The 117807-nt window shown below is 30.9% G+C and overlaps 1 protein-coding gene across 3 annotated transcripts; it reads right to left on the reverse strand.

The window, feature by feature from the left end:
• Positions 1-2272: 2272 nt before the first annotated feature.
• Positions 2273-106760, reverse strand: Mitofilin (inner membrane mitochondrial protein mitofilin). 3 transcript variants are annotated; one of them, XM_075376155.1, is made up of 15 exons: positions 106602-106760; positions 98113-98247; positions 92376-92497; positions 79640-79840; positions 76038-76138; positions 69712-69834; positions 55218-55385; positions 52557-52695; positions 45269-45473; positions 44458-44595; positions 34416-34547; positions 24278-24506; positions 11069-11227; positions 4093-4381; positions 2273-2944 (listed from the first exon to the last, which is right to left on the reverse strand). In XM_075376155.1, exons 1-15 carry the CDS (start codon positions 106644-106646, stop codon positions 2767-2769), a joined length of 2364 nt encoding a protein of 787 aa, XP_075232270.1. In that variant the 5' UTR covers positions 106647-106760; the 3' UTR covers positions 2273-2766. The 3 variants fall into 3 exon arrangements, with proteins under 3 accessions (XP_075232270.1, XP_075232284.1, XP_075232277.1); XM_075376169.1 differs by lacking the exon at positions 69712-69834 and having other exon boundaries at positions 55218-55382; XM_075376162.1 differs by lacking the exon at positions 69712-69834.
• Between the last annotated feature and the right edge of the window lie 11047 nt (positions 106761-117807).

Here is a 117807-nt window from a genome sequence, read left to right on the forward strand (position 1 = left end):
GGTGCTTCTTGTAAGTCACAGAAATAGTCAACTTCTGCAAGGTTCATCCTTGTTTTACCATCTTCTGATATATAAAATTTTACTGCCCACCTACTCAAAGAATATTTTTATCAACAGTTTTGAATTAGTAATTGGCTTTTAGACAACAATGAATGTCAGCAGTGTTCACTTTTTCTGCTGTTAAAAATTCAGTCACTTTATATTGTTTTAGACATGTTGACATGAAGGCGTACTTCATAACAATGTAACTTGACAGAAAATGAGAGGGCATGCATTAATGAGCATTAGAATTTAGCCTTCCCATGTATAACAAAAACAACAAATTATTTTTCTGCTCTAATTAGATAATAAGAAATAGATCTTAATGTGTATATAAAACTTTCAAGTTATAAGACTAAAATTACATTTATCTCTTCCTAATATGACTTTTCTTTACTTGAAATGTAACACAATATATAGTTTGTTTTTATGTTATTTGTGCTTATTTGTTATTTTGTAAACTTTTGTAACTAAGTGATTCTTGGCCTTAATTTTGGTATACTTCTTATTTCAAAGACTTTTTATATACTAAATTATTGAAAGGTACACACTAAATGTGTTTTGTACTGCTACATTCTTCAGTTTTTTGACATATTTCTTTTGATACTTAAAATCTATTTGCTTATTTATTCTGGGCAGCTATTATATATTACTGCAACTGCCACTAGTAAACAATTTTTTTCTGCTGGTAATGCTAACAAATTAATTTTTTTTTACAATACTGTTTTTGTAATGCCCTTTTAAAATACGTTAGCAAGTAACTGATTTAACTAACAGTATCGCTTATGCATATTTACTTTTATTTTATTAGAGTTACATACAAGATTTTTTTGTGCCATTCATAAATAATAACATAGGAGAAAGGTATTTCCATTACCTGGCTTGTGTTATTGAAGAAATACCTAAACTCTTGCAGCAAAATGTAAATAATCTGTTATATATAGTAGTATATTTCCAGTAAAGTATATTTCCATTTAAATATATTATCTTTTGGGGCTTACACAAAAATACAGAACAAATTATAGAGATACCAAGAGTTATCAGATCATGATTCGAGATTATCAGTATTTTACTACCCATTCATTTATATTTATGAATGCAGTAAATTTTCTTAAAAAAAATAAAATAAATAAAAAAAAAATAAAACAAATTATTCTTAAAGAATAATGATATCCACTTTTATCAAACTAGACAACAGAGCTATTTTCAGCATAATACTCAAGTAAACAAGAAAGGGCTATAAATTTGTTGCCCTTCTTTATAAATTACTGATCCATTCAAGAAGACTTTCCCATCAATTCATTCAAAATAAAATTAGAAGATCTTGCATTACAGAACCTATTTATTACACTAATAATCAATTAAAATAGACTAAAAAAATATTTTTTTTGTGGATTTTTGTGAAAATATACAAACAGCACTAACATCTTATGTTTTTTATTTTTAAAGAGATTTTTTATTTTTCATATATTTTCATAGAATATTATGTGTATATATATATATTTCATATATTTTTATAAAAATTTTTTATATGTTTTCTTTATTATAGTTCATATAATAATTATTATTATGATCTAATATCAGTGTTAACCAATTCTATTTTTTTTTAAAGTAATAATGCTTATATTTTGTGGCACTGCTCGAATGAATTTGTTTCTCTTGAACCATCCCAGACAGTGGAGACAGCTCATTTTATATCCATTTAGTAACCACCTATTCCTTGTGAATAGTTGTATAATACATAATTGAATGCCAAACTGAATAAAATTTTTATGTATAATAATTTGTAAAATATTTTAATTTGTACAACAATAACCTCAATTACAATTTTGTAGATCATAATAATACTTAAAACAATAAAATTTATTACAATTTTAATAGTCACTAAAATAAACACTGTACACTTTTTTTTAACCAATTACGTACCGTGTATTGTGTTATAAGTTTTCAAGATGTCGGTCACCTAAATAAAACCATCAGACTCATGTAAGAAATTTTTAATTTATATTTTAGGTAGTTATGAAAGTCTTCTGCTGGTAGACACTCTATGTTACACAAATGGTACCAAGGTCAGCCCCAATCAAAGGAATGATAGTTTTGATGTTCACAATGCTGGACACAGCAAAAACCTTTCAGTGCATATACCTAATCATTAGGGTAACAAAGAGTAAGGGAAGTATTTATAATAAGTGCAATTATTTACTATACGGTTAAGGTCATAGTTAAAGTAAAGTTTAAACATTAAATTTCTTTATTGTAAATTCTTGCTCAGTTTCCAGTATTTTAAGAACTGACTGTACATTATCACAATTTCTATCACATTCATATAAGCTCTCTTAAGTTGTTAGCTTTTTCATATTAGGTTTATAAATTGTATTTCCCGCTACATTATAAATGATGTATATGAATTAATGGAATGAAATACATTCCAGTTACTAATTTATTATAAGATTAATGGAAAAAACAGCAATAAAAACATTACACCATTTAGTATGATGATCAAAACAATTAAATGTGTTATGTAATAATTTATTAATAACAGTGGTTTATAATATTTTAAATATTTCCATTACTGTAAGTTACATAAATTATTCGACGAATATTTTACACATATATACAGACAAAACTCACTGCTAAAAATTAATACATTTTATTATGTTGTTTAATGGTTTGGTTTTAATGAACGGACAATTTGTATTGTAATTAAACTAATAATTGGTTGGGTGTTCATGAATATACAAGTCCAGAGGCAGATGCATGTGTTAAAAGTACGTTAGCAGCTTGTTGAGTTTCAAGCATAATCTGTGCCTCTCTGATCCAGTCTTTAGCTACAGCACGGGGGCCTCCTTGTAAAAGATTCATGTACTTCAATGTCTGAGCAATGTCTCCTCTATCCATCCAAAATCTGTAAAGATCAATCAAATACTATCAATAGTTCTCTCAATTTAAAAAAAAATAAAAAATAAATTAAATCAGTCTTTGGCAACAACAATTTTTAGTGTCTTAAGTAAAAGTATGTAGCTTAATATAAGAACCATAAACTGCATGATTTGACCAACAACAAAATATATTTTGAAATACATAAAATTTAATAAAATTATTACTGACAATTTAATTTAAAAATTAAAATTACAGTTTTAGAAAAAAACTGCAATAAATCTACTTATATTATCTGTTCCTAATAAGATTAAAATATTAGTAAGAAAGCATGCGGTTGGATAGAAGACGTTTGAGAGAATGGCATATGAACTTGTACCCTGAGTGATTTGACATACAAAAAAGCTGCCCTGAAATGATAGTTAATTATTAATTATTAATGATAGTTAAAAAGATAATTATTTTTGTCAGAACTGGTTGTCATATTATCAAAATAGAAATAAATGTTACTATAAAATATTAAGAGACAGTTGAACAAACAAAGATAGTGCCAGTTATCCTGTTTGATTGTTTAGATTTTAATGATTTTGTTTTTAATTATAAAAGTTAAATCATGCTGGAAGAGGACAGATGAAGAATTCCTATGAAAGCGGGCTACTGTACACCAAATCTTTTCTATAACCTTTTCTAAAAATAAGATACTATGATTCAAGATACAGTTATTAATTTTCAATACCAGCTTTAATTTATTCATATTATTTCAATGAACAATTTTATAAGAAAAATTTTTCTGAGCAAATATGTTAGTAAGAGATGCATCTCATGGTCAATGAATGTATAGATAATTAACTAGATTCTCTACTAGATTCTTTTACTAGACGTAAAAGAGTTGTATCTGCTACATTTAAAACCAATTTAATTTTAGGATAGCCCTTGTGAAAGAAGTTATTAATAATATACTAAATTTAACAAACAATATTAAGTGTACATTACATATTACATTTAAAAATTAAATTGATAATTTCAGTTTAAAATATTGCAATTAAATATTTTTTTTTGCATAAAAACTGGTACCTTTCAGGTAAATAAGAATAAAAATAAAAGAACACCATTATAAGAAATGGACAATAGCACAAAATATGTTCTTATAGCTAGCCTATTTAAATATTCACATACCTTGCTCTTTGAAGAATATCAAACGTACTTAATGATGAAGGATCAAACGGTTCATTTGCTAATTCATATGCCGGTATAGGAAGAGGATGTTTAATTGTCAACAGATTTTGCAAATAAGAAAGAAGTATTAAAGGAAGAGATGCTCCTTCATCTGGAATTATAGATACAATTGAAGCAATTCTTTCAACGTGTAAGAAACGTTCTCTTAATGCATCCTCTGTATAAACACCTCTATCAACAGCTTCTTTTGGAATAGAGTTTATGATAGTATCGACCAATTCATCTTGATCTGTGCAGTAACAAAAATTAAGTATTAAAAATGACATATTATAACTTGGAGAAAAAATGTTTATCTGTACAACAAAAAAATCTTTTCTACGTTGCTTAATGGTAAACTTGCTGTCAGTACAACTGTAAAGCTACTGTAAGCAAAGCCATACAATTATTTCCTTTAATTCCTAGAATTAATGCCTATTCATTTAAAGTAAAATTAACATTGTTTAAAGTACAACAAAATTCTAATAATTACATTATGGTCTACGCAGTGACTATCTGGATGTAACAACTATTAAAACTACAGTTAGGAAGTAATATTAATTTTTCTAATTAAAAATACTAGAATCTGCTTAAAATATCTCTAGCATGTTGATTTAGTCACTTTTGTTCCATCAGCTGTTTGGCTTTAAGACTCTTGTACTCAAATTTTCGGACTCAATGTGTATATCTTTCAGATTCAATGGACTCAAATTTGAAAAACAGAAACAACATTTTATTAATATCACATCACCAATTTTTAGCAAGAATTGATTTGTCATATAAGTTTCTCTTTGTGGGTTACAAAATGCTTATTAGTTGTAATCGGTACATTAGCATTATAAATGTACGAGGGCTATTCAGAAAGTAAAGAACATTTCCACCTGACGCCGCCAGGCGCACGCCAATCGCGTATATATTGGTGTGCTCGTGCTCGGCACCTCAGTCAGCATCCAGCCGTGACAACAGCAACATCTCTGTACTACCCGTTTTTTTATATACAAATTTGAAATGTGTGCTGCAATCGAAAATCCCGCCAGTTGTGAGGTGCGGTCTGTGATTCGTTTTTTGTTGGCAAAAAACTTAAAACCAATAGAAATTCATCGGGAACTGTGTGAAGTGTACGGGAACAACGTAATGAGTGAAAGTTCTGTCAGGAAGTGGTGCATTCAGTTTAAAAATGGCCGAACAAACGTTCATGATAAAGAGAAGAGTGGACGTCCGAGCATTGTGACTGACAATCTGGTCTCCAAAGTTGACGAAAAGATTTGTGAAAACCGCCGTTTCACAATAACTGAGCTTTCTCTATGTTTCCCACAAGTTTCACGGACTTTATTGTTTGAAACTGTTTCACAGAAGCTAGGCTAGAACAAATTTTGTGCAAGATGGGTGCGTTACTGAGTGGTTGAGATCACAGGCGGCAGAATTCTATGACACAGGAATTTCAAAGCTTGTCCACCACTATGATAAGTGCCTGAATTTGTATGGTGATTATGTTGAAAAGTAGTATTTTAGTCCCTTAGTCCCTCCTTCACATGTATATAATAAAAAGTTTTTCTTGTACTTAGTTTTTAAAATTCCAAAACGTTCCTTACTTTCTGAATAGCCCTCGTATTACTTCTCAAAATTCAGTTTTATGTAAAGGACAAAACAGTTTAATGTAATTTACACATTTTTAAACAGTGTGTAAATTATACAATATTAAAAATTATTTTCTGATGTTTCTTTTAAATCATAAAAATAGAATATATCATGATATAGAATTTTTTTATTTATCATGATTTTAAAATCATGATAAATAGAAACAATAGTACGTATGTGTGTGTAAACATGACAAAATACACAAGCACAAACTGAGTTTAAAAATCAATGAAAAGGAAGAAATCACAATGTGGTTAAATAATAATAATCAGGTTTTAAATGAGAGGAACTGAATTTTCATGCTATTATCAGGTTGAAAATACAATAGGATGGATATTTACAAAACAGAAACTGGTGGTAATGATGCTTTATGTACATAATTTAGATATAAGTGATGAGAATGAAAAACAAATATTTTAATAATCAAATTAAAAATTACAAAGGTTAATAAAAATGATCAAAACAGGAAAAACATTCTACTCCTCAAATTATAAACAAATGAACTTGTGATTATTGTCTTCACAATAGTCAGCTGTTAATATGGGGGTTTTATTTTTATTAGGCTGACAGAAAAAAATGTCAAATGTTGTGTCCATTTATTAAATTGGAACTGATGTTTATGTACTTCAAAATGTTCAAGTGTATTAATACTGTCTAATGGAGAAATAATAGTCAACAATAACATCAGCAGATATTAGCAGCATCAGTGACTGACATTGATCACAAGGACCACTGAAATCCTTTCAACTAGATTATTAAAAAAACATATATGATGCTTATTCATAAATATAAAATTTATTCCTTTAAATAAAAAACAAAAGGCACACAATTATTAAATGCACACAATTTAATAATAGAAAATCATTGGCTGAACAATCAAGAAATTTGGAAATGACACTGGGGTTAGTAATGGTTCTGTACGTATGATTTTAATGCTTGATTTGGGCATACATACACAAAGCAAACACTGAATGGCTGAAGAGTTTGTGTCAACACTGTTTGGCTTGAACAGAAATTTATGTTGATATTGCACAGGACATGCTGAATGTGTCAAAAAAAAATTAACAGTAACATCTTAAGACCATGATAAATACTGATGAACTTGGATGTAAAGGGGCCCAGAAACTATAACCCAGTAATCACATAGAATTCAGTTTTCACCTTCATCCTTAAGGCCAAAGAAAATAAAACAATTGAAGAGCATAGTGGAAATGATTCTAATTGTTTTTTAACTGCTATAGGGTGTGCATCATAAATATGCATTCCAGAAGGCCAAACAGACAGCAATCAGTGTTATCTGGAGGTAATGTGTAATTAATTGAATCATATCTAAAGAAATAAAAATTATTGAATCATATGTAAGAATATTAGATTCCTGGGACTTAAATAAAATTTTAATATTCATACCAGCAGAAAAAAATAGCATCACTTCCCAAGATTAGTAAACTCTCATTATCATAGTTTAAGCAACACATTCATTGTATGCCAGCTAGAGTTATTATTTTGCGCCTTATTGTTTGAAGTGAATTTATTATTTATTTATTTTCATTTAGTTTATGACTTTTAACATCCTAAAGTAAAATTTCCATATTAAGAATAAGGTCCATATTTATGTATCTAATGTTTACAATGTTGATTTACAAAGTTATTATGTGTGTAAAATGCAGGTATCTGTGGGTAAATGTGCATCAGATTTGCCTGCTGTAGTATTTAATGTAGTCAGTGCAATTTTAATTTATATATTCCATAGTCACTGAGTTTATCAATTTGTGATTTGTTAGAATGTAGTGTGGACTTAAGTATTTTAATTATGGTTTTTCAAGAAAGTCAGCAAACCTTTTTATGATAATTAAAAGGTCACTTACATGTGTTCAGAATTCTGTATCACCAATCTGTATCATAATAAATGAATCTGCTTCCAAAATAGCAAAGTGCGATTTAGAATAAAGGACAATTTTAATCCCACATAAGTAATGTGATTGCAACATCAACTTAAAAAATGTATGCGTCTCAAAAATTGTTTACTATATTCTAAATCTTCAACTATCTGTTTTATTAAGTCTAATTTTTCTGTACAAACATTTTTTTAATACGAGAGAATTAATAACAAATTTTGGGATATGGAATTATGCAAGCTTTTAAAGGCATGAACAATAGGAAAGCAACAGGAGTAGAACTTCCAACAGAACTCTAAACATTCTAAACAGAATGTTTAGAAGATGGAGTAGATGAAATACTTTGTATGTGCAAAACAATTTATGATACTGAAATATGGCCAGAAGATTTTGTTATATATATATATATATATATATACCTAAAGAGGTTGAAACCAAATAATGTGAACATAGAACCCCATCAGCTTAATATCACATGGTAAAAAAAAATAATGTTGAGGTTATGAATACAAGGTTGACTACAATAGGTAGAGGATAATGCTGGGGAAGAATAGTTTGGACTCAGAAAAGGAAAAGGAACAAGAGAAGCTCTGGCACTAATCAGAATGACTGGAGAGAGAAGAGATTATTTTGAAAAAGAAAGAGGATTGAGCTTGTGTTTTATAAATATGGAAACGGCATTCGACAGAATATAGTAGCAAAAGTTATTTAAGATTCTGAAAGAAAAGAAAGTTGATTGGAATGATAGGAGACTGATCAGAGAATTGTGTATGAAGCAAACAAAATGCAGCTGTGAAAATAAATGAGAATCTCACAAATTGGTTAGAATTAGGCAGAGTGGTGAGGTAAAAACCCACTGGGTTGGTCTAGTGGTGAACATGTTTTCCCAAATCAGCTGATTTGGAAGTCAAGAGTTCTAGCGTTCAAGTCCTAGTAAAGACAGTTACTTTTATATGAATTTGAATACTAGATTGTGCATGCCGATGTTCTTTGATGGTTGGATTTCAATCAGCAACATATCTCATCTCAGGAATGGTCGACCTGAAACTGTAGATGGCTATACTTCATTTACATTTGTACATATCATATTCATTCATCCTCTGAAGTAATACTTTAAGTTGGTTCCGGAAGTTAAACATAAAACATAAAAAGAGTGGTGCTAAGGACCTGCCAACAGGCAGAACACCACATGATGACTATGATTTTGAAGTTAAATATATTTTGATTTCATATATTTTATTACATGTAAAATGTTTAAAATATGAGTGTAAGTCAATTATTATTTGCAATTTAGTTATATTTTTGTTTATGTTGGTAGTACTGTTGTGTTGCGAAGATGACACATGCGTGGTTTAATTGTTATGTCTGTGCAGGTGTGATGCTGCTAGGTTAGTTCCATTATCACTGCCCTGCTGTTAACCATGGCTGCCCTGCTTTCTGTTTGCACCAAAGAAGAGCAACTTTCAGTGTTCCGTTCTTTGTGGTTGTTGGAAGGTGTGTCAGGGGCTGAAATTCATTGAAGACTTTTGTACAGTACGGGAACAGTGTGTTGCCATAACAGAGTGTTTACGAATGGATTGAAACATTCAAAAACAGTCGCACAAGTGTTACGCACAACGAAGGAGCTGGACGACCGTTTACTGGCTGCCCTGCTTTCTGTTTGCACCAAAGAAGAGCAACTTTCAGTGTTCCGTTCTTTGTGGTTGTTGGAAGGTGTGTCAGGGGCTGAAATTCATTGAAGACTTTTGTACAGTACGGGAACAGTGTGTTGCCATAACAGAGTGTTTACGAATGGATTGAAACATTCAAAAACAGTCGCACAAGTGTTACGCACAACGAAGGAGCTGGACGACCGTTTACTGCTACAAATGAAGAAAACAATGAGCGTGCACGTGACATGGTTTTCTTAGACGGACGAGTAACTATCGATGAAGTGGCATATCGTCTGCAAATTAGTCACTGTTCTGCCTATGAAATCATCCACAACAGACTTGGGTTTCATAAAGTCTGTGCAAGACAGGTTGCAAAACAACTCACACAGTTGCAAAAACAAACGCGCTTTGACATCTGTCAAAAACATTTGGATCGCTATGGTAACGAACGAGACATCTTCTTAGACAGAATCATCACTGATGATGAAACACTGATTCATCATTAGGAGCCGGAGAGTAAAAGGCAGAGTATGGAATGGAAACATCCAAATTTGCCCTGCAAAAAAAAGTTCAAGACCCAACCATCAGCAGGAAAACTGATGCTTACGGTTTTTTGGGACTCACAAGGCTCAGTACTGGAACATTATGAGAAAAGGGGCATGGCAATAAACAGTGCCCATTACAGTGAGATGCTTACTGAAGCCTGCAATTCAAAACCATCCCTGAGGACTGCTGTCGAAAGTTGTTGTTGTTACACGACAATGCCCGTCCACATACTGCTGCCCACACTGCTGAAACTCTCCAAAAACTCAACTTTGAAGTACTGGCTCAACCTCCGTATAGTCCTGATCTTTCCCCTTCTGACTACCACTTGTTTGGTCCACTCAAAGAGGCATTAAGAAGCTGTCAATTTAACTTGGACAAAACAGTGAAAGAAGCGGTGCATTCCTGGCTTGCAGCTCAACCGAAAGGGCATCAAGAAGCTTGTGCAACGATGGACCAAGTGCGTTGAAATGCAAGGGGACTAAGTTGAAAAATGATTTACATGTAAGTTTCCTATTTGTATTGCAATAAAATTTATTACTACATTGCAGATAATAATTGACTTACCCTCGTACTTATTACTGCTTTGTAGAAATAATAAAATTATCAAGAGTATACATTTTTGGCTCTATACATTGTCTGAATCTCCTTCTTTTGGCCTTTAGGCTTATACTGCAGTACAATTAAGACTAAGTAGGCTGCCTGTATGAAATCTGTTGGCTAAGAAGTTAAGTACAAATTAGAAATTACTCAAATTTGTTCTGATGGGTAGATCATTCTTGTCATCAGCCCACCACTTTTTATCCTTGAAACCTTCTTTCCCATAATGGTTTGGTGCTGCTTCTTCTCCATCAAGTTAGGTTGTCCTTACTGAGGATGGTATATCCTAAAGAGCCGATACAACCTTGTTATCAGTTAATTAGAGGCTACAGAACAACTCAGAACCTCTGTTTCCTGTCTTGTGGCTGCACAGTAAGCCTAATGGCTAGTGGCTAATATTTCAGTTAGATAAAGCTGACCTCTTAATTTTCCCCCCAAAAAAGTGCTAACAGCAAACATTATTGGTTAACTAAAGGAGATAAAGTTTAGATGGAAACTATATTTTTTTAAAAAAATCTCATAATTGGGAAATGTATTTTATAGGCTCCCTTCTGAATACTGGTATAACACTATATACCATATAACACTACAAATGCAGAATGGAAAACTTACCTCCAGCTTTACTGATAGCTTTGATTTCATCCTTGAGTGGCTTAAGTTGTGATGAAGGTGGTGCAGTAGCATCAGAATTTTTCATCGTAGACACTAATGTTTGACAGGCACTCCAGAGAGCTTGAGACTGCTGCGCATTCTTATCCTGATCAGCACGTTCTATAAAATAAATAATTCTTTAATTCCTTTCTCACATCCTTTTCTAATAACAAAATTGGAAATGAATAAATGACAACTTTTATTAGGCTTACAGATTGGCTCTATATTTCAAAAATTAAAATTAATGTTATTGAAACAATAGTTAAGGCGATCCTAATTATGAAACCAGAATTAACATAAATTTTTGACAAGCATATGAATTTTTAGAAAGTCAACAAAATAAAAGAATATTAATTTTACTGGATCCAGGTTTTTTTTCTAGTCAGAGATTTAGAACACAAAATCAATTATAATTAAATTAAACTTATGAGGGTTATTTTTTTTCAAGGTCCGATCGGTCACGAAAAAAAAAACCAGAGTGAAAATAAAAAATTTTTTTATTTGTAATAAGTACTTACATAGTTACACTATTTCTCTACATAATCGCCACTCTGATTTAGACATTTGTTGTAGCATGGTACCAACTTTCAATACCCTCATCATAGAACGGAGCCGCCTGTGTTTTCAGCCATGTTTCTATGCTGGTCTGATAAAATATAATATAGCAAATATAAAAAATATATATATATATATATATATATATATATATATGTATATCTATGTTTCTGAAGGGTCAGTTTCTCACACTTTTTGTTTCACAATATTTTGTTCTGTAGTTTACTGCTTAATTAAGTCTTGTTTTCATTTTGTGAATTATCTGTTCTAATTCTCTTCATTACTCAATATCTATTTTCTTACACCTTTTTCCTCACAAAATGATTACGACAGCAGACCAGAGATAACCAACAATGCGCATAATTAAAAAAACAAATTATCAGTTTAGAATACCACTGAAGGACTGGGTTATAATTTTGAAAAAAAAATGAGAAAAAACAGCTAGAGTAGTTGTACTAGATTCAAAACATGAATGGAGGGGCAAAATTTTCCTGTCTATCGGACCAGGTGGAAAAAGTCACTAAGCATGCTTCAATTAACATATAAAAGTTGAGAGCCTCACTACCGTAATCACATTTGTTTATAAACAAAATAAAATATAAGAACTATGTTTCTTCTCACTATTTTGGCTGCAAATCATTAAATATTGATTTTACAGAAAAAAGTATGTGGATACATTCCAATCAGATTATAAATAAACGAGCTACTGCAATAAACAATAGCGCTCTATACACTGCCTATGTGGAGAGATGATGTAGCAGACGGCACAGTTTCAACATGCGCGTGCAATAAGTATCTATAACTTTTGATCTACAATAGATAATGCAAAAAATCAAAATGCCATCAATAAATGATACCTAAAGAAATAACTTTTGGTAAATTTAAAAGAATTTTCTGCATTTAGGGATCACATATTGTATAATGTTGTCACGTTGAAATATTTTCAAATTTGTTTATCAACGGCCTGCAAATAAAAGACAAATTAAAAAAACTAAAAAACTATGCAAATATATATTCTTAAGGTGATTATTTATGAATGTAGTAAGCTTTTTGAATGTAATCAAATTTTGCAACTGCTATATCTTTTGATATATTGTATGAAAATCGATGAAATTTGGTACATGTATGTAACTTCGATGACAATACAGCACTACCATGTCGGAATTTGATATGACCCACCCCCACGCGCTACCCCTATGCTAAATTTGTTGCATTTAGTTGAAAATCTTCAATTCTCATGAACTATCGCATGAAAATGATTGAAATTTGGTACACGCATGTAACTTCAATGTGTAAAAATAAATATTTTTACTTTTTTACTTTTAGTCTTCAAAAAATACAAAAAAAAACAAAAAAAATTACAAATATTACATATAAAAAATTATTTTTTAAAAAACTTTTTATTTAACTAATATTAATATTAACATTAATAAAAAAGGAAACAAATTAGAAAAACCCTCTAAAAAGTAAAAAATAAGAATTAAATCAAACTGAGAATTTTAAACAAAAAAATATAGTATATTAAATATAAAAATGCACTGAAAAGTAAAAAATAAATTATATAAATATCTAATAAATAAAAGTAATAATTATATTTTAAAATTAAAAGTAATTAAAATATTTAGTTAAATAAAAGTGAGGCGCAGTTTTTATAATTTATTTTAAACAACACAACATTTATTTTTACAACAATTAATCTTCATTTTCATTTTCAATGACGCGAGGAGGTGGAAAGGTCTGCTGGAACCTCTCCAGTTGAGACTGACTAGCTACAAGTAACAATCTGGGAAAATACACCCACTTGCTTTCTTTGTACGTGTTCTCACATAGTTGAAGTTCATCTTCGAATTCTGCTTGTAATCTAAGCCAAATTGAACGCACTCTTTCCGCTAAAAGTTTCATTTTAATTAATAATGAATTTTTATTTAATGAATTCATAATTACGATTACAATTATAATAATGGTAATAATTAATCATTTTTCAGATTACCGCCAAAATGTAATAACTTTGTGCAAGATTTCTAAAGTTAATTTTTATTTTTAATTTTATACACCCTTAAAGGTCATCTCGGTGCAAATTTGAACCATCAAAGAATTAAAACTTGAGTTATTTTATTACAGATAAATAAAGTATATACATATACTAAACAACCTCATTAAACAAAAAATATATTTTAAAATACAGCAACTGTCTATAAATACTTATTCGAAAACATTGTTATAAAAACTGCACCATGCTTTTATTTAACTAAATATTTTCATTACTTTTAATTTTAAAATTTAATAATTATTACATTTATTTATTGGTTATTTATTAGATATTTATATAATTTATTTTTAACTTTTCAGTGCATTTTTATATTTTATATTATATTTTTATATTTATTGATTTTTTATATATTTTATATTTTTTTGTTAAAAATTCTCAATTTGATTTAATTTTTATTTTTTACTTTTTAGAGGGTTTTTCTAATTTGTTTCCTTTTTTATTAATGTTAATATTAATATTAGTTAAAAGCTTTTTTAAAAAAAATATTTTTTATATGTAATCAAATACATTTTTTTAAAAATTATTTAATATTATATTTTTTGAAATAAAATTTAAAATTATATTAAAAAAATGTATTTTGTGATTACTATGTATGAAAAACCAATCATAATTTAATAAAATTAAATATTAAATAATAGCAATAGTTAGGGGAAAATATTTACTTTTAGATGGTAATATCAGTATGTAAAATTTTATTTATGACCGAGTTTTGCGAGCGTAATATGTTTTAAAATACTCCACAGTTCACCAAACAGTGAAAATAGGAACATAAATAAATGTTTGTAAAAAGTTAACAAAAAAACATAAAATCAAACTTTGTAAAGTTATCCAGAATATGTACTTTATTGAGTGTTAACCTTTGACCTTTGCTTTCATTATTTTTAAAAAGTCTGCAAATAATGTAATTGTTTAAGATAAAAAATGAGTTTTTTGTTTCTGATTAACAAGTCATTCTCACATTTATTTATGATCTTATGAAAATGTTACTAGAATTTTTTTGTGTAAAATTTTCCATTCTACAACTTTTGTTTGAAACATTTATCTATAAATTCAATATTTAACTAGTCACAACTGAAAAATGGGACTACAATATGTTTATACAGATACAGTGGACATGCATTTTATACATCTAACTGGATATCTCAAAATTTTGAGACTGTAGTGAGGTTCTCGACTTTTAGAATGTTAATTGAGGCATGCTTAGGAACCTTTTAGTCTGATCAACAGGAAAGTTTTGCCCCAATATTCATGTTTTAAATCTAATGCTCCTTACTCTAAGCAGCCAGAAATCTCAAATGGTCCTGGCTGCAATTTCAAGTATAGCGATTACAAAGAGAAAAAAAATTACATTAGTAATAAAAAGCTTAGTAAATTAAAATTTTATTGTGAATTCCTAATTATACAATTAAAAGTTAAAATCTGTTTAAATCTAAAAATTAAAAATTTTTTTAAATTTCTTTAAAAAAATACGGTTGTAATCTGGAATCTCTAACAGCTAGGCAAATTCTTTTGAGCTCTTCTTAGAATTCTTAATTATGTCAATAATTTACCATTTTTTCTTTTTTTTATATATTTGTTCATAAAACAATCATGAATACTGATTCTTTAGCAGGATAATTCAGTGATGAAATTCAGAGTGGAAAGATATCTTAGCTTTTCTTTAAAACAAGTAGAAGGCAACAAATTCTGTAATAGTTTTTATTTATCACATGTTATGGATCTAATTGAACAGTTATACGACACAAATAAATAATACATAAGTCAAGCAAACCAGAGGAACAGTGACAGGGGAATTTTAATTATTTCTTTCTATTCACACACATATCCCTTAAACATACTGTTACTCTTCCACCTACATATTTTTTTGTTACTTTAATCCCAAGTATGTATAGCATCCACAACATGTACCTTCATACCTTTTTTTCACTTTTACAAAAAGATATTTATAATGTTTTTTGACTTTGCCCACGTATAATCATCACATAATTAATGCATTACATATAATTAATTAACTATGTCATGTATTATTAATTTGAAGTTATTTATTGCAAATATTAAGAAGTTATACATTTTACATAAAGAAAAATGGGTTTTTAAAAAATAGAATTTTTGTAAATTATGATTTTTGTAAATTTTTTAATTTAAATTTAATTTTTTGTAAATGAATTTTTGTAAACGATCTGATGTTCTATAAAATTACTGAGACAAAAAATTAATATTTTATTTGCATTCAATTTTATATCATTGAATTGTTTACTAAAATTAATTTAATAGAGGCTTCCAAACAACTTTACAAATATAGATTACAGAAACACTAAAATAAAGGAAAAAATAAAAAACATCAATAGTTTTTTATTAAACTATTGGTTATAAGCATCTGATTCTTTCTTTCACAGCCCTACAACTCTGCTATAGTTTGATTAAAAAGGTTCACACTTTCTTCTTTAATTTATAATTACTCCACAACTCATAAATAATTAACAACTGTAAAAGAACAGATTCCCAAAATTTGTACAGTTAATGTTAGGAAATCATTTGAATTAAGAAGCACTAAACCTAAACCTTGCAAATGATTTTTTTTTAGAGATTTATAGGACTATTATGAACAACAAACCGATTCAGATACTTAAAATGTAAAAAAAAAAAAAAACTTATGTTGAGTAAACATTTCATATTATGTTCAGCAGATAGCTATAACAGTTTTAATAAATCTATTGCAACAAAAAAAAAAAAAAATATTTGAGAGATATACTTTATACATAAATCATTAACTTGCAAAGAACTTGCATTAATAAAAGAGTATTAAATTGTAAGACTTATTAAAAAAAACATTGTTGTTGGCCTAAAACACAAATCATCTCAAATCTTTTTAGTTCATGGCACACTACTACTGGGTGTTTGTTTTAAAATACAACCTCAGCAAAATACTTTTCAATACAATAATTTCAGATGAAAGGATGAAGCACTACCTATTGTTTTTGTTGTACTATTATTGCTGTTTTACAATCGGCTGATATAATTTTCTATTTCATTTTTGAAAACGGTTAGTTATTTTGGTTATCTATGTATTTTATGAAATGATTTTGAACATGGACTTTTATAATGGAAAATTATTTAACAACTAAATCTTTTGTTTTGTGCCAAGAAGCTTTTCAATTGCAGTTCATCAGTAAAATGTACCATATAAATCTTCAATTCATCGTTTGATAAAGTAATATAGAGGGACTGGTTCTGTTTGCAATCAAGAGACAAACCCCGAAACATTAAGTACTTAATGACAAAACACTGGAAGATGTTAGGGGTAAGCTTTTTAAACTCACTATATAAATCATTACAAAAACTTGTGCAAAAAAAAGAAAAGAATCTCTGTATAGTGCCTTTCAAGTTACCCAGCTACTTAATGTAAAGTCAAACCGAATTCATGAATCACATAAATTAAATCCAGCTGATTATGCAACTATGCTCGACTAGCGTCAATGGTTTAATCTGTTTGTTTGGAGGTGTTGGATAAGGGCTTTTTTAAAGATGAGGCTTGGTTTCATTTGAGTGGTTACATAACAGAGAGAGTGATCGCTATTGGAGCTCTAATAATCCTTACATCATCCATTAGGTCTTAATGACCTCTACACACACAGAAAATTTGTGTGTGGAGTGCAATTTCCAGGTGAACAATAATTGGTCCTATATTCTTTGTAACACTTAACGCAGACCTCTACCAAGCAGTTTTTAACACAGTTTATTGCAAATTTAGAATTAAATGAGAGATATTTATAGTTTCAACAAGATGGGGTCACCCCCCCATCAGTTTCAACAAGAGAAACAATGGACCTTTTGAAAAATTTCTTTGGTGAAGGAGTAATATTGACTGGCTTATGACCAGCTAGGTCACCTCATCTTTCTGCTGTAAATTTTTTCAAATATTTAAAAGGTTATGCATTCAAAAATAATCTATATACCATAGAAAAACTGAAAGCTCATATAAATCAATAATCACGAGAAACTGGAAGAGTGCACTTTGAAAGATTTCACGGAATATGAAAAAAGGCTTGCAATGATGAAAAGGGTGTGGTACTTTCAACATTTGTTATAAAAAAATTTTATTTTACTATTGCTCTGCAAAAATAATTCTAATATTTATAACTAATCGCATTAAATATAGCACATTATTTTTTTAAAAATTGGGTTGCATTTTAAAACAAAGACCCTGTACATGTACTAACAATACTGTGGATCCCTATTTTGTGGGTGCGCACAGTTTGCTTTCTGCATCACCAGTCAATTATTTGAAGAGTTAGTGATAACACATATCCGTTTTTTCATATGTTTTAATGATGATCTTTAGTTTGACATTTGTTAAAATAAATATTGTGTAAATTTGTTTATAAAGATTTAAATTCAGTAACGATAAGTTTCTGATCTGAAAGTGAAAAAATTAATTAAAGTCTGACTGAATGTACTAAAAACACAGGTGAGAATGGAGATTTTTCAACTATTAAGTGACATGTAGATAGGGATGTGGAATCTGTAGTAAATTGAAAATAAATTTAAATACCATACACAGTTAGTAATCTAGAAAATATGAAAATTGGTTTAAACAATGATTGTTGTTGGAAGCAAAAGCAAAGCTATAGTGCAGAGAGCAACCTATTTCTGAAAAGCACAAATGAACAATTATAAAACTGCTGTAAATAGTAACAAAAAAATGCATGCCATTATTACTGAGGATTTAATTTTATTTGTCTATAAGGAAACTGTTAAACTGATATTAAATGACTGTGAAAAATGAATATTCTTGGTTACACTATAAAACCAATAATATTTTCACGGTAGATTGATGGCACATCTTCAAACATCCAGAGACATGTAGATGAAAAAGTTAAATTGAGTTATAACAGATCTGTTATCATTTTATTATGAGCAACTTATTTCATAGAAATAATTAATTTAAATGTCAACCACGATGTATAATTCTATAACAGCACCTTGGAATTAAATTCACTCTCCTGGAAACATTGTCTTTATGTTTGCAGACTATGCACTTTCTATGAATGGAAGATTTAAAATGCTTTGTACAAGGTTTGATAAAAAAATACACAGAATTTTAGTTTTTTTCCAAAAAAAAATCTATTTATTCATCAATATTAATTTTGTCACTTCAAAGTACTCCTCTTCAGATATAATAAATTTGTGCCAGCACTTTTTTCGAAGCACCTCGTACGCAATTTTCAGTATGGTGTTTATCTTCTTCAGTGATTCTGCCTCTCTCTTCAATGTTGGCAAAATGTCATAATTTCATGGTTATTTTCAGCTTGGGGAATAGGAAGAAGGTGCAGGAGGTATGTCCAGTGAATACAGAGGCTGAGGCATCATAACTGTGTTGTTTTTGGGCAAAAATTCATAAACAAACAGTGAAGTGTGAGTGGGTTCGTTATCATGATGCAATTGCTGAATTGTTTTACTTCAAATCTGGGCATTTTTTCAGATTGCTTCAAGCAAATGGCATAGAACTTACAGGTAGTACTGCTTATTGACTGTACGACTTGTTTGGCAAGAACTTATGATACACTAAGCCATTGAAATCGAAAAACACAGTGGTCAGAACATTCATATTCGATCGAACTTGATGAGCCTTTTTTCAATCTTGGCTCTTTAGGAAGCTTTCATTGGGCCTTAGTTTAGATACGATACCCATATACCCATGTTTCTTTACCAGATATGACCCGTTTGAGCAGTTCTGAATCTTCTTTATTCACTTCATTCAGCAACTCCTGAGCAATGTTCATTCGGCACTGCTTTTGGTAGAAATTCAATCTTGTAACAAATTTTGCTGCCCCATGTTTCATGCCCAAAACATCTAAAAAAAAATTGCTTGGCATGAGCCAAATGTTATGCCAACATCATCAGCAACCTCTCTGAAAGCAATTCAGTAATTGTCTATAATCATTTTCTTCACCTTTTTGACGTTATCAGTTGTTGATGTGCTGGGATGTCCAGGGCGCTCGTTATCTTCACATCCTGTTTGTACGCTTGTAAACACTTATTTTATTTGCAGAAGAATCACCAGAAGCAATATTCAACATTTCGAATGAAATGCTGCACTTTATTCCGTTCTTAAAGTAAAATTTAATGGAAATTCTTTGTTTCATTTTTCCCACAAGTTAAAAAACGCCAACAATACCAAAACAAATGTAATCTTTTTGACAGCCAACAATAAAGTAAACATCCAATATGGCTACTAATGTAAATATAAGTTAGGGATAAGTGTACTAGAACAAAGAAAACTGTGACAATTGGACTTATACAGACCAGGAAAATAAAAAATTCTGCGTACTTTTTAATCAAAACTTGTAATACTGTGACAGTCTGATGCCAAACACTATTTCAACATAACTTAAAAGCAATTTAGACTTTATCATTAAGATAATCAATTTCATTTTGTCATGGATTCTTAAGAAAAGACTTCTCAAACAAATTGCTATGAAGCAGGAATCACCAATCTTATCACCACACTTTGGTTATTCATACTGACATTTGCAGGTCGTCAAAGGGAAAGGTCATTGCAAAAAATAAGCTATTTGTGTAACATCAAAAACCCAAACTATGCTGCTCAGTTAAACAAGGAGAGGTGTGGAAAAAGCAGTTACCTATGTTCAGCCATTTCCTTACCTAACAAAAGTATGTAAGGAAAATAAGAAAATGTGCTAAGTTCAAGCAATAAACTTACTAAATTCTAAAGTAAACTTAGAATATGAAAATTATACGTAGAAAAGAAAAATGTTCACAGGTTTCCTCATGACTTCTGAGGTAGATCTACAAAGAGACAATGTCCAAACTAATTTTAAATTACCTACAAAAGCTCTTGGGAATAGGTTTGCTTCATCACTGCTGCCAAACAAAACTGAAATGTCTAGTCTTATTGTCCAGAATCTTATCTGCCTCTGGAGAAAGAAGAGCAGCTTAAAGTAATTCCATCAGGCTGAACCCTTCAATTGCATTATTTACATTATGGAGGACTACTACATCTTAAGTTTCAGACATTGACAAAGAATGAGTATAAAAATAAAGAAACAGAAGCAATTATACTCTGTGATACTTTTTAACCTTCTCTACTAATGCGAGACACACTTTTCAGCACTAATGAACATAAAATGCAAAATGTGAAAAACTTCTCCAAGAATAGTTAAAATTAAGTGAGACTATCATAACAGACGAGTTTGAAGCTAAGATTAAAAAATAATAACAGTAAAAAATTGAGTCAGGTGTCTTTTCCTTCCCTATAACTTCAATATTATTGATATATTCTGACCCCATAGGGGAAGATATCCTCCATATGGTGGTTTCGGTCGCCACGCCACCCCCTCCATACCTAGCCGTTATGGGCTTAACTGAAGGTCATTTTCAATACCTCAGCATTGATATCTTTCAGTCTAGCCACAGCCAGGATGCCACTGATGCGAATGCCACAAGTGACATTCCCTTTGGTGAACTACTATCATGAACTCATAAACAAAACACATCATGTCAAGTCTTAAATAAGACTGAATGGACTACACAGTATAACAAAGGAACTGAACTTACCTACTCGAAATAGGCAAAGTGAATTCAGCACACAACACAAAACATAAACAAGAACACACAAATAACAGCAAAACTAAACACAAAACAAAAACAGCAGCAAAACATAAATAATATAACACAACAATAACAAAACTTAACAACACAACAATAACAAAGCAAGAAAATCCAAGCAAAACCTTCCCAGCAATCCTTTCCTTTGCAAGATAAGTTATAAAATTTTCCACAATCACCCATTCGGCCCAGTTCCTACAATTAGCACTTAGATCTAACACCAACCCGATGATATCAAGCCAACAAATATTATTAATACAGTTTCAATTCATATTTCATCACTTTTTTCTTAAAAAGGCTAACTTAACTAGACCTTACAACTAAGTTAAATTAGGAAATCTAAATGTCTAAATGCATAACTAATTTTCCCACTGTTCCCTCCAAATTCAGGGATTCTTTATAAACAGTTTTTCACTTGTTATTTTGAATAATGCAATAACTAGTATGTTAATTTGATAAACTGTGCAAAAACATCAATTTAACTAGTATATTTTAATTACTTAAATACAGATGTAAGTTTTTGCAGTTTTTTTTTTTTCATTTGCTAAATATAGATATTTTTTACCTCACTAAAAGCACAACATTTTTTTAAGCACTGACAATCCACAGTCTACAATTGAAAGAAAACCAGACTATAGACTACAAATAAATATTAATCATAATTTTCATTTATTTGTAATCTGAAAGTAACCACGCCTATCTTTTTGAAGTTCCTTTTTTTTATCAGTACTCGTGTCTAAAGGGGACAAATTTTACAGAAAGAATTAGAAAAAAGTAATGGGCAAGTAAATTTTGGACTAATCAAAACAATGTGTTCTATACTTCTACTACATTTTTCAAATAGCAAACACAAATAGCTCAATTTAAAATTACTTTTAATAAAGTGATACAACTGCATCAAAAAAATAACTTTATTTTGTTAAAATCTAGAAAAAAGTTAAAAGATTTCTAAAGATTAAATTTACAAGCGATATGAAATGACAAAATAAACAAAATAGCAAAGGTCTTGAAAATTAATGGCATATAATAAAATCAAAAATGTATTAATATTTTTCCAGTTGTAGAGTAACATTTCAATTGTTATAGCTCATGCTCAGTTACCAGGATCTTTATTTTGGTTGTTTCTCTGCATTCCTTCTTTTATTAAGGAATGTTTCTAATCTTCGTTTCCTGCAAGTAGTTGTTTGTAGTACCTACATTAAATGGATAAGAGAGTATGCACATGTGAGCTGCAGGAAAATTGGAAGACATATTTAAAAAAAGTAGGAGAACTGCATCTATTAAGCTGGTGTGGGTTCATATATGGTTGTGTGTGTTTGAGTGAATAAAAACACTCAAACAGAAAAGTGATAGAAGCAATGTACTGTCTGAAAAGTTCCCAGACTAAAATAAATAAAAATACAGATATTTAAAGATAAAAGAATTTACTTGCACCAGTCCTCTACATAGAATCTTTCTCTACACTTGTTGCAGTGCCAGGAGAGCTCATCAAAGCTCTGGAGAAATCACTTTGTGGGATCGCCTTCAACTGCTTGGTGCAAGCCCTTTGGGTGACCGGATTATTGTCAAAAAAGCGGCCTTTCATCTTCAACATGAGTTTTGGGAACAAAATAGTCTGCTAGAGCAAAGTCAGGTGAATAGGGTGGGTCTGATTTGCGGTGTAATAACATGTTAAAACTGTTGCCATGTGTGTTGGGGTATTGTCGTGCAAGAGAGTTTACTGCCCAGATCCTGGTACTTGGGTTGGATTCAACAAATGCAACACATCAGGTGTTTCATTATTTCCAAATAGTATTTAGAATTCACAGTTTGACCAGTTGGAACAAATTCATGATGAATTAAGGCTCTTTGAGACAAAGAATGCAATCAATATTGTTTTCACTCTTGATTTTTTCTACCTGACTTTCACTGGTCTTTGTGCTCCATGACTCAACCAAGCAGTGGATTGACACTTCATTTGCAGATCATACATGACCTACTTTCATCCCCAGTTACAATTGTTTGCAAAAAATTCAGGTCGCTAATGGCAGTTTCAATGAAGTCTTGAGTACAAGAAAGACACACCTACTTTTGTTCTTTGGTCAAGAAGTGTGGAATGAAACGAGAGCACACCTTTTGGCAGTTCATTATTTCTGTTACAATTGTACATACCGTATCTTTACCGATGTTTAGCTCTTCTACTATGGCCTCAAGTGTAAGATAAGGTTGTTTGAGCAGGAGTGCGTGCACTTTCACAACGTTTTCGTTGTGAACAACGGTTGACGGCCTCCCACAAGTGGGAGGCAATCAACCAATGACTCTCTACAGTCTTTAACCCGCTTCCACCACGTGCATGTTGTAGTAAGAGATGTGGCTTCATCACTGAATGTTTGCTGTATCATAGAATAAGTTTCAACGAAAAACTTTTGAAGTTGAACACAAAATTTGATCGTGCTTCTCTGTTCCTTGTCACGAGCTCCCACAAGGTCACATGAACACAATGTACGCAGCTGAATATAACTTGAGACTGGAATGATGAAATGTGATAAAACTTTGTACACACTCTCGTCAGACATGGTACTACATAGTTCCTTGGTTGTCCGAGAGATGGCGCTACTTGTATAGACCACAAAAATTTAGTTTGTGAACTTTTCAGACCTACTGTGTATATATGGGTACATGCTTGGATAGAGGTGTAAAAGGGTATGTATGTCATTAAGATATTTATTTTTCAATTGTCAATTACTCAGATCATATGAATTCTATCTTGGCCGGTGAGAAATATAACTTAAAATTTCACAATGTTAAACTTAAAATACTGAAGACAATCCAATTACCTATAAATATATATCAGAGTGATTATGTTAATCTAAAAGGATAATAAGATATACATGTCTCATTTCTTAAACATTTTTTAAAATATAAAAAAATTACATTAAAGGAAATAACTAACTTACTTTTTATTGCCTCATCAAGTCCTTTTAAACGAGCTACCATGCCAGCAAGTTCTTCCTTAAATTTTGTTCGTTCTTCTATGATCTTTTCTTCCACTTTTCTTGCAAGTTTTCGTTCTACTTCTTTTTCTTTAAGTGCAATTGCTTCATTTAAATGGTCATTATGTGCTTCTGCTTGCCGCCTTAACTGATTTCTAATGTCTTTTTCACACTCAGATTTCAACTCCAAAGTCTAGGTAATAAGAAAAAGGGATGATACATTTAGAAATAGATCATAATATTAATAATAAGGCTTAAAACTAAATGATTAAAAATTTCCCTGTCACTACTACTATTTCACATTATTTTTCACAAAATTAATACAACGGAATAGCCTCTGTTCCTGCTAACTAATACTTTTAGTACATTTTAGCTAATTAATACTTTTTCATTAATACAATAGTTAAAATACTGATCATTTTTAGATAAAGTAGTTAAGTATATTTTTACACTATATAAATATACATGTGCTTAAGTGTGCAAAGAACAACATGTATGTTACTGTACAAAAAAAATTAATATAAAAAAAAATAACTTTCTGTTTATAGGATGTAACATATTCATTGGCTACAATTTAGATACATGTTTAAAGGGAGACTGAATTTTAATGTTATGAAAAATTCTTATAAAAAAATGTGGTAAAAATATAAGCTATAAGCTGATAGATACAGTCATAACAGAGGTTGTAACCCATCGGAGAATTATCTTAAACTATTCATTCTTTAGGAAATTTTTCAATTTCAGGTATGTTTTATTTTTGATGATTCCATGAATATAAAGCACTAATATTATTAATTGTGTTGAAAACTCAAAATTATTGATTAACCATCCAGTAAATTTGACAGAATTTGAAAACAAATGATGCTGATTATGAAAGGTGAATCTGGTTCATTATGAAGGAAATATGTGTTAAAAATATATATAAGGTCTAAAGGGAAATTGTAAATAAAATTTTATTCATCATTCTCAGTTTCCTCAATACATCTGTAATTTATTTTAAGCAATTTAATTTTTTTTATAACTTTTTGAGATTAACTCTAGAATTTCATGATTTAACTTCTGTGATCCTTCGGTTTAGATACTGTGAACTGGATTAGATACTTTGGAGTAGTTAACAGAACTGAATTTTTTTTTGGGGAGGGTTGAAGAAAAATAGAATAAATATACGTCATAGGACTGACTACATCATAAATTTACTAATCTTTTAGTTCTTAAAAATAAAATGTGAGGACTGTAATAAATAGCCTGATAACTAAGAATGCTTCAAAGATTAATGATGAAAACAACAAGAAAAATAGAAAACAAAAATCAAATCATTCAAAACTGTAGAATATATTAAGAAAGTAAATTATATAAATGATATGTAAAAAGTAGGTCTCCTCAGACTGGGATGAATTTATTCCATCAAGACCTTGGACAACACTACACTACCACAAAGAGCTTATTAATCCCCTTAATACATGAAAATTATTTTTATTATTAAAAAAGATATGTTCAAGATTGCCAAAACATTGGTCAATATGATTTTTGTTCGGTGTATTTGATGAAGTTTTTTATCCTGTTTTTCAAATATGGATTTGGAATTTCTGCATCACCCACAATTTTTTTATTTTAAAACATTTTTTTGTACACTTGTCCATTGTCAAGTAAAAGCTCCTAGAGCATTGTAAATATGATTGAACCAAATGAGCTAACTCAAAGGGTAGTGATGCTACTGTTGTGCAGGTTCAGATGTGTATAGACATGTACAAACGTGATCTAGTGTTAACACACATTCATCAAAATGATTAAAGTTGTGAGATAGTAGTGAACTAGTAAACAAGCCATTGTGAGTGCTTTGTGTGTCTGAATTATTGTGTATTACATATTTACAACTTTATTTCTTTTAATTAGTCGTTATTTACAAAATGCCTGTTTTATTTAAACCATCCCAACAATTTTTGTTATGTATGTGGTGAAGTGATGCTCAAGTCCCAAAGGTGAAACCTTACTCAATTAGTAAAAAAGTGTTATAACTTTATTTTGGGTATAAAGTCAGGGACCAAACACGGGCCTGGGCCCCACATATCTGTTGTTTATTTTGTTCTAGGCTTCTCACTGCATAGAAACATGGCACAGACCATATGCCATTTGTTATCCCTATGATTTGGAGGGAACCGAAAGGTCACAGTTATTTCTGCTTAACAAACATTAAAGGGATTACATAAAAATTAAAACATATATTGGTGTACCGTAACTTGCAATCTGCAATGAGATCAGTTCCACACTGCGAAGAATTACCCATACCAAAGCCTCCAGAACATGCGACATTAGATGAAGAGAACTCAGTAGAAAAAGAAACAAATTCTGGTGATAAGACTTTTGAACAAAGCAGTTCAACTGAGCCTCATTTACTGACCCAAAAATCTTAATCTCATATGAGATTTAAAGTTATCCAAAAAAACATCTGGTTAAAAGAATGTTATCTTCTTCAAAAGACTATTTTTCTGAAGAAAATGGCTTAGTGTTTAGTAGTGACATTTCTTCTTTCATGGAGACACTTTGTAATGAACATAACCCAACAGAATGGCGCTTGTTCATCGATTCCTCTAAAGCTAGTTTGAAAGTTGTGCTTCCCATTATGGCAAATTCCTATCAATACCAGTGGCTTACTCTTCTAGCATGAAAGAAACATATTAAAACTTTAAATTTACATTGGAAAAGTTTCAAAATGTGGTGTATGAATGGAATACTTGTGGTGATTTGAAGGTAATTGCACTTATTCTTGGTCTATGGCTTGGTTACACAAAGTAACCAAGCTTGGTTAAACAAAGTGTTGCATTTTGGGGGTGAATGGGATAGTAGGGACAAAAAAACAATTTCATTAGAAAACAATAGTCTAAATGTGAACTACTCATTCCTGAAAAGAAAAATGTGAAACACGACCCATTGTGTAATCCTAAAAATGTGTATCCACCTCCGTTACAACATATCAAAATAGGATTAATGAAGAAGGGTTCTATGCACTTAAAACATAAGTTTCCTGAAATTAGTGACGAAAAATTAAAGGGGTATTTTTGAGTCCATAAATACAATTACTAATGCATGATGAAAAGTTTGAGGAACTACTGAATCCACTGAAGAAAGCAGCTTGGCAAGCATTCAAATAAATTATGTTACTGAAGAATTTTTTGGGAAATCAAAAGGTGGAAAATTACCGTGATATTGTCAACAATCTTAAAACATCTAATAAAAATTTGGGATGTAATGTCCTTAAAAGTACCACTTCCTCCTCTTGCACTTAGATTTGTTCCCAGAAAATCTTGGTGCACTGAGCAATGAGCACAGGGAAAACTTTCATCACAAGATTTCAGCTATGGAAAAGAGATAACTAAGGCAAATGGTATTCTAATATGCTGGCCGATTATTGCTGGACCATCAAGAGGGGTGCTCCATAGCCAAAATATAGGAGAAAGTCATCATTTCTTACTTTCTAGGCGAGTCAAATGCAGAAAGTATTAAAAGTGTTTGAAATTATAAATGCCTGTCTCTCGGAAACCTTGTGTGATGGGGAAAAACCGATGTCATTGAATTCAGGAGAAAAAATACTATCAGAATCACATATTTTTCTTCCAGAGAAAAAAAAAATTCTTTTTTGTTCCACAGTGAAATCAGTCTTGTCTTGCTCAATATATAAATAAAAAGGTTACATAGTAAAGCACACCATAGGTTAGAAACTATAACATTACAAAAATTACTGACCATTACACACTCTGTTCACGTTAATAAAAACTGTTCTCAAATAGAAAGATATTTTTTTGGTCGAATAATTCTGAACATTGTTTTAGATCTAATAAGTCTACAATAACTGCTGTTTTTGCTCTTATTCAACATTTATAGAATGAATAGAAACAAATTTTTTTTAAAAGGTAAATATGTTGTACCAGTCACACTCTATAATCTATAAAAAAAGGATGTGCATGGAGCACCATCCTTTGCGCATCCGTTTATTGGTGCAGAGCAGTCATGGTCTGCTCGGCGACTGGCAGCTAACATAACCTCCCATGAACACACATAAGACTAAACAATGAAGATGGTATGGTGTCCTCAAGCCAATTTCCTATTTTCAATATGGCTAGTGTTAAACATTATATTTCCATTAAAAACTATTAAATTCTATAACTACTCACTGATTAAGCCTATTTTAAATATAAAAACACCAAAATGTTCTCTACACACTAATATATTTCTTTTCTTAAAATATTTCTGTAAAATATTTTATATTCTCACAGACATGAGGATACAAATACGTCTAGGGTCCAGGGGGCAGAGCCCCTGACTGGCTACATTGCTCAAAATTCATGAACAACAAAATTTCATGTCATAAAATATTTATCATGTCACATTTTCAAATTAGTATTGTATTGCCTTAAGTGTTACATATATCATTATAATTTCAGTATATGACATACAAACCTATTTGTATTGTTCTTGTAAATATGTCTATTCACGTTTGATTTACTTCATGACTGACTAATCTGCACAGATAAAACAATCAATCAAGTAATGAGTTATTCCACTAGATCAAATTCCCTTCACTGGGATTCAGTTCTTAATGGTGCAAATAGCACATATTTTTTTGTGGAAAGGTTTCTACCACATACTTTAGTCAAAGAATTATAACTGCACAAAACTGACATTATGAAATGGGAACAAGATGAAATTTTTTCATACTGAAAACATTTTTGGGAATATTACCCTTATAGATTTGTATCCTGAAACAGTTTATAGTGTGAAATTTGTTGTTCATGACTTTTGGGCAATAACAGTACAACATATTTGACTTTAAAAAAAAATTCTGTTTCTAATCATTCTATAAATGTTGAATAAAAGCAAAACAGCAGTTATTGTAAACCTGTTTGGTCTAAAACCATGATGAAAATTATTCAGAAAAAAAAAGAAGATTATCTTTATTTCTCTTTCTACTGTTTAATAACGTGATGAACTGAGTAATTAGGTAATTGTACCCTTGATTTAATTTATGCACGAGTTATATGACAAGTGTTTATTATTTTTTCTTGTTTTATGACCAAATAGGATCACTTTAGTCAATCCATTATCCAAGTCACTTTGAAGACGACTGCAAGGCCTGAACAATCCGTTCAGGCCTTGCAGTCGTCTCAGTACTTTTTCATACTTTCCCATTTCCATGCCCTATTCTGATGTTTGTATAGAGAGTTTCTTTCTTGTGAGTGTGAAGCGAGTATTTTGTCCTTTACTTTCTTTGTTTACGTTTATCTTGACTGTGGTGTCTTCTGGTGTAAGGCCAATTTCCTTCAGATGCTCTCTTATTTCTCTCAATCTGCATCCTATCTAGGTGTTTTTTAAGTCAAGATTTTACTGTACCAGCTGTTTTAGAAGTTTCAAATTTTGCATCCTCATGATGCGTCTAAAGAATCCTAGTTTCCTCTTATGCATAGTATCAGTGATGGATTCTAATTCTTTGTGCACAACTTTTTTGGGCATGATTCACTTCAAATTCTTCTTTCGATTTTCTGAAGTATGTCAGTCTTTGAACATTCATTTAGGTCTAAGTGTTTCTGCTGCATATGTAGCTTCCAGTTTTATAATTGTGTTGTAGTGTCTTATTTTTGCGTTTATGGATAGAAACGTTTTACTGTAGGTGTACTGGGTTAATTTTTGTGCTTTAGCTACAGTAGTTAGTTCTTGTTTGGAGGTTTTTCTGCTTAGGTTGTTTGTTATTATTTCTCCAAGGTATTTAAATTGGGTTACTATTTTATATTTATGTTTTATTTATATTTATTGTGTTGGTTTTTGAGGCATAATTTCTTCTTTTTTTTTATATTTTAAGGCCAATTTTATTTGCAATATTTTTAAGTTCTAATATCTGCATTTTAGCTTTGTTAATGTAGTTTGCAAACAGCGCCAAGTCTTCGAAACCAAGGCAGTTTGTTTTGAATTTTGGCCTATTTTTATTTGAGCCATTCCTTCATTACCATTTCCAGAGCTCAGTTGAATAGTGATGATGAGAGTTCATTGCCTTAGCACAGTACTGTTTGATCTCAAACGGTTCCTAGTTTGCCTTTGAATTTCACTTTTGACTTCGTGTTTGTGAAGGTAAGTTTTATCATGTTTATTAATTTGGGCTATAGCCAGTCATTTTTAGTAGGGATTTTCTCTGGATGCAATCATTTGCTTCCTTCCAATATTACCATCATGTTTCTGCTTCTTTTTCTGTTGTAATCCATTATTAGCTTGTGGCTCATGGTCTACTCAAAAGGGTCTCCAATCTCCAGGGTCTGAAACTTACCTGGTATTCTCCTAGTTCTTTCTAGAGTTGTAAACCGATACTGTTGATGATTCTTGAAAGAATTCTGTATGCTGTGTCCAGGAATGAGATTCACCTGTAGTTTAGTCCGCTTTTTTGTGTAGCAGGTGTATGAGGGCTATTATCCAGTGTTCTGGTAGTTCTTTGATCCTGATGTTGATGAGCTGTTGGTGAACAACAGCTGTTGTTGACAAGCTGTCTTTATTGTTATGGGCCAGATTATGGTTTTCATCTTTCATTTGTAGGGTTGGGTCACATTTTTGGAGTTGTTTTTTGAAGGTTTTGTAGTATTCTCGACTGCATTTTGTTGAATTCTTCTTCTATCGATTTCAATGTGTCTTTACAGTAATGTCTATTTATTTTCCTTAGGGTTTTGGTGATTCCTTTTATTTGTTTTACTATGTTTTTAAAGTGTTTTACTGTATATCAAAGTCAAAGATGTTTTTAACTATTTAGAGTTAACTTAATACATTCTTAGTTAGTTATCACTTTCTTTTGTGAATTTACAATATGAACAGAAATTGCACTAGGAAAAATTCTCAAAGTTTTTTTATGTTTATGGAGGATAGATAATAAAAAAAAATCAAAACTAGGCTCCACAGATAGCACGCATTCGATGTTATATTAAACTAAAAATGGTTATAAGGAGCATAACTTCATGAAATAAAACATACTTGTAAGATTCAAATACTCAACAAACCACATCTCATCACATAAGCAGAACTTAATAATTTAGTTTATGAGTTGTATTTGTTTAAACAAGTCACACTCTAAGACTTATACTTAAAGGAATAGGATTTATTAGACAAACATGCTAAGTTTCATTATATAAAAAAAAAACCAAAATTTAATTAACTATATTACTATAAATGGTGAATTTCTTCCTGTTGTGATCTTAATGGGCTGATGTTGATCTGGCTAATTACATGGTGTTGATTGGCATTTACTTATAAGACTTATTATAAACAAAAACCAGCTCAACGGTAATACTGTTCCATAATTCACATACGTTTTTCTGTACACTGGTAGCTCATGCTATACTAAAGAAGACAAAAATTATGTCTTTATTTTGAAAACTAATAAGTTTTCAAGAGATTACTTTGAAGGGGACCACACTGATATTTAATAATATTGTTCAAAGTAATTTTATTACAATGCTTTTATTGTCTTATCTATTAACAACATATTCATGTCTTACATTAGTAATTCTCTGTATGCACTTTATTCTTCAAACAAAAATTCTAAGAAAAATAATAAATTCCAAATCAATTTTTATACTTTTTGTAATAAATTAGTTATGACTTCATATCAAGCGTTGCTTCCAATGCTAGTGTATACCAAACAATATCAGTAATTTTGTACCTGAAAAGACTATAGTTTAAAGTGGTTATGCACCTGCAGAAAATACTAAATGATTCAAATAGTAATCATAGAAAACTAGGAATTCATCATAGAATTTGTTTTAAAAAAAATTAAAAACTTTTAATATATTTTAAATATAATTATTGTGTATGTTATGTAAAAATTGTTTTACAATATTTTTAAGTGAAATAAAGAATAATTTGGTACACCAAGGCATAGTGAGCTTATTATCATGAAATTTATAAGAAGAGTTGGGAAAGAATACTTGTCCTTAAAGATAAAATTGGTTAAGTGTTAAAATATTACTAAGATCATTAACAGCAATTGCCAACCGTCATCCTGATTATAATAAGCATTTCTGATGAAGGTACTGTTAGTGTTATCACTTTATCAATGTTATGGTGTACACAATATGCCAAAAATGGGTAAAAAATTCAGAGTTTCTAAGAAATGAAAAAGCTTTGGGTACTGGTACATGATCATCTATTTACAGCACGCATTCCTGTGAATGGTAGTGCATTAAGTCTATGAGGACTGTTTCCAAGCAATTCAGTACAATTCCGCTAAATTTCTTACCTAGGTGACAACTCAAACTGAGAAACAGAGACTTAAAAAAAGTAATACTGTAATGTTTACTAATGCTATTAGATCTCAGAATGTTTCCATAGTTTGTACAACCATTTTACCAGTTTTATCTGAACTATCTCATTTACTCAGTAATGATTAATTTAACAATAATTATTGCATTGTTTTATCATATCTCAGTATCAAAAATATCTTACAGAAAACTAGTGTTACTTACTATAGTTCAACACAACTTATTATTTGGGAATAATATAATGGCTTTAACTTTTGAATGGTAGATTTAATAATAATTTTCCAAGAATTCTAGGATTTTCTAGCTAGAAAAATGTTAGTTGTTTTCAAGGTAGCATAACTTAAATTTACTTTACCTGGTGATTCAAAAAGTACTTCACAATGTTAAAACCAATTAAACCAATTAAAAATTTATTGAGATAACTTACAGATTTGGTTGAGGTCTCATTTAATAGAAAAATACATCAAGTTTGTCACCCTAACTTTGATTCAACATGGCTTTCATTTGTTAAGTGACATACATCATACCTAAAGTAGATTTCATTCCAGATTGTAGCCTGCAAATTGGGCATTACTTCTACAGCTGCGGTGTTAATTCAACATCTTAGTTCAACAAGATCAGCAGACAAATGTGAAACATAAACCCGATCTTTAATGAAACCACAAAAAAAAAAATCTAGCAGGGTCAAATCTGAGGGCAAGGTGGTCATGTAATTGGAACTTCATGACCAAGCCATCAATCTGGGAATCAAGTATCAAGAAAATCTCAAACTTCTACGTGGTAGTATGGTGGTGCCATGTCTTGCTGATAGTAATGGCACCCATCTTGGTCATCATCGTCTAACTGAGGTATTAGAAAATTTTGAAGCATGTCAGATGAACAATACTATTTATGGTTGCCTCCTGGAAGAAGATCAGGCCATACAGTCTTTGTTTGCTTACGGCACAAAAAGTACTCACCTTAGGTCTATCACGAATGAGGTGCAATGTTTCATGAGGGTCTTCGCTATCCCATTTCCCATATGTGGCAGTTTTCAGAGTTCATTTTGCATCTCACTAAAAATTACACTGTCTAAAAATGTACCGTTCAATTGCAATTCTATCCATCACTTCCACACAAAATTCCAGCCAAGCACCTTTGCTATCATCTGCAATGTGTTGAACCATGGTTAGTTTATGTGGCTTCAAGTGCAATCGTAATATGCACCTAACAGTAGTTTGTGGAATTCCAGTCTCATGTGCGCACATAGAGTTGATTTCTTCTGACTACTTGCAAATCTTTCTCAGAGTTGTTCCACAGCAGCTTCAGAGACACAGTGGCATCCTGGTGATTTTATATGTTTAACAGAACAACCTGTCTAAATGAAGGTTTGTGCTAAGCATAAATTGTATGGCTACTAGGAGGCTCCTTACCATACTCTCTACAAAAATTATGTTGAACTGCAGTTGCTTACTGTAAATTGTGAAATCAAAACACACTGAGCACATTATGCATCAGTAAATGTATCCATTTTTAACAACACTGGTATCAGTCCAGATTGTCGAATTAGGTCCTAATGAACTACATAAGTCAAAACTTGATGTGTTTTGTTTTGCTATGAAACAAGACCTCATTGAATCTCTACGTTTTCTAAATAAATTTTTATATGCTTTAAAATTTGTGAAGTCCTTTTTGAATCAACTGGTATTATAGAATGGAGCAAACAATAAATACTTTAAGCCAATAAACGTACAATAACTAACTGAAATAAAATCTGTAATAAAAGAGATTTCTAACATCAAAATTTTACACCTTAACAAAACAGAAATACATACCCGCTTCTGAAAATCTTCCTGAATTTTTCTTTTTTCTTTCTCAATTTCTGCATCTACAGCTGATTTGACAAGCTCAGGATCACCAGCTTTTGAATGTTCTAATGCTTGTTTTAACTTTAAATCTACAACAGTCTAAAACCAAAAAGTATAATGATCAAAATGCTAAATTACTGTAAATTATAAAACTATCATGTACAAATACAATTTTAAAAAAACAGGTATTTCTAAAAAAAATTCAGAAAATAAGAATTTAGACAAAATGAGAAAAACATCCATTAACCTGAATTTGTTAATGCTCAAAGAATATTAGGAGGGAGGAGAATAGCAATAACAGTTCTTGCTTTATTTGAGAAAATTTTTTAAAGTAGATTCTGATCAATAATGATTTTAGTAATATATACAGAGAACTAAAAAGTATAAAAGGAAATTAATTGCTGGAACTTTTTAATCCAATTAAAAAATTAAAACTTTTTTATAATTATCTTCTAATGACCTGGACGGGGAGTCTTATTCTTAAAGACATACATTACACAAAGAACACTATATAAATCGCAACATAATCACTTACACAATTACACAACCTTCTACACTATTTCTTCTTTCACTTACATTTGGTGGTATTGCAACACCTTACGAAACGCAAACATAACCCATGGTGGAAACAATTGTGCTGGTGGGTGGATGGCTCTATGTAGCGAGTCTTAAACGATGTCTTCTGGGCACCTGGATGAACCTAGTTTATTTAGTTCTAGCTCCAGTACGTCCAGTACACGTGCGCTCTACTGGAGTGGTCCATTATATCGCCAGTACTCGTAGGAACTGTACATCTCTCCCAAAAGATTCTCCCTCTTTTGTGGTCGTTGGTCCACTTGAAAAATCAACAAACCTTGATCGATGTCAGTTGAAGATGTGTCTGGTGATGATTGATCGAAAGATAAGAATGCCCAAAAATTGATAAGGTTTCTTATTGTCACATATAAGAAAGAAGAGAAATCATTTGCGAAAGTTTCACCTTTTCTGATAATAAGTCCACTGTTACAGCATGTGGTTCTGTGGTGTCAGTAAAAAAAACTTACAAGTGGCACCCTGTTGATTGAAGTGAAAGATGACGTTCAGGGTTGGAAGCTACTGGCACTTAGGTTCAAAGGAAAGGATGAGGTTATGGTTGTACCACATAAAACCCTGAATTCCAGCAAGGGGGTTATTATCTTCTGTCATGATCTGGCTGATATTGAACCATCTAAGATATCAGATGAACTGTTGCTGCAGCCAGTCACTTCTGTTCAAAGGATAATGAAGAAGGAAAATGGTGATGATGTGCCAACATCCTCACTTATTTTAATGTTTTCCACTTTGACGGTTCCTGAGTCAATAAAAGTAGGCTACCTGTCTGTCCATGTGCGACCACACATTCCAAACCCTGGATGTTGGGTTTTGGTTACACCAAAATCAGTTGCACAAAGGAACAAGTCTGTGCACATTACAGCTGTATGGGTTATGATGATAGCACATGTACTAAAACCAAAAAATGTATAAATTCTAAGGGTTCACATTTGGCAAGGTCCCAAGAATGCTCCTTTTATAAAGAAGAACAAGCAATGTTAAGGATTATAACTGAACAGAAAATGTCCTTTCCTGTGGCTCATTGGGAATACAGAAAATCCCTCAACATGAGGAATCCTGTACAGCCTGGTATTAGTTTTGTCCAGGCTCTTTCCAGCAACATAAAAAAAGGAAAACGAGTGCACATTATGTATAGAACTGACCAAGCTGGTATAAGTTTTGTCAGAACAAGTAAAAATCCTAACACCTCCAGTTACAAGACTGAGGTCTGGCAAGAAAGTAACTTCTGCTAGAAAAACTGATGGAGGTTTATCTATCTCCACATCAGTTGTTACACCATCACAGAAAGTTCCTGCTGCACTAATCATACAACCAAGATTCCTGTGAAGGGATCTAATAGAACATCATCGCCTGGTATGGCTAATATCCTGCCAGACTTCCAAATCCCCTCCACCATCTTGATATTTCTACAAGGAATGGTGGCTGAAGAAGCGAAGCACTTCACAGAAAGCACTTCAAGATCATAAAATCGAAAAAGAAAAACCGGATTGTATTTGATAAATAGTTTGCATGCAGAATTTCTATATATAAAATGAAATAAGTTTTCCTATGGCTACAAATGTTATTCAGAGGAATGTTTGCAGTCTCTGTTCCCGCCATGAGGATATTGAAATCTTCATAAAGGAACCAAATCCTTAAATAATGTGTCTTCAGGAGACTCACCTCTGTCTCCAGGATGATGTGCGTTCTTTTGTGGATACTCTACGAAAGAAGTTATCAAACTAATTGTATGGGATGTAAGGGTGTTGCTTTTTTCCTAAAGGAAATTGTAAATAGCTGCCTGTATTTCATTAGCAACAAACATCCTGCAGTCGCAGTTAAGATAATGGCGCCATTCCAAATGAATATCTGCAACTTACATCTTTCTCCAAATTCTGATATTAATAAGGATGATCTATCCAGTCTATTTTCATAAATTCTCATACCCTGCCTAATAATTGGCAATTTCTAAGCCCATCATCATTATTCTTGGGACTCACCATCATATTTATCCTGAGGCAACATAATTGATCGATTGAAGCAGAACTTAGATCTCTGCTCATTGAACAATGGATCATACACAATTGTATCACCTTTATCTGGTACATCTTCAAGCATCAATCTGTCTCTATGTTTTGCAACCTTGTTCCCATATTTTACCTGGTGTGTTTTCAAAACCTTTGACAGTTGTAATCACAGACCGGTTGTAATCCCAGTCAGCAACAGTGACTTGCCTCATAGTCAGCCATGCAGAAGGGTGGTTCAGAAAGTGGACTGGATTGGTACAAGGATTCCTTTGGCTGGTATGACAAAAGCGGTATTGTGATCTACCAACTTCCAAGTTTACACACCAAATTCTTGATAGCGCCAATGAATTAGGCTCTTTAACATCTGGGAAGCCAAGGCAGCCTGCTGTTATCTTGGTGGGATGAGGACTGCAGGTGTGCACTTAGGGACTGGCATAGGACGTTACATAATTTTAATCTAAGACTGACAACTGAATTGCTTTGAACCTTCTGCAACGTGAGGGCTGTTTGCTGTCGAGTGTGTAGGTGTGTAAACAGAATTATTGAATGAATTAAATTGAATCAATTTCTCATACAACAATACCATCTGTTGTATGGAGAAAGGTTCAAACCACGTGTGGATCGGTACAATCACTGCAACCTACTGAACTGCAAAGTGGCAAAAATCTTGTTACTGCACCAGTGGATATAGCGACCACATTTGGACGGTTGTTTAGTGTTTCACTTACATCATTGTACTGCCCTGAGTTTATAAGATATAAGTTGCAGGTAGAACACATCCCGTTAGTCATTAGAAACTCGCAAAATGAATTAAACATACCCTTTTCTTATAATGAAATAAGGTATGCCTTGAATAATTTTTAAGACACTTCCCCTGGAAATAATAACAGGCTCAGTATGTTATCACATTTCCCAGATAGTGCACTACGACATCTTTTATGTAACTATAACAAAATTTTCTCTGACGAGGTGATAAAAGATTCTTGGTCAGAGGCACTGGTTATCCCACTGAAACCTGGTAAAGATAAATCATACCTCACAAGTTATCGCCCTATCTCCTTGCCCAGTACCTAGTGCAAGGTGATGAAACAAATAGTAAATCATTGTTTAGTGCGATACCTTGAGAGAAACGCCCTAATTGCCTCAGAACAGTATCGTTTCTGCCAGGAGAGATGTATATTGGTCTTGTAGTGGGCCTGGAAACTACTATTCAAAACACATTTTTACATTGACAATGCCTGGTTAGTGTATTTTTTGATTTACAAGATATATGATATGGCATGGAGGAGAGGAATCCTAAATACACTTCATGAATGGGGTGTACAAAGTAATCTGCTTGCATTTATGGAGGTTTTCTCAGCAGCTGGTCAAACGTATCTCAGGGAAGTGTCCTAAGTGTTACTTTTTTGCCATAGCCATAAATAACATTACAAACTGCATCTGAAAAACCAGTTATGTATTTTTTATTTGTAGAAGATTTCCTATTGACGTAGCATGTAAAATTTTAACTACTGGTGGAGGCTGCTTCAAAACACAATAACACAGCTTACCCAGAAAAAAAATAAATGCATTTGATTTTCCCAGTTCAGGGGACAAGCTGACCCTTAACTATATTTACGTGGCTAACCAAATGAAGCATGCACGTGGGTTAGATTTCTAGGAATGTGGTTAGACCAATGACTAACATGGGTAACACATTTGAAGGAGCTGAAGGTAAAATGTCTAAAACGTTAGACATGCTGAGGGTTCTATCTAATAGTCTGTTTCCGATTAGACTGTGGCTGCATGGCTTATTCGTCGGCATAGGCCACTGTACTAAAGAAGGTCATTGCAGTCCATCATTCATTCATCTGTCTTGCCACAGGTGCTTTTCGCTTAAGCTCTGTGGTAAGTCTGTTGGTGGACAGTGGAGAGCCATGTCTTTGTAAAAAGAAATAGATGGAAGCAAATAATATGCTCCTATGTAGCTCACATTAAAACGCAACCATCTCATCCAAACTTTGATGTGGTGTTCTCAAACCAGTATCTCACTACCAGGAATATTTTTTTTTTTTTTGGAGTTTTTTGAGAGTGAAAACCGCTTTGACATTATCAACTACCAGGAACAGAAAAGATCTACTCTATTCGTCTAGGCATCAGAGCTCAACACCTTTGCTCAACTCAGCTTTGGAGGTAATATACAATTACCTCCGGTCCTTACCGTTGCTTCATGTTAATATATACCCCCCCCTTGACAGTCTTTTCTCATTAATTACTTCTTTAATCTTTGTCAGTATAATAAAAAGAACACAAATCTGGTTACCTTACAAAACAAATGTTATAATATTATAAAGAGCGTAAATCCTAATGTTACAGTTATAGGGATGACTCTCAAAACGTTAATTCTGTTGGTTGTGGCTTTGTTGTTGGCAACAGATAATACACGTTTGGCCTTCCCAACATTACCAGTATTTTCGTTGCAGACCTGTATGCCATTAAGAAGGCCTTAAATATAATTAGCCCAAATATTGACATTTTTTGCTCAGATTCCATAAGTGCCAACAACAAATTTATAACATATACTCTAGGCACCTTGTTGTCTGTGAGATTCACTGTCATTTTGCAAATGACTAGACGTAATACAAAAGTGAGCTTCTGCTGGATCCCCAGTAATTTAGGAATTTCAGACAATGAGCGCACAGAGAGTGCGGTAAAGGAGGCTTGTTTCAACCTCCTTTAATCGATCGTGTCGCTTCTAATGAAGATGATATTGTCTGTTTCCTGAAGAAGGTGGTTCATGATAAGTGGCAAAGAGAATGGGATGCTATCATGAACAACAAACTTCGCCCAGTTAAGAATACTGTTTCACTGTGGAGCTCCTCATGTAGAATTAAGCAGCGAGAGGAGGTTATTATCTGCTGTTTGCAAATAGAGAACACTAGGCTCACTCATGGATATCAGATGACTCAAAACAGATGCACCTGTTTGTGCTTGCTGTGATTGCTGACTGAAAGTGCACCAAATTCTTGTGAATTGTATTTGTTATGCAGCATTACGTCGCAAGTGTAACCTAGTGGCTAACATTCTAACTACTGTAGTCTATATCATCTAATCATGCAAATTGCCATAGAGCAGTTAGAAATTTTAATTGAGACATAAAATGTAAATGTATATAAAATGTATATGGGTCATTCAATGTCAAGTGGTTCAGTTTTGAAAATCGTCCCCAGTTGATCATTTCCAAATATCAAATTTTTGGTAGAGGTTCCCCATGATCTGAAATGCCATTTTACCAAATTGCAGCTCTTTATCTGCTATAGCTAATTTTTTGTGGCCTCTTGAAAAAGAGGTGCTTACCTACAGTTTATGTACACATGTAAAATTGTTATCTTTGACTAACAATTCTGACGGCAATAATAAAGATACAAATTCAAATTTTAGTATTATGCTACATGCAAATATGTTGGTCACAATTTTCTTTTGGAACCTGGTTTTGAGATATTGCTGAAATTCAGCCAAACATTTGTCGCATTATTTTTGTAGTCAAAGTTTTAACTAATATATTTCCTTACCTAATTCTTTAACTGAAATGAGACTTTGTAATTTGAAAAAGGAAATAATGTATAGGATCGTGCAGTTTCAAAGCAACTGGTATCTTATGTCAGGAAAAATCCGTCACCAAATTTGCTCAAAAATGTTTATCATGATTTTTGGCCCATCTTCAAAGACTTATATCTATCTCAGGCATACCTTCTCAGATTTTAAACAAAAAAAGGGCAGCTCTTAAACAATATATAATCCATGCATTTTGTTTTTTGACCATATATTATATAGTAAGAAAGATTTTTTCAAAGATAATTAATCTTTTGCACGCGATACTTTTGCATTTTTATGAAGAGGGGTCCACAAACTCACTACCCGTAGGAAAAATGTATAGAACTTCAGGGAGACTACATAGAAAAGCAATAAAAATGTTTTGAATTTTAAAACAAAGTAGAGTTTATATTTAACCGACCTAACAGTAATTAGAGGCATTAGTTTGCCAAATGAAGTACTAATAAATTTTATGATTCAATAATTGATAAGTGAAAGGGGAAGGGATTCAAAAACCATTGATGTGGGTGGAAGAGCAGGCAAGTGATATAAAAGGGAAATCAAGCACTGGTGCAGTTTCTGTACTTAAGCAATTGTTTGAGAACTTAACAATTAAGAGAATTTAACTAGGAATTTTATAAACTTAGAAAAAACATTTGATAATGTTGACTGGAAAAATGTTATGAGAGGTAATGAATCAAAAAAGACTTCCTTGGCATTTTATTTTGGTATGATGTACTCGCATTGTTTGTTCAAGTAGCTAATAAACTGACCTTGGTGTAATGACTTCCCTAGTAAAGGCTTTTATACAGATTTGAATACTAGATTGTGTGTACCAGTGTTCTTTGGTGGTTGATATTCAATTAACCACACATCTCAACAATGGTCGAACTAGACTGAACAAGACTATACTTCATTTACAATAATCACACATATCATCCTCATTCATCCTCTGAAGTAATGCCTGAACGGTAATTCCCGGAGGCTAAACAGGAAAAAGAAAGGGTGTAATGACTAACAATGAAGCAGGATCAAAGTATTTATGGAACTATTTTCTAACACTGACAGGATTCTGAGATAAACAAATTCAAATATATATATATTTTATATATATATATATATATATATATATATATATATACACTGCAGTACAAATGGGCTTATTATAAGTTGAATTCCTTGAATGTTGATGATAAAATGACAATTGAGGAAACTGAATACTCAATGTAGAGAGCATATAATTAAACTAACAACAGGTCTAAGGCGATTATAAAATCAGAATATCTTCACTAAAATCAAAGGCCTTAAACCAATCGGTACAAAAGAACCTTAAACGAAAGCAACATTCACATATTAATTACCTTTGATGTTTTTAAAAACTGAACAACTTTAGAATGATTTATAGAACTGTTCAAAAAATAAAAGCAAGTAGACAAAAGTTAAACTTTATAAGACAATGACCATACCTGTTTTAATAGATATAAAGTAAAACTCAGATCTGTCACAAGAGGGATAAACGTTTGATTTAATCAACAGAAATGAGGTTCTTGCAAGCACAGTTGGGTAAGCTAAGTTGGATGTGAGAAAGTAAAAAATTAATTAAATGAACTGCTTTATTTAGAAAGACATTAAATGCATAAATCCAACAGTTGAGTAAATGTAAGGAGAATGGTTTGTCAACCAGAATAATACAGTACAGACCAAAAAGAAGAGATGAAGAAACCTTAAAAAAGGTGGCATCCATAACAAGCTTCATAGTCTCCATGATGTGGTGAAGAAAAGTAATCCTGATTTAAAGTAAATTATAACTTAATTTTCAAACAATGGCCAAATGGAATTTTATAAAAACAACAGAATAGATGCTGATCTTTAAAACTTAAAGAATGCTAGTTAATATCACATCATGAAAATTCTCTATTTTTGGAGAAGTTAGGCTAATTTCATCAATTGTATCATCACTAATTTATATATAGTTTTGTGTATTTACACATATATATTTTTTTTCATCCTTTGATGTGTTCTCCGTGAGACGTTGGTCTGCCAATATTTGATACTGATGAACATGCATAAGACCTAAGCAGTGAGAGAATAAAAGACTGATGAAACCAGATGTTTCATCTGGTGGTGTCACAGATATGATGAAATCAAAGGAGTTAAATGTCATAACACTAAATATCTTTTATATTTGTGTTCTGAACTAATTTGACAGCAGGTTATTTTATTTTTTTAAAGTAATTATATAGAAAAGTACTTGTATGGCATGAATTGCTTGTATAACTCTAATTTCATTTTAAAGGGTCAACTGACCCTTATTTTCTCATTACCAAAATTCTACACACAGCAGTTTCTGTAAGAATTCATATAATGTTAATTCAGAAATTTAAAACAGCCTACTGATTATAGTTTCTGTTTGTGTTTTAAATACTCCGTACAGTAATTTAAATACTTGAATAAAGATTTCTGATTTGTTTCTTTTCTGTAAAATATTTTGTTTCTACTCTGTTAATATTATACTAATTTATAAAAACTACAGCCATCATGGAATTATTAGAAAACTGATTTTTATCGCACTTTGAGATATGAGATTATCTCTCAGAACATCCTTCTTTTTATTAGCAATCTATATGACAGGCGTTTGAGATTCAGGAAATAAATTGAACATTAATATAAATTTTAAAATTGTATTAATAGCACAATTTCTAATGCAAACTGTTGTAGTTAAAAAAAAACTTTTAAGCCAAATTTTTATACAGATAAAAAATGCACAATTACAGTCAGGGAATTATTTTCAGGCAAAATTTTTTGAGAGATGAATAATTGGAGTAGTCAGTTAGTGTATGTTATTAATTGATATCTCCTTGCAAAATTACTTTCCCAACAGGAAACCTCTGTAATAACTAAAGCGTGAGGTCATTTTAACAAGTATTGTTCAGTGGAAAATCCAACTAATGCCATCAAATGAAATCTGTCGTAAATATAGCAAAATGATTATATTTTCATGAAATAAATATTTAGTTATTAACAAATCTTCCCACATGTGCATGTGCAAATACACATACAATACACACACATACATGCGCACGCGTAGAGATTAAGAAATTACATAAAATTTTTGACAAGTATATTGAGCTAATCCATGATCAAGAGAATAGAAAAAAATAACTTTCAATAAATAAGTTGTTTAGTTAGTCGATGTCACTCTCTCAGGGTTGCTCTTTCTTTTTCCTGTTTAGTCTCCGGTAACTACCGTTTAGATAATTCTTCAGAGGATGAATGAGGATATGTATGAGTGTAAATGAAGTGTTAGTCTTGTACATTCTCAGTTCAACCATTCCTGAGATGTGTGGTTAATTGAAACCCAACCACCAAAGAACACCGGTATCCACGATCTAGTATTCAAATCCATGTAAAAATATCTGGTTTTACTAGGACTTGAATGCTGTAACTCTCGACTTTCAAATCAGCTGATTTGGGAAGACGCGTTAACCACTACACCAACCTGGTGGGTTCTCAGGGTTGCTCAGTCTGTACAAAGCTCACTTCATTCTCAATGTAATCATGAATTAAGAATATTTAGTTTATAAAATAAAATTATAAGTTTAAAAGATGAAATTTTGTTAATTTCATGATAAAAACTATAAAATTAATGATATTCATTAAAACATTAACAGAATTATGAATAAAAATACACAGCAACGTTCTACAAAATTTTTCTGCTTGAAGTAGGCAGATACAAATTGAATAACTTACTAATCTAGTTCTAAAATTAATTTCAATTTTAACAGCTTACGGATGTTATGTTTAAATAAAGTATAATTGATGTAAGCATAAAATCTTACCTCTAGTTTTGAAAGCTCTTTCTGATAGAATAGGATATTTTGAAAAGCATATAGAATGAACAGATCAATTTCACCTTCTGCTAGTTTCAGCTGTTTGTCGCTCAACCTCACATTTGGAAACAAAATTTCCAGTTCTTCCTAAAACAAAGAAACAATGATTATACATTCTATTGGTTCTGTAAGATTTTAGTTTTATTTTATGAATGGTATGGGATTCACAAATTTCCACAAATAACTACTTTCTAAATGCCTCCTCTATAGCTCAGGAAGAAAATTGCTTATTTTTTATCCATTGTAACTGTTTTTTTATTACACTTAAAGCTTTACTTAAATACTTTTTAAAAAAACTTTCTACACACACATTATAATATATATTACATTAATTCAATCAACTCAAGTACAGAATTAATAAAATAAAATAGGATCCAAGCAAGAGCGCTTTCATGAGTATCTTGCACCATCAGTTGCTCAATAATTTCTCAAATCTTTTGTTGCAAATTACACATTAAAATTAAAATTGAGATTTAAAATTGTTACAAGGTCCTTTTCCAATTAGATCAAAATAGAAATAAAACTAATTTTTTATATTCAAATTTTTAGATTGTAAATTAAATCAAAATTACAAATTGCATATACACAAAATATGAAGTCATTAATAAAAAATTAAAGTCAAAATTAAAATTAATAATAAAAATAAAATAGAAATCTATGTAGCTAGCCAAAGTTATGTGACTGTACAGAGTTGAAATATTATAAATTATCAATGTCTAAGCTGCTGTAGATAGATAAAAAAAAATAAAAATAAACTTACAGAAAAGTGTTTACGAGCCTCTTCAACCTTACTCCAATATTTTTCAGTAACAGATGCCTTAGTTCTTTCTTTTTCAAATGCTTTCCTTGCTTCTGCAACATCTGAAAGAATCTTTTGCATATTTTTCTTAGCTCGTTCTTTCATTTCATCTGGAGCAATTAGTTTGGGGTTTTCTATAGATGCTTTTAACTTATGGATACTCTTTCTGAAATGAAGTCCTTTATAATAAATAAAGCAATAATCAACAGAAACAGACTGTAATAATACATTTTAAGTTAATATAAACCTTCCTCTTGAAAATAAATTTAAGAATAATTTCTAAAAAAAAATCTTAACAATCACTAGTCAGCTGAATCTCATACAGAATAAAATTAAACATAAAGAAAAATGTTTCTTACATACCATAAAGTAAAACAACTTGAAAAAAAAAAAACAAGGAACATTACCACCAACAAATCTAGTGTAAAGTAATTAAAAATCTATCTCGTAAAAGAAAATAGATTTTTACACATTCTGATTAAAATAACAGAACTTTAGAGTGATTAGCCAGTTTCATTTTATTTTACTCAACCCACTAAAATGGATTCAACACAATCATTTGATAAAAGCAGCAATTTTTGCCATTCTTGCTATAAAATTTAAGTAAAATTCAAAAGTTTCATAAAATCCTGCACGAGATTCTTTTCCAAACTGGTTGACAAAGATTGCAGCAGCCACGCATTCTGAAAGATATTAACTTTTGATCTATTTAAAATATAACACTTTATTTTCTTTGATTTCTAAATAGAAAAATTGAGACTAATATATGTTTAATATTAATGTTGATGTGTAGAGGAAACATTTAATTAACTTTAATTTGTACAGAAAAAAACAAAAATTTATTTAAAAATTTATTTAATTTATTTATATAACAAAATTTTATTTAATTATTGAATAAAATTATTACAGAAGCAACAGTATATTTTTAAAAAGATATCTTCTAAAAGCTGATATTATGTTATCCTATTAAAATTTAACTGTCTGTTCCGTTCCACTTGTGCCATCAGGTGCTACTACCTAGCGAAGGCTAGGGCTCTCTGACAAGCTTGGTCAGGCGACCTGATCACACGATGGCCTACGTCATAAAACCACAAGGAGTGGTCATTATGATGTAGCGACCTTCTATTCATTTGGCGCTCGAGTCTGACCCAGAGCAATCATGTTGCATATTCAGTCCGGATGGACACTTATATTAGTTTTATATTTGTATGTTATTAAGTCACATGTTATTCAGTTTAATTGTATGTTATGTTATATGCTTTATTAAGTTCAATTATATGTTATCAAAATGTCAAGACAAAAACAAATTAAATAACAATTCTACAAGCAACAACGCGCTGTTTCAACTCTATGAACATACAGTCCAACCTCACTAAAATCTACCACAATGTGTTAATGGTCTTCAGGCAAGAACATAGTTTTATGGCCCTCCATGTAAGATAGTTAAGTCGCCGGATCTAAAACAAATGTTTTATGGTGCTCCAGGCCAGATCAAGGGGATAGTCAAGTCGCCGCACCTACCACGTCTCATGGTTGCTGCTACATCTGGTACCATGTTTCAACCACAATTGATTCCACACTTTCATGGTACACAGTCGCCACATCGACTACTGCATCTGGTAACCAATGTTTCATCGTGAAGTCGCTGTATTAATGACACGGACTTCGCCGCTCTGCAGCATTCATCCAGGGTGTTCAATAAGGTCAAACCAAGTCACTAAAGCGGTATTTATAATTTATTTATAAAAAGTGTATTTAAAACATAAAGGTGCACATTAAAAGTACAATTAACAAAATTAATATTAGTAAAAAATTCCAATTAAATATTTCAATGCAGTTATATACACAGTATTATAATACAGTTAAATTTGTGGCTATAAGACATAGCAGGTAAATGAGATCAACCTTGATAACGGTTTGGGCAAGCTCCCCTTTGTTAGCGCTGTACAAGTCACGCACACTCACGATCACAGCTCATATTTCATATTGTTTGTTGACCTGCACAGGCAGATGTTAGCAGATACAATCATATTCCATATGTACAAACATCTAGTTCATTCATCCTTATGCATAGACAATATTTTAACAACATTGTTTTGTATACAATTTTTATCTTTCCAATACTATTATATAATAACTTCATTTCATTCAGATTTAATATTATTTCTGTTTATATCATTTCTATAAAAATGGAATTTAAATATTTAATTACGAAACAAGGCATTGTAAAAAATAGCATAACAAGATTAAAAACATTTATTGACAACTGCAACCTCGAATCAGATGATTATATCTATTTACTATTAAATTCAACAAACTATTAGAATACGAAAAGGCATTTTTTGAAGTTCAATCTGTAACAGATAAAGACGTACAAGACCGACACACATATGACAGTCTCTGACTAAATTAAAACATAAAAGATTAGAAAATCATTTCAACATTTGTAAATAAAGCGATTAACAAACCTAATCCAATTACATTAAAACCTATATAAATCGAGCCCTTTTACAGTGATGTGAAGGCTTGGCATAAATTATTTTTAATAGTTTAGTCCACAACCGAGATTTTACTACCTTACAAATTTCTTGAGGGGTAACGCACTTGATGCAATAAAAAATTTATCAGTAATGTCTGAAGATTCTGAAACTGCTATAAAATTACTTAAAGATCGTTATGATAAGGCTAATTGCAGCTAAACATGCTTTAGAAATTATTAATTTAAACCATTAAAAAAGAAAAATCAGTGAAAACAATTATACAATGATATTTTGTTATTGCTCAACAAATATGGACTTTCACCCCATAAATGTCATTAAAACGCGCCTGATATGTTTGACAATTCTAATTCCTTCATCAAATTAGACAAGGATGAAAATATCAAGACACTTGGATTATATTGGAATCCTCAAGAGGATTATTTCATTTATCAAATCAAACCAAAAGATAATACTTCTTGCACCAAAGATTCTACTTTGTCAATTATTTCTTCGTTGTTTGATCCCTTGGGTTCTAGTTGCTCCTACAATTGTTCCATTTATAGTGTTCATACAAGAGTTATGGTGCACCAATCTTCAATGGGATGAAGTTCTTCCAGCTCCGCTAGCTGAAAAATGCAATTTTCTGTACTCTCAGCTCAAATATTCAAGTAATTTTAAGATTCCTAGATTAGTTAAAATTAGTTTTAGTAAAAGTTATCAATTACATGATTTTTGTGATGCAAGTAGTAGTGCATATGGTGGTTGTCTTTTTATCAGCTCTGTTGATAGTAATGAACACGTTGAAATCCACTTATTGTATTCAAAATCTAGAGTTGCGCCAGTCAAGCAAATCTCTACTCCAAGGTTGGAGCTGAATGCAGCTCTTCTATTACCTCATTTATTCAATAAGGTTAAGTGTATTTTAGGTATAAGGTTTCATTCAATCTACTTTTGGTCGGATTCTCAAGTAGTACTTTACTAGTTGTCATCACTTCCTAATCGATCAAAGATATACGCTGGATGCATTAACCTCATCACAACTCTGGTGGAATGGTTCGTTTTTTTTTAAGGAAGAGGAGAACATCTGGCCATCCAATCAATCTGTTATTTCTATGATTCTGCCAGATTCGCTTAAGGAAGAGAAGTCTAGCAAAACTAATGTTTTCAGCTGCTTTTCAAGCTACAGATGCTGGAGAACTTTCAAAGCCACTTTCTTCATTCACACGAACACAAAACATATTGTCATAGATTCATCCACAATTTGAAAGATAAAAATAATTGTGTATTGTCAGATCTTTCTCCGGAATAAATCTATTCCACATTGAAAATACTTATTCATCATGATGGGTGGCATACTCCACTTCCTCCTGGACATTTTTTTATTTTTCGCTCCTTTAACTTCCCTACCTGATCCTGATTTCTCAGGCATTAATGTAAATAAGCAAGCTCACTAGATGGCACGTTACACAAAAATGACTAAGAGATTTTTGGAAAGCATGGTCTAACAACTACTTACATTCTCTAAAACAGAGAAGTAAGTGCAAGGTTTCAAATACCAACATTTGCGTTTGTAATCTGGTTATAATTAAGGAAAATAGCCTTCCTCCACTCATGTGGAGATTAGGAGTAATAGTTCAAGTACATCTAGGCAAGGATGGACTCATTAGACTAGCAGATGTAAAAACAAAAAATACCACCATAAAAGGAGCCATTAATAAACTGATTATTCCAAATTTAGATGATTGGGATGATATGAATCATTCTAAATCCAATCAATGATTTTTTTTCTTTTAATATCATTTCATTGTAATGTTTATACAAATTATAATTATAATTTGGTGGGTTGTGTGTTACATTTTCACCCCCCTCTTGCCGTCAGGTGCATGTACATGTTTTCATCAAAAGTCATCAAGAGTACTTTTGTCCAGCATATTGCTTTGCTACGCAATCTGTTAATTTTGCAGAGTATTTTAAGATTGTCAGCTATATAAAATGCTTCAGTAAGTCACTGCGAAGCAAATAAGTAACAAGTATGATTGACAAAGTCTATAGTTTTAAATTCTCATCAGTGATACATTATGAACAAAAACATAACAAAAGATAACCGATTACAACTGCTCAAATCATAAATCATTAGCAAAGTTGATAATTAACGCAATTATCAATTTATAATTATTTACGAGTGATAAGGCACATTTTCACACGTTAAAAGAATATTAAGCAGGATTTTCATTATTGATGAACTGACATTTTTTTTATACTAAATTATAAACATATAATTGGTGATGAGTGGCTAAACATGTTGATGTCATAAGACCTTGTTTCAACAGGTTGAACAAGTTGTACAACAATTGTGTGTTTGCAAAATGGAAAGGTGCTTAAATGACATAAATTATTTTTATTCTATTTTTTAAAAATCATCGTCTTTTTTTAAATTAAATATTATAGATCAAAATTCTATAACAAATATAAACGTAGAATGTTTCTACTAAACAAAACTTTATATAGTTTCACTTGCTTTAATTGTAATCATTATTTACAATGAATACCTATAATCTGGTACATCAATAATTAACAGTATTAAATTTAAAAATGTAACAAATAGCTGTTTTTTTTTTTTGTTTTTTTTTTACTTCAGTCATTTGACTGGTTTGATGCAGCTCTCCAAGATTCCCTATCTAGTGCTAGTCGTTTCATTTCAGTATACCCTCTACATCCTACATCCCTAACAATTTGTTTTACATATTCCAAACGTGACCTGCCTACACAATTTTTTCCTTCTACCTGTCCTTCCAATATTAAAGCGACTATTCCAGGTTGCCTTAGTATGTGGCCTTTAAGTCTGTCTCTTCTTTTAACTATATTTTTCCAAATGCTTCTTTCTTCATCTATTTGCCGCAATACCTCTTCATTTGTCACTTTATCCACCCATCTGATTTTTAACATTCTCCTATAGCACCACATTTCAAAAGCTTCTAATCTTTTCTTCTCAGATAGTCCGATTGTTCAAGTTTCACTTCCATATAAAGCGACACCCCAAACATATACTTTCAAAAATATTTTCCTGACATTTAGATTAATTTTTGATGTAAACAAATTATATTTCTTACTGAAGGCTCATTTTGCTTGTGCTATTCGGCATTTTATATCGCATCTGCTTCGTCCATCTTTAGTAATTCTACTTCCCAAATAACAAAATTCTTCTACCTCCATAATCTTTTCTCCTCCTATTTTCACATTCAGTGGTCCATCTTTATTATTTCTACTACATTTCATTACTTTTGTTTTGTTCTTGTTTATTTTCATGCGATAGTTCTTGCGTAGGACTTCATCTATGCCGTTCATTGTTACTTCTAAATCTTTTTTACTCTCGGTTAGAATTACTATATCATCAGAAAATCATAGCATCTTTTATCTTTTCACCTTGTACTGGTACTCCGAATCTAAATTGTTCTTTAACATCATTAACTGCTAGTTCCATGTAAAGATTAAAAAGTAACAGAGATAGGGAACATCCTTGTCGGACTCCCTTTCTTATTACGGCTTCTTTCTTATGTTCTTCAATTGTTATTGTTGCTGTTTGGTTCCTGTACATGTTAGCAATTGTTCTTCTATCTCTGTATTTGAACCCTAATTTTTTTTAAAATGCTGAACATTTTATTCCAGTCTACGTTATCGAATGCCTTTTCTAGGTCTATAAACGCCAAGTATGTTGGTTTGTTTTTCTTTAATCTTCCTTCTACTATTAATCTGAGGCCTAAAATTGCTTTCCTTGTCCCTATACTTTTCCTGAAACCAAAATGGTCTTCTCCTAACACTTCTTCCACTCTCCTCTCGATTCTTCTGTATAGAATTCTAGTTAAGATTTTTGATGCATGACTAGTTAAACTAATTGTTCTGTATTCTTCACATTTATCTGCCCCTGCTTTCTTTGGTATCATGACTCTAACACTTTTTTTGAAGTTTAACGGAAATTCCCCTTTTTCATAAATATTACACACCAGTTTGTATAATCTATCAATCGCTTCCTTACCTGCATTGCACAGTAATTCAACAGGTATTCCGTCTATTCCAGGAGCCTTTCTGCCATTTAAATCTTTTAATGCTCTCTTAAATTCAGATCTCAGTATTGTTTCTCCCATTTCATCCTCCTCAACTTCCTCTTCTTCCTCTATAACACCATTTTCTAATTCATTTCCTTCGTATAACTCTTCAATATATTCCACCCATCTATCGACTTTACCTTTTGTATTATATATTGGTGTACCATCTTTGTTTAACACATTATTAGATTTTAATTTATGTACCCCAAAATTTTCCTAACTTTCCTGTATGCTCCGTCTATTTTACCAATGTTCATTTCTCTTTCCACTTCTGAACACTTTTCTTTAATCCACTCTTCTTTCGCCAGTTTGCACTTCCTGTTTATACCATTTCTTAATTGCCGATAGTTCCTCTTTCTTCATCACTAGCATTCTTATATTTTCTACGTTCATCCATCAGCTGCAATATATAATCTGAAACCCAAGGGTTTCTACCAGTTCTCTGAATAGCTGTTATTCATATCAAATATTACAACTGAACAATTTGATCGTGCGTGCACATGTGTGTGTGTGTGTGTGTGTATGCACGTGTGAGCACACACACAACCCAAGAAAAGGAACAGTGTAGACAGATATTAACAGAGATCTATTATATTAAAACACACTAATATGATCAAAATAACATACTCAAAATATCTAAGCATAATCTGTTAGCTCTTTACTTACTCTGCTACTTTAGCGTTCATTTCTGCTTCGGCAACAAGTTTCTCTTTTTCTTCTGACTTAGCCTTAATCTGAGGCCATATCTTAGGATCAACCTTCTCTACAGAAGTTTCTACCAGGTTATATATCTCGTCCGCATGGTCTAGAAATAACCATATTTAAACACAATAAATGTAAACTATATTATCATGATGAATCATAATTAATATGAATAATTAATAAGCTACCTGCAAAATCTGAATTAGAGAACAAAATTCAATTACTGTATACATCATTAGTTAACCTGTGTGAGCAGTAACAGTTAACACAATTAGATCACTATTATTTCTATATATGTAAGGTATAAAAATATATGTAAGGTAAATAAAAATAAAATTGGGTACAGTAAAAAACTGCTACATTAAAACCTGTTAAATAATTTTATGAAGATCAGAGCTGTGAGTTTCTAAAGAGAAATGTGTGTAGCAAGTGAGAAAAATAGTTGATCATTTGAAGTTTTACATTTAATTTGAACTTGGTAGTCTTAAAAGCTAAGCAGATATAATTAAGAGCATATGATTTCAATAAACATTTGTACAAGTTTCCCTGCTCCTCACTGGTCCAACATGTAGGTCCAAGTAGCTGTAGTTCCACAGTGACAAATATTAACCGCATACAGTGCAACATGAAGTAGAAATATTACACAATGAATAAAGATTAGAGAAACAAAAGATTAATTCAATTTTTTTTCTTTTCTTCTTTACAGATACAATGCAACAAATCTTAAAATCCAAATGGATAATAAAAAATACTGCTCAAATCCTTACCAATACTGGTATTTTATAGTTATGATTTGAATATATGAATAAAAGTTTTCATATTTCAAGTTTTTCTGGCATAGTTTAATAAATATGAAAACTGAAAAATAATTTTTTTTAATTTACTAGCATTTATATAACTACATTAATAGAAGTGCATGCCCACTCAAAAGCCTTTCCTTTTCCAAAATAGACGGCAGAAACTGTATAAAGTCTAACATGGAACAAATTCAGATGCTCTTTTTACTATTCAGATATATTCCCTTTTTGCCATTATTGCATGTCAATAAATTACTAAGTAAAATACTTAATGTGAAAGATCGTTTTTTTTAATATAAAATAGTTGACTTCTTTAAAGCAAAAATGATGCATGTGTTAATGTTCAACTCATTGTAAACAGAAAGGAACCTTGTGATGATGTTCATTTCACTCATGGTGAGCCTCTTAAAAGTTTTAAAATGAAGAATCTGAAAAAAATAAAATTGAACCCACACTTCTGAGATGTTCTGAAATTATTTGATTAAATGTTTCAATGTCTTAAAATGACACATAACTTATGACAAGAATATAGTTACGGTTTTGGTGAAATGGTGGAAACTATACGGGTTAAAAAACAGCAATGGCGTAGATGAACTCGATACTGAAGATATTAATTGCAAAAGTTTACAATCATGCTTCTGTTGATTAACAATGCTTAACAATATTTAAATGTTTAATTGGAAAAATGAGATGTGTTGTTTGATCGTGTTGATAGATTAGAACAATGTGTTGAAAATAATGTATAAGAACATGTGTACAGAAAGATGTTTTAAGGAAAATTAACCAAACAGCAACTGAATTAAACAAGATTAAATAAAAGGTTCATACTATTTAAATATAAAACTGTCAAGTATGAATATTCTTAACAAAAAACTCCCAAACCGTTTGGTAACCCTAGATCAGTACACAAATTGTCAAAAAATTTATGGAAATAGATTTAGTTCCTTTATTTTTTAACTGATGGCAGTATTCCTTACACAAAATCATAAAAAGATACAACAGACATTATTTTGCAAGATTGTATTGATTTAGTAGCAAGTTTGTTTAGTTTTCATCTACTTCGATTTTATGCTAGTATCAAGCGAATGTGATGTTTTAATCAATCATTGATAACATTTGATTTGAAGATACGATATTAAATTATTTTTAAAATGAAATCTCCTCATAGTTTAGTATAATTAATATCAATAAACATAAATTATGTTTGGTTGCAATTGCAAATGACAGCAATAACATTATTGAACTGTAGTTGAGAGCATAAATAGAGAAAAGACAAAATTTTTGATATTTATTTTATAACTTGTCACTCAACTCTTCTTCTAGTCATTTGATTTTTCTACAACAGATAAAAAAAAAAATGGAAAAAGGAAATGCTTTTGCGCAACAGAAAAGTACAAACACTCTTTTTATTGAGGTTACAAAAATCCCCCCCCCCCCCCGCCAAAAGTAACACTAACTTATATCTAAAGCTTAGTTTGGACTACCAGTTAGCAAGATTTCATTTAGCAGGACTATCAACATCCAGCCCACACCCCCTTTGAAAAAGAAGAAGAGGGTTATTATTTAACTTCTAACTTGTTGCTGACTCTACATTCTTTAAAAAAATGTTCAATAGAGAATATCTAACTTCTAAACAAAAAGATCTCTAACAAATATTTTAATATTTCATTATCTCAATACAAATTAAATAATGTAATTTATGCAAACCATGTTGTATTATAATTTATATTTGTTAATTATTTAATTTTAGAAAGATGAAATACACAAATACACTTCAATAATGTAGGATATATGTTGTCTAATTGTTGTTTTTTTGAAGTCTAATTACCTCTCAATACACAGATTGCATCATTATAGTTTTTAATAGCAATCTGAGCTGCATTTCCAATATTTTCTTCAAGTTCCACTAAAGTCTGTGGATGAGTTGGGGATTGAGAATCAACTTTCTCCGTTTCATCAGTAACTTCAGCTGGTTTAATAGGGCGTTCTATTCCTACTGAAATAAAAAACAAAACCAGTATTTATGTTAAATAGTAACTTTTGCTTTTAAATTACATTTAATTCACATAGTGTCAGGAAAATAATTTACCATGCAATAAAAAAAAAATTGGGAGGCCATTAACAGAAGGGAGCATTAAAAATTGAAAAATATATGAATGATTAAAATATCAATGGTCTACATGAACAATTTTTCAATAAATAAAATAAATGCTTGTTATGCAAATCATTATTTATTAAGTAGAAATTTTTTTACATAATGTCATACAGATGCATTTGAATGTAAATAAATTCTCATTCTTTAAAATAGCTCTTTCCAGTGAATCATAACATATCCTGATATTATGACTACCAGTTCCACAAAAAAAAAATTACTTATTTTATAGATCCAAAACATATGCTTAGGTTTTTAATCAATTATTATCAGAAATGTTTGACCACCAGTACCAAATAAAAACTAATACTCTTCCCAGAAAGACCAAAGGCTACAAATTTGGCAATTCCATGTAGCGATTAATATGGTGGCTTCTGAATTACTGGACATGAGTTTAATTTCTATAAGGTCTGGTATTTGATCTTGCTCATTAAAATGTATGTAATAGCACATATAAAATCATAATGAAAAGAAAAGAAAAATTTTAAAAGTTTATGGAAAATATAAAAACCTTAGTTGTACCTTCACAAATTAATAAAATCCAGCATCTTTTTTTCTTTCCTTAATGAAATGGTACTACTAGAATTCTCATAATTTTAATGAAACAATAAAGTGACCTTTTTCATAGTCAAATACAATATATTTATTACAGTAACTTTCAAATTATAATAAATTTTTTTAATGTAAAAATAACTGTCATGACAGATTAAAGTTATAAGTCGATATCAAGGAAGAAATTATGCACTACTGGAATTGATAGCCCAGTCAAACATTTGGGATAGATATAAAGGGAAGTGTTTAAAACAAAAATTTTTGTTACATGATAAACATTCTTAAATTATAAAAATAAATGTGCTTCCAGAAATCAAGTTTTGAGATGGTTATTTTATTTTTTACTTAGTCGCTGAGTCCTGCACAAAATGTTCCGACATGTGAACTGTATAATTAATGTAAAATTGTTTTGGACTCCCTAATTTCATGCATCCCTCTCACAATGGTTTGCAATTCCAATTTTTCCCCTCCTGCATGACAATGCTATTTTGTTATTTTTGGTATAAAAAAAATAAATGTTGGATCACTCCCATACTCACTGGATTTTGTCCCTTCTGACTATTTGTTATTCCTAAAAATTAAATTTCAGATGAAAAGGGCTTAATTTGGCACTACCGATTAGCAAAAACTGCCACTCCATATTTGAAGGAAATCCCTTTGGAAGATTACTCTACACCCATCAATCAATTAAGCTAGATGAATCAAATTTTGAGTGCATATAACATAAAATACATAATTTTATGTTACTTCTTTATAACCTTATTCCTAAGAATTTTGGGCAACATTATTCAAATTAAAATGAAATTTAATAAATTAGAAACACCAGTCTCTGTAATTTTATTGTAACTGTATGCAACATTTGTTACATACAATTCTGATCATTTTACCTTTTTTTATTAATGTTAATTTATTTCCAAACTTTTAACCTAATATACTTTTTCAATTAAAGTACTCTGATACAAGAAAAGATGGTTATTATATATAAATTTTATTTGGTCTCTGGATAGAAAAATTAATAGTTATACCACTTGTGTAAATATGAAACTGGAATTTGCCCACAGATGGCCCAATGTAGTTATCATCAAACCCCATCATTGGCACCATTTTCTTTCTTTGACAGCGGACAAAGATTTTCAACTCACAACAATATAAGTTTCATACAACAGGATAGTTTTAATTAATGTTCCAACATGTCGAGTTTTGTACCTACAAACTACGATTTGCAAACAGTATTGATTTTCTGTTACCATTTAAAAAAACTGCAGCAGAATCACATTAAATGCTTGTCAAAGCTTACGGTGAGTATGCTCTTGATAAATCATAGTGCTTTGAGTGGTTTAAAAAATTCTAAAGTAGCAATTTTGACATGAGAAACGAATGTGGAAAGAGCACCGAATAAGTATTAAGACAGCAAATTGCAAGCATTGTGGATGAGGATGATGTTCAAATGCAATAACTCACGGATCAATTAAATGTAACATGAGAAGCCATCTCCATATGTTTGAAACCCATGGGAAAGATCCAAAAGATGTGAAAAAGGTGTTCAACATTAACTGAATGAAAGACAGCAAGAAAACTGAAAAACCACTTGCAAAATGCTGCTTGCCAAGTACAAAACAAAGTCATTTCTCCATCGAACTGACAGATGATGAAAACTGGATATATTTTGAGAATCCTAAGCGTAAAAGATCATGGGTAACTCCAGGCGAACTATTGACATCAATTTCAAGGCCAAATCGCGATGGAAAGAAAACAATGCTCTGTGTTGGGTGTGATCTATTAAAAACTGCTAAAACCTGGGGATACCGTTAATACTGAATGCTACCAACAACAAATGATCGATTTGAATCAAGCATTGCTTAAAAAATGACCAGAATATCAAAAAAGGCAACACAAAGTGATTTTCCTTCATGATAATGTACAATCACACACGAAAAAACCGGTCAAGATAATGATTGAAGCTTTCACTTGGGAAATACTTTCACATGCAGCTTACTCACCAGACTTGGTTTTGTCCAACTACTATTTATTTGCATCAATGGGACATTCACTTGCTGATCAGCGCTTCACTTCTTATGAAAATGTACGAAAATGGCTAGATGACTGATTTGCCTCAAAAGAACAACAATTTTTTTTGGTGTGGCATTCATAAATTGTCAGAGAGAGGGGAGAAATGTATAGCTAGTGATGGACAATATTTCAAACAAAAATATTTTTTAAACATTTTCATACAATAAACATGTATTTTCTACACAAAAATTTCAGTTTCATATTTACACACCTGGTACTAATAAAGTATGCTACCTTCTGTGTCAACCATTATGGACATAAAGGAAAAATTCATTGAAATATTTTACAGCTGTCAGTTTGTCAATTAACCTATTTGATAAATGGCAATAAAAATTGCAATTTAAGAAATAACTATGTAAATTGCATCAACTGAATGATGTATCGTTTATATTATCAAATAAATCTATAAATCAATGTACTGTAATATGGTGAAAACAAATTTATAATCAAATGAACATGAAAACTGGTCTGACAGACCAAGAATAAACAGGGTCTGATTGACATAATTTCATTAGACACAAAAAACAGAAGAAAAATGTACACTTTTTTAAGCAGAAAAAATGAATAGGGCCAGCAAAAAAATTCATTTTAATGTATTGGTCTGTTTAAAAATAGAAATTTTTTTTCAAAACAATTGAAGATTATAAAGAAAGTTTCATCTACTTAATTATCAAGTAATCTTTCGTCTATTATTATCAAGTAAGCACATGAAGTTACGTTCCTATAAATTCATTCAATAAGCAAACATCTATTTTTTAGGTTATGTTATAATTTTGTTATAAAATACCAGTAAAAAATGAAAATCTTGATTTGTTCAACCTGACAGCATGCAAGAATGGAGATAAAAAAACATAATAATTGCACAATCTTCTAACACCTAGAGCATTACTGCTGATCTGGTGATTTTAGTTCATTTCTTCATTTTTCTGTCATATACAATCTAAAATTTTTAATCGTGGTACCAGTATACTTTTATTTTAAAAGAATATATTTTATCGAATTTAATCTTTTTTTAAGATACTATTCTTCTGTACTGTTAGATTACATTTAAATTCTATTAAAAAAACCATGTAGTACAGAATGAATATTGAGAAGAGACAATCTTATCTTAATTTTTCATTGACGTACTTTCAAGAGATCCTGCAACCTCAGTCATGATTTAAATAAAAAAAATATCAGTTGTATAATAAAAATAAAAACACTGTGATAAAAAATGAGTATCAATTTATACAAGTGCTACTTGTATTTATACAAGTGCAGTTTTTATAAGAATGTCTGTGTCTCAAACACTGTTTGATGGTTAATATATGTAATAATTAATAATTTTCTAACTTATTTTAATTTTGTCATCTTTATTAATTTGTAATATTTAACTTTTGCATCAGAAATAGAATGTTTGTTGTTTATTATAAAACTACAAAAAATGAACTTAATTTATTATTTTTGTAATTTTTATAAAGTTCAAAAAGTCTAATTTTAAAGGATCTATCTGTTTTTTCTGCATAAATACAATCACAATAATTTGTCTAACTTAATAAATTCTACACAGATTGTTTATTTTATTATTATATTTTGTGGTTATTAGGTTTGTATGCTGATTTAAATATTTCTTTATTGTAAGTTTTAGTACTGATATTTCAATGATTTGAATTATAGTATTTGATTTAAATTTATTTTGTATTTTTTTATATGATTTGAATTTTGATAATTTGATTTTTAGTACTGATTTGAATGGTTATAGTTTTAGTTTTGATTTCAATGATATTATACTTTATGTGCTCTTTTTTTGTCACTTACTTTTTTCACTCTTTTGGGTCTTTACATATTGATTCTTCCTCTATGAACCATGAGACCTTGGCGTTGGTGAGGGGGCTTGAGTGCTCAGTGATACAGAGTAGCTGGACCGAAGGTGCAACCATATCGAAGAGGTATCTATTGAGAGGCCAGACTAAGGAATGATTCCTGAAAGAGGGCAGCAGCTCTTTCAGTAGTTGTTAAGGGCGTAAGTCAGGATGACTTAAATGGTCATATCAACATCACTCAGTCCTATGAGTACTGTGCAGCTGAAAGTAATGGAAAACTAAGTTTTTTAAAACTTTTTTTTCTAAGAAAATGTAGCTCTCTGCATTTTCATATAGCAATGATGGAGGCAACCTCCTTGGTAAAATATTCCGTAAACTAGTCCTCTGTTCCGATCACCGGATGGGGACTACTAAGGAAGGGGTCACCAGAAAATTAAAAAATAACATTCTACGAGTCAGAGCGTGGAATGTTAGAAGTTTAAAAAAGGTTGGTAGGCTAGAAAATTTAAAAAGGGAAATGGATAGGATAAATGTGGATATAGTAGGAATTAGTGCGGTTCGGTGGGAAGAGGAAAACGACTTTTGGTCAGGTGATTTTAGAATAATTAACTCAGCTCAAATAATGGGCAGGCAGGAGTAGGTTTCATAATGAACAAGAAGATAGGGAAGAGAGTAGAGTAAAACGCATAGCGATAGATCATTGTAATAAGGATAAAATCAAAACCTAAACCGACAACGATTGTTAACGTATATATGCCTACAAGCGCCCACAATGATGATGAGGTAGAGTGTGTATACAAAGAAATTGATGAAGCAATTAAATACATAAAAGGAGATGAAAATTTAATAATAGTTGGAGATTGGAATGCAAGCATTGGAGAAAAGGCAAAGAACGAAATATAATGGGTGAATACAGGCTGGACAAAAGGAATGAAAGAGGGGACCGACTTATAGAGTTCTGCACGAAGTATAATTTAGTAATTGCAAACACCCAGTTTAAAAATCATAGAAGAATATACACTTGGAAAAGCCAGGCGATACTGCAAGGTATCAGATAGATTATATCATGGTTAAGCAAAGATTTAGAAATCAACTTGTTGACTGCAAAACTTACCGTGGAGCAGACATTGATAGCGACCATAATTTAGTGATAATGAAATGTAGACTGGGGTTTAAAAACTTGAAGAAAAGGTGTCAGATGAATTGGTGGAATTTAGAGAAGCTTGAGGAAGAGGAGGTAACGAAGATTTTTGAGGAGGACACCACAAGAGGTCTGAGTAAAAAAGATAAGGTAGAAAATGTAGAAGAAGAATGGGAGAATGTTAAAGAGGAAATTCTTAAATCAGCAGAAGCAAACTTAGGCGGAACAAAGAGAACTGGTAGAAAACCTTGGGTTTCAGACGATATATTGCAGCTGATGGATGAACGTAGAAAATACAAGAATGCTAGTGATGAAAGTAAAAGGAACTATCGACAATTAAGAAATACTATAAACAGAAAGTGCAAACCAGCGAAAGGAGAGTGGATTAAAGAAAAGTGTTCAGAAGTGGAAAGAGAAATTGAACATTGGTAAAATAGATGGAGCATACAGGAATGTTAAGGAAAATTTTGTGGTACATAAATCAAAATCCAATAATGTGTTAAACAGAGATGGTACACTGATTTATAATCTGAAAGGTAAAGTCGGGGGTAGGTGGGTGGAATATACTGAAGTTATACGGAAAAAATTAATTAGTAAATGGTGTTATAGAGGATGAAGAGGAAGTTTAAGAGAATGAAATTAAGAGCATTAAAGGATTTCATGGCAGAAAGGCTTCTGGAATAGACGGAATACCTGTAGAATTACTGCTCAGTGCAGGTGAGGAAGCGATTGATAGATTATACAAGCTGGTGTGTAATATTTATGAAAAGGGGGAAGTTTCGTCAGACTTCAAAAAAAGTGTTATAGTCATGATACCAAAGAAAGCAGGAGCAGATAAATGTGAAGAATACAGAACAATTAGTTTAACTAGTCATGCATCAAAAATCTTAACTAGAATTCTATACAGAAGAATTGAGACAAGATTGGAAGAAGTGTTAGGAGAATACCACTTTGATTTCAGGAAAAATATAGGGACAAGGGAAGCAATTTTAGGCCTCAGATTAATAATAGAAGGAAGATTAAAGAAAAACAAACCAACATACTTGGCATTTATAGACCTAGAAAAGACATTCGATAACATAGACTGGAATAAAATGTTCAGCATTTTAAAAAAATTAGGGTTCAAATACAGAGATAGAAGAACAATTGCTAACATTTACAGCAACCAAACAGCTACAGTAATAATTGAAGAACATAAGAAAGAAGCCATAATAAGAAAGGGAGTCTGACAAGGATGTTCACTTTTTAATCTTTACATAGAACTGGCAGTTAATGATGTTAAAGAACAATTTTTTTTTTAGATTCGGAGTAACAGTACAAGGTGAAACGATAAAGATGTTATGATTTGCTGATGATATAGTAATTGTAGCTAAGAGTAAAAAGAATTTAGAAGAAACAACGAATGGCATGGATGAAGTCCTACGCAAGTACTACCGCATGAAAATAAACAAGAACAAAACGAAAGTAATGAAATGTAGTCGAAATAACAAAGATGGACCACTACATGTGAAAATAGGAGGAGAAAAGATTATGGAGGTAGAAGAATTTTGTTATTTGAGAAGTAGAATTACTAAAGATGGACGAAGCAAGAGCGATATAAAATGGCAAATAGCACACGTGAAACGAACCTTCTGTCAGAAATATCATTTGTTTACATCAAAAATTAATTTAAATGTCAGGAAATGATTTTTGAAAGTATATGTTTGGAGTGTCGCTTTATATGGAATTGAAACTTAGACGATTGGAGTATCTGAGAAGAAAAGATTAGCTTTTGAAATGTGGTGCTATAGGAGAATGTTAAAAATCAGATGAGTTAAATGGACAAATGAAGAGATGTTACGGCTAATAGATGAAGAAAGAAGCATTTGGAAAAATATAGCTAAAAGAAGAGACAAACTTATAGGCCACATATTAAGGCATCCTGGAATAGTCACTTTAATATTAGAGGGACACGTAGAAGGAAAAAATTGTGTAGGCAGGCAACGTTTGGAATATGTAAAACAAATTGTTGGATGTAGGATGTAGGGGGTATACCAAAATGAAACTATAGCACTAGATAGGGAATCTTGGAGAGCTGCATCAAACCAATCAAATGACTGAAGACAAAAAAAAACCATATTGATATTTATTGGGTACTGATAGTTGTTTTTTTATAAATATTATTATAAAGTATTATCAAATCCATTTTCGCTGCTATGTTTTATGATTCTCATTAATTTTTCTTTATTATGTGTATATTTGAAATAAAAACACACAAATTTAAAATTTCCGTTATTAGAATTTAATTTGTTTAATATTTTTAGATGTTCATTGTTTATTACTGGGTTACTGTTCAGTTTTTGGTCAAGGTCGCAGACACAATGTTGTTCGAGAAACCACAGTTTTGCCAATTTCGCATTAACGGACTAAGTTTTGTCAACAAATCTGTGAATGGTGTTATAAACAACATAACCCAAGGTTGTTTATTATTACAATTCTGACCTGCGTTGAATGCCGTTACCAGCTGTCATCAGTCTGCTCTCTGTGTGCGTTGGGTGTGTTAGCTTCGGTGCTGTGTACATTGTTTTTTTATTGACAATATATCGTCGCGTCAAATTCTTTACAAAATTTTAGTTTTCTAAAGACTTGCTCGTCGAGCTATGTGTTTTCGTACTGTGAGTTAAAATTATATGTCTGAATTCCTGTTTTTTTTTTATTTTGTGAATGTAATAAGTCTTCTCTTCTTGTGTTTCTAGTATAATTATAAATTAAACAAACTTCAAATAATGCTGATGGGCTGTTTTATTCTTGTTTTTTTCTTATTTGTAATCACTACCCAATCCAGACCATCAGATCCTCTCAGAACAGTTACATATAACAACATGCAAAGTTCATATTAAAATCTTATGTGTATGAATGATGCCATATACTAATTTACTCTCAAAAGATCTATAAATATATTTCTAACATAATTTCTAATAATGGAAATCCAATAGGTAAAGTACTTATTACAGTGATGATACCTTTTAAATTTTGGATCTTCTTAATGTTACTTTTTAATCTATTTTATATTATTTTTATGTGTATGATCTACATGTATGCTAGGATACATGTTAGTTACAAAATAAGTGACCATTCTAGTGTCTTTAATTACATTAAATTATTATTTAAATTAATATATGTAAAAACTGCAACAGATATATGCAATTTTCATTATTTAGTGTTTTTATTTTTAAATTTTTATTAAGCAATAACGGAATTATTTCAATCATGATTGAGGATACAGAATCCCATGAAAGTACTATCATGAAAAATTAAGGTAAGTTAAGTTTTATTTCAATATTCTGTACTAGGAGGTTTATTTAATATTATATATATATATATATATATAATGAATTAAGACCAATCGGACAATATAAAATTTTAATCAGAAATAAGCAAACTAATAACTGAAGTTTTCTCAAGTTAGCGACTCATGTAAACAAATGACATAAAAAACTTAATGGTTAAGGTTTTCTGAAAAAATTGATGCTTACCACTTATTATTAAATGATATGTTTATTCTAATGAACAGAACAAATATAATTTGCTCTTGAGTAAGGCTGTGCTGGGGCTTCAAGAATGACTTTATGTCTTCACAAGCCAACACAACACAACCACTTTTATGCAATCTAAAACACAATCACTCCACTTTACTGAACCAAGATCAAATGGTGAACAAGATCTTAATTTCTAAACGAAGTACAAAACAGTCAAACCAAAAAATTAAATTTTTTACACATAAATTCATACAGTTTTCAAAAATCATTTTAAATTACCAATTTAAAATGTAATCCAATATTGGCAATGCCATAATTGTAACGTTAGTGCCTGAAGTTGTAGTGATAAAATCAAAGTTATGATTGGATACTTCTTTCAGTGTTCTTTTTTTTCTTAAACTGTGAATTAAAAATTTAGTTTAGTTAAAACCTCTTTCATATGTCTTTAAAAAAACATCTTTTTCTATGGTTGTTTCCCTTCTTCTCCAATTGTGCTTTTACTTTGTGTTTATTTACTTTCTTTCAGAGGTTATTTTAACGTTTAATATTTAGTTTTACATATTTTCTACATAATCTAGTATTGTTTGATGAGATCTAACAATGCTGTGGGAAAATACTACTTTTTTTTCTTTACTTTAAATAAAATAAACAATTTGTATAAAATCAAATTATATCATTTTTTAATTAAGTACAATACATATTAAATGTCTTAGTATTTTTTTTTAAATACTAAAGATAACAAAAAAAAAAAAAATTAAATAATATTTTTTTTAATATAATGCAGATTGTTTATAATTCTACTTTTAATTTGATGTGCAAAATGTTACATTCAAGATTTTTAAAAATAACAGAAAAATGTTATCTTGTAGTTTCTAAAATAAGTCCCAGTGTGATTCTCCCAAAAAAACTAGCTTACTCTTGATGATACAATCAACATTAAAAGAAATAAAGTAATTCTGATATGAGAATAAATATTACATAAATTTTATTTAAAATTATTTTTATTTAATGAGGACAATTGATTTATTTTATGTGGAACATAAAAAATTGCACATTATAACATAATATTCTGTTTTTTATGAGGTGTTGGATTAATGCTAAAAAAACCTTAATTTTTTTTGTTTCACAATTTTAACATTATCCCCTTCAATATACTCCCCACCACAACCCTACTTCGCTCCATGTGATTTTCCATTGGTCAAAACAGTGTTGGAGGTAATTTTCAAAATGCATGTTCATGATCGCTGACCTCCCTTTGTCTTTCACAGCTTCAAATCTCATTCCTTTTAGTGCTGATTTCATCTTGAGGAAGAGAAAAAAGTCACATGGGGCAAGGTCTGGTGAATAGGGTAGATGTACCAACACAGGGATCCCATGCTTGGCCAAAAACATCTCGACAGACAATGCAGTATGGGCCAGGAGTATTATCCTGATGAAGAGTTCATGACTTGTGTTTTTTCACAATTCAGGTTGCTTTCTTCTTACTTGTTCACAGAGAATAATTAAACCTCAAGGTAGTATTTCAATTAGTAACAGTAGGATGTCAAGTTAGTATTGTTGATTCACAGTTTGACCTTCAGATACCCAATTTATATGCACAACCCCATGGATGTTGAAAAATATGGTCCTCGTGGACGCGGGTCATTTTTAATCTCTTCTCATCCCTCTTTGAACCATTTAAAACCACTCAAAACCCTGAGTGTGAGATAAACAATCATCACCGAATAAGTCTTAACAAATAATGAATTTCTGTGGCAGATTTTCTGAGTTTTTCAAGAAATTTTACATTAACACATCGCTCTTTTAAAACACTTAACATTTTCCTGATGGACTACAAATAGAAGGTCTAATACGAACAAAGGCCACAGTTCGACTAAGGGGTCCACAGTCAACTTGGCAACAGAAATGGAGAGAGGCCTTTGACCTTCACACGCGTGCTGTTTCTGTAGATCAATCAGTCCAGTTTTTTTTAACTGCACCTCATACATAAACTCATTTTCATACTTTACAAATATCTCTGAAAAAGCAGTTAATTCTCAGAAAGTATCCTTAAAAGTATTGTCATAATTTTGTAGAATTATCATTACTGCAAACTAAAACAGGCATTCTCTGAAACTATTTAATACATGTAGTGAAATTCACACATTTTTTAATTCAGTTAAGATTACAAATTAGTATGCTTTCAGTATCTGAAACCATAACTTACATCAATCTTGCCGGTTTACAAACATACATTCCTAAACCAATATGAAGTGTAAAAGTTAAAATTTGAAGTTTTCATACATTAAAGCAGTTTCCCTAGACAAAGTAATTTATAGATGAATTACGGAAAACTCCTTTCCATTATTTAACACAATAAAAATATACCACGTGCAAATTTAAAATAAAATTCTTACTTGTCAAAAATGTTGGTGTAGAATTTAACTACTTACTAACTCTTCAATATTTCATACACAACTATGTTATACATTTGCTTAACACTGTATGCTTAACAAATTAGCTGCTTAAACAATACGTGAAAACAACTGTACCCACTGGTTGTCTGGCTAAACAAGTGAGAATCTCAAAAAAAAACCTAAAAACATACTTTTTAGATAATTATATGTTTAATGTGAAAAAAGAATTAGCAAGTTAAACTATGGAAGAGACTTACTACATAGCAATAAATATGTATATCTATGAATTGCAAAATTATTGAAATTTTAAATAAAAATGAGAATAGCAACATCAGAAGAATGTGTCCATCATACTATATCCAAGTACTATCATTTTCAAAAATAAAGTAACTTGAAATTAATTTCATCAATACACTGAGAAATTGTTCAAGGAGAAAATTCTGGATAAACAATAAATGATTTTTATTCTATAATTTAACTAGCATCGTCTGTGTCTCAGGGCTCACTTCACGCATCCTCTTCCTGTCCAGCCAAGGGGGTCTACCCCTCTCGGACACCACTGTGATCACTGAACTTATGCTTAAGAGTAAGCATGTATTAAGAATAATGTTAAATAAAAATTAAGGCCTGTTCGATTTATAAAAAAACTATCAGTGTATTGTAATTTCATCAGAGCAGCAGTATGGTCAGTTCAGGACCTACTAATTGATTTTTAGATTTTGTGTTGTGGCTTTGCTTACAAAATACATAATCCAAATTACAAACATAAATTATGATCACAATGTTTGCAAATTTCATAAAAGCTGATTCAATAGCAGTAACATTAAAAAAAGCAAAAATCAAAACAATAACAATTTGTTTTTTATCCCTTAAAATATTAAAATGAAAAAATCCAAAAATGGTTATTTATCTGAAGCATATTTGCAAGCTCAAATCGAGTGAATATCTTTTCTAGTGTTTCGGAAATGGGGAAAATTTACAATCATTGTTTGAAACTTTGTTACCTTTCTTCGCCCATTTCAAGGCTGAATTTAAAAAATCTAGAAATTGGTTTTTAGATATCGACATGAAGATGTTAGAGAAATCTAAAAAACAGTAAATTTCTCTGTTACTACATTTAACCCTTTAAACTCGGAATTTCAAAAAATTCTTAGCGTGCACTTACCATAAGAACATATATACAAATTTTCAACAATTAATCATCAGTAGTTTTTGCTTGGCGTTGATTATCAGACAATCAAGACTTGTTCTTTTACACACACATGCACGCGCTTTTCTTAAAAAGTCTTAATTTATTTATCAATACTGATTTTGTCACCTTTAAAATACTCCCCTTCAGATATAATACATTTGTGCCAGTGCTTTTTCTGATCTTCAAAGCACCACTAGAATGCCATTTCAGTATGGTATTTAAAGCTCCTTCAGTGAGTCTGTCTTTATTTCTTCAATGTTGGCAAAACATCATCCTTTCATGGTTCTTTTCAGCTTTGGGAATAGGAAGAAGTCACAGAGGGCCATGTCCAGCAAATACGAAGGCGAGGTATCATAACAGTGTTAATTTTGGCCAAAAATTCACGAACAAGCAATGAAATGTGAGCAGGTGCAATTTCCATGAATTGTTTTACCACAAACCCGATATATTTGAATATTTTCTTCGAATTTCTTCATGCAAATAGCGTACAACTTTCAGGTAGTATTCTTTACTGACCATACGACCTGGTGGCAAGAACTCAATACACTAAGCCGCTGAAATCAAAGAACAGTGATCAGAACCTTCACATTCAATCAAACTTTACGAGCTATTTTCAGTCCTTACTCTTCAGGAAGCTTCCGTTGGAACAATTGGGCCTTAGATTTGACATATACTCATTTTTCATCACTAGTTATGACCACTTTGAGCAGTTGCGGATCATCATTTACCTCATTCAGCTTTTGGTCGAAATTCAACAATTTTGGAACAAATTTTTCTGCCACATGTTTTGTGCCCAAAATATCTGAAAAAATTGCTTGACATGAGCCAAATGATATGCCTACATCATCATCAACCTTTCTGAAAGCAATTTGGCCACTGTCCCTCATCAATTTCTTCACTTTTTTAACACTGTCATTGGTTGTTGATGTACTGGGACATCCAGAGCACTCATCATCTTCAACGTCTTCACGGCCCTCTTCAAAATGTTTGTGCCAGTAGTAAACGCTTGTTTTATTCATGTAAGAATCACCAAAAGCAATATTCAAACATTTCCAATGCGGTGTTGCACTTTACTCCATTCTTAAAGCAAAATTTAATGTAATTTCTTTGTTCCACAAGTTAAAAATTGCCAGTCATAACATGTGAAAAACATGTGAAATCTTTTTGACAGCCAACAATAAATTAAGCATCCAATATGGCTACCAATACATTACAGACAAGTATACAAATACAGCAAAAAAAAACAAAAAAAAAAAAACATTGTGACAATTGGACTTACACAGCCAGGGAAATTTAAAAATTCTTTTTTTTCTTTTTTTTTAAGAAACCTTGTACATTTTACTAATTCTTCAGATTCGCAAGGAAAGGTCTTGTGCACAAAAGTCTGGAAAAACACTGAAATAAGGCAATAGTTTTTATTTTCTTTTCTTATCTAAAATAAAAATCATGAAAAAATTTGCAAGAATTTTAACTAAAATAAAATTAACGTTTTTGCTTACACTGAGTAATTTCAACTTCATTATCAGGTGGCTTTGGTCCAGTAAGGGCCCTTCTCTCTGTAAATTTCACATCTTCTTTCTTTCCTTCATCTTGCAATAAACCCTTAAATGCTGGTCTAGGGGCTTTAATGAAAACACACACACAAATACAGGAAATCTGTTAGTAATTAAAATTAGTGTACAAGTTAAACATTTTTTTTTAGAACAAACGTTAAATAATACAAAATACATGGCATGCAAAGGTATAATTACTTGTTTACATATATAAAAATTTACCTGAACAGTCTCCTACATGATTCCTACATTCCATGATTGAGCTGAATGGAAGAATAATGCAACAAATCTTACTTGTAAACTAATAGAAACTCCTGCTCAATTTAGTTTCAATTATTACAGTAATTTTAATAACAATTGAAATAATGTTTTAAAATAATTAAAAATAAAAAAAAGTAATGGAAAAAAAATCCTTTTACACTAAATTTAAAAATATATATTAAAAAAAACAAATAATTCTAATAAAAAATCATTAAACTACAAATGTCAGGCAACGCGTTTATGTATTATTAAAATAAATATTCCAATAATGTACAGATGATTACAAATGATGATAGATTAAATTTATTAACATGATGATCAGAGAATAGATAAAGTAAATAGTTAAACACAATCAATCAGTATGATGCGAATTTGAAACAAGCTGACTCTTGAAATCTATACCAAACTTTAAATAAGTTGTTTCACTAACAATTCCAGCAATGTTGATTAATCAATTTATTTTCTAAATGGGCATCAGTTTTTATAATTAAGTTAGAGTTCTGTTAAGTAAGTTAAGTTATGTAATTCAGTTAGTTGAAATTGTAATCATCTGAATCCCATATTGCTGATTAGTGCTATTCTAACACTTGATTCTACATTTTGAAATAAAAAGTTAACAACACTGTGAGCAATGAGCACGATCAAAAGTTAAAACAAAACTCTGCGTGACCAGGTACAGCAGATAACTGTGATAATACTACTGTTTTGCCACAGCCGTAGACAAGCAATAGCAGCCTTGAGACCTACTCCAACAAAGGTGCCATCATCTAATTCCCTAAAATGATATCAGACAAACAAATACAAATGGAATAAATATGATCTTCCACAGGAAAGTACAAAATAATAATATGCATTCCTTACTTTGTATAAAGAAGAGCTTAAAATTCTGCAAGTAGAAAAGCTGCAAAATGAAACTGGCAACATCTGTCATGACAATGAGGTGCATTTTCTAACTCTTGATGCTAGCACTTTTATTATTTTGCATAATACTGTTGTGGAAAATAACCAGGCTAATAGTCCTTACAATGTTAAACTAAAATTTAACTAAAAACTTGATGGCCAAAACTGACATAGTCATTCAACTGGACTAATTACTTAACTTTTTAATTAAAAAGTACCACGTGTACTTGTTATCCAATAAAGTATACATATTTTCTTTGAAGGCATTAAGATCTAATGGATGGCAAAATGTTCCTGGGCATCTATTCTGAATAACAATGATCCAGTTAAAAACTGGTCAGTGAAAAAGTTAAACTAAATTGAATAGTTGAAAACCATTTCAAATATCAAAAATAATAAGGATTTATAAAAAAATAATACAGCTTCCTTAAAGCATATAAGATATCATTTAATTTAGTTTTGGTAAGATCATTCTAGGACAAAGGTTGACCAATATGCAATGTTTTGAAATATCATTCTTTTGAAATAACTAACATTAAAACTCTATATTTAAGATTCTCAAAAAAAGAAAGATCTGACCCCCATAAGAGAAGACATCCTTGGTCACCCCCTCCCACCGTTCCTAGCCCTTATGGGCTTTACCGAGGTCATCTTTGAAACCTTGGCTTTTGACAATTCCAATCCGCCTCAGCCAGGATGCCAACGATGCAAATGCCATGAATGACATTCCCATCAGTGTACTATTTAATGAACTCAAAACAAAACACATCTTACAGAGTCTTGAGTAAGACTGAAAGGACTGAACTAAAACAAAGGAACTGAACTACCTATCCGTAGAAGATAAAAGTGAATTCAAATTCAACACATAGCACAAAACAAAAAAATATTACACTTAACAATAACAACAACACAGTAACATTCAAACAAAAACAAAGGACAAAAACATAATTAATTAAAAATAACATCAACAAAAACAGAATACAAGAGAAATCCAAGCAGGGCTCTAGAACCCCGCCAGCAATTCTCTCCTTTGCTAATTACACTATAAAACTCGGCTTGGTTCCTCCAGTTTACACAGAGATCCAATGCCGATCTTATAAGATCAAGCCAACAGATGGTCTCCATACACACTAACTTGTACTTTGAGCACTCACAGAATCATGGTAGGTCTCATCCAATTGTCCACACTGAGGACACATCCCAGAATCTACCAAAGTGAATTTCTGCAGTCTATCCCTAAAAGCACCAGAGCACCATGACCAGAAAGAAATTGCATCACATATTTATTATGATGTACCCAAGAGGTGTCCCATAAACCAACAACATCTGTAAAGAGATCATGCGTATAACGTCCACCCTCTGCCTCATCCCATCTAGCCTGCCACAAGGCATTGGTATGTTCAAATTCTCAAACTTTATCCGAAGTCAACTCACTGAACCTTTTAGCAATATACTGATCCAGCCTCTCAGAGACAATCAAGTTATCTGTTTTACACCTGCAATCACTAAGGCTGCATCCTGTGAAATAGTATGGTAAGCACCCATTACCATTAACATTAGACACTGAGCCCTCAATATGTCCCAATAACTCTTACATTTTAGCCTAGCCATCCAAACAGGTGTCGTGGGGAGGCTATTATGCTATAATAGCCTCCCCACAAAACCGAGCAGTCCCTCACTCACCAACTTCACTATCATCAGGTAGTAAATTGTCTAGTAATTTGTGTAAAATTTTAGAAGTAGCCAAAATAAAACCAAACCTGGCCGAGAGAGCAAACAGAAGAATGTCCTTCCATTGTTTGTGTCCCAAAACCCTATATACTACATCCCAGGGATCCCTGTTCTCCTGCTCATAAACAAAGGAACGTCAGGAGTCCCTTTTCGCAGTCCAGACTTTATGAAAGTAATGAGACCTCAGATTTCTGTAATTAACAACAAGGACTGCCCATCATTCCAGATCACCCTCATGTTGAGAAGCTCTCTGCAAAAGACAAACAGCTCTCTGCAAAAGACAAACAGCCCTCTTCATGCCGGACAGTTCTCTATTCCACTGTGATGCAATTCTCTCTCGGACAGTTCTCTATTCCACTGTGATGCAATTCTCTCTCGACCGGAACTTTGGGGAATTGAACATTCAGCGGCATCAAGAAAAGCCACTGAAAAATCAATTGCTAGATCTTCCAAATCCTGGACATCCAGACTTCAATCCAAAACTCAAAGCCTTGTCAAAAGAAAATCAACAAATTTCTTGCAGTCCGCATGCCTGTGCAGGAGGACTACCTTGCTGAACCGGAATGTTACATCAGTAGCACTCACTCAAGCCACCAGCAATCCCGTAGACACTCACTCGCATAGATGATCACTCGAGCAATCATCAACTACCTTTCAATTACAAACATTGGCAGGGATAAACCTACCAACAGTAACATCGATCTTTGTTCTGTTCCACCAAACAATCTACTACCTACCATACCTGAACAGTAATTCCTGGAGGCTAAACAGTAAAAAGAAAAAGATCATGCTGGGCTAACAAACCCTCTATTAATTCACACCATCAGTGAAACCGCTATGCTACAAGAGTGACTTAGCATTTATATCCGCACCCTGTATATATTGGACCAGTGCCAGAGAATTGTAGGACTTTATCCCAGAGCTTAAGATGACAATCAGTAGAATCTCTATACTGGAAATTATAAACTAGCAACGTACAGATGCAAGTTCTGAACATCCACATGGCCAAAATGATGATTATTCAAGAGCTGTTGAATATAAACACTATTCAAATTCTGCACAAAACAGTGGACATGCTTTCAGAACCAAAATAAAACCTTTTCCAACGATAAAAACCTGACAGATCACTGAACATAACATATGGATGCTGCAATAAAACAACAACCAATCCTCTATGTAATGCAATCTCTCCAAACTCAGCCTGAGTAATGTAAGCACCCTGTGCATTTAACTGACCAAATCTAATCATTAAATGAAATAGAATTATAGTACGTATCGGAGAGCTCTCTGATAACATCCATAATTTTTACTGTTCACAGAGTGCTTATAATCCTTCTGAAGATGTTTGCAAGTAACACATGTCGGATCTTCAGACTTCTTCAGACACTCCTCATGCATATATCCATCACCACGAGCGAAAACTGCAGCATGTTCACAGAACTTAGCCCTGTGATCAAACCTGCAGCACTTAAAACAGCGCTGGACATCTAAATACTCCTTGATCTTACACGAAAAGAAGTATACAAACAACTTGCCCTCTGCAGTGAAGCTGTTGAAAAGTTTAGGACTAACCTCAAAAATTCTGTGGTAGCACTCAGACACTCAGACTTGAATGTAGCCTCATCCATCTGAATATTCTGCTCCCTAATATATCTCTTAGAAACAGAAACATAAAAATAATGCACTACTGCATGGAAAGGTCACACTTGTGTTTAAAAGAGCACAGAAACTCAGAAAAAGATGCAGATGACGCTTCTATATCTTCATAAAAAAATTTCATGGAAAAAATAAAAGCACTATACATCTTAAATTGAAACTTAGAATGAATCAATCAAATTTTGGTTTACAATTAGCACATAAATGTTTTTCTATAATATCTTTCGTAAGTGATTTATATTTTTATGCTAGTTGTATTTCTGAATGAGATAGTCTGTCTACATTTTAAGAATTTCTTTGTTTTCAGCTAATTTTAGAAAATCCTTTTATCAAATTTGGTCTTTTCTGAAATGGCCCTGGATTTTCTAAAACAAAATATTAACAGTTCATGAAAAAAAAATACAATTAACAGCTTTATTAATAAATTCAGTTGTAGAATATTTCTTCAAATTACATAATTATTTTGATATACACAAAACAAGTCTTAGCATGATATCAAATACAAAAATATGGATGCTCTCTGTGACAGGCAACCTTTTATTGATATTACTTTTAATTTGATTATTGATTATAAGTTTAACACAGTATGAAGCAAATTTTGTTAGCCAGAATGAGAATGAGCTCGTAATACATAATGTTAGAGCACAAACTATATGATGCAGTGAACTAAATTATGATGTTATGTAAATGATATTTCCTGTATAATATGCAATTTTACAGAGAGTGCTGATTCCACTTTTAAATAAAAATAATGAGCACTGTACTGTTTGACACTATAGACAAAACAAGTTGCAGATAAACTTTTAGTACTTTTCATTTTATATCTTCAGTTAAATGTTTAATATCAAGGTATTAATTAATTAGCAATAAATAAAATGTTAATTACTACAAACCACAAACAATGTTACTACGTAATTAGTACTAAATAATTAGAATTCCATGATGACATATAGCACAAATATTTGTAGAATCCATGTGTCTCATAGGTATAAACAGAGTTCACACTAAAAAACTTTAGAAAGCATAGTAGGAAACATTAAGAATGCATCATTTAGAAAACTTTATGTGTGCATCCACTACACAGTTTTAATTAATTCTGGTTATGGATGTATGTATTATTATTGCATTGCTTTAAAAAAAAAAAAAAAAGACTACACTAACTATGTTTTCTTACACTAACTATCACTTTAAAGCAATGGTGTTTATTCTGCTGCCTATCTCTAAAGTATACTTTATGAAGATGTCAATTTGAAGAACTAAATATCACCTGCGTTTCAATGAGCTTACCGTGTTGATACAATAAACGTAGTAGGTTCACTGAAGAATTCATGGGAAATTCTTCATTCCTTACCTTCTTAGAAAGACAAGCATATGATGCTTCTTATTTTTAGAATAACTGACCAATTCATATGTTGAGTATCGCCTATAAAAGTTATGGTTATGGCACCTAAAATGGTTACACAGTCATGGGTATGTTTTAATACATACCTTATTAATTTATTAATACCTTGCTTTAAATAAATACCTTGACCAATATCATGTTTTTAAATAGTAGTACATTACTATTCAGAGCTAAATATGTTGCAAGACCTCTGCTAAGAGATTTTAGACATTTTTTTATAAAGCAATACAAAATATTGAAAAATATACAGGTAGCATTAAAATATATATATATATATATATATATACATTAATCTAATTAAATAATTAGACAACTGACTCACGTCTGTAAGGTTTCATTTCTTCATCACAAGGAGGAAGATTTTTTGCACTTTTTCCACCTGTAGAAGTGTCACCAAATATGCTATTTATTGCATCAGCAACACTGCAACAATCATAATAGTAATATACTACAAAACACTGTAAATTAAAATAAAAAACAAGGCAAGCCAGAACTTCCTCCAGTGAGAATAATGGGTCCAACTACTGGACAAGAAATTTTTAACAATAAAAACAATTCCAAATTTTCTTTGCACTTCGAATAAAAAACTTCTTCCACTAATAAATTGCCAGGTCAGGCCAAAGGAACAATTATTTCTTCATTAATTCTTGCATTACATAAGAAATAACAGAAAAATAGCTAAAAAATGAATTGCTGTAAACAGCAATTTTGATAAAAGAAAATGTTACATGAAAACAAAGAAAAATGGCTGCTAAAAAAAAATTACAACTTACAGGAAATGTTTGATAATATTTTTAAACAATATTATAAAAGAAATACACATTTAAAAACAAATTCAAACAATAGGTACTTGCTGATCTTAAATTTACTGAGCCCACTAGACCCATCAGTGCAAGTTACTACATTTGGGTCCATGTGAAAGAGATGTCTGCAAAACATCTGTTTTCTTATAGCTGTTTAGCTGAAGGTGATGATGAAGTAGTGTAAATCTCAATGACAGTATAAATCATACCGATGGACCAAATAATACAACAGGTACTTCTAGTCCTAACATAAAAAAATATACACTTATGTTAAGTGTCATTAATACAACTATATTAATTGTTTGAACACTCACTATAATTGTAAAGTGGGGAAATCCCAGTAAAATGATAATACTTGATTATATAAATACAATTATATATTACTGATGCCTACTTTTGTAAAGAATATTATAAGGGAAGTTTTGGCTTTATATGACACATTTAAATAATTTAATTCTGATACTGCTATTGCCTTTACTGTTCACTAACGCTCTTGCCTGTGATTGGCAAGGTTTTTGAGAAGGTCTGTTTGCATATTAATGTTAGATTGGCCACTGATCATTTGCTAACGGACAACCAGTATGGTTTCCGACCGGGCAAGAGCACTGAGGATGCCATACTAAAGGTGATGGATATAGCTTCCTCTAGTTCATGTAAATATGTATTAGGGATTTTTCTGGACATATCCGGGGCATTTAACAACTTATGGTGGCCCTCTGCCCTTTTTCAGATGCAAAAGCGTTAAGTGTACACGAAATGAATTAGAAGTACTCTCAAATTATTTCAGCCATCAGACCGTTTACCTATGTGATGGGGACTCAGAAGTTTGTAAGACCTTAAATAAAGGATGCGCTCAGGGCAGTGTCCCTTTTTTTGGATTATAGAATTCGATTCCATGTTGTGTTTAAGGTTGCCATGTGATTGTTGTGTTGTCGCTTATGGTGACAATGCACTGCTACCGATTGAAGGGGATTTGTGTAATGAGGTAGAATTCCGAGCTGTTCATGCTTGTGACACACTCCGACTGTGGAGTCTCCAATGATTTTCAGCCCACAGAAAACCACAATGATGTTGCTTAATGGCCGATTGGCTGCTTTCCGACGAATCCGGGTTCAGATGGCTGGTCTCCCCATTACGCATGTTGCAGCTGGGTGTTAGCCTTAATGAGAATTTTCAGTTCAAGGAACATCTACAGTATGTAGCAAAAAATGCCGCTAATGCTTTTCATAGAATCCGTACAGTTATTCATCCCAATTGGGGGTTGAATTATCATACCATGTGTATCCTTTACAAAGGTGTCAGCGAAGCTATTATGCTGTATGCTGTGCCTGTCTGGACTCACCACATGGCTTTTAGGTATTGCGCGGACATTTTGCTGCAGGCCCAGCAACTCCTCTTACTGGCTGTTATAGGTGGTTATAGAACAGTCTCGCAGGACACAGTCTGTGTTATAGCCGCAGCCAAAACAAAATAGATATCTTGGCTAATGAGCAAAAGCAACACTACATTTCCAAGGTAAATAACCTATTTATGTCACAACAAAAGCAGGAAATTGAAGACCAGGGCTAGCAGGTCAGGTGAGACGAATCCCCCAGGTCGCTACATGCATGGTATATTTCCTATATAATGTCTGATTTAAATGTGATTGGATGGGCCTCCCCCAATCGGTATATGACACAGTTTCTCTTCAGGCATGGTGCCTTTTGGGCAAGTTTGGCTAGTTGGTGGATTTGAGTCAATACCCGGATTGTGGGACTGATGATACAACGGATCACGTCCTCTACGTCTGTCCCTGATAAGAGATCAAATGTTCACAAGCTGTTAGGGAACTTGAGAGAATACATTCCTTTCTGGATCTCTGTATTAACTGGATGATTTGCGAGGAGTGGTCTATAGTGGTTAGTTTTCTTTGCGCCCTTGCTGTGTGTAGGTCTGCATAGGGAGTTTAATTGAGGTACTCACTAATTGTGGTAGGATCCTGGGTGGCTAAGGTTCCACTTAGGCATTGGATTGGTTGAAGGTAGGTGCATTAGCATCGTGCCATGGTTATATTGGTGCTGTTTGTGATTTGATTTTGGGCTCCTGCTGGTGGGGGTGCTGCGCCGCCAGGATGGTAACCTCTGCAACCGGGGACATGGCTTCCCTCCACTGGTGGTGGTCCTGATCATGAATTGGTAATGCCACACGAGACTCCATGATGGAACCGGGTGGGGTGCGGAGTTTGTCCCTGGCTCCTGCGTAGACCAGAATGAGGTTACATTCCCCTTGTTAGGTGACCTAAATTGGTCGACTTATTTGGGTGTAGGTCTGAATTTCTTTGTTGCGTAAGACATAATTTTGATTGGTATGAGTGTAGCACTGATTTAACTTAAACTCATTCGTTTTCTTTGGCATTCACAGTCACCAACAGTGCTGTCAAATCTGGACTAGGTGAGGGGTTCGTGCTTCTGCGTTTTCGGTTAGTTAGTTTGAAGGAATCATGTTAGGTTGGATGTGAAGATGAAAATTATTTAAGTACCAAAGGGATTACACAGAAAACATATAAGGGTAGCCCCGTATATAATGTAAAATAAAAATATACGATAAGAAATAAGATGAATATGTAAATAAGGCATCCAAACATAAAAACACCAAACAAGTCAAAATAACAGAGTATTTAGAAACATTGAAAAATTGAAAAAATCTCTTCAAATCACCAAGATTAAAGATCAACAAAAATGGGAGTAGAACTTAATCCACAAACTTGTAAAGAATTTTCATTAATATGAAAAGACAAATACAGATAAAAAAGTATTAAAAGTAATTTATAAATGGTTAGATGCACATTTAGCCCTTAATCAATCCAACAAGTTATCTATATATCTTCCATTAGTAATCTATTCATCAAGTTAATATTACCTAACAATAGATATAATGTAGTGTAAATTAAATTAGTATCCTTATAGCATAACATTTGCACAGGAATAGAAAACTGACAGTTATATAACTAGCAATGTTAATAATAGACAAGTGCTATTAGGTACGAGAAATAAATTCTAATTATCATACAAATTAATTTTTAATTAAATAATACAAAAAAATACCAACAATTTATAACAAAAAAAAAAAATAATATAGCTACCTATCTTTCACAGCATTCAATGCATCTGATATATAACTTAAAAATGATTTTTTTTCTTGAAATATAAATGATATGAAACTATCAGTTCCAGGAACTGTATCCTCAAGTGATTTACGAAAGTCTTCATCATACTTTGCATAACTGAGAACACCGCCAACCAACAATACTGCAGCAGCTACATAAAAACCTTTTTTACTTTTCCTGCACAAAAAAAAAATCATCCCAATTTTTTTCTACATATAAACAAAATTAGTTTTGTAAGATAATATCCAAACTGTGAAAACTTGTACAGTCTAAAACAAAAATATTAAAAATCTTAATTTTTTTAAAAGTCAAACTCAAATATAATCATAAGAACTGCATTTCATGCTCTTATAGAAAAATTTCTTATTATTTTTAAAATTTTCACTTATACTTAAGCTAACAGAAAAAGATTAATTTCTTTAGTAAATTAACAGAGGAAAATTTCTAAGTTTAAGCTATTATAATTTCATAACAAAAACTCAAAATATACATCAAATTATTAAACGCTACTCCTTTCAAAAATTATTTTATTAACAATTCATTACATTAAAAAAATGCAGATCAACCTTTTACACTCAATACACACAATACCTCTACAAGAAAAAAAATTGAGTTTAACTTAACTGATATTTTTACACCCAGTTTACAAATAGTTTTACAACAAATTATGTAGTTTTATCAAAATTCAAAGATGTGCCCATTTATAAATTTTGATAGCAGGCAGTAAAGAAATACATAATAAATCCATATAAAATATGAATCTCTCAACAAAATAAGTCCTGTCTATTTTTTATACACCATACACAAAAACACTTATTTCACTTTTTCCATTAGATTAATAATGACTTGAAATATGTTATAAAATTTTGTACACAAATTTTGTATTTAATTTAAAAAAATGAAATACAAAATGTGTACACCATACCATATTTACTTATGTAATCTTAGCTCTTGCATAATTTCTGCATCCCAATTTTTAAGGTAATTTTCCATATTTTTTAACCCCTCAATTTTTGCAGAATAAAATCTTTGTGAAATATCAATATTTCTTTGTGCAAGATCAATATTTCAATAGTTACCATACAACCAGCAAAACAGCAATTCTTTGCATCCTATGGAACTAGTCAAAAAAAGGTGCTGTTTACCAACAAGGTCAACTCATTTAGATGCTTGCCCCTAACCTTACTTGCTGTATAAGCACAGCACGTAAAGTGAATCTTACAATTTCCTTTCCCACTTCCATTTAGCAGTTCATCCAAACAATACACTTTAGTTTGTGATAATGTGTTTCTGTAACAATGATGAAAGTAAAATGTAACAGCTACACTGCAGCTTTTGAAATTTTATGCTATTGATTTTGCCAAGAACAGAATCCTACCTACTGAGAGGGAATTTGGTGTTTCTGAATCTTGTGTGAAATATTGGTGGAAATAGAAGGAGCTTATACAAGCAATAAGTTTCTGCTGTTTGTTTCCAGACCCAAAAAAAAAGAAGGAAAATTAATAACTTTATGCCAGAAACTGCCCTGAGATTACATAGACAAAGTGGTTTCCTTCCATCAGCAAGTCATCAGAGTATGTTAAAAGAATGAATATCTGTTGTTGCAAGTCGGCAATGCAGATCAGACAGTGGTGTATTTCGACATGGCCAGCAATACCACAGTAGAAGAAAGGAGAGCATAAAGTGTGTCGAAAATTACATCCGGTGCAGAAAAACAGCATTGCATTATGATGCTAGCAATTATTGCCGAAGGAAGGATATTGCCACCATGTCATTTTCCAGAGGAAAACCATACCTTAAGTATTAAAGTTTCCTGCTGATATGGATGTTGTGGCACAGAAGAAAGGGTGATGACCAGCAAACTGCTGTTGGATTGGGTCAAAAGAATTTAAAAATGATGCTTCGCCTATAGTCCCTTATGTTAGACATTTCCATGACTATCTCATTCAAATGGTAAACTCTCACCTTGAATAAGCAAAAACGGACAAGGCCATGATTCTGGTGGATTAACCTCTAGATGTGTCAAGTCAACAAACCTTTCAAGGAACACATACATCAGCTGTATTCAAGATGAATGTCTGAAAACAAACATAAGTACATGCTAGGTGGGAAAACTAAATGGCTAATGTTAAATGTGATGTCCAAATGGATCCTGAGTGCCTGGAGGTCAATTTCATCTGACATTGAAAAACGTTTGAAGAAAACAGAGAATCGAATGCACTTGATGGTACTGAGGATAATACCTGCTTTGCTGACCAACTCACAGATATTGATGATGACAACAGAATCCAGCAATGGGTCTAATACCAGTGACAATGACTATGATTTGTAAGGCGAGATATCATACTAGAGTTTTGAATCAATACTACAAACATTAATTCAATAACAGTGCAAAAACCATAATAATGTACAATTGCAGTATAACATAATGTTAATGTTTTTTTTTCCATTTCAAGCTACCAAACATCGTCACTGATACCACATTAACATCACAACTACATCCAACTCCTTCACAACAGTTTTAGTATATTAATTCAAGATTTGTAATATATAGGGTGCCAATAAAGTTCCAATGTATAATGTTCTAATTTTTTTGCTTCTAGCATAATTTATGCATCCCTGTTTTAAAACAATTTTTTTCTCTAAAAGAGCAGAAAATACACAATTAAATATTGTTAATTATTAAATAAGATTTGCAGTGTACGGGAAAAATTCTTACATTATAAGGCATAATTGACAAGTTAAGTTATACAATAATTAATAGCAAACAAAATAAAAAAAATTATGAAAGTAAGGTATTTACTCGATTCTAAGACTATCTTTCTGATTATGATCATTCATAGATACAAGATGCATCTTAGATTCAATACGGTGGGTAATAACTTAGTCATACATAGGGACAGAATATCAAAAGAAAAATAAGGATATTGATATTAAAAGTACCCCAATATCAATACCAGGCTATTATATCTATAGTGCCAATATTTGTAAAAAAAAATTTTTTTTTTTTTTTTTTTTTTTCATGTTATGGTCTTTCCTTGTAACCTTGTTATTGTTGCAATCTACTCTTTTAGTCTAGCATAGTTTAGTGAAGTCTTTTAAAAGTCTTTTGAAGTTTAGACTTTAGTTCTAGTACAGTTATGGAGTGAAGTTTAGGTTTCCATTAATATAACCGTTAATATGGCAACAAAAAGGTTTCATTACGACGCTGCATTAAAACAGAAAGTTATTGTATTTGTGGAAAATAATGGCAATAGAGCTGCAAGCTGTTATTTTAATATTAACAAAGTCAATATATGGCATTGGAGAAAAGATTGTCGAGCAATATTTTTACGCAAAGCATCATCAACCAAGTGTTTTACTAGACCCAAATGAGGAAGATTTCCCCAAAATGATAATGCTGTAATTGAATTTGTAAAATAAAAACAAGCAAAAGGACTACCAGTAACCAGCTAAACTAAGTGATGCAATTAAAATCTTTGGAAATTGCCAAGGCCATCCATCGGTATGGAATTTAAGGGACGTCAAAGCTGGTATGAGAGGTTAATGCATCACAGTGGACTTAAATTATGACGTCATACATCAATTTGTCAAAAGCTTCCAGCTAGATTTTGAACAGAAGTTAGCAAATTTTCAAACACACGTAATTTAACTTAGAAGGAATAACTACTATCAATTTAGGATCATTCACTGTTAAATCAACCAAGGCCCACAATGGGACTAACTGGGATTTTCATGAAATTTGGTATGAATTCAACTGTTGATAAGAGTTATGAAAGAATACTGAATTTTAGATCTGTATCATCAACTGTTTCACCTGCAAAATTAACCTGCTAAAGCCTTTCAAATTTGCTGGAAAATTGCTAAAAACTGAGACTACTTTGGGATCGGGAGATAAAAAAATAAAATGTTTTATCAATATTTTGGCAAAATTTACTTTTTTAAAAATTTTTAATTAATTTTATAACAAGGCTGCAATGAATATTAAGTAAAAATGGGGTTGAAAATTATTACTCTTTATGCTTAAAAGTGAAATTAAGTTAATTTTAAGTAAAACAATAAATCTCATATATTTTTAAAAGATCTAAATATCTCAAGTGTAAAACATAATTACGTATAAAATATAATTCTACAGACACTTCTCCTAATACAAGAAGCTACAATAATGTAAATAATAATTGTATGACTAATAATTAAAATATAATAATGCATGTCTTTAATTAATTAGTTATGGCGTTTATGATTTGTACATTTGACAATCTTAAAATCTTTCACAATATACAAAAACTAATGCAAATCAATAAAAATTTAAAAACGTTTTATACATTCTTAAATTAACCATTTCATTCCAGTAACTGTTATTTTAAATAAATATTTTAATTTGTATTAGTTTTAACCAATAGTCTTATAAAATATATCAACAGCACTTATAAACTGATTACTGCTAATGTGCAGATTTATTTTTATTTTTCAAAGTAATGTTTCTTAATAAAAATACTTTTTTAATAATAATTATTTAATAAATGTAATCTGATAATATACCAATAACATTAGTATTAAGTTAAAATTTTAAAAGAGTGTTTATGTGCTTATATGAAATACCTGATTATTTCACTGTCAGTTTTTCATTTGCTTGAATAGTTTCCTTTTCAGATAATTTATATGCGAGTCCAGTAGCCATTTTTGGATTAACTTTTGTTAGTAATTCCTGTTGAGGTAATATTAGAATATCACTGTGCGCTGCAAAAACATAAGGAGATAGAACTTGAGAATGAAGAAAATTTACTTCCACTTCTGTCGATTCATTTGTAGATAATACTCAAGCCAACTACCAAGCACCATTATAAATGCAAGTGACAAAACCTTTTATATCAGAAAGTTCAGGAAAACCAATTTCTGTTTCATGCAGAACTTTATGTTGTTCATATTCTTCATTTTTGAAAATAATTCTTGTTTTAAGATCCTTTCATTACTGGTAAGAAGCATACAACTTTTGAGTAGCTGGGATCACACAGTTTGTTTATTAGCTTTTGCTAAACAAGGTGTTAAATACTTTTCTTCTTTTTGACATTCTTCTTTTAAAACAAATATGAAATTCATATTTTTAATATTTATTTATTTGGTACATCACATGCACTCTTGCTATGTGATGTAACAAAGAAGTGCCATTCCACCTTGGCACCAAAGTTATCCTCCGATACATTAAATTCACAAAATTTTTATGATTTCTATATTGTGCTGTTGAGCCATCTGAGAAGTAAATTAATTTATTCACAATAATGTGCTTTTCTTTTAAAAGTTGAATTAGTTTCTTCTGAAAAAGGTGAACTGATATTGTGTCATGCTTAAGGTAGTAAGACATAACTAAATTATCATTTGAGGTGTTTGTAAATTCTTGGCTTTTAAAATAAGTAGTGAAAGGATGAATTGTAGCCTGTTGATTGTTCCAGTGAATCCCTTGGGCTTCATCTTGTGCACAGATGAATAATTTTCAGCAAACTCACAATGTGATAAAGACTCCAGGTTTAATTACAGTTTTCAAATTTTTTAAGAAGTTTGACAGCTGAGAAGCAACAAATGAATGGTGAAAGAGTTGATAATTTTGCAATAAATATCTCAATAAAATCTTCTGTGTTTTCTACTGTTTCTAAACTTCAACAATCAGTTGATATCTATTGCTTAAAAGTTATTTTGTCCACAGAATCAAAAATATTGAAACTAAAATGTTTTTAAAACTGTCAGAATCTGAACAATTCCTACTCACAAAGATAACAAATTTCTTGAGGTGGATTACAAAAAATTTATGCCACACAGTGTTTGTAACAAGTGAAATGATTGCTGCACACTTTTGCTAAACAATTTAATTTACATCCTTCAAACATTAATTTCACGTTCTGATGGAACACAAACACACACACTTTGAATTCTACTGCCACTGCTAAAACACAATTTTTTAAAACATAAAGCAGCAAAAGTAGAAAAACCCAATTTTAATACCTGTATGAGTTTCTTTAAACTGTTGAAGTATCTCTTTCTGATTGGCCAATATTAGTCGTTTTTGATCTTGAATGTTTCCATTCAACTGAGTGTGACAGTTTTTTTGCCTGGCATTACATGAATTACATCATCTGATGGTTTATAAAACACCTGGGTACATCCAACTATGTTTTGATCCAGACACTTTGTAGGTTTAGGATTTGGTGAAGACAGAATCCCTTGTTGTTTTGTCAGTTATATCATTTAACTGATAGTCCTGGGAATTCATCTTGCACTTATTTGATACTCCAACTTTGTGGAAGAAGAGTAAGAATTGTTATTTTAAGACTTCTATCTGTTGTACAATTAAATTTTTCTTTCAACTGTACCAAGATTTCGCTATCAAGTTCAACTTGAGATGAAGTCTCAGAATTTTTTACTGGCTACATTGAATATTTTTCCCCTCATTGCTGACTCAATTTTTGGAATATTTTTTGCAGGATATGTTTTTTCTTGCAATCTTTTAGATTTTACAGGTGATTCCCCAATACTCACTAGACTTTCATTGAGCCTGTCTAATGTGTTTTATCATAAAGGGCTTCTTCACCATCATCTGCTTCTTCTTATGAAGCTTTATTACTAATTGAGACAAGTTTTTTTCCAATACTTATGAGAAATCTTTCTAAACTTGGTTTCTTTTCTGCAATACATAGTAACACTTTTCTTAAATTCTTAGTAACATTACTATGACCTACTGCTTGAAATTGATTACATTTATTATTGTAAAAAGTTGCCATATTTCAAAAGATACCAAACTTAAAAAAAAAAAAACTAAGTATCTACACCAGCAGTTAGCAATCAATAAATGAACACTCAATAATACCTTGACTTCAGGGCAGCCTAATTTATATAGTGCTCATGCTTTCTTGCATCATGTTATTTCACAAATAAATCATTTAAATAAATAAAATATGTTAGGCCACATTTAATGTTGTTTACACTAAAACAATGGACACAGACTATGACAAAACTGATGATATAGAAAGCTTCAATATATTTTGTCTTTCAATTTGTATTAATTACACCCAGTCATTGCATTACATCATCATTGGTCATTTGACTCAGTTGAGATATACTATTTCTTATTATCAGACAAAAACAAATGAGCAATAAGTTCACTGATTACTTTTAGTTTCTTTCCAGAAGACATTTTATTTGCTAGTTCGGCCAACAAAATTGAAATATTTACCACCTCAAAACCCCACAAAAGATTTTTTTGTTAAAATATTGATACACAACTTATTTTTTCTCTTGATCCTAATGCAGTCCCAGTTTAAAATTAGCACAGCTATTTTATAATATAATGATGAAAAAAATATATTTTTCATAAAAAAATTGAACTTGTTTTTTCTGAAATCCAAGGTCAAAAGTCAAAAGCGGTGACTTGAAATAAAGATTTATGTAAACACATAGGGTTGTTATATATCATATGAAAAAGCATCAGATAAAAGCTCTAAAATAAGTCTAAGTGCATCACATCATTCTACCTTTAATAAATAACAAAGTTATGTTGACCTACCACACTATTGTTGCAAGTCAAAATTTGCCATTTCCAGCAAATTTGAAGGACTATTAAAAAACAAAACGGTTAATGATAGAGATCTGAAATTGAGTATTTTTTAATAACAGTTAATTCAAACCAAATTTCATCAAAATTCAAATTCAATTTTTTTCATCAAAATTTTGACACGACATAACCCTTTAATCACATCGGTAATGCTAATGAAACCTCTACTTCTTTCAATATGCTTCATAATTATACAATCAATGAGAAATGAAAAAAAATCTGATGTGGATACCATATGACTTCCTTTGTACGCCTATTAAATTACATATACACATTTTTTTTTAAATGAAATACAGTAAATAAAATTTTATTTCATTAATAACTTTTGATATTTTTTCATATTTTTTTTTATTATTATTAAATTACTATTCATTGTAAAAGGTTTTTACAATCAGAGGTTAATAATTATTAACAAATCAACATATTTAAATTTTAAAAAAAAAGAGATAAGTCTGATTCGAATTGATGTGCTTGTTGTAAGATCCAAATATTTCATTAATTAGAATTTTATTTTGCTATAACTGGGACCAATGAAAATAAGTACCACTTACGATACATTGTTGAAAGGCTCTCTTATGAGGGCTTATTGCTACAGAAAGTCCAAAGTTCAAAATCCAAATTTTTTTGATTTTGGGCTTTTAGACACTTTTGGTTAAGTCGATTGCAATCAAAAGGGAGGTGCACAACTAGATGTTACAACAGTCCTAAATCCAAAATTTTAACATCCTATGGCGTTAAAATTTTAACATCCTATGGCGTTAAAATTTTAACATCCTAAATCGTTTTTGAGTTATGTGAGATACATTCATATGTAAGTATGTACAGACGTCATGACGACGAAACTAGTCAAAATGGATTCAGGGATGGTCAAAATGGATATTTCCATTGAAATCTGGAAACTACAATTTTTCGCGATCACAATACTTCCTTTACTTCGTACAAGGAAGTAAAAAGAAATTAAAATAATTACAAGTGGCTATGAAAATCAGCGAATTATGGTAATGTTATGTGTTACAGCTAAAGATAAAAAATTACCAACATGTTTAATACAATGTCAAAAAATGAACAATTTCCCAGTGTTTTTGTAGTTAGAACACAAAAGCAAGGATGTATGATGGCAGATCTTATGAAAGATTGGTTGGATGCAGGATTGAATAGACGTCCTGACCTGGATTTCTACATAAACCACCCAATATGCTAATAATAGAAGCATTGTGAGATCATTTAACCAAATAGGGCAAAAATTTAATTATTCAGAACAATGGTGGGTGATCTGATGTTTATACCTGGAGGGATGACGAGTCAGTTCGCCAATAATAAGCTCTTTAAGGGTTGAATCATTGTTAATGATTGAAGATCTCCTACTAACACCATTGGGGTAAATTAAAAAGCTAGTCCATCAACAGTAGTAAAGTGGGTATGAATGGCATGGAAACAAATCCCAGAAAGGTTAGTCTACCATTAGTTTAAAAAATGCTGTATTACAAATGCCTTAGATGGACCATAGGAAAAAGTATTATGGGAAGATGAAGATGCAAATAAAAATTTGTGTGATTCAGAATCAAAGAGCAATGATAAAAGTGACTCCTCAGATACAGATAGTTAAATAGGTACTTAATAGTATTTAAAATGAGGGTGCATCTTAGAATCAAGTAAATACAGTAATTCTAACTCTAACCAGCATTACAGATTTTTATTTATTAAACTGATATAGCAAGTCCATCACTAGTTTAGATAACTAAAAAGTATAATCAGAACAGTAAAAAACAATTAAATAATATGCTTAAATTTATGGACACACTAATTAAATTTCTATTTCTTAAGCTTATTTTTTGTAAGCTGAAAATATATTTTGGAAAATGGAATAAATCAGTAGGTTATTTGTAATGAGACAATAGCATGAGAAATGGAAAGTACCTGAAAAACAAAGTAAAAAAATTGTCAAGATGATAGAAGAAAAGCTAACCAGTGCTTGGAAGCAGACAACAAACCTTTGGAAGTATCAGCATCCAAAGGAGCTCAATTTGTTGCTTTTCCCTGTTTACTTACTACTTTTGTTTTCTGTCTGATAAAAATAGGATGGGTAAAAATTAGTAAAACATTTTAAAAAATTAATAAATTCATAAAAATAAAAGTCGAATTATGATATAAGACTGTTAACTGTTATCTTTTCAATGACACCATCTATTTCATAATAAATGTCATCAATCACCTAGATTACAGCCATGATACTACGATTATACAGATAATTTACTTCCACAGCTGAAAACTGTTCTCTACTGCACATGAAATCACTCACTAACAACTGCTAGCCCATGCCATCAGTTACTTTGTAGTATACCCACAGTTTATAAGAAAGTAAACTTTAGCGTGAATCACCATTATGATCTAGCGTGAATCATCATTATGATTCTTCTGTGTATGATTTACTTATTGGTTTTTTATTCTAATTTTAGCAAGTGTATTGACTGTACGCATAAAAAATTTTTGAATGTGTGTATCTAAAAACTGCATGTAAATTGCATTGTATGTGTGTGCCTGTTATGAGTTTGAGCACAAGGTGGGTAATTTTACTAATTCAAAATTGTGATGTGTGTTGTTTTTGGGTGCAATAACAACAATAAAATACTAAAAAATAATATTTATAATTTTTCTAAGAAGGTTATGTTTCACTCATTCCCAAAAAGGACACAAAGAAAAACCTGAGTAAACAAATGCAGCAGACAAGACAATTTTAAATTATATGAACTACAATTATTATAAGTGAACTTTTAAATTATGAACAGCGTAGAAAAAGATTAAAAAATATGCTTTTCCTACTGAGCACTTACCTAAAATAGGAACTGACAGTAGATTAACTGGTTCAAGGTACGTACTTAGTGAAATTAGAGAAAAGAAGAAACAACTAAATGAGGTGCTATCAAATAAAAAGTCTGATGTGGATAACACATGACTTTCTTGTACACCTGTTAAATTACATTTCCACATTTTTTTAAAATGAAAAACAAAATTTTATTTTAGAATTTTAAAAACTTCTGATATTTTTCTCTTATTATTGAACTATTATTCATCGTAAAGTTTTTTTTTACATAGACAGGTTAATAATTAATTATTAATAAATATTTAAATTAATAATTAAATTAAGTTGAAAAAGGAGAGTCCGATTTGAATTGACGTGCCTTCTCCTAAGAACCAAATACTTCATTAATTAAACGTTTTATTAGGCTACAACTCTGGAACCAATGGAAATAAGTACCACTTACATATCGTGTAACTTGTTGAGAGCCGTTGAGAGAGTTGCTTAGGTGTAATCAATGAGGGCTATTAAGTCCTAATGAGGGTTAAGAGAAAGTCCAAAATCCAATTTTTTGGGGATTTTGGGTTTTTATGTACATTTTTGGTACAGTCGATTGCAATCAAAAGGGTAGGTGCACAAATAGTTGTTACAACAGTCCTAAATCCAAAATTTCAACATCCTATCGCTAATCATTTGTGAGTTATGCGCGATACAAATGTACATAGAAGTCACGCCAAAGCTAGTCAAACTGGATTCAAGGATTATCAAATTGATATTTCCATTGAAATCTGGAAACTGAAATTTTTCGCAATCACAGTACTTCTTTTACTTCAAACAAGGAAGTAAAAAACATTGCTTCATTATCAAAAAATGACAAAAATTCATCAGTGAATGCTGAAGAGGAAAATCTCACCATGATGTATTCTCAGAGAGCCAAAAGCATTGTACTAAGTAATCTACAGAAAGTAAAAAACTCAAGCTGCTTAGTGAACTGAATAATATCAAGTGAGAAAACAAACATTTACAGGAGGAAATGTCAAAATTAAAATCAGAAAATTATTCACAGAAGCAGCAATATAAATACATGAAAAAGATATTCATTCCAGGACAAATTCCAAAAATGAGAAAGAGTGTTGAATCCAATCAAACTAAACGCATAAATTGGTCTTTTAAAGATATTTCTAAGGCATTGCCTTCACACTCAGCAGGGCCACAAGCTTATAGATACCTCTTGAAACAGAAATATCCACTACCAGCAGTTTTCACTTTAAAAAAATGGGTGAACAAAGTTACAATCACGCCAGGTGTACTTAGTATCTTTATACGTATTTTGAAGGATTGCCATTTATATCTATTCAAAAAGGTTTGTGCACAGCCAATGAAATGAAAGTGAAAGAACAATACAAATATGATGAAAAAAATGTTACGCTTCTACAACCCGCTAAATATGTCCAAGTGATCAAAACTCACTATTTATTCAAAAATTTGAAGCAGCCTGTTTTTTATGATTGTGACTGCAAACTTATGCAACACATAAATTTTAACATAGTAATTCACAGTATTAGATTCAACTTCATGGCTGAGACTTTGGACTTAGGAGATGGAAACCAAGGTTTGTGGAATAAGCTCGGGTGTTAATACCAGGAATAATTATTTTCCAAACCTGTTACTGACAAGAAAATAGGAAATAGGTGAAGGTGATATTGAGCAATTTTCAGAGGAATGTTTATACAAACCATGTATGGATTTTTTACAAAATCTTTCCAAATTTTCAGCACAAGTCATTATTTTTAATCCAATTGCTGATCTATGGAAAACATTCATAGCATTTTTGCAAAATAAAAGAAACATTTTATTATAGTAGGGTAGAAACAAAGAAAGATGAAGCAATGGAGAATTACATTAAAAATATTTCAAATCATTTGGCAGATAAATCAGATAGCCATGCACAGTCACCAATCTTGTCAAAAACTTTTATTTCAGAAATCCATTAAACAAGGATAGGAATCTCTGTAGGTACACTACTTTCTCTTGCCCTCCAATAGAAATTTTGAAAATAGCTAAAAAAAAATAAATATATAAATTGTACACATGCTGCCAATTTACAAAATGACAACAAACCTAATTTTTTATGAAATTTCACAAAAACATTCAGCATTATAATGCTCTTCATTAATATTATTTTCTTTATTTTAAACAGAATGGTAAGTATACTGACTTTAAAGAGAAAATTATCTACAAAGGGATTAATCTTAACTCTATTTTTTTACTCATTGAGGCAGTAAAAAATTGCATCAGTTAAATTTACTTACTTCTTTGGTTCACACTCTTCTTGAATTGATTTGTGTTGGAATCTCTTGTGTTGGGAATTTAAAAGACACAATGGTATATGTGGATTTAGAATGTACACAAACTGTAAGGATCCCGTTGAACTCTGGAAAAAATTCTCTTTTTACAAATCATTACATCACCAGAAAAATATGACTAATTAAAACAAATAATAATACTAACAGTTAAGGCAAATACTAATACAGTGACATCTCTGTATAAATTACTGAGGCAAGAAAATATTTGCAGTTTTAGCAACCAATATTAAAGAGAATGACCTAAGAAAAACATTCTATTACAGTAATAGTTAAAAAAGAATTTTAACCTACATTACTTTTATCATTTATTTTTTCTAGACGTGTTTTGATTTAAAATGCATTGAATAAAAAATTCATTTAACTAGGAAGTATTGGATCACCTGAGTATATGACAATCTTTGATAAATTACAGCCAGTCTCAAAAACTGTAATCTTATTTATAAACTCATAATCAATAGTTGATATTTAACAACTAAATACTAAGTAGAAAATTTATAACAGGTAAAGGTGATATTAAACTGCATCTCTTACAAACAGACAGTATTATTACGTTGCCTGAAATGTCAGCACTTTTGAAACTGACGATTTTTAAGTAAAATAAAATGCCAACTCCTAAACAATAACCACAACTCACAAATCACAAAAATTAAACAGCATTAGGTAAAGGTTTACCACACAATGTAAGGATTTATTACTAATAACTGAACCAGTCAACGCCATAAAAAAAATTATAAACATCTCCAGCTTTTCCTGTAAATACGAGGTTTGAACAAAAAATATGTGGAATTAGTTAATCTCAAAAAATTATTTTTTTTTTAAATTTAGTTTTTGTCACCTTCAAAAAGTACTCCCCTTCAGATATAATACATTTGTGTCAGTACTTTTTCCTATCTTTAAAGCAACTCTGGAACACAATTTTTGATTTGACATTTAGCTCCTTTAGCGATTCTGTCTTTCTGGCAAATACAGAGGCTGAGGCATCATAACGGTATTGTTTTTAGGCAAAAATTAACAAAAAAGAAGTGAAGTGTTGTGAACAGGTGTATATTATCAAGGCGCAATTGCCATGCATTGTTTCACAAGAAATTCAGTTTTCTTCAGATTGCTTCACACAAATGGTGCAGAACTTCCAGGTAGTAATCTTTATTGACCAATTGACTGTATGACTTGGTGGCAAGAGCTCATGAGACACTAAGCTGTTGAAATCAGAGATCAGAACCTTCACATTCCATCAAATCTTGATGAACTTTTTTCCAATCTGTGCTCTTCAGGAAGAAGCTTTTATTGGGATGACTGGACCTTAGTTTCGACATCATACCCATATACCCATGTTTCACTACCAGTTATAACCCAATTTGAGCAGTTCTGGATAGTCATTCCACTTCATTCAGCAACTCCTAAGCAATGTTAATTGAGCATTGCTTTTGGTTGAAATTCAACAATTTTGGAACAAATTTTGCTGCTAACACACATTTCATGCCCAAAACATCCGAAAAAATTGTTTGGCATAAGCCAAACGATATGGTAACATCATTAGCACCTCTCTGATTGTGATTTGGTGATTGTCCAAATCAAGACTACAAAAATTTTACAAAAGACAAATTTTACTTAAATGATTCAGACGAGTTGATTATACAATGTGTAAGTTCTTCTGTTCCTGGAAGAAAGTACAACACCTGAGTTTTCCAGTAATAACATCCATTCCTCAACTGAATAAAAAGATAGGAGAGGAAAAAATGTGAAATAGAAATAAGGAGTTAGAGAAAAAATAATATCAGTAGAGGTGTAGAGGGAAAATAGCAGTTTGGGAAGCAAAAGGTAATAAATAGCAGAAAAAATTGATGTTTTAGATTAGCCACAACTAATAACATACAGCTTTCAACCGTAAATGTTAGTCACAGTCTTGCCAATGACAAAATTCTACAGGAAACGAAAAAAAAAAAAAATCACTTGCGAGAATTGAGAGAATGAGACTTGCTTTAGCTTCTCAACAAACAGATTTGCAGTAGAAAATTGATCAAACACCGAGGAATTCATTATTTAGTCAGTTTTTTTTTTTTAATTGCAAAATATTTGCAGTACTACAGAACATGCCAGATACATGTTGTGGCCAACTGCTGTCTATGATGCTTTTACTTTGGTTTTTTTTTTTTTTTTTAATTTAGAAAAATTTAAAGTTTGTACATTCAAACAACAATCTATATATAAATAAATGTTAAGTTCGTTTGTGTACGCTTCAAAAACTCAAAATGTTCTGCACCAATTGAGCTCAAATTTTAGCACAATATATAACCCGCATCAAAGATTGTTTTCATCTATTTTTAATAAATCTATCTATTTTTAATTTGGAAATGTAAACAAAGGAAAACCAATCAGATCAATGCAAGATGGCCGCTGTCAAACACAACGATCAAATTTCTTTGAATTATATTTAACAGCTCAATACATCTGTATTTTATTTTTAAAAAAATAAAAAAAATTTTAGCACGATATATAACCAGCATCAAAGATTGTTTTAATAAATAAGAGGCTAATAAATCAGATGGAAACGTAAACAAAGGAAAACCAAACAGATCAATGCAAGATGGCCACTGTCAAACACAACGACCAATCACAAAGAGCCCGTCCGTATGGCCATTGACAATGCAAACAAAATCACAACTGATTAAGTAACAAATTTCTTTGAATTATATTTAACAGCTAAAACATCTGTATTTTATTAAAAAAGAAAAACACCAAAACAAAAAGAAAAGCCACCAAGAAGGATGACTTACTGTAAATAAATTAAAACACCCAACTTTCTTATAGCCCAGATAGACTTAAGACTATGCAAACAAAAAAAGTCGAAATAACCAAATACACAGAAAATAATATCCCTACATAATAACCAAAAAATCCTTTGTTAGGTTAAATATTCACTTTTGTCTGAATTTACAGAAGGCATTTACAACAAAGCATTGATAAATATTGAAGACAAGTGCTTAGCTAATGCAAATAAAGTTCTTAGTCAATTGGGAATGCCAGCACCCATCCGAGCTGCGATTGCTTCATTTGATGTGGATTTACGCCGTGAACAGAGTTACAACATTGGTGATCTTCAGTCATATGTCCAATCAAACATTCCCAAATTAACGCGTGAACAGAAAGGCATTTATGATCGCATAATGCAAATGATAAATGACGGAGTTGGGGGACAGTCTTCTTGGATGCGCCAGGAGGAACTGGGAAAACATTCCTCATTAGATTGATTCTAGCAACGGTTCGATCAAAAAATGACAATTATCCTGTTGCGGAATATTAATCAGCCAAAACTCTGCAACGGCACGCGACTTGCAGTTAAGAAATTGATGAATAACGTAGTGGAAGCAACGATTTTAACGGGGCCTTTCAAAGGTGAAGATGTCCTCATTCCTCGAATACCCATGATCCCGACCGATACACCATTTCAATTTAAAAGATTGCAATTCCCAATTCGATTGGCATTCGCAATCACAATCAATAAAGCTCAAGGTCAATCTTTAGAATTGTGTGGTTTAGATTTAGATGTAGATTGCTTCTCTCACATGGACAACTATATGTGCGTGTTCCCGAGTCGGCAAACCAGATAGATAGCCTTTATATCCACGCAGACAGTGGAAAAAAAAAAATTGTATAACCACAAGTATTGCAAAACTAATCTTCTATGAAACATATGCTTTGTTTTGTTTCTCATTTCTCATCCATGCACCCACAATGTGCCACAGCGAAGCGTGGCGGGTACAGCTAGTTTTGAATAGATTCTATTTAAATTGCAGAAAAGCTTTGGTCTAAAAAAATTACCTGTGATTTTAAATTTTATGCTCATTAATTTTTTATGAAGCCTCTATTTAATTCTATTAAATAATAAATAATTTATTCTATTTGATTCATTTCTTGCACAATAATTCTAAAAACAATTGCTTCCTATGAATCTTACTTGCGATCACATTTTGTGAATTGTATGAAGCTCATTTCATTTTATTTATACTCAAGAAAATATTTGGTTATAAGAGATATTAAAAATTCTAAATTTTTAAACAAAATTTTTCACCTCATCATGAAAGATTAAGAAACTCCACCAAGCGCCATATTTTTAGTTACTTAATCACAGTTGCTACAAGTGGATTTACATTAATTAATTGGTTACAATTTTTTATATTATTTTTTATAGATTAAAAAGAAACTGCTACAAACTATTAATACAGTAATAAGGTTATTATACAATAATTATTTATTTATACAATAATAAGGGTATATACATAAAACTGGATAAGTTAAAGAAATTCACTACAGTAAAATATTACAAAAAAAATACATTCATCAAATACCAGCACCATACTTCCCTTCAAAAAGTTGGCTTTTGAATGAATTTCTTTCTTCACTCATTGTTAATTTATATACTATTCCATTATTTCAACTTAAAAACCAAAAGAAAACCAATGATTGCTACATGGCAACCTCCAATGAGGCCTGGTATCCCTTATTGCACATTAAGAAATTTCTAAAACAGGTTCTAGTTCCCTTGTCATGTGACACCACATGAATTCAGTAAAATATAATTCCACATGATGCCTGGCAATTACCCAATGCTTTTTATTCCACCATTTTAGCAACCCTTAGAACCACTCAGTAGTTTGATTATGAGCACTGCTGTGAGGATTAATGCAATTGTTCTGATGATTCACAGTATAATTATAAAACACCTTCATTTACAGTTTTTTACACAACCCAGGAAGGAATCCAATATGCTCCCGTCATTAAAATTGTCTTTGATAGCATTTAGCAGGCTTTAAATCAATTATCAGAAACCTTGAAATAAAACACTGTCAGATTTCACAACCAATGCTGGTGAATACTCATTGGTGTTGGTAAATATGCAACCAGCAAAGGAAAGTGTCACACTGATTTAGATGACCATTTCTTCCAGTTTTACCTTGTCTGTGCTGTTAAATATATTCAATACACACTTCTACTTGAAATTATTTCATTCTATTACTGTATTTGGACCCAAACCCCATTCAGCAACAACACCTGATAGTTTGAATGCCTAACTATAAAGAAAATTTATGATGGTCAAGAAGCCGAGATATGAATTTTTCAGCCATGCCCCAACATGCATACTGACTTTCACCTGGGAAGTATGTTTGTTGCAACACACCATACAATATCAGTTTTGTTAAGATGCATAGCGTGTCCATTGCAACATGTCCTGGTTCCTGGTAGAATGCCATGCAGTTGCAGAATCTCAATTACATCATGTTCTTTAGTCAGTAAATTCCAAACCATCATGTTATACAATAGCAAAATTAAATTGCTCATAATAAACACACAAAATCAACTCAAGGTGACAGGCTGCAATACATCAGGTTAAGCTACAGCCTTGAATTTACATCATTGGGAGAAGAAAACTCACTCAAACAAGTTTAGATTGAAAATATTGGGAAACAAGCATGACAAAAAAAATGAAAAAACATCATTTGTTCTTAAAAAACTATTAATCTTCAACCCAACAAAATCTGAGAAGAAACAATGTTGATCAAATAAATACAAGTGAATGCAGCTATTCTTTGGTGATTGCTGCTTAAATATTGTTAGCTTTTATGGCGTGCAAGACACCTCAGCAATAATCAATTTTTGTAATAAAAGTTAACTAAAATTATAATACCTGGTATGGTATTCCATGCACTGGTGATGCTATGTAACCTCTGAACGTATGTGTTCCATGAGCTCCTCGTTTTTGTTGATGATAACAATGTGTAACACAAAAAATCCGAGAATTAATATGTTGATGCTTCAGACCCTAAAAGTAAGCATAAAAAATGTTTTTATAGCTACAACAAACTTGAAAAATACTACTACTGATATTTCTTTCAAATTAATAAATTGTAAATCAAAGAAACCTCACAAAAGAGAAGCTGTATGATGAAAATATTAAAACTATTTACATGAACAACAGATTTAGAATTAAAGTACATACGAAACTAACACCAGTTTACATAAAAAAAAAAAAATTTCAAATTTCAGGGAAAATAAAGGCTCTGATAGAACTGATAAAGACCTCAACCACTATTTTGGTTTTTGTGCAACCTCCACACAGTAAACATCAGGAGTCCAAAAAGCAGTTCCTGTGGTTGAGTCATCACGCCTCTAGATCTTAATAAATAATAAAGTGGCTCCTCCACAAGCTACTAAAAGGGTTCACTATACATAGAATCAGGAGAGCAGATGACACAATTCTATCAGTACATACAAGAATTAAGTGAGTGGAGAATTTAGAAAAGAGGGGAAAAATCATTCCAAAGAATGAATGCCTCTGAAAAGAATAGTTCACATAAGAAAAATTTTAATGTGAAATACAGTTAAAGAAGTTTCAATAACATATTAATACATAATTCTTATGTAGGGTTGTAATACATATTATATTCATAAATGCCAACAAAATATTGAATTCCTATAAATATATCCTCATCTGTCTATGATTTACATACATTTTTCACATTCTTTTCATCGGATATGAATATTATTTACTGTTCAATGCTGGGTACGATTTGAAAGAAAAATAAACTGTTTTAACAATGTAAATCATAAAATTAACTATGCTTTAACTTCTGTAAGATAAGAGGATCTTATCTCACTTCTGTGAGATAAGATGTGAGTTATTTGTATCATGATGTAGGGCCATAAGTATGCTATAAAATCAGACAATGAATATCTGTTTCTGTTATAACTAAATAACAAGCATTTTTGAGCAACTATGAATGCTTGTGTGGAGTGCAGGGTCTCCCATCAGGCGTCTTCCCAAGTGATAAATAAAGGAATGCTGCTCATCAGATATGGTGGATGATTACAGGGAAATGAAATGAAATGGATGATTACAGAGCAGACCAAAACTGGCAAATGGTCAATGATCTTGGCAGCAGTTGAGAAAGAATTTCCCCATGGTACAGAGGATGAAAGACTCTAAGACTCTAAGAGGTGGATCTCCAAATGAAGCCCAGGGCCGATCGGCAGGCCCAAAGGTAGAAGCCCCACCACTGGACTACCCAAAAAAGACTTTATAGGGGTCTTTTGGGAAAATATTACTGAAAGTACTAAAAAGTTGCCTCAGAAGGGCTCGAACTGATGGAAATAATATAACAATAAATAAAATTAATAAGAACTGGATAATGGATATACTAAACCTTATGACTTGGAATGTTAGGTTAATCAAAGGGAAGAAATGACAGTTTGAAAAAAGTTTAGAAAATCATAAAATAAACATTTCTGTGATTAGTGAAACTAATAAGAAATTTAAAGGTTCAATCCATGTCAATGATTCTTATTTAATGTTATATTAGGGAATTGCCAAGAAGGAATGGGGAGTAAGGGTGTTATTTTTACAACAACACCCTTAGAAAATGGGAAAGAAATATAAAAATTGTACATTTGTAGATTAGCATATTATGACTGAGATTTCAACATGATAGAGGCTTGGCATGGCTGACAGTTATTGGCATATGGGTCAATCCATTTGAAGTGTCCCAAAAAAACACGAGCTAGCTGCTTGACAAATTCATAAAAATTGAAACTTACCACTTGTTTCAGGATCTTAAAACTACTATTTTTTAATTTTTTATTTAAGCAGTTTATCTGGTGGCCATTTTTGTTACGGTGTGCACACCTACTTTTGTGATTGTAAGAGTTTATGGAAAAAAATCATAACTAAAAAACTAATGGTCCTGGAAGGATGAAACAAAAACTATTTTTCATATTTTCTCAAGGTAAAAGATTGGTCCAATGGCTTATTTATCTATCTCTCTTCTTTCTATGAGAAAATTACCAATATAGTTTAACATGAAAAACAGTGAAATTTAACTTTTGGTAATTTTTTTCAAGAGATACGAGATGGCATACACAGTTCGAATTATTTTTTTATATGTAGGTATATGTTAATAGTTTTACCATTAATATTAATAGTGATATACTTCCCCTAAACTTTAATGAATTCTTTTTTCAAAATTCAAATTTTGGCTTCGAAAATCTTAAATTTGTACAACTTACAGTGTTTTTGTAGATTTTTATAGCAGGTAAAAAAGTTTCTTGTGTATTGTATTAATAAAAAAGTTATAACCTCTCAAAAAGTATGAAAAACCTGTTAAAAGCGATACCATTTTGACTCACTAAATAAGTGCTCCAAGGGAGTTTCTTGTCTTCTTTGCACTTTACATTTTTTTATATAAGCCCTTATGCTGGTGAAGTTGACGTTTTTAATATTTAAAAAAAATTTGTTTTAAATTATTAATGATAGGTCGTAATTTACTCAATAATTTAACCAAAACCAGTACAAAAATGTTTGAAAAACATTTGATTCAAAAATGTTAGACAAACTTACCCAACTGAGATTTCAATGAGTAGCCTCATTTTTATTTTTATAATGGTTTATTTGTAAGCACTAAGAAAAAAATAAATTGTAGTAAAATTTTAATTATTCTCTAATGAAATAGCCTGTTTTTGTAGCAATGAAAGTTTATTATTTAGTGTGGTTAACAAACAGCTGTGATATCTCTTGAAATTATGTGAGAATGACCCATCACTGTAATTAATCGATAGAGGTGATAAACACAAAATGCTACAAGCAGCATCCAATTGTTCAATATTGTGATGTGGGGCAATGTATTGCTCTTGGTCTTCGCATTCATATAGTTCTTTGTTCTACTGAGAAAAAATACTTTTAAACAGTTAACACAAAGAGAATTTCCAGGAACAAAATTTAAATTTGGAAAAATGTGTTCTTTAAGAGCTTGTTCTAATTTTATTTGTCTTAAGTTTTTCTTAACTATTTTTTATGAGTTCTCAAAGGGTCACAACAGAATGCAGGTGAATGAATTTTGACAAAAAATTTTTCATGATATTTACAAACACTGCTGACTGACATCTGAATTAGCACGTAAAAAAATAAGTTGTTGGTTGGTTTTCATCACTAAATTCACAGATTTTAATGAGTTCTTTTGGTACTGTACCATACACTGTTGTTCAACATTGTTTTTTGTGAAATTACTTCTAAGTAATGTAAAAATTTAACTGATTTTAAAATGTGCACATGTAACATTAAGTAAAACTTTATTTATTTAAAAGACACTTTCAAACACAGGATGAAATTTGAGACACTTGATAAAGAAGTGAACAAGTCACTGACTAATGTCAGACTGATCAGTCTGTAACTGCAAAGCTAAATGATGCAAGAAGCATAAATGAGCATACTGCAAACATGAATTTTCCTGACTGGAAATGATTTCAAGCGCCTGCTATAACAAGAACGCTGCAGTTGAATGGTTCAAACAAGTCTATTTCAACTATAGCAATAAGTATAAAAATATTAAAGTACCAAGAAGACAAGAAACCCCCTTGGAGCACTTATTTAGCAAGTCAAAATGGTATCACTTTTAACAGGTTTTTCATATTTTTGAGAGGTTTTATAATTTTTTTATTAGTACAATACACAAGAAACTTTTTTATTTGCCATAAACATCTACAAAAACACTAAGCTGTGCAAATTTGAAATTTTTATCACCAGCTCAATCAGAGTTATTTGAAGCCAAAATTTGAATTTTTAAAAAAATTTGTTTTCAAAAATTCATAAAAATGTCGGGGCAAGTATACAACCATTAATATTATTTATGGTAAAATTACTAGCATGTACCTACATATAAAAAAATAATTCAAACTGTGTATGCCTGCCCTGCTTCTTGAAAAAAAATTACCAGAAGTAAAATTTCACTGTTTTTCATCTTCAACTTTATTGGTAATTTTCTTACCATAGAAAGAAGAGAGATAGGTAAATAAACCAATGGCCTAATCCTTTACCTTGAGAAAATAAGAAAAATTGCTTTTTTGTTCATCCTTCCAGGTCCAATATTGTTTTTTAGTTATAATTTTTTCCATAAACCCTTACTATTACAAAAATAGGTGTGCACATCATCGTAACAAAAATGGCCACCAGGTAAACAGCTTAAATAAAAAATTAGTTTTAAGGTCCTGAAACAAGTGGATAAGTTTCAATTTTTTTGAATTGGTAAGGCCACCTTTGAGTCACTTCTAACAGATTGACCCATATATGCTCTGGAAGATGGGAAACTGGAAGAGATAACAGGACTTTCTTTATGATCATTTACAAAATGTTAACAGATGGTTTAAGTAAATTAAAAGATGTAATAATTAAGAGAGATATAAATATTAGAATTGGAAACAGTCCAATACCCAAGGTGGTTGTTTGTTTTGGAGAGAACATTATTAATGAAAATGTTAAACACTAAGAAATTTTGCAAAATATGAAAACTTAATAATTTTATACATTCTTTAAAATAATATATAATATATATATATATAATAATAATATATATATATATATATATATATATATATATATTATATATATACATGGATATTACACACATAAATATACCTGGATAGCCAGAGGATTAAAATCTGTCTTAGGTTATGTAATGGTAAATGAATGTTAAGAGGTCAAATAACAGCTAAAGAATATTTTGAGAAGATATCGGTTAACTAATGGCTAGAATACATCTTTTTCAAGAAGTGTAAGAAATATGATAAACTGAATACTAGAAAACAGAAAGAGTGCAACAGGGTGAACCTCTCAAGAGGTGAAGTTAAAAATGCTTTGTATGAGAAATATTTAATCTTTGCTTTGCAATGTAAATATGACCAAAATAATGCACAACAAAACTGGGACCATATCAAGGATTCTATAGACCTAGCGAAGTGATAGGTATAAGAAATAAGTATACACCATGTAAAGGGGGTGAAAATTTGGAATGAAATGAAGGAGGCTATTCAGGATAAACAGGTGGCATATAGGAACTGGTTAAATGAACCATCACAGGAGAAGACTATATAATAATAGTTTTAGAAACAAAGTAAAAGATTTGGTCAGAAAATTACAGCAACAGTCTTTAAATGCTTTTATTGAAGATGTTGATTAAGATCTTTATAACTGTAGAAGTTTGGCCTACAAGATGAAGAAGACATTGAATTCAGGGGTCAAAGGAAACAGTGAGGTTAAGAGTATTATGAAAGAGAAGACATAGTTGGATCAGTATAAGAAACTGGTTTTTTTAATGATATCGCAGTAGTCAGAATATGGAGTGAGATATTGTAATCAAACTGATAAATCTTATGAGGAAGATACACTCTCTTAACGCTCATTGACACACAGAAAAGTGCCAGGTCTAGACAACATACATAGCAAATAAAGTACGGTGGTTTTGCTCAGACTTGCAGATTGCTTCTTCTTATAAAGATGTATAGGCATAACCATACGATACCAAAGGTGAGGAAACAAGCTAAAGTAATCTAATATTCAACAAAATGTGATCAAGTGATTAGCAGAATTATAGACTAATAAGCCTATTAGATGTATATAAGGTATAAGGTATATGCATACAAATTGAATAATAAACTCAACATAGCTGTCTGTTATTGGAAAATCAAATAGGTTTAAGAGGGGGAAGGGTTGTGTATAGACACAATTTTCACAATAAAACAAGTTATAGAAAACAGTTGAGAATTCAACAATAAAACACATATACAGCTTTTTCAATATTGAAAAAGAACTATTATTGCTTTTAATGAAAAATAAGGGAGTTCATCGGGGCTGTTGAATTTCACCAATAATATTCATACATATGATGCACTCAGAGTTCAGAAAATGTTTTTAACTTTGGAATAAAATTATCTGATGGTATAATTTTGAGTACACTATTTTATGCTGATGACAAAGTAATAATTCAAGAAATAGAAGATAAATTACAAAGCAATGTTACATTCTCTAAAATATTACATATTGTATGGTTTATGAATATCAATGCTGAAATCAAAGGCTATGGCTTTTAAAGGTGCTGAACCAATAAGAACTAAGATTATCATTGACAACAAAAAACACGTGTCGCAATCTCAATACCTGTGCTGCAGTATATCATATGAGAAAGAAAATGATATACAACAAAAGGTGAACAGATTTAATGCTGAATGAAGATGTATTCATAAAATCTTGAAACAACAGAACCAGAGTAGAAAAAAGAATGAAATTACTGTAGCAGTACCTACTCAGTTGTTTGGTAGTGAAACCTAGGTAAGATTGGCTAAAGAGCACAGCTAGATGTAGGCATCGGAGATGAGATTTCTCAGACCTATGAAGGGCAACACCAGAATCTACATGTTAAGAAATGAGGAAATACAAAGAGAGTTGGATGTCTTTAATGTTAATGACAGAATAATGGAGAATAACAGAAGGTTCACTGCATATCTTTCATGAATGAAAGAATGAAGATTTCCATTGGCCATTCTTAATTACCACCCCATGGGAAGAAGAGATAGACGTACGCAGACCAAGACTTAGATAGATGTCAGAACAGGTCAAACCACCAAATTCTTTGTTTAAATCCATAAGTCTATATCATCACAACTGTATTTACAGAGCAAAGAATACTGGAAAACATATGTAAAATTCTGATGCAAGTAGTACCTGATTCTTAAACTTTAATTTCACAGAAGACATTTATAAAATAAAATTTTAAGAAAAAAATAAGGTAAATTTTGTTTTTTAATATTTTAACATGTAAAAAAATATATACTACTGTTTAAAAAAAGCACAATTAAAACAAAGCAGGAAATCTGATCTGTTCTAGGAGAAAACGCTTTTATATATAACTAAATTTAACTGGAAAAGATTCAGTTATAATTTTTTTTTCAATATTTTAGTACTAATATATGAAAATTACTTAGTAGACTACAACGTACATCTAAGATTAAGCATAAAGGTTCTTTTACAAACAAAATTTATTAAAATAAATATGAAAAAACCATTATTTAAACTATGAATGAACTAGAATAAGATAGACGTTTTAACATTTTTATTTATATTACTAGGCTTCAAGTATCACAAACACATCTACAAACACCCTTTACGATACATTTTGAATATTTTAAGTAAAACCCTCTAGGTTAACAGATTTTTATACTTACAACTGTTTTTATACTTAAACTGTAAATTTAAGGTTGGAGAGTTGTTTTAATAAATACCCAACATAACTTAATAAACAGCAACATAATCAATAAATACATTACAAACTTTACCATAACTGCTTTGCTCTGATGAACATTTTTCATTTTATAAAAGGAAAATATAAAAAAAATCAAGAGAACATACATCACAGCATCTTAAAAATTATTAAGTATATCTACAAAAATACATAAACAGAAACATCCTGCTTAATAAGCATAATAGACCAAGAGGCAAGTACAAAAGTTAACAATAACAATAAACTACTACTATAGTGGCAGGCTGTTACAAGTAATGAAAAAATACACCATCATATTTCCAGTAGTTATTTATTTATTAACATTTTACAACATACTTTAATTATTTTATAATTTAATACTTACACTGTCTAGTTATTTTTGTCTTAGTTATTTCATAACTAATCAATACTGTTATTATTCATGTCATGCTCACAGACTTATCACTTACTCTTTCATCATACAATCAATAAATATTTACGACAAAAAGTTTTATAATTACTGCCAAGTGGCAAAATTGAATCAACTCTAAAAACTAACCCTACAAAGTTACGATATCATTCTTCAGTAAGTTGATCATTTTGTTTCTAACTAAGTTAAAGAAAAATTATATTTGACAGTAGTGCTTAGACACTTCACTCTAAATTACTGGAATATTTCCACTATTCCTTACAATTTGTAATACGTAGGATGAAGAAATTTATACAGAATTTAATTTAAAAAAAAAAAAAAAACAAGTATTCAAGACAAAATATTTAACATACTTAAACATCTAAACATTATCATGTTCAACATAACCGAGGAAAAACTATGGCAAAAAAACAAGTCATCTGAACAACCATGATTAAGTATAAGGTTATGATACAATTTTTCGAACAAGTGAAAATGCAAGTACTGTAACGTTTTTGAATGTAGTAATCTCAATGCCGATTCATAAACAATAAATAGATTTTCAAATCAACAACTTTAATAATTTTTAACTAGCTACGAAGATATCCAACCTAATTCCGATAAACTAAAACTAGAAATAAAAAAAAGTAACCGCAAAAGAATCAGAAGATGATAGAGAAAACGTACCTTACAACATCCTAACGATGACAACTTTAACACGCCAGAAATCATCTTGCATTAGCAAGAGTAATTTTACCCCGACCAGATTGACCCTTATTACCTCTGTCAATTCAGTGCCATCTAAATAATTACTCCTGCAACATGCTTCAGCCTCCAGCGGTAGCCATTTGTATGAAAAAGATTCCCTCTTGAAATTTAAAAACACAAAAGGCATTTACACTAAAAAAAAACAACTCATTAGTTAACTCAGTACTTTCTTGGCGTTTGTTTGATACTATCCTGACAGTATTGTTAAAAAGATTCAATACATTAAAATTAATGTAATTTGCATAAAATACATTACTTAACGGTTGTCGCTAAGCAAGTTAAAAGGTCCCAAAAGTTAATGTAATAGTTGTAATTATAAACAGCAACAATTATATATTTCATTGTATATATATATATATATATATATATATATATATATATATATACATACAAAGAGGTTATTCATTTAATGACAAAAATTTTTCGTAGGCTGTACCATTTTCGAGATATGTAATCGAAAATGCGGTCAATCGTAGAGGCAAAATGGAGAATCTGCCCCTCCACGAAAATTCCTTAATTTTGTAATCTGACAAACCACCTGCTGTTTAAATAAGGAAAAGTATATAGAAAATCGATTTTTATAGTTTTCCAATGAAAAATAAATATATTCATAATTACCTTTAAGTGTTTAAAGAGTAGAGCACAAATTGAAAAAGTTTGGGAAAAATTATTTTTACTGAACTATAAAGGAATTAAAAGGGGTAAAAACAAAAACAATCATAAGAGGAATTGCACTTAAGAGCTAGCTGGTGATTCTGAAACGATTAGAATCTTGAAAAAAGTTAAGTAAGGAAATAAAAATTAACAATATGTAATCTTTATTTTTATGCTGTCAATTACAAATAAGGATGTAACAAAAAAATATGTACCTAGCATTCATTTTCAAATTCTTGTAACAATGATAAAAGTGTTCTATAAAAAAACTGGTAATTTCACCTTCCGTTTTCTTTCTAGCTGCTATTTAAGAAAAAAACTTAAATTTCAAAATCAGATCCAGAAATTATTATATCTGTACACATGTTTACACAAACTTTCTAATAAAAAGTTATGTACAAATTACCCATTTATTTTGAACTGTTTGATATCACCACATAATCTTGAAGCTTTGCATAGGATATGGAAATGGAATTTTGTAGCATATGAAAAATGCCATGCCTGACTCAGGATTTGAATCCAGGGTCTGTGGATGAAAGGCTGAGATGCTAGCACGTGCACCACAGAAGCCGGCGCAATTATCTTGGTACTTTATCTTTTGGTACCTTTAATAATATTTTGTATCTTCGTAATGATTAATTTTTTTTCTTGAATTTATGTTGTTAGCTAAACTGTTAAAGCCTTTCATTGTAAACAAAATAACACCTTATTTTTGAAACTTAATTAACAAACAACTGAGTTATTACAGAAAAATGATGACAATATTTAACTGGATTTTATTTTCACCACTCACAAACCATTATTAAACTGAAATAGTTAAAATTAAAAATTTTAATCAATAATGAATCAAAGTGAGCTTTGCAGCTAAATATGAGCTCAATAAACAAAATATATTTTCTTGATCTCACCATCAAAAAGCTGTAAAACAGCTGTAACTTTTAATTTATGTATTTTAGCACCTAATATGAACACATTTAACAAGAAAAATTTTCTTGTTCAAACTGTCACAAAAAACAACTAAGAAAAACTCACTTTAAAAATATACAGAAAACAAACATTGATATAGATACTGTCATTCACAAACTACCCAACCTCATATGAACTATTTTATTTACTTTTAGAATTATGATTCACTTACTACTCAACACAACCATGTCATCTGAAAAACCATATAAAAGAATTCAGCTCTATGAAACACCTAGCATACACAAACTGATACAAATGGGTCCCGGGTTCAAATCCCAGGTCAGGCATGGCATTTTTCATACGCTACAAACAGATACAATGCATTTTTGGTAGTAGTGTGTCAACATTAGTTGACAGAAATAAAAATACATCACATAAAGACTCATAGAAAGTAGATTTAAGGAATTTGGAAACAATGAAGTGTTCGGAAAAACAAAAATTATAAGACAATGATTTACTAAAATATACAATCACAATCATCTACACACTTACAACATATACAAAAACAACAAATAAAACATGTTCACTCTTTTCAATCACATTCTTAATATGTATTCACCTAACTAAAACAGAAAAAATCAACAGCAGTAATATCAGCTGACCCCAGAAAACAGCATTATCAATCGCAGAACATTATCACAACGGCAATGAAACTGTGTTGAAATAATCATTTTAAATGTATCTTATTATGAGATTTGGTTTTGCTTGGTGTTACAGAAGTTTAAACATTAAATAAAAAAAAACAGATTACAGTTGTATTCTTCTTATATATGTTCAAGTAAAAAATTACTCTAAGACTGTATTGGTTAGAAAATGTATGAGGAACATACATCACATGAAAGAAAGGAAGATAGATTTTCTTATGGTCATGAATTTTGATAGCATTTCTCAAGATTGTGGAAAAAGCTCCCACAGCCAGGTAGGATATGGGAATCCAAACATAAATTGAATTTTGATGATTTTTTCCCTAAACAATCCTACTTTTACATAGTGATACTACATGAAAGAGATGTATTAATACATTAATGTTTTGTTGGGTAAACAACTAAATTAGATTATGAATTTTATTGAAAAATATATTATATTACTATGATTTGAAAAAACTAGTCTTCCTGTCAGTGTACATACAATCAATCAGTCATTTGAATATTAGTGAGGCTGATACCAAAACACAGCCAATATTTTCAGGAATTTTGTCTCAGAATCTGATGAAAATTTTTATTCAACAGGATTTGAAGAAAAAATTCAACATTGTCTTATGAGGCAGTGATTTATAGTCAGATTGCAATCAGTAACACAAGAAGAGGTTGTTGAAATTATATTTAACACTGAAGCATCCTCCTCAAATTGGAAAGGTTTTACTACTACATGATAGATTAACTAAATATAGAAAAGATTATAAGAAAAACACTTAATAATAAACATCATACTGTTATATTATTAAACCTCACAAGTTGATTGAAATATCTATTATTTTTCTTTTTTAACTCGTTCTTTGCTTTCTTTTTTGTTTTATAGATTTCTTATTACCACAGATAAAAATGTTAAACCATTTACTTACACTTTACTGGTAGCTGTAATTTAAATTTTACTGATAATTTTAATTCTAATTATAGTGATAGATTTTTAACACAAAAGTTTTCCTACTTGTTAACCTGTGTAATTATATGTAAATTCTGTAGTTTTCTGTAATATTCTTAAGCTTTCAAGAGAAGCAGAATACTTTGAACACACTGCTTTAGCAGTGTTTGTTGCATGAATTATTATAAAAGTAATATTTGCCAAGTATCACACAAAGATTATCTTTTTAAAGTAAAACTATATGTGAGAAACTGGTTACAAAAGATGAAAAGATGAAATGGTAAAAAGATTTAACTGGTTACAAAAGATGAAATGGTTAAAAAGATTTAACTGGTTAAAAAGATAAATTTTTATGTGTGGACATATTTTTGAAATTACTTAGTCTTAACAGTTTACTGAAACATTAAACTTTATTTATTTAGTTGTATTTTTCACTAGACATGACATGACTTTTTTCAGAAATGGTTTGTTGATTTACATTATAAAATTCACAAGAAAGTTCTGAATTAATTTTAACATTTAACAGATGTTAAAATGACCCTTTCTGCAGACCAAATATTCCGCTAACTGAAAAAACTCTCTCAACTGGAGCAGATGGTCCCAGGCAAAGTTATCAAACAAACTCAACCAATTTAGAAATATTGCAACATGAAATATCACTCTTTTGAAACACCTTAAAAATTTCTTTCCACTTCTCTTCAATAGTATCTGGTACTTCTTCATAACTTGAACCACAACCTACCCTTTGGTTTTGCATTACCTGGTTCAACAATGTATGTCCATCAAATAGGTCATCAGTATTTATGGAATCTTTTATAATTTCATTAGCAACTTATGCACTCTCTTCTAAATCAGACCAGTCAATTTCAGTTCATAAATTTATCCACTGAAGCTTAGTGACTTCATCAAAACTGGTTCTCAACAACTATAAGTATTGGATACTACAATTATAAAAATTGTCTACGCTTGAGAAGAATTTTTTGTTCCTGAACATCATTATTTTGTTTTAGAGTGCACAGCAATTCTTTGGCAGAAGATGGTATAAATTTGTGGGTATTTTCTTCCTGAAGTTGACAAAAAATTCAGATTATGTCTGAAATGTTTCTGTTGCTGTGATAGAATTACCTTCCAATTTCAGAACTACATTATTAATAAGTGTAGAATACCATATAAAAATTTCAAAAGCAGTTAACTTTCTAGATTTTCAAATAATCAAATAATATTTTTGGGCATTCCTCACAAGTTAATAAGTAAGACTTTAGGTCATCAAAAATACCCAACGGGTTGGTCTAGTGGTGAACATGTCTTCCCAAATCAGCTGATTTGGAAATTGAGAGTTCCAGCGTTCAAGTTTTAGTAAAGTCAGTTGTTTTTGTACAGATTTAAGTAGTAGATTGTGGATACCGGTGGTTTTTGTGTGGTTGAGTTTCAATTAATTACACATCTCATTTGAGTAGTTTCATTTGACACTTCATAGAAATTTAAAAGTTTAACTTGAATTCCCTCCTCCAAACTGAAATATTTTCAACAATCGGAACAAGTTTTACTTCACTTCTGTTTGAGCTATACATCGTTACTGTAACGTAATTAATGTTTTCCAAAGCACGCAAAACATTGTCAAATATAAATGGCAAAATAATAATAATAATAATTGCCTCAGTTTTGGTTCTAGCAGATGAAAATTTTGGGTCATATATATATTTTTAACCAGTTTAGATGTACAGTCTGACGTTTTGAAACTGTGTTCATGTCTAGCAGTGTAGTATGAAAATGTAGCTTTTTTAGCAGCACATTCACTGTTATTGTTCTTTGAAACAAACCAAGAGCAAGTCTATTGTTTCTTGAAAGGAGCCTGCAAGTGTTTTAGTAGCTGTTGAAGGAGCCAAAAACTGATGGTTGATGTAACCTTAAGGACAAAAGTTCAAAGCTTTGAGTACTGCATGGGTAAAGGCAATGAAAAACTGGAGCTGTATTTCTAAAATAATTACTCTTCATTCCTGTTCTTTCTTTATTCAATACTATCAGTAATAATTCCACCTGATTACATTATTACATATTTACACATTATAGTATATGTGATTATAGTTAATAAAAATATCACAAATTAGAATATTTATGTCTTTCTTTTCTTTCAAAAGTTGCTTCAACTTTTGTCTCAATTTTTCATAATTTGAAATTTTTTAAAAATAAATCCTGAGTGAAAAAATAAAGAAACAAAAGAAAAATTTTAAATTTCAAAAATATTTCTGCTGTTATACTTTAAAGATGCTCTGATTTTGATTTTTTGTTTTGTTTTAATCATTTGGAAATTTAAATAAATATTGTTAAAAGGTAAATGTCCTGCTAAAAATACTTTATGTTATAGATAGAATATATTTAGTCGTGATTAAGATAAACTTTTCAAGTAGATTTCATTAAAATTATTTTCCCTTTATGAAATAATGGTTGTTGCATGAAGAATAAGGAATTAACTAACATAAACAGAAATAATGGGAATATCTAAATAAGATTTAAAAAAAAAAATTAACACATGAGAGAACGGTTTTTACTCCCTTGTATGAAGTAAAGGAAGTATTGAGATTGCTAAAACTTTTGGTTTTTAGATTTCAACGGAAATATCCATTTCGACCATCACTGAATCCATTTTGACTAGTTTCGGTGTGACGTCTGTACATATGTAAGTATCACGCATAACTCAAAAATGATTAGCTGTAGGATGTTGAAATTTTGGATTTAGGACTGTTGAAACATCTAGTTGTGTATCTCCCTTTTTGATTGCAATCAACTGAACCAAAAGTATCCAAAAAACATTTTCTTAACTGCAGTAATAAGACCTCATTGAAAGCTTTTCAACGATATATCATAAATGGTATTTATTTTCATTGGTTCCAGAGTTATAGCCAAATAAAATTTTAATTAATGAAATATTTGTATTCAGAATATTTATAAATATTTCTAAATATTTGTAGGGAAGTCACATCGGTTTATATTTTTTAACATGTTTTTTTTTAAAATATATTGATTTAATAATTATTAATCCACGATTGTAAAAAAATTTTACAATAAATAATAATTCAATAATAAAAAAAAAAAGAAGAAGAAAAATCAGAAGTTATTAGTGAAATAAAATTTTATGTACTTTTAAAAATATGTGTATGAAACTTAATAGGCATTATTGCATATGTGTATATGCAATAAATAGATTTGGTTAAAGATTTGATTATTTAATATTAATTGAAAATTATAATTTAGAATCATATTATTTTTGGATTTTCTAGTTTAATTTCTGTTTAATTTTATCTACATTAAATTTAACTACAGAGTGACTGAAAAATAAACCCTCACAAGAACAACATATTCACTGAGGCATACATGTCTGATGTTTAATAAATTACAAAAAATTCTTAACTAAAACAAGAATTTTTTGCAAATTTTTTCAAATTTTCTCTATATTTATAATCTTCTCTTAATATTTTTATTCTTTCTTTGTTTGCAACATTTTCTTCCTGTTTATTTTTTTTTTGGTTTGTAACATTTTCTTCCTTTTTCCTTTTTTTTTATTTTAAATATATTGATTTATTAATAATTATTAATTTCTAATAATAAAAAATGTTTACAATAAATAACAGTTCAATAATAATTTAAAAAATATGAAAAAAAATCATTAGTTATTAGTGAAATAATATTTAATGTACTTTTAAACATGTAATTTCATGGGTGTACAAGGTCCACATCAGAATTTTTTATCAAAGTGAAGGCAAAATTTAAACTTGTTACGCTTCAATAAATGTTACATCTTTCAAATAACATTAATTTTATATTTTGTTTTAATAGTAATAAAAATAACCCAACTGATACATTTGTAAATATAAAGTAAAAAAATTGATCTAATTTAATCTTTGCTAGAAGAGATAAGAGAAATCAATCATTATATTTCTCAGTAAAAAGATGATCTAATAAACTACCATCTGAGAAGTTGACCGAGCTATAAAATTTAAGAAAGTATGAAACAATACAAATCAATGGTATACCATATGAATAACTGTATTTTAAGAGATGTAAGACTGAATAGACAAGGACGCATTTCTAGATCTTACAAACACTAGCTAATTTTGAATGGTGCTAAATGTTTAAGCAATAAGTGCCTGACAAATCAAATTTTTAAACAATCTAATTGATGTGTGAAAAAAAGCAGAAACTGAGAAAAATAAAATTATAAAAGAAGTCTGAGATATGGTTGTAGCCTGTTAACAACATTATTTCATTCCAAAGTAAGTTTGAAATTAAAGACTAACACAAAGGTAATGAATTGTGATGGAAAGGAGAGTAATGGGGAGTTGGATGTTAAGGTAGGAGAACACCGTACAACAATATACGGAATCTTTTATTTGGATAGTGAAATTATACAGTAAATAAATAAAACTACATCAAAAGCAAACTGGTATAAGTTAGGTTAGTATCTGCAGATGTTGGCATTAAAAATTACATTGCAGCAGCAAAATAAGGAGAATAGGAAAGGCAAAAAATGGAGGCTTCAGAGGAGGATGCAAAAAATTAAGCAGATTGATACAAGTAAAGAAGTTTTAATACCAATTGAAAAACAATGGGAATAAAATCCTCAAAAAATAAGAAAAGAGAAGTTAGTGGACCATATAATAAGGCAACTAGAATTGGTAAATTTGGTTCTGGATTTTTTTAAAAAGTAACAATAATAAAGGAAGACAAAGACAATTTATGAAACGAGGTTTATTGTACACAAATAGTTATCAAATATTATAACTGAGGGACTGTTTGTGACTGAGGGATTAAAAAAATAAATATGATAAATTATTTTAAAAGATGTAAATAAATATTAATGTAATACAAGTACATGTGAGGATTCTCAGGAATCCATACTCTGTTACTTTGGCTGTTAATGCATCCAAAAAGATAAAAACCATGCTTCATCTGAATTAAAAAACACTGTCCAAAAGATGTAAATGACCTTCAATGAAACATTTGAATGATGTACAATAGTGTGTGTTAAAGTCAGGTTCTCAAAGTTCATTCACTTCTTGAATTTGGTATGGTTGTAATTTGAGTTTTTGGTTGCTTAAGAAAACAGTCCGACCAAAAGTTCAGTCTGTTGAGAAAGTTTCCTGAGTGTCTTTCCTATAGAACGTAAAAACAACTGATGAATGTGCTTCAGACTGTCATTGTGAAACACCGATCGATGCTATTGCATTAATGATCTGCTGCTTTCCTGTTTTATGAAATCTAAATACTAAACAGAGAAAAAATGATATATACTGCACACAGTCAGAAAAATTAGTCAAAAAAATATTCTGGCATTCAGAATTAGACTGAATGATTAAATATCATTCCACAATAAATATATGCAGGGCTTGTGAAAATGACATGCTTTTGGTAATCCTGTGAAAATACTGACTCAAACTGAGGGATGATAAGTCATGTGATCTTTGCTTTTTGACCTTTCTAGTATCATCATAGCAAAATATCATGAGCCTCACAGGAACCCTGTAACAACAAACACACAAGTGTAGGATCAGTGTCCGTCTTGGGTGGCGTGGTTAATGAACGAGCTGTATATACAAATATACTTTTATAATATCTTCATTTCATCTAATATCTTACTTCCTGTAAAGATGATATTTAATTACTATGGAAGAAATAAAGCTTTTGAAGTAATATTTCAAAATAGAATTTTTTTCAATACACACACATACTTTACAAATACATTAAATGTTAACATTCTGTAGCAATTTATTTGGTTTTTCTATTTTATCTATTTATTATTATTATTGCTTATCTACCAAAAGAAAATTATTTAACACAACTTATGTAATCTCCAAAATACTTAAACATAAAGTCTCTTTCTGATAAAATGAAGAAAAATCTAAAGTTATTAATAGGACAACACTTATTATTAGCAACCCGCTTAGTTATCTAGTTTACAGAATAATTTAAATGAAAGAATAGTGCTTAATAAGGAAATAGCTCTGATACACACAATTTTTATTTCAGAACATGTTTACATAGACAAATCTGTTTTTAATGCTGAAAACAAATCTAAAGTCAGAATTTTTCCATCACCCTACAGTTTTGAAAAATTCCAACATTAAAATTTTGAAATTTGTTGATATTATATATGTTTTTTTTATTTTATATGATTACTTTATGTACTTATTATTTATTTTTAACTCTATTAATCAGTTGTTAACCATTAAATAATATTAAATCATAATGCAATCAACACAAACAATGATACATCATGACATCATGCCTCTCTATTGAATTATCAGATAAAGTAAAAATATCACTAACTGCTTATTTCTTTAACAATTCTCTTGCATTAGTGTTTTTGTGGTGCGTATGCATCACTTCATCATATGTATAAAAAGTTTTTCTTAGAAAAATTTTAAAAAAGAAGGATGTTACTCACTCCTTAGTTAGATTGTTAAATGTAACTATTATGACTGATAAATGTCATTGGTGTGTGTGAACAAGATTCATCATGCACAATTCAAAACAATACAAAGGTTGTTGGGGCTTTGTTAGCCTACTGCTTTCAGTAGTATAATCTCTTTAGTCAGTGTGAAGTGAGTGAACAGTGAAATCTTCTAATGCCTCATAAGTGTGTAAATGATCGAACAGTTTTTGTTACATGTGTGGTGAATTCACTATAAAATCGCAAGAAAAACATTACACCTTCAATTAATAAAAGCTTATAAATTGTACTTTGACTGTAAAATCTGTGGTGTGGATAAGACATGAGCTCCTCATATAATATATAGGTTGGCTAAAAGGCACAAGAAAAGCACTGTTTGGTGTTTCTATGATTTGGTTCGAACTAAAAGATCACTTAACCTATTGTGTTTTTGTTTAACTGTGTCTGAAATTTCTAAGAAGTTTAAACACAATGTATTTTATCCTTAATTGTCATCTGCATTCAGACCTGTACTTTAGTGAATTAATTCCATTTCCCAGTGTCTGAAAACTTGTTTTTTGAAAACGGTGATGAAGAATTAGACATTGTGAAAGGAGACAATCATGATTCAGATTTTGAATTACAATGCAATGAGCCACCATATCTCATATCCCAATGTCAGCTAAATAACTTTGTAAGATATTTTAACTTTTCAAAAAAATCAAGCTGAACTTTTAGGCTCAAGATTGATAAGGTTGGAATTTATTAAAAAAAAAACTTGAGGTATTTAAGCAGACAGAAAAATTTGTTTCACTTCTTTATTGAAGAAAATTGTCTAGTTTTGTGCAGAAATATTAGTAAACCTTTGTTACAATTAGGACAAATTCATGAACCTGAGGAGCCTAAGTGGTGCCTTTCCATTGATTCCTCCAAGTATAGCTTATCAACAGTTCTGGTTCACAATAGTAATAGTTATTCTTCTGTATAGATATGTTATGGAATTAATATGAAAGAAACATATGATATTACGGAAATTGCTATTGAAAAAGTAAATTATAAAAAGTATAATTGGAATGCACATGGAAATTAAAATGTTGTAGCTCTTTTGTTAGGCATGCAGTTAGGGTATACAAAATGTATGTTTTATTTGTAATGGAAAAGCTGAGCTAGAAATAAGCATTATGTAGTAAAACAGTGGAAAAAAGGCGTGATGTTAATTCCAAATGAAAAAAAAAATAGATGTTTCTTTTTGTTAGGTTTCTAGTTAAACCAAAAAAAAATATTTTTATCATCCTTTTATATCAAACTAGGAATAATAAAACATTTTGTAAAAACTATGAGGGACAGTCAAGGATTCTTATACAGAAGGTGGAAATTCCCAAAAGTAAGTGAAGCAAAAATTAAAGAAGGGATTTTTGTTGGCCCACAAGTAAGGGAACTGATCAGAAATGAAATGTTTTAACTCTTGTGTTGACCAATGTAGAACTGCAAGTACAA

The sequence above is a fragment of the Lycorma delicatula genome, chromosome 1, assembly GCF_047948215.1.
Source record: "Lycorma delicatula isolate Av1 chromosome 1, ASM4794821v1, whole genome shotgun sequence".
Taxonomy (NCBI): Eukaryota; Metazoa; Arthropoda; class Insecta; order Hemiptera; family Fulgoridae; genus Lycorma; species Lycorma delicatula.

Excerpts from the sequence above, each read along its gene's own strand:
- Mitofilin (XM_075376155.1), bottom strand. The coding sequence starts at position 106,646 with ATGATTTCTGGCGTGTTAAAGTTGTCATCGTTAGGATGTTGTAAG. Across the intron at positions 76,139-79,639 it reads TTGAATGCTGTGAAAGATAG|TGTTGCTGATGCAATAAATA; the intron begins GTAGCTATATTA and ends TGATTGTTGCAG. Across the intron at positions 45,474-52,556 it reads ATGAACGCTAAAGTAGCAGA|AAAGAGTATCCATAAGTTAA; the intron begins GTAAGTAAAGAG and ends ACTTCATTTCAG.